The sequence below is a fragment of the Zosterops lateralis genome, assembly GCF_965231275.1.
Source record: "Zosterops lateralis genome assembly, chromosome: 5".
Taxonomy (NCBI): domain Eukaryota; kingdom Metazoa; phylum Chordata; class Aves; order Passeriformes; family Zosteropidae; genus Zosterops; species Zosterops lateralis.
Genome location: NC_139766.1, coordinates 24,854,030 through 24,997,939, shown reverse-complemented (window position 1 = coordinate 24,997,939; position 143,910 = coordinate 24,854,030). Strand labels below are relative to the sequence as shown.

Sequence of the window (143,910 nt, the reverse complement as noted above, 5' to 3'; positions counted from 1 at the left end):
GGTCCTGCTGCAAAGGAGGAAGCTCAGATCAGTTGCTAAGCTCAGTTGCTACAAATACCCTACAGTGTAGAAAGAAGCTCCACGGAAATCTCCACCAGACCCACAACCTTTGTTCAGTGAATAATGTAGAGATGTTTTTGCTAAGATAAATCATGCCTTTCTCTGTGCTGCTCATGGCCAGAACATATATGTATGGTTGTTCAGTTCCTAGGCTATGGCTAGGACTTATTGAAGAGCTATGGTCCCTACATGACCACAGCTTTTACAGGTCTTCATCTGGTTCCACCAGATGAAACATTATGTGTGTTACATTTTCAAGAAGAATGAAAGACATTTTTCTATTTCAGACTAATTAAAACTGAACTTTCTAGCTGTTATAGCAGTTGGATAATTATAGATGCATTAAAAAAATCAGTTCAGGAAAGAGCACCAAGAGGACATTTTAGTCCATCCTCTGTCTCAAAGAAGGGTTGACATGGTTTCTGACACCATGACAGTCACACGGTGACTTTCCTTTAAAACTTTAACCTTTCTCTTAGCAGACCATTCAAATCACTGTACTGAAGACTTGCACCATGTTTTAGTGGTAGGTGGCATAGAGAGGACAGTGTATGGTTGGTTTTTTTATGTGTGTGTGTGTATATGCATGTATGTGTATGTATTGGCAGGGATGTTGAAGGCGGGTATGGTGACAATCGACAGTTGGCGATCTGGTTTTGAGTCATTAAGTTACAACAGAGACCGTGAACCAAATCAAACCTAGAGGATCCCCATGGAGTCTAGTTCCAGTTTTCACATCCTCACTGCTGATTGCTGGAATCTCAAAGACTGTACCAGGGAAGGAGTCACGCTGTACATGCCTGTTTTCTCCTGTTTTTTGCTTAAAAATATAATTCTGACTTTTATCAGAAAAGGATGCAGAGCTAGATGAGGCTTTGGTCTGGCTGATCATAGCTCTTATCCTTAGAATTATTATCCTCATCCTCATGACTATTATGCAGTGCCTAATGGCTAATCAAGAATGATACCTAGGCAAGATACAAGCAGAGAATAGTGCCTCTTTCTCAGAGCAGCTTATGCTGGTGAAATATGACTACTGTGGCAGCTCAAAATTGCATTAAAAATATCATTGCATTAAAACACTGTAAAGCTTTCCCTCTGTACAGCCTGCCTAGTGCACCTCAGAAGGCACTTTGCTCTGTAATCACTGCAGTATGGTACTAATGAGCTTGTTGGGCTTTGTGTGCTTTACCGCACAGTTTGCATTCTTTGTGTACTTGGGCACTTGAATGTATTCTAGCTGTGCCAGTGGTATTTGCATTCTGATTGCTTAACAAAACAATGCTGCACATTTAAGGAAAATCACAATGCAAATACAATGCATGGCAAGAGTAATAATATCCTTTGTGCTTACAAATCCCTATGTACGCAATGTCATGTGTTCAGATTTGAATGAACTGGGCAATGTGAAGCTACAGCATCAGTTGTTACACAAATTGTTTACATATGTTTACCAAATTTTTTCAAGCAGCTCAAAGAGTTAAGGGGATAAGGGTTTTTTCTGTTAAAAAAGGGAATTGTGTCTAATACACTGAGTTGAGACTTAGTGCACATGCATTCAACTCAAGCACTTTGCTGAATTTCCTATCAGACCCTGGGCAGACATTTGGGCTGTGAATCCTAAAGGTCTTAGAGACATATGCCACTGATTTCCTTTAGGTACAGGCATCTCTCATCATCTGGCTTGGAGACTTCCCAGCAAGGATAATGTTTCTTTCACATTTCATAAACATGCTATGAGGAGCGTTTAGTTTCTTAAAAAAATTCTTTAAAAAAGCAGGCACTCAGATGATGGAGCCTAAAGTGAATTCTCACAAAAATAGTCAGGTGAAATCTCCTTTCCCAAATTAGCAAGTTTTCACTCAGATACACAGTCTCCATATGCATGTTCCCCAGTCTTTAAACACAGTGCACTTCCTATTAGATGGGGTAGCCCTAATGACAAAAGATGGAATATGACAAAGTCTAGTGGTTACATGGGCAGCCTTCAGCCAGCGAGATTCTCTCCTGCTTGCCATATTCTTCTCCTCTGCCTTTTCCCTGTCACTGTAAAACACCTCACATCCTCCCAGTGAGCACATCTCCCTAGTGCGGGGAGGGCAAAAAAAAGACCTCAGGCAGAATGTGTGTCTTCCTTTGATGATCCTCATTAAAACCTCCAGCAAGTAATCAGAGGAGTGGAAAACACAGCTGTTCTAAGACCAAGATGGGAGCAAATGTGACAACTCCCATTCCTTGCTTAGGAGTCTCAGGAGTCTCTTTAAAATATGAGAGACATAAACTACAGCAGAACTGGGAGATATTTACACTGTTTATTGACAAGAGGGATGCATCCTATGTGAGGCAGCTCAGAGCACTAGAGATCTTTGAGCCAGATCTACACCCAGCACTCACACCTGTGTACCTTGGCCACTGTCAGGTAGGATGAATTTCAGGAAGATTTAGCTCCTCTTTCTCACAACAACTATAAGAAAAAGGACTCTACCAAAAATCAGTGCTGCTGAAATCCAGACTCTGAGTCTGGGCTTCTGACTGACTCTTACCCAGACATTCAGTATCCTCAATATCTGATGGGCCCTAGTTTCTTGTGAAAAATTCAGTATGTTCTGCATGTTTTCTGACTTTTCAATTCACAATCACTGTCCACAGCCATGGGTGACAGCTATGCAGAATCAGCCTGGTTAGCAGAACTAGATTAAGCACACTGTTCCCCATTAGATGGAGCTCAGTAAATTGCTTCTTTGACCTCAACCCTTGATATTAGTTATGAGCTAACTCAGTAAAAGGCTTTATTTTATAAATAGCCAGTGATGTTTTAAATAATCAAATATTGTTAAATCTGTTGGTCAGCCTGTTACTATGAAATCCATCCAATGCATTCCAGAAGTATTTTTGCAGTAAACTCTACCAAGTACTATATATTCTGTAGTCCAGTGTGACAAGACAATGTGCATGTCAGCAGTAACTCTTTACAATCCATCATATGCTCTTGATATTGTGTTAATTACTATTTATATTAACTTCTTTGTCCTTGATAGGGCATACTCCATTTTAGCAAATAGATGCACAAGTGCTTTTTTTTTGATAGATCTGATATATCTCACATAACTTTTTTTTTTTGCAAGTCTGTATATTTATTCAAAACAGAAATACAAAATTCCATTCCATCTGAATGAACAAAAATACAACCTTAGTGCTGGAAATTTGAGAGAGAATCAGAACTCAACTGTTATAAAACTTTTGAGGAAGTAGAAATTGATTTGCTGTTTTGCTTTAGTATGTCCAGGATATGCTTAAGTGTATGACATTTGAAAACAAATAACGGGTGGAATGCAAATTTGGTGCAGGCATAGGCACAAGTAGATAAGGTATCCAGAAAGAATCAAATGACAAGAGTGGCTGTTTTCAATTTCAGGAATACAAAGCTGACTTAAGCTGCTATATCTCAAATTTCAGTTAACTTGGATCACTGGAAGAACATTGCATAGCTTAGTGTTAGTTAGAAGTATGGAGAAGAGGAAATTGCACTATTCTTTATACTTTTGAATACAAACACAGAGAACTTGGTCAATGCTTTAATCTCAGAAGTGCTTGTATCATTTTGCTTATCCCTTTTCTCTTGCAGTGGGCTTTTTCTAAAGTTACATTCCATTATTAAGGAATGTGAACTGAAATTTAATATCAAGGAAAAGGAAAGAAGATTTTCAATCAGTCCAAAATATTTCTTTCACACTAATTAGTCAGATCCTGGGCTGGAATATTTCTATATCATCAGACCAATTAGACTGAATTAACTATTTTCATTATTTTCTTTAAAAGTCAGCTGTTCTTCAGATTAATTCCTGGTAAATAGCAAACAGAGAAAATAATTTTCTACATTGTTTGGGTACTGCTCCATCCCCCATCCAAATCAATAGAAAGTCACCAAGTCGCCTCTCCCTAGATTCACTGGCATTAGTCTAGAGCTTTTATTGTTGTTGATGAAAGCTGAGGACATGTAAGTTCGTGGTAGTGATGGTGGATAGCATTTCAACTGTTCATAAATTGGATGCCAAATAGAGTATAACCAATACCAGCATATATCCCAATATTACTAAAGCTTTTGGAAAGGTGCAGAAGGGACAAAGGGAAATCTGTCTCTCTTTTTCTCTCACTTGCTAACCAGACTGACTGGCAGATAGGCTGGGACCAGTCCTTAGGATTTTTATACTGGTGATGATTCATGATACTCTTGTAACTCTGTCATACTGTTCAGGCACAATTAGGCATGCACAAAGAGATGCTGTGATCAAAACATATCTGGTCTCAAAGCATAAAGCAATCCTTCATTGTCTAACACATGTAAGAGGTATCAAAGGGCTTCAGTGAGCTGCAGGGCTATGTCAAGGAGACACACATTGAGTTTCTGCTGGACAGTCTTTCCCAGTCTCCAGCTGCTGTCCTCCAGCTCCTTGTGTTTCCTTTAGGATTTTATATGCTTCTATGTTTTTCCTTATGACTCTGCTATAGGCTTCCTCACAGCTTTCTCACAATCCTGAATTTCTACAACCATCTAAACTGAAGTTGGCTTCGATTTGGTATCGTCTCTGGTAAATTAATGGGGAGGTGAGCATGCTAAAGTTAAAAAGACCATATGCTGCTGAATGTAGAGGAAACTAATTTTTTTTCCTACATTTTAGAGTAATGGAGAGCATTGATTGAGTAGGCTGTCCTCCAAGATGATCCAGAATGTACAATTTTGTCCACAAGTTCTTGCAGAAAGGGTAATTACTCCTCTCTACAAGTCCAAGGATGATAATAAAGATCATTCTAGTGCTTAGGGTGGGAAAATAATAATAATAATGATAAAGATAGGCTTTCATTCTGAGTTTCACTACAGTAAAATTGGAGTAAGATCACTAGGAAATATCAATGTGCAGATTGTAGGAATATCAAGACCTGCAATGTCTGGACAACATCATATTGCTGGTCAACAGCAGGGGTTAGGTTTAAGGACAGAAAAATAGACAGTTTGCTACTTTCTGTGGACTGTAAAATAGCTGTGACATGCCTGAGAAAGAAAAGTTTGTATTAGCAGAATTTCTTTCACATTTTTAGTGACAAAACCTGAAAGCAGATTCCTTCTGGTTCAGAAAAACATTAATCAGTAGAAGCAGGTACTTGTAAATAAATTAACTCATGCCATAGCCTCCTCTATATCTTTTTTGCTTCAGAAGCTGAGAAATCACAATATACCTTAGGGAAAATGGTCTTACTTGCTGATAGAATCTAAAAAGGTCCTTGGGAAAAAAATAAATACGAATCAGAAGTAAAATAAAATGCTTGTCTCTAATGAAAAGAAAGAGACTGTTTGATTAGTTTGTGATTCTTAGCATCTACAAAATTGAGGTCACTATTGTGAAGGGGATCAGTCAGTTTCTAATCTATTTCTTTAGTGCAGCATTACCAATTCATCAGAAATTTATAGGGAAAAGTCCAACAAAGCTTGAGGCTTGGGCAGAATTCATTATTCAGTACCCAACTTTTTCTTCATGAGATGCATATTTAGCCCAGCAGACTTACACACTAAAAAACTCAACTGGGATCCAAAAGCTTTGCCTTGCTAAAGCTCTGAAAAGTCTCTTGGAGATGTCTACTCAAGCCCATACATATTCTTAAGCAAATAATGAAGTATACCTTGCTTAGTTTTAAAGCTATTTTTGTAAACTATCAATGCAATGCAAAGATTGATAAACATGACAGATAATCTCTGTTTATTGATCCCTTAAATCATTCCTGTAAAATCACTTCCCCAAGCAAGGTTTGATGCAGAAACTACATAGATTTAGTCCAGTGAAAAAGTAGTTGTTTAATCTGACAGTTTTTGCTGTATTGGTAAATGCCGGGTTTGATTTCTTCCCATAGGTTTTATTTCATTCTTCCTATGAATCTTAAAAATAATGTATCATATGCACACCTTCTCTGCACAACACAGACAGCAGCAAACATACACTGCTCCCATCACTGTGGGCTCAGAGCCTGGCCATTAAGTGCTAGGATACCCCTGGCTGCATTGATCCAGGTATTTCTTCTATGACAAAAACCAAATATTACATATATAATGTATAATGTAATATATTACATTATACACTGAAGTAAGTGGATGTAAGAAAGGAGAGAGAGAATACATTCTCATGGCAGTGCTCTGTCTGCTGCAGTAGTTTGTATTGGGTGTCAATGTGCATGAAAGGATTTCAGTGAATGCTCCTTAACAGGTATTGTCTCACTGCACTCTTTAATAGGGAACATAAAGATTTCAGTTTTAGATAAGAAAGGAATTATAATATTGGCTAATAATTCAGTCATGCTCCTTGAATAATGGAAGGATAAGAAGCCAAAGAAGTTTTTGGGTAGGGAATAAAACATCTCTCATAAATGTCCAAGACTTTAAGAGTTGCAGTCCATATCCCTTTTAGAACCTAAGGCTCCATGTGGGTAATTTACAGTCTCTGACTTTCCATCATCACCATGTTTTTCACTGGAAAAAGGAAGGAATAGAATGAAGCTTTACTGTACAGTGAGGCCTTGTTGCTCTTCATATATGGGCTTATTTTCTGTAGAAAAAAAAATGCAGTTCTGTTAAATTATTTTAGCAATTAACAAAATCATCCATTTTTAGAAGAAAAATCCACAAAACTTTTCCACACGCACTTACACTAAATTAAGAAGGGAGAATGACAGAATTTCATCACAGGTTTGGAGAAATGTTGTTTGGAAGGAACATCTGAGGGGCATGATGTGTAGTCTCCCCATCAAAGCATTACTAATCCCAGCACTGAGCTATGTCAGCCCTTGGTTTATCTAGTCAGATCTTGAAAACATCCTAGAACGTCCGTATTATCCATGGACAAACTGTTAATGTTGCACCAAGCACTTTGTGAAGTTTCTCCTGATGTCCAACCTGGCTATTGCCTCTTTTGCCATTTGCCGCAGCTGAGAAGAGATTGTCTCTGCATTTTTGTATCTGTTCTTCAGAAATGTGTAAGCTATTATTAGGTTGATCCTTAACCTTGTCTTTGTGAGACTATGCTGTCTCAGCTTTTCTTCCTGATACATATACTGTAGGCCTGCAAATACATCTTCTATTTTCTAATATCAGGATAATTCTCAACATTTCACTGTGAATTTTTTTTTAATTGCCAATACTTTTTTTTACTGGCAACTGCCAACAACTTGAGTTAAGTAAATATCTGAGATGAGATATAAGAGTTTAAGAACAAGGCCTGTATGGTACACTGAAATATCTGAAGAAGTCTAATTTTAATGAGTCTAGAATTAACAAATTTTAGTGAGCACTTAAAATTAGATTGTCTGCTTTTCTAATGAGAAGTGGTCAAGTAGCACAAAAGATTGTTAGTAAAATAAAAAGCAAGAAAGAAATTATATAGAAAATGTTCAGATCAAAACAAAGCCCAAGCCTCTATCCCAGCAGGACATTATGAGAAGATTTCAGTTTTATCAGCTTGTATTCAGCAACAGGGAAGCCACTGGGAACATTATAGTAATTCTACAACTGTTTAATTTAGTAAAAAATAAATGAAGTGTTATTTGGTTGCTTTTACAAGTGGAAGTGGGAAAACTTAAAATGGAACTTGTTACAAAGTATGCTTTTCTGTAATTTCACAGCAGGACACTCATAGACCACTTAAAACAACAAACTTGCAGAAATTCTAAGGGCTTCTAAAGCATGTATCAGCTGTTGGAGACTCATGATACTGAAGGTAATATAAAAATGTAAACAGCATATGCTGAGCTTCTGTATTGTACAGAAACTTCTGTACTGTATATTGTCAACTGTTTCAGAAAATGATTGTAAGACATTCAGCTGTGATCAGCAAAATATAAAATTACTGTAAAATTCCTGAAGATTCCAAAAAATCATGAACCCAACCCAAAAGTTAGCTGTAGTCAAGACAAGGTATCTGGAGTCTTTAGCATTACAACTGGAACACATCCAAAACCCACACATGTGCTTGAGATTTGACAGTGACACTTGCACATTCAGATATTAAGAACTCCAAATTTCCTTATAAACCTGTTTAGGCTATCTAAGCCTCTAGGCAAAAAATAGAAGACTGGTAAGCATCAATTATGGTCTGGTAATTTTAGAAGTATTTTGCAGAAAATATCCCAAAAGAGATCAGGAGACATCCATGTGATATAATTTCTTACTATGCTGGGGAAGATGTGGGTCTAATTCAGGTAAGGAACAGAATTGAATCTGAGTCTCACCCATCCCGTATAACCATTACAGGATTGAGTAAATATGTGTCCTCACTACTTCCATGCTAATACAGGTAAGTGACAAGCAGTTTTGGCAGCTAACAGACATACTGAATACTGAATTTAAGTCAGCATAAGGGACTGAGCTTTTCTCAGTATTTAGAAATGCATCATTTACCTTGCTAGCCTTTGTAACTCTACTTAGTGTGAGCTTCAATGCCTAACCCTGAATATGGATTCTGTTTAAAGTTCAGTACCACAGCTAGTAGGATTGATCCACCCCTCCACGTATTCCCTACTGACCACAGAAAAAAGTCAGACCCATGTTATCAGAATAATAACAGATTTATTTGCCTTCTCCAAGTGGGATCAACAGAAGACTCCCCAACATATACTGCTAAACTGCAGTTAAATGACACACTTCTGCTTACATTCCCTTTTTCACCCTTTTCAACTTCTCAATTTTTTCCTTTTACCACTCTCATCCACTCCTAAATAAACAGGCCTTTTGCATTCACTCTTCACTGTTGTCCCTAATTTTATATCTCTTCAGCATTTCTGATACATTTGCACTGGTAATTTCTACTTAATTCCTTCAAGTTAGTGATTCCCCTCCCGTTATCAATTATAGTTCTTATTTCTACCTCCTCTTATGTTGTGATCTTGTTAATGCAGCCTTGTCAGAATTAGATGTCTACATGTGCTTTACCCTCCTTTTGCTCTTATAGTTTCTTGTGATGTTGTTTTGCTAGTGTAGCTGCGTGGCAGGGCTGGCCACTTGTGTGCATACTCTTACAAGTGTTAGGTTGGTCTGCATGATGAATCTCGTGCAATTTAGATGCATTCCTTACTGCAGTGGAAGATTAATCCCTATTGCACAAACAGATTTATTATCTCTCACTCTTGGTCAGCACACCAGGAATATTGACTCCATACCAGCTCACAGACATGAGATGTCAGTGCACACATTATCAGGAGACAAGAAGGTTATATACAAGTTGGAATGATATACTGAAATTAATTTGATTTTTCATATGGAGGCAGAGTACTAAATCATATATAACAGAAGATCATATTCAAAAGTTCATTGACTTTGCTTCTAAATCTCCTCCAGATTTCTCCAGATTCCCCAGACAAAAAAGCTTTTAGGTTAGTTTGAGGACTAAAAAACCCCAAATAACACTTGTGTTTGGTTGCAAAGAATGGTTTTCTTGTTTCCTTGTATGCTTTTTGTTTTGTTTTGGATTGTTGTTGTTGTTTTCTTTTAATAAATAAATAATAATAATGACAGAAAAATATTATCAGCTGTCTTTGTCCTCATTGAACTCTCTCGGCTTGAGAAATTACTGCTGTTGGCTGTGGCCCCTCACCATTGTATGCTTGCATTCATTCAAGTCTTAAGACTGCCACCCTTGAATATCTTCCCTGAATGCTGGAATGCCTTTCAGAAGCCAGTCCTGATGCCTAGCTCCACTGATAGAATATATATATATATCTATATATATATATCATACACATGTACATATTTTCCTGTAGCAGATGACTACTGTAAATGGTTTGCATTATTCCACATGAATCCAGCTAAATCAGCCCCTATGGTGAATTCTTAAGATTCCTGTCTTCACGGACAAGAGCTTCTGAACAGATTCTTTATAATGGTAGAAACAAATTCATTTTCAAATAGTTTTTATTATTTGCCAAAAGAAACTATATCAAACATGTTATGTCAGCTTTTTATTGTCCTGCCACAGAAGGGCTAAAGATCTACCCAGTCATTTCGAGCAAGCTCTGCCATTGGTGAAGATCTGAGATCACCTGTACTACCTTATGGTTTGACCAGTAATATATGTGACTACAAAGTGACAACTCACATGCTTAAATGTTTACATACTATTGCTGAAGTGCAGCTTTCTGTAACTAACTACATTATTCAAAATGAGTGCAAGAAACATAAGAATAAAATCATGAATGAATAAGTAAGTGAACAGATGAATGGATAAATGTTCAAATAAAAGAATCCACAGTGCTTCTCATTATGTCTACATGACCATTTCATGAGCTTTTGAAGGACAGCTACTTTTATGAACAAAAGTAGAGTTTTACTGATTATAAGTTATGAATTGAAGTACCTGTATTTATGATAGTTCCAGTATTATATATTGTTGCACTTATATTAAAACCAGAAAGGAACCATCTAGCCCTGAGGCATCAAAGTGCTTTAATTACAGTAAAGGGAACCACAGTCTAATATATGATGTAATTCTTTCAAACACTAAAAGCTCTATCCAACTGTACCTCTACACCATCACTAGAACAGTATATTGAGAGGCATAAGGTCACTCCTCCGCAAAGGCCTCTTCTCCATGCTGGTTCTGCCTGCAGTGGGAGGGCATGCTGTAATGAGCTTGCTCTCTCTCCTTGCGATACTCTAAATATCAGATTAACTTCCATAAGGATGATTATACTTCTTGCCACCTTTTATTATAGAATAGATGCTTTTATAGTTTAACAGGATCCAGCCCTTGGCTGAAAAGAAGGAAGTTCAGAAGAAGGAAGACTCAAGAAGGTATCTCAGGCAATAGCTGCCTTGTGGGGTATGGGAACCCTGCCCAGCCCTCATGCTGAGGTGCCCTCCAGGATTTCTGACTTTATAAGACCTGAGCACATGTTCCCTGCATTTGAATACCCTGATTTCTGCAGGGATTGGCCAGGAGGGAGCTTCCAATTGTCCTGGTGAGTGCCCAACCCAAACCATCAGGGATCTCGATGGCACATCAGAATCATCTGACCTGAAGGCTGATCAGACTTTTCCCTCCTATTTCTGTCCTCCCCTCCAGCAAGGAATTTAGGAACCTAAATTACTCCTCTCTATTCTGGAAAGCCAATAGGTATCAAGTAGTTGAACTGGTTTGCTGTAAAAGCATTCCCTCATCCCTTTTTCAATGTGCATCCCTTTGCATTAAGTAATGGACTGCTGGGACACAAAAAGAAGTTAGCTATTGTGTCACGCAGGTGAGAGGAACTAAAGAATGTCATGTGGTTCACAGCAGAAAATTTGTAATATGACTTTGATTTGTTTATAAATTATAAATTGTCAAAAGGTATGGCTAAATGCTTGCATTTCTTTGTTGTCTTGATTTATACAATTTGTTTTCTTGGTTTTTAGTGGAAAACAGATGTTAAATTACCACCAATTCCTGTAGACAAAAAAGGCTTGTAAACACATTTTAGGGAAAAGTTGAGAAAAAAAGCAAGCATGGTATGTAATAAAAATACAGTATTTAATAGCATACTTTTAAAGAAAAATAAACCCAAACAACTGATCACCTCTACTGAGACATGATTCTTGGTGAGAAGATTAAGCTGGGGTTTTTATATAAGCATATTCATGCCGATAATATTTCAGCATGGTTCATTTCATAAAAGCAAACGTAGAAATCAATCTTTAAAATTCAGTCTCTCTCACCAAAACCCATGCCTGGAAAATTATAATCTACTATAGGATAATTTTGTAGACAGTATATAGTGTAAGGAATGTCATTATCACTACAATAGCTCTTTACAGAAGAATTTCGAAGACCAGTAATTCTGTCAGTAGTTACTATGTCTGTGCCAGATAAAAAAATCCAAGTTCAGAAATACAAAAAATGGCATATTTGCATAATTATTCAACCTGAAGTTGCAAGAGAAGGGGTATTTAGTAGCTGTTTATACTCTTTGGTAGTGAAAATTGATGGAAAGTACAATTAATGCAGATAGCTAGATTGATTTGTCATTTTAAATATCTTGACTGATTTTTTTAATCTTTGCAGTAATTATATGAACTAAATGACAAACTGATATAAAAAACGATGCTTAAGGCAGGACTAAATAACCAACTAAATCTAGTTTAAGGAGTGAAAATTTGTTTACAAACCATAACTGTTTTCTTATTCAGAATTATTTTGCTATCTATTCTTCCCTCCAGCAAAGAGGTACTGGGCATTGAATCTAGGTATTGAATTCTGCTCTGTTTCTGTTGCTTTCACAATTGTTCCTCAATGCAAAGCCTATGGAAGTACACACTTATCTTGCAGGGGATTAAAAAAAAAAATAATAACAAAAGGCAAAACCCAGTAATTTGTGTAGCCATTTCATTTTGCTGAGCCGAGCAGAATGGATTTGCTCCAAAGTGCTTTATAATTTGTGGTGTGTTTCACAAGAGTAGTATATATCACCTTAACTACATAATAGGTAATGCTGTTGTGTATTGTGATGTTGTAACTGTCAGCTTTTACACAACACCCGGTTTGTTGAGCATGTTGTTCCAAGTCATAAATTACTGGTGCTAAAAAAATTAACAGATTAATTTTTGAATATTAGCAGAGCAGAACACATACCAAAATTGCTTTTTCTTTTTTTTTTTTTTTCTTCTACTCAGGAAATGGCATAGCAGAAACCTATGTTGTTCTAATGCTTATGCAAAACAGCATCTATTTTTAGTAAGGCAGTTTTCACTAGATACAATTTGGGCATTCTGAATAGAATATTTGAACCATTTCAAATTTAACTCCTCCCAGTTACAGAATAAAGCCCATAGTGTATTTGACAAAGGTGACTTTCTAACTTTAGGATATGATCTTTGTTTTGATCTGTTGTTGCAATGTCACAAATTAGAAGTGACTCTCGCATAAGTAAACAAACAGGATATTAATTTCTTTATCCTATACAGCAGGAATACATAAAGATAAGTCAAGTGACCCAAATGAATGCAGAATCATGTAACTTGTTTCATTAGAGTGACCCCAAATATCTATGCATGGAGGAGGCATCCCAGAAAAGCACAGATATTTTCATTTGCATTGTGTTAGTCTATGTATTGCACACCTGTTTCTTCCATACTGAAATATAGTACAAAAGATAGTACAAAAGGAGATATTAATGTTTGTCCATTGCGGGTTCAGCCTATTAACTTATCTATTTATTTGCCTGTATACACAGATTTTTCATATGAAGCCTGTGAAAGTAGTATCTAAGCAACAGACTGAGCATTTCAGCTTTGTCCTGTGGACTCTATTCAGCATTTAGAATGGAACATAAATGCAGGCAAGCTGTAATAGCTATGGGGAATTTAACCACTTATCTTACCTGGTTTGTGCTAAGCAGCTGTAAGCAGTGTGTTATTTAAATGGCTACTATTTCCACCTTGAAACAGCACTCTCCCAGTTGTTACCACTAAACTACCCCAGAGATACTAACCTAAAGAAATGCTAGGAGAAAGACAATACTAGAAGCAAAATAACCAAGAAGGGGGAAAAAACCTGAAAAATCATTGTTATATTTTGTTGTAGTGTCTGTATGTGGTTGCAGGCATATGTGAGATTTAGTAGGATTTACTTCTCAGATATTGAAGGAAAGCTAATAAGTTTTGAGAGCTTCAAATGTTATTTGAATTACTTTATATATTTCAAAGAGTTGTCATATTTCTTCACCTGTACCTCAATCTTTCTTGGAAGTATTCTCACAATTTCTGTTTATTTGTGCAAATAAACACCACCAAAACCTGAGAGCATGGTCCTCAGTACCATGGCAGATTTGACTTTCACACCTAGAAGGGTTATGTAGGAAAAAATGAGCACATTCAGCAAGCCATCTATAGTGAAAAAGTTATTGGATGACCCATCTTGAACTTTTACCAATTTTAATAAATAATACAGGGAAAAATTTTGAAAGAAGACTCGAAAAGAACTATCAGCCTGGTATGTGAGAGTATTTTCTGTTGTCGAATTCAGTTGCCACTGTTTTTGAAGAGAATAAAAACCCTGCAGCAATTAAGTAAGCAGCAATAAAAAAACCCTCATTTGTAGATCTCCTCTATATTAGAAAAGTCATACTGATTGTATTGCAACTTTGATAGTACTTCCACAATTTTTGCTACAAAATGTGAGGACATCAGATATGAATATTTTCAGTTTCGAGAAGGACTGGTATATCATATTCAAAACATGGCCTTACGCTAAAACAAGCCTGAAAAATTACAATATTAAAGGTGAGGGCATGAACTTAGTGGTTTAAAGCAAGAATTTCTTCTACAGGCAGTGGGCTTTTCTGATGAAAATGAAAGAGGAGTAGTAGTAGTAATTGCCTTCATATTAAATAACTCACTGGATGCCACCAGATAAGATGCCAATATCTTGTTGGTGTGGAAAAGAAAATGGAAGATTTATCTATGAGAAAACTCTAAATGACTTGATGTGATGTGTTTGTCTGTATGTGCAAGCAACAGTAATTGATGTCCTGGAAATTTTCACCTGACAAATTCCAAGTCACTATATGACTCTGGGACACTGATAATTCTCTTGGTTTAGCCTTTAAGATACAAATTCTTTGTTTCTACATATACTGTGAAAGACAGTACAGAAGTACACATACACTTCCAAATAGAATGTAGTTTGTTCAAAGTTTTCTGAGAGAAAAAGAGTGACCAAAATTTTCATGGCCACAGTGTCACTCTTGTGTACAGGATTATAAATATATTTCTACAAAGTACACAGTACTTAAAGGTGGCTAAGAAAAATAAGATGTAGAAATTTAATCTTAAATATCTTGGCAAAAGTCTGCATATTTACTCTTCCTAATAATATCTTTGTATATATTGACAAAGTAGGACTATAGCTATACCCTCTTGCAATAATTAATACTTTTACAAAAAAGGTTTGATTCAGGGTTACTGCTCATCCTTGGCTGTCCTCATATTTCCAGGTCAATGACAATTCTGTTGTAGTTTCAGATATGCAAAAGTAAATGTGTTACTAGTAATACTAATTTTATTTGAAATACAGACTGAAATTGCTTTTGTCTTTTGAGTCCTTGTTATTATTTTCCATCTATTTGATCAGGAAGAAGAAATCACTTAAAAGACATGTATTAAAACTGGTGATAGTAGATAGCCAGAGACTGTGGCCATTGTGTTATGAATAAAACACTACACTGATGTATAGTGAAGGTTGATGCACCACAGCAAAAAAGTAGAAATGAGAGAATGCCTCAATATTCTAGAAAAAAAATACTGAAGATACCTGGCTAAAAAGTAAAAGCAAAAAAGTTATTCAAGGGGGAAAAAAAAGTGTGGCAAAAAATTTTATTGGTATAGGACAAGAAAATACCAAGGAACTGAAAAAAAAAGAAAAAAGTAGGAGGAGAACTGAAATTACTAAATTTTATTATCATTTTGTCCTTCTGGCAACTATATGTCAACATAACACTATTTTAGTATTTTAATTATTTTCCTTTTTTTTCCCCAATAATTTCCTTTTAAGAATTTTGGGTTTGGATTTTTGCTATAGTTCCTGCTAATCTTTTTTGCTTCTTAATGTCTTTTTTTAATTTCTTGTGCTGTTGCCATATTTCTTTCCTTCTTTTCTATTTCATTATTTTCTCCATTGTCTTTTTTTTTCTTTTTTTTTTTTTTTTTTTTTTTTTTTTTTTTTTTTTTTTTTTTTGGCTAGCGTCACAGAAAATACTGCAGTATTTTTTTCGTACTATTCTTGCCAGTAAAACACTATCCTTGACGAAAACAAAACAAAGAAAGCTGCTGCTCAGGAGGTGGCTAGAAAACTGGCATAATACCAGTGAACATAATCCTGGCATGAGACAGACTAGACTACCTATAAACTTTTCCTAATACTGAACATCAAGGTTTTTCTGGAAGTAGTAAGAGAAAGGGAGAGATTCCAAAATATTAAAATCTCTCATGATATTTTAAATGTGAAGGGCTTAAGGACTCCAGAGATATTCTATTCTAAACCACATACATCACTCTGTTAATTTTGCTTTTCATCTTGTTTCAATAAATAAGATGACTGCTATAACTACTTCAGCTTAACCCTTCACTTTTTCTAAGCAGATGAGAAGAGTTTCTGTGCCAGGGGCAAAGGCGACCTCTCTTAAGTAGGCTTTCCTCTGGAAAAAAAGCAGTGTGAGTCCTGGATCAGCACTAGAGTGCAGTGCACAAGGGTAAGCCTTCTGGCAGTACAGGTAAGGTGGAGGAAGGGCAGAGAAATTAATCCCTTGATGATTGGAGCATGTCCATATATTTTCTTTTGTTTCTTGATTTCCTGTCAAGCTCAGCTGCCTTTTCTAAGCACTGACTTCAAGACACTATATCTGTGTGGAGGAGTCTGAGGGATTTCTTCTTGCCCTTGTTTTATGTATCCATGGTTTGTTCAGCCTTCAAGAAAAAGTATTATGTATGCTTGGGTATGAGTATTTAATTATTTCAATTATTGCTTTCAATATTTTGAAACATGCATTTCTGAAAGACTGCAGAGCTATCCTATATTTAATAGAAAAAAACGATATCTTCTCTTATCCAAGGTCATAGTGTGTCAATCCCTTGGGAGACATCAAGTTCATTTATTAGTACAGGAGCCAGAAGAATACATGCTAGAAGCCAGCACTGACACTGGCACATAAACAATATTAAAAAAAGTTCAACAAATCTTCAGACACAGTAATTTGACACCTTAATTTTTTTCCTCCTTTGATCCATTCCGATATAATTCAAATCTAAACCAGTCATTTGATTAAGAATACTTATTACTAAGTATTCAAGACTGGAAATTGTGGAAAAAACCCACAACCAGCCAACAAGCTAACAGCACTTTAAAAAGTTAAACATACATTGGAGCTACATATGGAGCTAGTTTGCATTGCCATTTCTAACAAATAGTGCTGACCCTTTTATTTTCATATCTTGCTGTAAGTCTTTGCCAGCCTGCTTCTATTTCCCAAATAGCTTCTGCTTCACTACATTTCCATCTGTACAGAAAGAGCATGGGCATAAACACTGATAAACAGTGAATGAAATCTTCCTTACCTCCCAGCTAAGGCAGGATACTGGCAGGCTGTATTTTTCTTTTCAGAAAGTATTATGCTAGGGATTTAGTCTTTTATTGTGATTTAAAAGGGATTTTTACTAGGAAGCTGGCAGCATCAAGCTTTTTTTGCTAGATGTGGCACTGCTTTATGATATATAGGCATGTGTCTTTTGGCTGCTGTAACAACCTTTCTCCAAACCAACAAAGAATCATTATCTATGACTTCACCTTTTAATCACTGCAGGAGTGATTAAAAAGATAATTAGCCTTGCATTTTTTTTTTGCCTGACTTTTCCTCTGATAAAGAACAAGATGGAAGATTGCCATACATGTGCCTGTATGAAAGAGGGACTGAAAGAGCTGGACTTTCCTCCATGGAGCAGAGAAATATTATCTGACACTAGGTACAAAACTGATTTTATGAGGGTGTTATTTCCTGCATTAAATAAGCAAGAAACACTTGAATGGTTAGGATTTGGTTCAACCCCGAGTTCTTTTTCCCCTATTCCATTGCTATGCTGGTAACAAGAGGTAGAAATTTATCTGAGCCTGCTGCGCAATTAACACAGATATCCATCTACAGAAGAAATGAAGATTCTAAATTAGCAGAACTTTAGAACATAGACATAGGAATAAGGTGTGGTTAGGGAATTATAACTCTAGATAATAACAAATGGACAGTTTTAGAAATCAGTAGCAATAGATGAGTCACAGAAAACAACCACTTTGCATCTGTAGTTCTGTTTTCCATAGAAGAAAATTTTCAATATGAGAAAATTTCAATGAGGTACATGTGTATCAATAATCAGAATTAAGTTGTTCCACGTGATGAAAATACTAAGGAAAAAAAAATTGTCCACATTGTCCTTACTGTATTTAGCTAGTGTTCCTCTAAACCACAAGAACATCTATTGATGAAAAAGGGTACATGGATGTCCTAGAAAACTGCTGTTATGTTACTCGGAACAATGTTTTTCTCTAACTAAATTAATGTCATCACAACTAAGTTAACATAATTCTTATTAATGTCAATAGGAAGCTGATGCCTAGAGAGTAGATAATAGAGCCCTTACACACTTACAAAAAACATATTTGCAGCTGATTAATTAATAAAAAAGATTAAACTTGCTTTTATCTTCTGATCCTATGCAACAGAATTACAAATGCATATACAGTCTGTGCCTTGCATTCTCACGGGTCAGCATCCATTCCTGAGTCCTGAACCCTTTTGTAATATAATATGCATGATGGCAGAAATGTAGGAAGAAGGGTAAATAATGTTCCTCTTCCATTTAATTGTTTGCCTTTCGCTCCCAGGCTGTTCATCAGAGCTGCTTGAGTCTGGAGGTGCTTCCCCACATGTTCTTAAGTCATGTCCACCCTCCAGGAGTCCCACATTGAGCAGAGGAGGCACCTGCAGGAATGCACTCCAGAATGTGCAGGGAGTATCTGCAAGAACAGGAAGATGAACCAGAACTGAAGTTAAAACAGTATTTAAGAAAATTATTTTCTTAGTACCTGTAACAAAGGAAAAACATACTTGGAAACAGACTGCAAGAAAAAATTATATCCTTCAAAGATAGCTGCACAAATTAACAAGTACCTGGACTTTAACGGACTTGGAATGAACACAAAACTAGGCTTGTAGGAAAGGGTTTAATTTGTCTAAAAGACAGATGCCTGAACTTTTGCTGTTGTCTGCCATGACCTTACAATACAACATGAAGGAAAACAACATAAGCACTTTAAAGATACTATTGTAGTGCTGTTCGTCTTACAAAGCCATGGTGACTATAAATCATCATACTCAAAATCCATGTGGCTCAAGATATCCTTTGGATGTGATTTGTTATTATTGGGGGTATATGAACCTCATTTAAACAGAACTCTGGCATGCAAACATTACATTAGTTGGTCTGAATGTGACATTCTTCTGCATCTGCCCAAGAGCAGAATGCATGAAAAGCACATTACAAGTCATGTGAAAGTTTGACATTGTGGGCTATAGCACTTCATGAATTCCCATAAGATTTCTGTCTTGTAGTGGTGAACCATCTGACTGTTGAAGCCAGAAATGCTCAAAATGCTTCAAAGGCCAAAGAAAGGAGAAAACGCCCCAGTCCTTCCATGAAGTTTTGCACACCTCACTGTCTGGTAAAATACCAGACAAAATAATCCCAAAGAGCATTAAAAGGTATCTGAGAAAGCTTTTGGATTTTCAGACTTGCCAAGCATAAGTCATGCAGTAATCAGTCTGTGCTGGGAAAAGAGAAACTTATGTTCTTCTTCTGCAGCAACTGTCCTTTCCATGTAGGGGCAAAAGGAAGTGCTGAGACAGAGGAAGGATTTGCCCTTCTTACAACAGCTTCCTCCAATTTTTTAAGCAAAGATGCAAGACAAAGCATTTTCACCAGCTGCTTCTAAAGAATGCCTTCTGACACTTCCATGGAAAAGTGGAAGGTCCCTGAAACTTAAAGAAAGGAAGACAATAAGGGCGTAAGCCAGGGAGTGACAGCAGATAAAGATGCAGAATGGGAGAACAGGTAAGGCAGATATCAAAGGAAATGCAGAAAGGATCTTGCACATTATTTCAGACATCCTCCTGTTGTGTTACCATCTTACACCATTCATTCATCACTTGATTGATGAATTTTATATTTGAACTTGATTGATAAATTGATATTTACCAATATTTTAAGAATGTATGCAGGATCTGCTCTTCGGACAAAATATATTCAGTTCATATTATTAAGTGACATATTTGGATTTTAAATGATTTTCCCACTCTTCTGTGCAGTACAATATATGTACAATAATTGAACTTTTCATTTTTAAGTGCTTATGAAAAACAATATTCTAAACTAGGAAAAATTTTTAAAAAAGGAAATTATCAGAAAAAAGAAATGTAAAATGAAGTGATATAATCACCAAATCTGGAAGACAAATTTTATCTAAAATACAGATTTATTGCCAGATATTATGTCCCATGTCAAAATATTATGATGCACACAAAGCAAAGGAAACCTTTTGCAGACTTTATAGTTGGGGTCCTCCCATTAAAACAGCTGGTCCAGGATTGTTAATAACTCACTAGATGCTAATTAAATTCAGTTTTTAATTTTTATTAAATTATTTTCCTGTGCTATCTTAAAATCTTCCAAAATGCAGGAAACTGTGGTGAAATTATAATATCTAAATATAGTAAGACAGTTTTGCTTCCTAGTTCACCATAACATTGGTATATACAACAAGAATAAGGAAGATGGACCCATACATTGTATTTTTCTATCTGATTTTCTAGATCTTCATTTAATGACATATGCTAAATCAGTTGGACTGAAAAGGGCAATTTTTCTCTTTATGCGTTTGACTTCCACTTTGAAGAAGTGAAGAAGAATCTGTGGATTGGCTTGGTGTGCTTTTTCTTTTTTATTATTTTTTGGGTTTTTTTCCAAATGGTATTATAAAAAGGAGATCGGGTAAACTGGGTTAGTTAGGACTTTGAAGTTAAGTATGGCAGGAAGCAGAGTACTTTATTTTCATTTAACAGCCCTTTGGATCTGCATAAAATATCCCCACTGAGTGACATGATGCTGTTTTAGATGTCTTACCTTGAGAGTATTTCAGAACACACTTAAATTAATCCTGACCCTATGTTTGTAGTTTTCAAAGCCAGTCCAGTTGGGTTTTGTAATTAGACCCTCCAAGGTAGCAGGAAGCTAGTGCTTTGGCTCTTTAGTTAGCAGCTGTGCACCCAGCTGGGTGTGTTTATTATAAATGAGGACAACTCCTCCGATTGCCATTCTCATCATGATCATGCTTGGCTTCAGTCTCTGTTTCTGGACGTCACTGAAGATAACCATTAAAGGCAGTTTCATTGTTGCCTCATAAAGATTTGGTTGACATAATGTACCATAATGATATACTTCTAATCAGGCTATTTAGCATTATCAAACAAACTTTTAAAATATTAATCATAACTTGTCATTTGAATATAAATGTAACCTAACTCTCTTATAATGAGTCTATGCAGTATAGCAACTGAATATGGAATTCAATATTTGCCTAAAGCATGCAGGTGATAAGAAAACAATGGGACATGGTTGACCCATGGAGAAAGCATTTCACTGCTCAATTGAAGAAAAAAAAATGCTTGCATTTCAATCTCATTATAAAACTGGAAAATGTGCTCTATGGCATTATTCACAAAATGCACAGCATTTTATTGTCCCACAGCTAATTTTGAAGGTTTAAGTGAGATTTAAGGAGTCCACAGGTTCAGTATTGCTTCTTAATATGAGAATTTCATCATTAATAACTATAGATCAGATATAAACATCTACTTAGGAAAAAAAAAATTGTGATTTACATTTAAAACTAGTTTTTCCTAAAGTCTCTGGAGTATGTTTTGTAGAACTGGAGGTTTTTGTTTCTGGTGATATTTTTACATGTACACAAAATGAGTGCTTTTCACTCTCCTTTCTATTTAATTCCCTAACAGGAAATCTTTCCCTTTGCATCTCCTAGCAGTTTCACTGGTTTTTTTGCTTAATTCATTTAGCTTTTTGTCTCACATATTTCATCCAAGTATAACAAATCCCCTCAAGCCAGCATTGGTCTAGAAAAGGCTGAGGATGGGAAAGCAAGTTATTTCATATCAGGTTAGAGACTTTAGATAATCGTTTTGCATTATAATAACATTGAATTTGTCTACTTAGATTTCTTTTAAATTTAAATCTATTTAGATTTCTTTTAAATTAGAGTTCTAGTTGAAATAAACTCTAGGTTTCTTAGGCAAAACCCTATCAGGTTTGCAGCTGATTTCAGAGAAGTTGGTTTTCACTTGACTTCTTTGCTTTTTAAGTTTCTAAGATATAAATTTCTGTTCTCTTGATCTAATTTGCTGCATTCTCCTTTTCTCTTTCTACACAGTTAGCCATATAGATCAGTGGAATACAAAAGTTCTTTCTTTCAAGGTGACTTCCATGCTATTGAAAGCAGTCACTTTCTTCCCTACAAATATACCTCCCAATGATCAGGTAGTCTCAATCAATTATTTAGGAAGTTTTACTACTCATCAGTATGAAAATATATTGATGTACTGCTCTGTTAGGAATATATCTGGTCCAACACATAATTTACTATGATTCCTCAAGAGTCAGCTCTGGATAGTGTCCATTAAGTTGTATGTCCTGAGCCCATTATCATAACTGAGCTAATACAGGTAACATTAAATATAACCCTAAGAAAACTAAACAGAAAAGCTTTCAAAAAAAAAAAAAAAAAAAAAAAAAAAAAAAAAAAAAAAAGTATTTTGTTTCTACCTCTTTCCAAGCAAAAGAGTTTAAAGGTGTCGATCCTTTGGATATAATTGCTGAAATGTAGTGTTATGTGCTCCTAGATACGATACTCTCAACTACAGATAATATGAATTTAGCACTATCATCAAATTTTGATTTAATGCAGTAAAAATTCTTGGATGGCAGCCAGCCTCTTTCTTTACCTCATACAAAACCAGCCTCTATGATTACCTATGTAGCAGAAATCTAATAAAATGTTACGACATAGTGTCTAAAAATGAGCAAACTGGCTAAGAGCACACCCTCCACACATGCAAAGTTTGGTCTCATTCATTGCTTCATTGACATTACTGATGAAGATGTGCTTTTTCTCCCAGAAATAAACATGGTCCCATAGGCCAAATTCTCCTATGATTTACATGCAATACAGACTCTCTGGGCTAACCAATTGAATATCCTCCTTCACCCCATTGTGCCTAGAAAAAAATCCCTTTTTTATCATACATCTTAGAAATAGGATATATTTCACTTTGGGAAGATGATGTTGCTCTTGTGCAAGCCAGCAAAACCTGTCATCAGCTAGGCAGATACAAATTAAACCAAGAAAAAGCATGTAAGTATTCATGTAGATCACTATTCATGTAGGTCACAGTCTGAAAAAATAATACACAAATTGTACTGAATTTTTTTTCTGCCTCCATTCCCCAATTCAGTTACTGCAACAGAACTGAAGGCCTTACCTGACAATTTTTCATTATAAAAGCTCTGAGATTATAAAAGTAGGTGACTGTTGTGAGGAAGACAGAGCTTATATTCAGCTAAGGTGGTGATTTCAAAATTTTCTGATTAGCAATCTGCAAGGGGTTATCTCCTAATATTTAGTAAACTTCAACCTCATAGCAGTAATTTTGCTGTGTTGACCTCAGGAGCTGAGAGAACACAGGCTGTCAAGATGTTTTTGCAATATACACAAAGAATAAATAAATTAAGTATTAAAAAAAAGAGTAAGACTTCAAAAATATGATCCTTCGAATCCCAATTTCCAGCAGATTGAAAAAAGAGCAACACCTATAATGTTTCATGATTTATAACCCAAAGTGTGCTTCATAAAACTGAAACAAATGTTAAGATAAATTTTATTAGTCAAATCTAAAATTAGTTGGCCATGTTCTTACTTCTGTGTTAATGCTTTATTAGGGCTGGTATTTATATTACATTTATTACCTGCTTGAAGCACTAAGTACATTTAGTATGTTCAATAATTGAAATATCTTTGTATTCCCTAGTACCTCAAGCCATTGGATTTTAATTATTAGTTCCTGAAACACATTGGTTTGATGTTTAATAGGACTCATGTCTGTTTCACTTCAATTTTTTCTTTTAATTTCACCTTTATTCTTGACATCTTCCTTGCTTTCTTTCTCCATATTTGTGGGATTTGTCATTCTCAGCAGTATTTGTGCTAAAAGTATTTTGAAACCTATGATGTAGGAAAATAGTGGCTTGTGCTTTATTACCACATATATACTACTTGCTTCATTTCTTCCATTTGAGTCTCTCAAATCTATGACTAGGTTAAGAAAATCTCTCATTACTCCTACAGCTCTCTTGACCTTTCCATATGCCTTTTAATTTACTCAGTCATTTCACACTTCAGCTCTTGTTTTGGGAGAAGGCAAAATATAGCACATTGATGTAATCAGTTTATTCTGAGACCAATCCAGATTCAACACTGAATGACACTCCAGTCTTAGGAATGACCAGGTCATGATTGTTTTTCACTCAAGTAACAAGAAAGTCAATGACTATACCAAAACCAGCCATGGGAGAGAATCCAATAGGGAATGCTTTAACTCCTCTCTGCCTTTTCTCATAGCATGGATTGGACCAGCTGGAAGGAAACCCCATGCTTTTCCTCTCCCCATAGAATTTTCTGGCTCATTTAAATTGGTATTACAACATTTTTTACTCTTCTCCTTTGCCTCAAGTAGAAAGGGATGAAGTAGTCTCATTCCTTATGGCTGCTGCTTGTAAGGAGGGCACAGGTTTCCCATTTCACAAACTTTTCATTTCACATTTCTGTTGATTTCATCTAATCTGTGTCTGTTATTTTTAATAGCCCAGATAATGTAATCTTCAAGCCAGATTTCAGTCATGCCCATAATAGTCTACTTCTCCTCATATGACTAGCTCTTTTACTCTCCTATCTACTTGGTTAAACATATTTACATTTTTATATATTCATTTTAACATTCTTTTATTACTGAGTTTACATTATTGTGAGCATCAATTCCCCATTAATCTGTCATATAGCACATTTCCACCACAAAACCCCCACTAAATCCTTGCTAACATTTACTCTTGGTTTTCATACTCTCTATGTATGTATTTGTTAGAGAGGCCACATTAAGGTAAGACTTCAGTTTGCTTGAATAGCGTCAGCTAACTATAAGATGTTCTTCTAACATTACAATACTTAAGAAATTAAGAGTTACTGATGCACTCAGATAATTTCTAGAAGTCTTTCCTCCCCATTTGATATATTAAATGAGAAGGGGTCAGCAGCTATTGAAAGAGTCTCACAAGAGACAAGGAAGTTGACTCACATGGAATGGTTTGGGCTGGAAGAGACCTTAGAGATCATCTATTTCCTCGTAAGTCTGTCAAGGTCCCTTCCCTCCAGCATGTCCACTGGTGCTGTCAGCAGCCTTGCTGGGGGTGCATCAGTCCCACTGTCCATGTAACCAACAAAGATGCTAAGCAGTGCTAGTCCTAATACTGATTCCTGAGGAACACCACACATCACTGGCTCCCATTTGGACTTTGAGCCTTTTAGCACAACTCCCTGAGCATGACCATCCAACCAATTCCTAATCAGTCAAATAGTCCATCCATCAAATCTACATATCTCCAGTTTAAAGACAAGAATGTTGTGCAGGACAGTGCCAAATGCTTTGCACAAGTCCAGGCAGATGATGCCAGTTGCACCTTTCTTATATTATGTCCTGGGTTGCAGTGTAGGATGTACACAAAGTATTTATTCTATCACCATCTTCATGAGCTGTTGAAACCAGGTGGGCAGTGTTCTTCCCAGGCCTCTTGCCTTTGGGCTGTCTTCTGTTAATGGCCCATCAATGCCTTGCCCATGACTCACAGGTAACTCCCTCCAGGGGTTATCTCTGTTTAATGGGCCATCAAGGACCCACTTCACAACTCATCATCCCATTGTGAGATGCTCCACCCAGGGGGAGGAGCCAAGCATTCTCACCTGGATATAATCTGTGATTTGGGACAGGACAAGCAGCCCTTACCTACTGGATTCCCAGAGGACCAGAGCTACCAGACCTTTTCTACAGGATCACTGCTTCAGGAAGACCACCTCATCTGGACTGCTTCCACCACCCTGCTCAGGTTGTATTCTGACACTGTCAGTGGTCCATTGTGTTATTGCATTTTTTTATTGTATTTTTACCTTTTTACCTTTCTTCTTATTAAATCATATTTCTGACTTGGAGCCTCTCACTCGTTTTGCTTTCAAACCACGACAACTCCAACACTGTTACCCTGCTGTAGGAGGCCATCAGATTTGTCAAGGGCAATTTGCCCTTTCTGAAGCCATGTTGGCTGTGACCAATCCCCTCATTATTTTCCAAGTGTCTTAGCACAGTTTCCAGGAGCATCTGCTCCATCATCTTGCAGGGCAAGAGAGGATGTCAATAACCAGCTGGAGTGCATGGAGCGTCTTCACCTGGGGGTAGATGAGGAGCCAGGCAAAAGCTTATGGGTCAGGATGAACTACAGGGCAGGGACAGGTGACTTCATAGTGGGAGTCTGCTACAGGCCACCCGGGCCAAGACGGCTGCACAAGCAAAGGGTGGAAGCAAGGATAGGTATCCTTGGAGGGACACAGAGACTGCCTTACCAGCCAGCAATGAGCTTAGGAAAGATAATGCCCCAACAGAATTAAATGTGACCAGGGCATCTAGGGCAACAAGAAAAGTTTCTAACTTATGTCAGTGAAAAAGTAAGACTAGAGACCCATCACTACAATGATGGGTCTCAGTCACTCTTCCAGCCCTTATAGTTCTTCCTTGTTCTTACATCCAGAACAGCATCACCCCAGGCTGGTCCTTCCAGTACCTGTGTCATCCCTGACACCCTTCAGAAAACTCCCCAATGCCCTTTCCTTTGCAGTAGGTGCCAGTAGAACCAGTGCCCATGACCAGAAATTCGGCTGTGCCAGGAACATTGTTGTTCTGTATCCACATATGGTGCTCTAATTCAGAGAAACCAGGAATATGAGACTGGACTAGCAAATCAAATATATTATTTCATTATTTCCTAGAAACATCTTGAAACAAATGAAGACTGCTTTGTTGAGGCTGTTATTTGGTTCAGGTTGTTTTGTTTTGTTTGTCTTTTTAACTCTAGCAATAAAGTATGAGGGTCAAAACCCCCTCTTCTGAAACCGATCTCCTTCCTGTCTCCAGCATAAATGTATCTAGGATCAGTTTCAGCTTATTTGGCATTGGGCCAGCCTGGCCATTCAGGATTTCAGAACTCATAGCCTAGTCATGTACAGTAACTGTACTCCCAGTTTTTGTTTTGTGCAACCAAGTATGCCAAGCTTCTGTAGTTTTGACTTCTTTCCTTTTAAGATATAGTTATATCCTTAAAAATCTGCCAATTACAACACAGAACAGTTTCAAACTATCATCATGACAGTAAGGGAAAATAATGTGGTACAGCATTCAAACCAAAATGTCTTTAAATGTGTTATGCGTCCATTTTTGTCTATTTTCCTAACTTTTTTATTGTCTTCTAAAGTGTGGGAAGCAGACACCTCTATGAATTTTACTTCATTATTTTTTCCTTATGGCTGAATACTATTTTGATAGTGATAACAATTTGGTTGGCTGTAAAATCAAATGCACATTGTTATTAGTACTACTGACTTTTTCATTCTCATGTGTTAATTTACTGTGCTATTCTTTGGAGCTTTGTCACTTCCATACTTAATTTCTTTCAAAGCTATCATTAATTTATCATTATAACACCTTCTGCAGCTTTCTTTTGTGAATGCAGCCCCCTGCATGACAAAGAAATCCTATTTTTGTATTCTGATTTAGTTTTACAATGGAACATCAGGAAGAAAATATCAAGTACACAAAGAAAGAATAGAAATACATGGAAATTACAAACAATCATATTTCATTATGCTATTTTGTCTCTTGAAATGACAAACAAATAATCATATTTTATTATGTTATTTTGTCTCTTGTGAATGACATGAGTAGACAGTAAGTTCTAAAACATTATGATTTATTGTTTTAAGCTTTATGGAGATACTATTATATACTAACGAAACAGCAGTATAACTGACACAGAAGCAAAGACTTAGTATAATCTCTTATCCTGCATTGCATGTGCATATTTTTTACATTATTCATTACTTTTATCATAAGCAATAGGGCTCTTCAGATACTGCAAAATGTTTATATGCCCAGGTCCACAATAGTACCTCCTGTTTAGGCACCTCAATCATATTAAATTTCGTGAATCGGGAAAGGTTTTTGAATATTCTGTTATAAATCCGGCCTTAAGTGTTTTGCAGAATCAGAGCCTTGATAGATGTCTTCTTCGTTTTTAACCTAGCCAACAGAAACATTGACATGCAATATGGCAAGTTAGGATTTTACCAGAATAATGAATTTTCTTGGGTTTGTGCATTTAGAAACTGAAGCATAAAATTCAATGGGAAAAGCATTGTTTTACATTTTCTTTGGAATTTTCCCCCTTAACGAAGAAAGAAAAGACTGTTATGATCATCTATTCCAAAATTAGATAACCTAGAGCAAACAGGAAAAACCTATACCGAATTTAGAGAAGCTATAATTTGCAGTACTGTAGGGAGTTCCTGAAATAAACACTCTGCATTCATTTCTGTGTGCTAGACTGTAGATACATACCCACTCAGACACTAAGTGCCTACTTGTCAGAACTCCTGAACACTGCAAACACAAGCTGAAACCAAAAGGAGCTGTGATTGTGTAGACTCTATCAAAATACAGGAAAAACAAAATCTTTATTCACAAAACAAAGTGAGACTGTAGCTGCTCCAGCAGAAGTGTGTACCACTACACCTATGTCCTCACTGCCTGAGGTTTCTGTATTTCATTCAACTTAGGTTCATAAAGAAGTGGCAGTGAGAGAATATGAGGTGTGTAATTGCATAAAAACTGTTGCTACAGCAAGTGACTGTATTATATATCTTAATAATGAGGAGCCAAATATTAAAGAAATACAGCCTAACTTCACTATGAGGAAACCATATGATACCATATATATGTATGTGTGTGTGTGTGTGTGTGTGTGTGTGTGTGTGTGTGTGTGTGTGTTCTGTCAAGCTGTTCATTTCAGCAGGCTCTGGTAAACTGCTGCTTGAGAATAAGAAAGAAATGAGCAGCTGAGCAGAACATCAATAAGCAGTACTTCTATAGAAATGACTTCACATTGATCAACATTTAAAAGATGTTTTTTCAAAAAGATAAATGAATGAAAAAGGAAAAAAATAGTACATTCAAATGCTAAATACAGCCTACAATGAGAAAAGTGAGAAAAATGTCATTGTCATACTTGGAATACACTTGCATCACTGTTCAGGCTATTAGACCTAATTAACAGCAAGTGAACAGATTCTTGCTATGGGGGTGTTTATAGGCAGAATATGTTAAATGAAGAGTTTGACACATTGAAGTTAGAATTTAGTCAGATTTAGGCTAGTGTAAATTTACATAGAAGACACATTTCTGCTCTGAAAAGGAACTATGAACTAATTTTTTTTAAAGGCTATTTCTGAATGCTAATCCTATTGATGAAAAATAAATTGTGCACTTTTCATAGAATAAATCAAATAATATCAAATATAAAATTTTTCTTATATATATATGGGGGAAAAAACAATTGAAATATTCTCACAAAGGTAGACTGGTTTATAATTCCTGGGGTTGTTCTTTCTTTTAGTTTCACTTTGGTATTGTTAGTATAGTGTAGGGAATACACCAAACTGCTACAAGCATGAAAGCACAGGCATCATTTCATAAATCATTTTAAATTTCATAAGTGAAAAGTGACTCTGTACCCAAAGAACTTGTCAGGTAAAGCTAATGCAGCTGTTGTCATGAATAATTCAAAGCAATCACTTCAGCCACAGTATGATGGAGCTGACTTCATGGTGGTAACCTCTGTAAATACTGTCAGAAAACAGATAAATTAACTATTAGTGACTGAAACTTCCAGTCCTCGGGAAGCTAAAGTTGCTAAATTCTTTCTTGATTAACCTGGCTAGCAAAACTTCTCACCAGCCCCCTCCTCCCCCTTTTTTTTCCCCTGAGAATGCATAATTTTTAAAACTTTAATAGCTACTTGCTACGTTTCAAAGGCAACTTAAATTAGACCGATGAATTACTACAGACTATGAAGTAAGTTCCCAGATTCCCAGAATCAGGGCTGCAGGCTAATTTATTCTCATTTAAGTCCCAGTACTGCAACTAAATAATCTATAGTCCTAACATAAATGTATACAATGCTGTTTAGGTCCTGAATGTACAAATTCCCACAGCACGTCTACATGTATGAGTGCTTCTCTTTGATAATTAACTATATAAATACAAACATTTCTAAATTCTTGTAGGAGAGAACACCAATAATTTCAGAATAATGAAATGTTACATATAAATACATCTAAGGTTTAAAAAGGGTTAATCTTAGGACTGTAAGGAAAATATGCTGAATGAGCTAATAAGAAACAAACATAACATATGTATTGAAGTGTTGACTGGTAGGTGGATGGAAAATAGACAAGCTCAAAGTCTTTAGAAAAATCAGTACTTTGGAATGATGTTTTGTTGCTAACAGAAAAACAAGTAAGATCTTAACAGGAAGAATTCTTAACAGGAAAATATTAATACCTGTGAAAATGACAGAAATGACAACCAAAAGGAAAGAAGGAATTGTGAAAGTGGCCAAGACTTTTAGGCTTACTGAGCCAGAGTACAGCAGTTTTGGAAATATGATTCTGCTGGCAGTATTTCACAATCCTGTCTACAATTTTAACATCATTTTTTCAGTGCTGATGATTGAAAGACAACATAATGATCTTAAATGCTTATTAGGTGATTTCTATAATTATTGCAGACTGGCTCATAGTAATGATCTGGAACGTCTTTTCAGGAACTCTTCCTTCCTGATCCTGCAATTCAGGACAAAGGACCAAAGGACGTCACCAGGAGCCTACCAGAAGAATTTTCTCCGTACAAGAAAAGTTCACTTAATTTATTCCCTTACTAGGACTACAGAATTTTTATAATTCTCTCTCTAAGGGAGTATCTGTTCTTTACTACACGTTATCTTTTACTTAATCGTTAATTTTCATAGAGAAATAAGATTTTTTTCCAATTTAATTTGAAAAGTGGTTATGTATCCTTTATTTCATGTTATTCAATCACCTTGTATTGTATTAGTGAATGATTTTTCTTTTTTTTAATCATACTCAAGACTGTCTTTAAGACAAGTCTCTCATGAAGAAAACTCTCACCTCCTAAAACAGAAATGCTGTTTTATTTAACAAACTTTACCAAATACAGTTTCTCAAGAGATTAGTGTAGCATTTTTTATATGTAAAAAGTTACCTTTATCTGGGTAAATCAGTTCCAAACCTGGCTGAGCAGTAAGCCAAGAAAATGTATTAATTCTCGATATCTTAACTTCCATTTCAGAACTGCCTGAGCAGCAATAAATGCATATTTTTATCTACATGAATGTTTCATTAGAATGACCTGGTTGATCAACAAGATGTGGTCCAGATGATCTTCCTGACCCTCTTTTCTGTTTTCCCCCTCGCTCAGCATGATCCTCTCAGGTTAGTTGAGATTTATCATGTAGACTGGTGAAACCAGCACACCAACTGTCTCCAGGGCAGGAAGGACCAGAGTGAAAAGAAGATTTTTATCTGAGGAATTTATCGTGACTGTGCCCCTCCAGGCTACTTCCAAAAGGATCGTTGTTGCTGCCTGCTGCTTGCCCCAGTGTGCCTACCTAAGGGAATCTCTAAGGAACATGAATTCTTCAGCCCAATCTCAAAATACTCCTAACAGATAAAGAAACAATCCATGACAAATTTTCACCTGTATTTTTTTTTCTTTGCTTTAAGCATCAAAAACCATTACATGTCTGAAGCTTAAGGATATTTACTTATGTACTTAAGGATTTACTGTTTTCCATTGTACTGCCCTTAGACTTCACACAAATAGCACTGCAGGATGCTGCTACGATACACAGTATAAACCTGTAAGAAGATGGTCCCCACTCCATAAAACACAAACAAGTTCTCTCTGTCCATTTTCATGGGAGTTTATATGGGTTATTTTCATTAACTCAAAGACACTGATGGGCCTAGCATATATTTATTCACAGAAGAAACCAGGAGCTGACCAAATAATAGGCAGCATACAGAAGCTTAGTATAGAAGTGACCTTAACACTTGGTGTATGGGTTTTTCAAGTATCACAGTGACTGTTGAGCCTAGGAAAAATGTAGCAGAGATTCTCTGTTCTTTCACTGATAATCCTGAGAAGAAACTTCTTACTTCCATAAGTAATACATTAATATTTATTTTATGCATGACTTCTATGCAAACTGACAAACTCTGGTAAATTCTGTGCGGCAAGTGATCTCACTCTATCTTGTCAAACTATGTATTCTCAGACGAGATATCCCTGCAGACACAAGTCACGAGAGAGAATGTTTCAGATACTGTTCTACTGCAGCTGTGATCTTCTGGAGATGGGAAAAAAATGCAATTATCCTCTTGCTAATGGCACCACTCTGACCATAGGAACAGCTCAGTGCTGCTCATAAGTGTGGTGCTGCAGTGTCACAGCCATGCAATACTCTGGCATGAGATGTCTCAGACATGGGCAAACTATTATTCTATATTACACAGAAGACAGTGGACAGGAAATCTGTCCTTTTAGAAATCAGCAGAAACATTTCATCTGAGTCCTCAAGAGAAACAATATCCCCTGCAGAAATGAACAAGACAATGAAAACTGACTCCTCTCATACCCCAAGGAATTAAACCTACAGAACCATACAGCAAAATTGTCACTAAACAATGATGCCCTGCTTTCTTGCCCAGCAGTTTAAATATTTTTTCTGGCATTTAAGACAATTTCAAACAAAATAAACACAGAAAGGGACAAAATTTTACTTTGTTTCTTACAGTAATTTCTTTTTTTTAACTATTAATTGGTTTCATTAAGTGGTCAAGGAGGGACACTGTAGAAATCTTTCTTGAAATCTTTCCTCCACATTTGTTTGCATGCCCCTTTAACTTCCACAAAATTCTTATGTTTGAAGCACAACACATCTAGTTTTCTAGGAGTCTTTTCTCAGTTTGGCCATGTAAAAGCTAAAGGAGTTCTCTCTAAACCCAGATTTAGGGCTGGTCTATAGCAAATGAAGTGAGGAAAGTAGCACCACGGACAGATTCCTTCCACCCTGAAAGAGTATCTAAGGTAAAATGAAGTGCTGTAGATGTGTATGTTACTGTTTTAAAGCAGAGAAGTCTAAAGACCCTAAGCTTTGGATGACTGGTCATCTTGACACTAGTGAGGAAACGACAGACCACAGCTATCCACCTGCAAACTGCTGATTTTTATCCCCAGGCTTGAAATCACTCTTGTTTAAATGAAGAACAAGTTGGGCTCCTGCCTATGTGGCACAATTAATGGCTGAACCCTCACCATTTAAAGGATTATAAAAAAACAAATCTAAAATGTTCCCATGTATGACACACCCAGCTTAACAGTCACACTTTAACCTGGTGCTGTTAGTCAGACAAACACAGTCAGGTTTAGGCCTCGGTTTTTAGTGGCAAATGCAATTGTAGATCTCTCAACCAATGCATGAGCACAAATCTGGGCTCTAACATATTCCAGCAGCACAGCCTGGAAATACATGCATCAGAAATCTGGATGCAGGTGAGCTGTGGCTCTGGCTAGAAACAAATAGATAAAAATTAAAAACTCTACGGCTTAAATAGAGTACAAATTGAGGTGCTTCAAAGCCAAGAATCCAGACACTAGTGTTGCAAATCAGCGTCTGTCATCTGTATCCTAAAGGCAGCTGACTTTTTTCTGCTCTGAATCACCTCAATTCCATTGTCAACCTAGAGAGCATGCTTAGCTTCTCTGAAAATCAAGATCCCAGTGAGCCCTGCCACAGCGAAGCCTCACAACATCAAATACAGCATTCGTGTCCCACCAGGACCCATTAGATTTGTGCCACCAGCACAGCTGAACGCTGGGTTCTTTTGTGCCCTCAATTAAACGCCCTCTTCACTCATATTAAAGGCATGCTGATAGAGGGAAGATGGGGAAAAATGCTGTCATATGCATCCTGCTGGATGCTACTCTTGGAAGAACAACCATCATTATAGCACTGCAAGTGCCGACCGGAGCGACAATGTACGAGAGGCAGAGGCATTCGGTGGAGGCTGGGAGATTTTCAAGGGGAGGGGGGGGGAAATAATTTCAAACCGAAGCCAGCCAGCCGAAGCGAGGGGAGGAGCCGGGCAGGGGCTTGTCTCTCTCCCGGGCCGAGGCTGGCAGCGCGGCAGCGCTTTGCCCAGTGGAGCGGCTCGGGCGGCCGCTCGGCCCCGAGGCCAGCCCCACTGCGGGCGGAGGGCAGCCGGGGCCGGGGGCGCTCGGGGCGGGTCCAGCCCAGCACAGCCCAGGCCGTCCCAGCGCCGGGACAGCGAGGGGAGCGGGGCCGGGGGGCGGCGGAGCAGCGCCTCCGTCCAGGCGCTTCCGGGCGCGCCGGGCGGCGGGGGAAGGGGGGGAAGGGGGGGAAGGAGGAGGAGGAGGAGGAGGAGGAAGGGAGGTGTGGGTGGAGGGGAGGGGAGGGAAGGAGGGGTGGAGGGAGGCCGGCTTTTTTAGGAGGGAGACCCTCCTTCGCGGCCGCCCGCTCGCAGCCATGGCTTTGAAGGAGGCGGGCGGCAGCATCCTGCCCATCAGCGACATGGTGTCGGGGCCGTCGGGCTCGCCGTTCCCCGAGGTGGTGGAGCTGAACGTGGGGGGCCAGGTGTACGTGACGCGGCACTCCACGCTGCTCAGCGTCCCGGACAGCACGCTGGCCACCATGTTCTCCCCGGGCCGGGCCGGCCCCGCCGCCCGCCAGCTGCCCAGGGACAGCCGGGCGCGCTTCTTCATCGACCGCGACGGCTTCCTCTTCAGGTACGTGCTGGATTACCTGCGGGACAAGCAGCTGGCGCTGCCCGAGCACTTCCCCGAGAAGGAGCGGCTCCTGCGGGAGGCCGAGTACTTCCAGCTGGGCGACCTGGTGAAGCTGCTGTCGCCCAAGGTCACCAAGCAGAGCTCGCTCAACGACGAGGGCTGCCAGAGCGACCTGGAGGACAGCAACTCGCAGGGCAGCAGCGACCGGCTTCAGCGGGCGGCGCTGGACAAGCGCTCCGGCTTCCTCACCGTGGGCTACCGCGGCTCCTACACCACCGTGCGGGACAACCAGGCGGACGCCAAGTTCCGCCGCGTCGCCCGCATCATGGTCTGCGGGAGGATCGCCCTGGCCAAGGAGGTCTTCGGAGAGACCCTCAACGAGAGCCGTGACCCCGACCGGCCCCCCGAGAAGTACACCTCCCGCTTCTACCTCAAATTCACCTACCTGGAGCAAGCCTTCGACCGGCTCTCCGAGGCGGGCTTCCACATGGTGGCTTGCAACTCCACCGGCACCGCCGCCTTCATCAACCAGTACAGGGACGACAAGATCTGGAGCAGCTACACGGAGTACATCTTCTTCAGTAAGTGCTGCCCGCGCCCCGCTGTGGTTCCCCTGGCCCCGGCGGGTGCGGGGCGGTGTGTCCCCCCCGGAGCCCCCGCTGTCCCAAAGCAACACGTAGCTGGAGAGAAATGGGGCTGCCCCGTTTCCCTTCGCTCCGCTCTGTCACCGCCACAGTTCAGATTTCATTCTGTGCGTTTCGGGAGCGGGACGGGACTGCCCGAAATGAACGCCCCGTCCGGAGCGCGGCGTGGGAGCCTTTCCCTGCCCGCCCTCAGCCCGGGCTGATCCCGCCCTGCAGTGCCGAGGGGAGCGGCAGCCCCACGCCTCGGGGTGTCCCGGGGGAAGGGTCACTGGTTATGGATCGGAGGCCACGGCCTCGGGGGCGGGGGTGTCCCTGTCCCCTGGGCGGGCGCGGCTCCGGCGCGGAGGTTGCGGGGCTCCCCGCCAGGCAGGCGGCGCAGAGATCCCCGAGCAAGGAAGGGGTTTAATATTTTATCGCTGCATTGCCTTCAAGTGAGCGCACTGCGCCTGGGCACGGGCCCCGTGAGGGAGGGAAGGGGCAGCGAGGGGACGGCCAACTTCCCAAGGAGCAAGAAAGAGTCTGGCTCCAAGGTGGACGAAAATTGCAAAAGAGAACATAAACCAATCCATAGCGATTACACATCTCGTAAGCAACTTCGCTGCTTGGCTCTGGGTAGCCTCAAAGGTTTCGGGTCACTCGCAGATCAGAAAACCGAGCGATGACGAATGAGTTTCAATCTGGCAAAGTGTGTAGTGCAATGTAGGGCACTGACTGAGCAGCGGGTTCGGGTCAGGAAACCGCAGCTGGATGGAGAACACCATCCTCTGGCAGAGAGTTGTCTTTGAAAGGCAGAGGCAGCCTTAAACATTACAGATGTGTCTGAGAGTCGAGCGAAGCGGCGGAAGAGGGAGGTGTTCTGCCTTCACTTCTTTCTTTCTCCTGCCTCTGTGCGGTCTCCCTGAGCAAGGAAGGGCTGAAGTGGCAGAGATCTGCCCCCTCTGTGGGGAGCTGGGACATGCAGCCTCTTCACTAGTAAGGCAGATGAACAGAAGCAACTTGTTTGCCCTGCAAAACTGGATTTAGGCATGCTGTTTAATAGAGGAGGGAAATGTGAATGGGTTTATACTGAGAGGAGAAATTTATATCGCTCTATATTGTATAGGTGGTGACTTCCATTTGCTGAGCAGACTTGAGTACTCAGCTCAATCTTTGAAACTGGATTATAAACAGTTTTTGACGATTCATTGCATAACTTATCACTGGTTGTATTTCAATAGGATATGTGAAAACTGAGCTCTAGAGGAGCTTCATTTTCTCCTGGGTGGAATTCTATCATATATTTTACATAATTATTAAACCTTCTTTCTCAGAAAATTTGACAATTATTTTCTAAATAGTATAATTTCCTTCTTGATTTGGTACGTACTGTTTGCTTAGAAATAGATTTATAGGTGTATAATTTTTTTGTGTGCATTTGTAATGCTCATAATGTTCTGGTTTTTTTTGTGTGTGTATGTTATGATAAGGTTGCTGTATAGAATAGTCCTCTAATTTACATCAGTGTTCCAAATTAATCCCCAGTGTAATACCACTGATTTATTTGGAATAATGCCAGTGATGAACTGGATGTTGTATGTCATGATTTTTGTTTTAGTTTTTAGTCTTCAAGCTTCTGATGTTGTGAAAAGTAAAATAGTTAGTTACTTAAATTGACACAGTTAACTGAGAATTTATGGTTTCACTTAATTTTTTGGGTGAGGGTTTTGTTTTTACTTCTGGATGCAAAAATATGTCTAAGATAAAAAATGGGCTGAAGAGATATTGAGCATATTTTAATTTTGGTTGCTTGTTATGCATTTAGAAACTTTTTTTGTATAAGAACCTGTTTTATGATCAGATACATTTCTCTGAAATACAGCAAGATGGAAACAACACAAGAAAATCACCAAAATGGGAAGAGAAACATGTGAAACAGTGCCTGAAGCAAATGCCTAGATTTTTTCTTGTCTTTTTTTTTTTAGTCTGACAAGATGTCCTATTTATGGAGACTTTGGTAAACAACACTTTATTATAATAACAATTATAATATGCCCTGGATGGATTGTGTGTGTGCTGCTGCCTTGCCTGACAGCTGCACAAGAATCCAGCAAAGGGAGAGTGGACCTTGGAAGCCTTGTGCTCTGCACCAAGACTGAGAAGAGGGATCAGGGCTCCTGCCTGTAAGCTCTCCAACAGCATTAGTCAGGGCCGTGTTCCTTCCTTGCTCATGAGCAGAGCTTAATACACAAGGAGAAGAGCAGTCACTTTTCAATTCATTCCTTGCCAAATGTCCCCATGAATCCTGAAAAGGAAGCAGCTTTGAGGTGGGAAGTGGCTGATTTCAAGAGCTGTCATGTCCAACCCTGGACGGTGTCTTACATACAAAAAAATATTAAGACGAAAGACTTTAAGAAGCTTATTCCAGTTTTGGACAGTGCTTGAGACTTAATTTGGTGCTAGCGAAGAAGAAACCTAGTTTTATATCCCATTGGAAAAAAGTGTACCTGCATTTGCATTTGTTATTCACAGCATGAGCATCTGCAACCAGCAGCAACTGTATTATTTGTTGGTCTGTAAGTCCATAGCAGTCACATAAACTTCTTTTTCACCATTTCTCTTGAGGATTGTGGGCAATTCTGTCTTCCAGTAATGATAGATAGTAAATGATTGGAAACATATGTGAGGATATATTCATTCTGTCCATTTTCTGAGGTCATAGGTGGCTGAATCAGTTTCTCCCCATGACCTACTAAAGAAGGACAAAGCTTTAATCTGTGGTTTATGAAACATATTTCAGGTCTTTTTCCAGGATCTTTCAAACTTTGGTAGATTTTTTGAGTTGAAATTATCATCTCTCAGTTTTCTAAAAAAATTGAAATTACTTTATATTCTTAAACATTCTGGAAGATCAAATTCACCTGGGATAATGCATACAAATTTAACTTGTTTATGAACTGCTTAATATCTAGGGATAGAGGAGTAGTTGGAGACTAATTCTGATTGAGGAACCAGAGGTTGTTGGACACTGTTTAACAGGAAATAGGACTTCAGCCTAGGCAACGTGTCATGACAAATACAAAAACAGATTTCCTTCTTAGTATGTATAAATCCTATAAAAATATTAAGTTCTTTGCCCCTAGTGGTGTTTTAGCTATCATGACAGATTGACTTGTCTGCACAGTTAGTACATGGCCAGAATTTAGCCTGTACCTTGCATTGGTGGCTCAATTCTGAAAAGTGCTCATAGATCTGTTCCACATTAAAAATCCTGTTTCTGTCACTTAATGGTCAGTTAAAGGACCATATGGTAGTGAAAAGGCTCTATTGGACGGTCTTTTTTACTAATTGTTTGTTTGTTTGTTTGTTTGTTTGTTTGTTTGTTTGTTTTTAGTTGGGTTTTTTTGGCTCCATGTTATTAACACTCTCACTACACATGAGGATGACTTGGGTCAGGTTAGTGTAACATGAAATGCATATGCAGAAGATGCTCAAACTCTTCTACTGCTTAGTTTCACACTGCCATAGAGGATGACAGATTAATTAATTACCTGTTCATATGCAGTAGGTTATGGCCTTCACAAAAGTTACTTCTAACTAGACACAGAAGACCTTGCTTCTTCCTGTGGCTGCAAGCACTGTAATATGTCTTCTGTTAGCTGATATCTTTGTGAGAAAAGGGTGAAATTTACATGTTTATGTGTTTTGGGGGGATTTGAGTTTTATTTTGTGGTTCTCTCTCAGTACCTCTCAGTACTGTTGTGTAATGCAAGATTGCCTGTGCATGCTATTACTACTTTTTTTTTTTTTTCTTCTGTAGAATCTAATTAGTCCTAATGGATTTTACTTTTAACATCTGCTATGCAATGTGACTTAGCGGTGTTGAGAGTATTGTGCTCAGCTGAAAGCTTACTGTGCTGAACTGACATCTTTATTGTAAGAAGAATACAGTGATATTTCCTGAAAACTTTGACATGCTTCCTATGTTGGCACTCCTGTTTCACATGTGGCAGTTTCTGTTTTCCTTTTCTTTTGTTTTTGTTTTGTAGCAGGTGACATTAGCATGGATTTATAGTGCTTATTTTCCACTTGAAGTCATAGCACTCTGAGATTACATTGGATGCTGTGGAAATTGTCATAAACAAGTGATAATAATTTTGTAATCAGATGGGGAATAAGTGGTTGGAAGCAATGAGTTTTTAGGAGGCAATATGGTATTTTGAAAAAGAAACAAACCCAAACTCAAACAAAATGATACCAGCACCCCCCCAAAACAAACAAACAAACAAACAAAAAACCAAACTGCACGCAACAACAACAACAACAAAACCTAACCAACATCAATTGTGACATTGCATGTAAAATACTTTGAGGCGTTAGTTGCTCTGTAAGTGGCAAATCCAGTTCAGCATCCCAGCGGGATAGTCGGGGGTTGACGGGTTGGCAGATAACCCTAGACAGCTCTTTTGAGGTTGGAGTGCTGTGAGGGCCATCCTGCAAGTGGTTACTGTGACCACATCAAGCTGTTCTCCATCCATCGCTGCATCTTTGGTGGAGTTTTTAATACGTGGAGTGTATTTGTGCTTTTTTTTTTTTTTTAATCTGGAATAAATATATGTAAGACATTGAGGAGAAAAAGAAGACCAAGAAAAAGAAAGAGAAGGGTATTGCATCTCTGTGACACATGGAGATAAATTTGAACAATTTTCTTTGAACCTGAACCAGAGCCTTAAAGATCAGAGTACAAATTTTTGGTATGGTGGGATGATGTGAAGGATTAAATCAGTATCACAAGCACAGTGTAGAAAACTTCAGATTTCTAACAGTTTCAAGATCTAGAAATGTTGTTTCTGACAGGACTGTTGAGCAAAGCCCTTTAAAGAGATTTTGTAGGCAGTCCTTTGACTTCGGAAAACGGATGCAGAAATTTAGGATGTTCTGTCTTATGATTTCAGCTCAACTCTTAATACAGTTTAAAATTAAATAAATAATAGGCTGCTCCTTATCTTGTCATTCTTCCAAAATACATGTTCCTGAATGCAAAGGGATGAATCAAAGTGTTCAGTCATAATTAAGAATATAAGAATATTACTCTTATGCTGCCACTTGATATAGCATGTGCTAATCTAGTCTACTGAAACTGGTATTCTGATATTAGTCATCATTTCAACCATTAGACTTTATCTCAGAATTATTTTAAAATATGAGATTAAAAAGAACTTTGAACAGATTTGACTTTTTAATAAAAAATTAAAATAACCTGCATTCCTCTACAGCTGATATAAAGACACTGCTGCAGAGAAAAACTGTGCCAGGAACCTCTTGATATTTTTTACACTTCAATCAAAATATGCATAACTCAATACAATGATTTGTGATCATATTTTATCAATTGTCTGCAGTTTCTGGTCTTACTCAGTAAAATCATATTTTTAAGTATTGTGGAGCCTTTTTAATATTTAGAACTGAGTGTTGAAAGTGGTGTGTGGTATTTTAAAAATAGAATTATAGATTAACTAAGAAAATCAACTAATCTGGATATTATATACCAGGATCAATGCTAGATAAAGAATAAGCAAGAATTGATAGAAGCAGCTATTATTTCTGATGTCAGGAAATGGAAACACACTGGTTTTGATATTATCCCAGGCTGGTATTTCTTGTGGATTGCTTGGGGAAAAAAGTGACAGTGTTAGAAAAGCTGACTTTGCTGGATCTGTAATATTTTGCAGGAGAACCACTTCTCGGTGTCAGATCATTTCATAGATTTTCAAGGATTTATGACAGTAGTTGCAGGGAAATGTTTACTTTTCCACAGTAAGATGAGCAAATAATATTTTATTTTTTCTTTATGCGTCAACATGAAATTCTAGTTATCTGCTGTTCAAGCACGGAAGTTACACGTACAAAAGCTTTCCTTTGAATATTGTTCCAGGCAGATGATTTAAAATTAAAACATTACTGCTAATAAAATATGTTTTGCAATGTTTGCTTTCTCAGTATGATATGGCTGGTATTTCACTAGGGCTGGTCTTCTCCTTTGCTGCAAATACCGCATTCATTACACTGTGGTGACAATTTGTGTGGCAAACAAAAATTCACCGAGATTTACACCAAGAGGGTGTTCATTGATTGTCACATTATCCCCTTTCTTGCAATAGTTCCACATTTAAACACAGGTCTCCAGAAATTAAAAAGTGTTCAGGCAAAGTTCTTGGAGGTCAAAAGTAAGATGCTGTGGGTGTGAGGAGAGCAGAGACAAGGAAAGGGCCTCTTCTTGGTCCAGCTGAACACCAGCATGACCTGGACAATGCGGCCAAAAGTCGTGTTCTGCTGTTTTACCAGTTTAAGGATGAGCTCAGAATATCCAGATGGGTCAAGAGGGAAAGGGCACAGGGTGGTGTGCATCCATCTCACCCTGCTGGGGTCCTGAGCAGCTGGAGACTGGTGTGATGGTGCTTAGTGGAGCTTGCAGCCAGCTCAGCATTTGCCCTTGGTTGTCTCAGCAGCTCGGCAGGTCCTGAGTGTCATGCTCTGCCAGAGAGGTGAGCGGCGCAGCCCTGCTCTGTGTTTGCTCCCAGATGTTTCTTCAGATGTTCTAGCTCCAATTTTGGAGTACTTTACTGCTAGAGTCATGTAAGAAGTCTGTTGCAGAGTTAAGCTGGCCAGGGTTGTGTTTGCAGGGTTTTTTCACACTACAGACTCCTTATTTGGTTGATGGTTATTTGACTGTGATTGAAAAAATGTTGGAGGCACTATACCAGGTAAGATCCTAACCTAAAAAACTGATGTTATTTTTATATCCAGGGATGATGTTGTTTCACTTCTCCTTACAAGACCTTTATTTCCTAAAGCATGTGGAGTACTAATGCCACTCAAATCATAGCTCTTTTATAAACCAAGCCACTCAAAGTCCAGTGGAAAATCCTTAAAAAAAATTACTAGGCAAATTTCATTTTGCTTTAGCAAATCAAATGCTTCATGATGGATTTCCTAGGGAGGTTGTTCACTTCAGCTTGATCAAACTGCATGTTCTCTTTCAGAAGAAGTAATTTATACTCTACTTAAAATTCATATATTGAATAAATGTTAGGAGAAAAACAGTCCTATGTGTAAAATATAATTTTCAGCAGAGATTAAGTACTTTCATTTAAATGTTTTGTGTTATTTTTATTTTTTATTTTAAGCCAGTAATTGCACATTTGGCTTTTACCTCATATAAATTCAAGGATATTTAGTGAATTAATTTCTTTTTTTTTTTTTTCTTTGACCTAAATGGAACTAATCATATATATGAGGACCAACAGTGTGTTAAACTCAGAATCAAGTTCCATTCAAAATTGCAACTTCACTGGGACTGAAGCAACAAATAGCCTTGTGCTAGTCCCTTTCATAAATGTGAAATTCAAACTACACAAGTGGTTATTTGGCTTTATAACTGTTTTTGATACACAAAATCCTGTAAGGAGTTAGGCAGTGATGATTTGTAAATTTTATGGCAACTTTCAAAACTAGTGCCCTTGTATTTTGGTTGCCTTTTATTAGACTGTGGTAGCTAAACTTATGTTCCTTACATTTTGACAGTGTAGCTTCAGAAGACAAATTAAAGAGTGCATCCTGCTGCAAGGTGCAGCTCCATTCATATCATCACAGCTCTAAATATTTTGGGGACTTAAAGAGTGAAATCACGGTGATGTTAATGATCTTCATTATTCTAGCAACAAGATGAACTCAATGTTCTAAAAACTTTCATGCAAATACTCTCTATGAAATGACTTGTATGTTGTCTTTCCCAGGATTACTCAAAAGAGGAGATGTGCCTTCAGAGATATGGAACTGTGTGTTTGCCATTCTTTGTGCTCTGGGGTCTGTCTGCCCTAAGCAGTGTGAGGACTGCTCTGAGTTACAGCTGGTGCAATGATTCCTTCATCAATATCTTGCAGCTGAGAGTGGCTGGGTCAAAATGTAGTTGTGACCTTTCTCATTGTTCCCAACATGCCTGAGCCCTGTAGCAGAGTCTGAGCAAGAGGTGCAGAGACAGGGGCTGCTGCCTCTGGGGACTGTCACTGCCTCTGGGTTGGCTTTGTACTGCTCCAGCCACGTACCCCGTGCCTGACCTGTTTTCTGTCCCAATGACATGCACTTAGCAAATAAAGAAAACTTAGAGTAGCTTATAGAATGAAAAATAATAGTGCTTCCTTTTGAAGGGAGTGGTACAACAGTTTTTAAAAAATTCTGTGAATAACTCAATCCAGAGACAGCAATTCAATTACAAGTGTGACTACTCCTGACAGTTAGTGTACTGAAATAGGTATTCTGCACACCTCTTCAGGGATAGAAGGTGTGGGCTGGGAAACTGAGGGGAAAAATCAACATCATCATTGACTTTTATAAGTGAAAGTAAATATTCCAAGTCTTCGCTTAGCATACATTCAGTTGTATTGTATTTAATACTTATAGAGGTGTTCTCTTTGCATTAGCAGAAAGATGTTATTCAGAAACTAAGTCAGTATATTTTATTTCTTGTATAAGCAAACAATAATAAGATTCAGATGTATTTGTATCTTTTCCCTTTCATCATTGCTGGATTTTACCGTTTAGTAGTATTAACAAATATTCCCAAAGAGAGAAGTGCTACTGCTCAGAGACTCTTGTCATATTTTGTTGTAAACATTCTCCTGCAACTTAACTTAGTAGGGAAATTGTTCTATATTTTATTAAATTGAGTTGTTCAGAGGTTCTTTCAAGGATTACAACTATGTCAGTTATTCCACAAAAGTTATTGAAAGTGTACTATCATTCCAAAAGCTTTGTATCTGTGAATTTTTTATATATGTCACAGGGATCTGTGAAACTCTTCATTTAATGATAGGAGCAAAAAGGCCCAGTATTGCATATATTCATGATTATATAAATAATTTTTCTGCAAAAGGGTTACTTTCATAACTTCTTACTAACAGTTTAATTAAATGAGATTCTTCTTCTTTTGTTACACAAATCATCATTAAAGCCACCATACCTGCAAAACTCTGAGAATAATGACAACTGTCCATTTTGTGTGTACAGAAGTACTCTCTAACACTCTGGTTCTTAATCCAAGTTTTTTTTTCATTCTCATTGAAACTCATGATACAAAAAAAAAATGAAAAATCAACTACAGAAGGGCTGGAAGACAGATAAAATAAATCAGTAAAATTGAGTGCAAACAATTTAATCAGTATAATGTGTAGATAATATAGTGGACAAAGATTAAAACTAAACAACACTTTTTGCTTTTTTTTTTTTTAGTAAACACATTTTCTTCTTTCTTCTCACAGTCACTGTTTTATGGGCAGTCACTTCTCAGTATTGTTCTTTTCAGACAGCTGTTACTATTTCTGTTGTTAATGCCTACTGTGGCTTTTGAGCAGTTCTGAAACAAAGCAGAGGCATGGCTACTCTTGCCTTTCCATCTATTTTTGTCTCTTTGCAGTGTTTGGTAATATAAATATCACTCATTCTGTCCTTCTAAAAATACCATTATACAGCTTTATACAAATGTGATCAATATTGCTGAAGCTACATGGACTTCAAGGGGAAAAAAGAAGAAACAAAATAATTTAGCTATATATGATGCAAGAGAGAATGGAACTGTTGTTCAACCAGGTTGTTTCTGTCCTCTTTTAATTTGGAAATTTTGGCATCAAATCCCACACGTGCCTTTCTGTATGACTAACCCGTTTGAAGTACCCCTTCTTTGGAGGAGTTTTCAGAATCTGTCTGTGTAGTTAAACGTTACCACATTTAAAGAGTAAAACAAAAATCTTTAAGGAATGGAGCTAAGAGCACTGTAATTAGAAATACTGCTTGGATTTTTTACTTTCCCAGGACCCATAGACTTCAATTTTCTGTTACCAATCCCTCAGAAAGCTGTGCTTGTTTACCTATCTTAATGTTGTCATAGCTTGCAAATATAAATGTATCACCCTCACAACTGTCAGTTTGTTTCTGGGGGTACAGGAAATAAATATAGCCTCTCTAAATCTTAGAGACACTGTCTGTGTGGTTTTGTTCCTTCCAAAACATACGGAGTAGCAGATAATGACATTCTTTGCCTTCAAAATAACCCTGTAATTCTTTAAGACAGAAGGGACAAACTTCTTCTAACTGTTTGTAATTTAGATATTTGAAGATTATTGTAATTTCTGAAGTTTTACCTCATAACCTGATAAGTTTATATCTTCCTATGACTTTTAGCTGTCTAGTAGTTCAGCCTCCACACATTTTTATTCCTCTTCTTCCAGTATTTTTTTTTCCACTTGTAGCTGAAGTAGTTTGGTGTCTAAATTGGTGGAATTATGCCCCTAAATAATTGCATCTCTGATCACATTTGATTACAGGAAGCAGAATGTGCTCATGGCAGAGGAGATTAGGTTAAATGCTGTCTAATCAGTTCCCCAGTGACTGTCTCCTGGCAGTGCTTCCTTCCTAAATCCCATTTCTAGGGATGCCATGAATAAAAGCTGCGTGGCCTGTGCAAGTCCATGTCTTCAGAAGATGGTTTTGCTTTTCTCATTTGAGGGGTCTGACATGGACCTGGGCGCAGGGCTGAACATTGGTCACCCTTGCCAAAAGGTCATGATGTGTGCTCATGGTGCTTTTGGGTGGACTTGGCAAGGTGGCTGTAAGGCCACAGGGAACTGGACAGAGGAGCTGGAGAGTGTCAGTGATGCTGCCTTGTGGTCTGCCATCCCCAGGGGGCAACTGGAATGGGTCCTGGGCAGGTGGGGAAAACCCAGTGAGTCTGTCAGGGCTGGTGCAGCCCTGGAGGTGTCCCATGGGTGTGTGTATATATATATATATAATATATTTTTATTTTTTTTCCTGGTATTCACAGAGGCCATGTCTGCCCTCTGTGAATACCAGCAAATAAGCCAAGAGCTCCATTCTCCAAGGACCTCTGGCCAGGCATCGTAATCACAGGTCTGCTTCAGGGCCAGAGTAATAGTCAGAGTGAGGCATTCCACAATATAAAAACTTGTTATAGCACAAAATACATGAGAAATAACTCCTTGAGTTATTTTTATGCAGGAAAATCAAAGGTTCTTGGTCAAAGGCAACAGTAAGACCAGAGAGTTGCATCTAAGTAATATTTTTGCAGTGGTGTAGTGCACCATTTGCATTCCTCCAGCCGTGCTGCTGCATCAGCTTAAATTCAATAGCAACCTCAAACTTAATATAGTTAATCTAAATATTCTCTATTTGTCTACAAAGTATGGAGGGACAAAAGCAGTTTTTATAAGCAATAGGTAACATGAAAGTAAAAATAAATGAGGAAAGTTATTTGCTTTTTAGACTATGGCAAAATGTTTCATTTTTAATTAGTATTAATGATGTATGCAAGACTATTTGTATTGTCACACAGGATGCATAAAGGTACAGAAGAACCCGGAGTAGTTGCTTAGCTGCATTTTCTGAACACAGTAAAATATTCTGAACATTGAGAAGATAAGCCTTTGTTTTTTTACAATATTTATTTTAAATCTTTTAATACATGATTTTGGAATCAGGATTATCTTCTATCATCATAGTGAGATTACTAGCAAAAATAGTTAACCTTTTTAATGAACTATGTAATGAATCACATTTGAGAATAATATGAGACTAAAATTGACCTCCAAATCAATGCTTTCAATCCTGAATGTATTTTCAGAAAATCCAGTCAAGTTCAGTGAAAATTTCCATCTGCACTTTGAGTACCAGGCAAGCAGCAGGGATAGACAAATTTGAATTTAGACTGCTGGTTTGGAAAATTTAGTTTTTCCTATCACTTCTGTGACTGGCAATAAACCGCACTTATTTCTTTCCTTCCTTATCCTGTGGTTACAGCATAGGTTTAGCAATCCAGAAACTGATATTTTAACAAAGTTCACCTTGATTTCTAGCAGTGGTTATCTCTCATTTATTAATTTGCTCAATTAAGTCAGTTCGTAACAGTGAAAACAATGCTAGTAAAAGCTATTTACTTTATTATCAAGCAGTCATTTGATAATAATACTAGACAATTACTGCTGGTCCAGAGCATGTTGCCATAATTTCTGTTCAAAAAAGTACACGGTTTTAGACTATGGATCAGGAAATTAAGTGTTAAATGTTACTTGTGGTGGGCACGTAACACTCAGCCTTCGAGCTTCTTGATAGACTTAAAAGTTCCTTGATAAAAGGCAGAACATTTCCTCCATTAAGGAGGTGTTGGAACAGTCTGTGCAGTGATGCAGTTCATGTTGTGCATCCTTTGAGGCTTTCAGGACTTGTCTGGATCAAGCCCTGCTAACCTGATCCAGCCTCATAACTGACTGTGCTTTTGAGCTGGAGGTTGGACTGCTCCTAAGTTATCTTGTGGCTCTCTTTGATGTGACTTACATTGACACTGGCTATTTGAAAACGCTTCTCAGAAAAGGAGAAGTGAACTGCTGCAGGTAAATTAAGTAGAATCTGGAAAGCTATAAATTCTGATTATTCTCAAAGTCAAAAACTTCAAAGCTTTAGCTTTATGTTTTCTTTTTAATTACATCAGTGTGTCCTATCAGAATGGAAACAATAGCTTCAGGACAAAGTTCTTATAGGACTTTCTGGCCCAAACTCAAGACCATAGAATGTTAAATAGGCAGGCCACAGTTAAGAAAGTATCTAAAAAATTAATCGAACTGCATATTGGATCGCAATGTGGTTGTTGATCACATGTTGCTTGGAGAAAGAATTCTCACAAATTTAGAAAATCACCACTGTTTAAAACTTTAATTCTTTATTGTCATTCTTTAGAGAGATTCTGGTGCTATCTCTTATAAATGTGACAGACTGCTTTGTATTTCTTTGAGTTTCTCTCTATTTTGATGATTTTAATCAGTGCTGAGTTCCTTTATTGTGACATATTTTTTTGCTGCTGTTTTTCAGCCTCTGTATTTTTCCCCCAGCATAGCTTGAATCAATTTATGTAGCAACTGCAAAAATGCTGAAGAGGATTATTTCAGTAGCCTTATTTTACTATTAAAAATAATGGTAAAGGAAATATGAAAGATATGGAGTTACTTGTTAGCAATACACTGTGGAATGGATGCATAGCATAAATACAAGGTAATTAATTATTAGGATATTTCAGCAGTTTAAATTTTTTCCTTCGTAAAATTTTAATGTAAGAATAGAACATGAAGCACTAGTAACTAGGATTATAAAAAAATATTGGGTATTCCTTTTACTTTGCCCACATTACTGAAAAATTGTCAATGTAGCTGAAGGTTCTTTGTGCTGTTAAAAATTTCCTTATGATAACAAATTGAAACAGAAATATTACTTGCTTTAACTGACACCTAATTGATAAATATAGGTACATGGTCATAGAGAAGCAGCATAATTAAGATCTTAAGTAAGTTCTTGTGTCAGTTGTAGGTTGTCGAAGCAACATCAATGAAATTGTGTCAGTTATGCCCAGAGTAATATGTTTTCTTCTCAAAAGTCACTCTTCTAGATGGAGCATATGTTGTTAAGGCATAGTGTATTTCCATCACTAGTTATTGTGATGGAGGGATTGGGCAGATAGTACAGATGCCCTTGTTATGAGCTCACCTACATCCACTTAGAGAACATCTGGATGTCTCGATGGTGTCAGCTGGTCTGTCCCTCTATGTCCGCATTAAATATAAATCAAAGCTCAAGTGACACAGTATTAAAACCCCGTTTGGCTTGTGTTGTGTGAACTTTCAGTCGTTGGTGTAACTTGTATTCTAAAGAGGGTATTGTTCAGAATGATACAGAATATCTGCACCAGCCAAACATAAAACTATCTTGCTACAGTTCTGGAAAGAAGTCAGCAACAGTGTCACTCAAGTGTTTAAAATTCTTGATCATAACAGCAGTAATATAGAGATTACTACAAGTTGTTGAAATACTAAATAATATAAAGGTGTTTATAATCACTGGTCTTTATGAAGGCTCTGCAACTTTTGTAAATTTATCCTATCTATGCTCCATTGGCCTGTGTCATGTGTTTTTAACTTCATCTGTACAAAACTGGTCCAAGCGAAACAAGTCAAATCCTTGGCATGTTCATTGAATAATTGTAGGTAATTTCACAGGACATAAAACAAAGGAAACTGGGACTGGGATGGACAGGAATGTTTTGAAGGAAAGAGAAAATCTTCAGCTAGTACACAAAGTGGCAAAATCCAAAAATTTCTGATTTTCTGGTCTTGCAGATTGCTATGTTGCAATTCTTTCCATATAACATGATTTAGAGAATCAAGTCTTGAAACTGAGTTTGCACAGTTATGTGGCAATTAAGAAAAAGCTCTTTTCTACCAAGAGGTTTCTACCAATAAATACTGCAGAATTTCAGTTTCACAGAATTACACCAAATGAGGCTACTGGGACTAAGGGCTCTGCTGAGTTTGTCTGACACGATGCACTACCATCTGATGGAATCCATTCCTGGCAGCCTATCAGGTCAGGGATTTTCCTTAAAAGGGAGGGCTTCTGTGCTTTACCATAAAGTGGAATGATGAATGTTATGAATATCATGAGTGGGTATTCAAAACTGATGGAAGTCAATAGAAGTTCCTTGGCCTTTTTGTAAATGCTCTTTATCTTTTTTTTTTTTTCTTTCAATTTTTCCTCTTTGTTATATTGATTTTCCACGCTAGATGGCAGTGCCTTAGCACTAGTGCATGACAGGGGAATTGATTTAATTTATCCAGGGGGGAAGAAATCCTTCTGTTTCATGTTTCCTTCTACATACATAGCTTAAGGAATTGCAGGTGGGAGACTGGATTTTGATGAGCCACATATGGATGGACAAAGAAAAATGCAGATTTTTTTTTCCCATTTTTCTTTGTACAAATGGAAGTCTATTCAAGCTGATCGATCCAGGCTTGCATTGGCTGGATGTGAGATGAACTAGGGCTGTCTTTCAATGCTGTCCCCAAGGAATTGCATTCATAGAAACTTCAAGTGAAAAGCTGTATTGAGTTAGAACTGAGAGTGCAGCCAGACTCTGAGCAGATTGCCTCACAGTTTTGAGCCATATGTTGTCTATACTGAGAAGTCAGTGAGAGAAAACACAGTTTCTTTCTCTTTCCAAGAAAACCAGGTGCTGGAGGGGTGGTGGTGGAGAGCTGGGAGATGCTGGGGTGCACCTAGATATTGCTGGTTTAGTGCTGGAATGCTGCCTGAGCACATGATTCCACCTATATGCTGGGATGCAATCCTGGACTGCATGTTAGTTGAAAGACTGGAAGTTTGCTGACTTGAAGGATTTCAACTAAAAGGTCATTGGAATAAGGATTGAGGGAACACCATTATTAGAAACAAATGGGCTCTTGAACAGTAAATGTGACAGTAATAGGTGAAGGCTAAAAGCTGGGAGTTTGTAGTTGGAGTTCAATTTTAAATTAGAAACAGTGTTTAAAATTTATGGATGTGGTACTTGAAAACAGAGGGTTTTTAAAACAAGCAGGTGTCTCTTCTTTAAAGAAAACCTCCAGTTAATCCTCTGAAAAGAGGAGACAAGTTTTTAAAACAATAAATACCAAGTGATTCTGCAGTGAAGACAAAAGCGATAGATATATCATTATCAGGAGAAATTAAATACCTTAAAATACAAGAGTAGGGGGAGAAAAAAGGGGAGACATGACATAGGATTGATTGACTGTGTGAGAAATAGCTGAAAGAAGGTATAAAAGCACCTGAAAAAACCCAAAAATTAGAAGGTCAAGAGTTGTCAAAGACATTTCCTCTTTGTAAAATTTCTGGAGAATATTCTCATTGTATGGTTTGTTCAAAAATAAGATGGTTTCAAGTTTCAGTCTAATTTAGGCTTCACAAAGGTAAATTTGATGCAATAGCTTCACCTTTTTCATTGGAGTTAAACATTTAAGAATCTTGACGGCTCTTGCCTGAGGCTGGGAACCATATTGCCATGAATAAATTTTCTTAAAGAAAATTTAACTTAACTTGGTGTCTCCTGGGATCTCACTGCATGCAGCTTCTGCCTTATTTATTCAGTTTTATTTTTTGCTACATCACTCCTGAATGAGCTGGATAAAACCAAATTGAAATACAGGAAAACAATTTTTCTCTTACTTTTTTACTGGATCTGTCATAGCTGAAATTTCATTAATGCTGCTGGAAGGAAGGCAGGCCAAATAAATGTTTATCAGTCTTGTACTGCAGCATTCACAAAAATGGAATATTATTTCAAAATTTGCTACTATTTGCTGTCACTTTTTGCATGTCACAGAAAGTGATAGTCCTGTCTGTAATTTAGTACATAACTCTGCCAGAGCAGTAGATGCAGATGGCTAACTATAAAAGTGCAATTCAGATTATATTTGATAGTACTGCTTAGATGATTCCTTGCTAGTTAGGGGAAGCAACAAATGGTTCTAAGTTGGAATTTGTTGCGAGAAAATGAGCCTCAGTCTTGGGGCAGTTACGTGGGAGGTAGAAGTTGCCAGTTCTTTAAATCAGAAAGAACAAATGATTGAGTATAGACTTCCCACCTCCCAGATGAGTTTTCTAACTGCCGGGTTAGATTGTCAAGGAAGGTACCTATTCATTTTGCAACTGGGATTTTTTTCTTTCTGAATTTGAATATAAATATCTTCCCTTGGAGGTTCTCATAAAGCAGAAACTTGCCTTCCAATTAGGCTTCTTCACATCAGTAGAAAGAATGACACAGATTTGTTTGAGAAAAAATTATTTATATGGACAATATTATGCAGAAATTTGAACTTGGGGATGTTACTTGTTGATGTTTTTGTGCTTGATTGGTTCTCTTTCATCTTGTGGTGGATGGTAAAACTGGGATTTTCCCTTGGTATAAGGAGTTTCAGTCTTCCAGAGCACAAAGTTTTTGAGACTGGATTATAGGGAGTAGGGAGGCCCACTGGATGCCTGTAGCCATTCTGTAGCCATTTCCCCTCTCTTTTTTTTTAATCAGCCATGCCCAGCACTTTGCAAAACAGAAGAAGACCTCTTTTTTTTTTTTTTTTTTTTTTTTTTTTTTTTTTTTTTTTTAATGCGAGCTGAGAGAAGTTCACTCTAATAGAAGATTTTTATCATGTTCATACATTCTGATTGAATCTGAAGAACAAATGAATGCCAACATACTTCGAACCACCCAAATGATTTGTCTTTACTCATACTTATGATTTAATTGAAAGCAGAAGGTTTGTCTTCCAGAATTGGATTTTATAAGCATAGGGATTACTCTTGTTTATTAAATATAAACACCTCTGATTTAAACTTCTATTTCCTAAAAAAATCATTGTGTTCTTCTAGATTGTTTTCTTGGGTTTACTCTGGCTATGTTCCTGAAAAACAAACCCAAACAGGATGCCAACTCTGTCCAGTTTTGATAGTCAGGCGTTCATGAAGAAAACATTCAAGGTGTTCTCTTTGGTTGGTGCTGCTTATGGGTTTGTACTGCTGCTCCCCTGTCCCACTATTTTGTTGGCCTCCTTCTGATACTAAAAATGTAACTTCACCACAGGAACAAGAGAGCTGCCACTCTTGCCAAATTAATGTTAACACTTCTCATTGCAGCTTTTTATGCCATCCTCCTAGTCAAGTTTTGTGGATTGCACTTGAATTACTCCAACCATTGCCTGGAAGATACCCTTCTGACTCACTGGACTTCAGAGAAGCATCTTAATCATAAATTCAATTTTGAATGGCTTTTCTTGTCACATACTGTTGCAAAATGCTCATTAAGTACTCCTGCTTTCTTCCTGATTTTTTCCTCTCCCTTACTTGGGCATATTCAGCTTCTTTTCTTCTCCTGCCATTACAGAATGATTTGCACTGGAAGGGACATTTATGAGCAGGGACACCTTTCACTAGACCAGGTTGCTCAAAGTTCCATCCAACCTGGTCTTGAACACTTCCAGGGGTGGGGCATCCACAACTTCTCTGGGCAACCTCTTCCAGTGCCTCACTATCCACATAGTGAAAAAATTCTCCTCAATATCTCATTTTCATCTAAACCTGCCCCCTTTTAATTTAAAGCCATCTCCCCTAGTCCCATCATTACATGTTCTTGTAGAAAGTCCCTCTCCAGCTTTCCTGCAGGTCCCTTTGATGTACTGGAAGGTGCTGTAAGGTTCTCCCTGGAGCCTTCTCTTCTCCAGGCTGAGCAACCCAAACTTTCTCAGCCTGTCCTTCTAGGAGAGGTGCTCCATCCCTGTGGTCAGCTTGCTTCTGGACTTGTTCCAACAGGCAGTAAGGCCACTAAAACCTCACTTGATGAGACACTTAAAAGGGCTTCCTTTTCTTTATATACTTAATATTGTTATGTATTCTGAGTTAGATGCATAGGAGAAGCACCGACAAGATACTCTCAAAAGGTCGAAACAACAAAAAAAACCCTTTACTGGCAATTTAGAAAGTCAGAAAAGAAATCTTAGGCAAAAGCTTTTGAGCAACATTCAATCAACTTAAAACATTCCACAAAACATTAGATTAGCCCATTCAACTTAGCAAACTCCAAGTCCATTTGACTTCAGGTTTCTCAAAATGTTACTCAAAATTCTGAGAAGATGTAATTAGAAAAAGACAGAAAAGAACAAACATTAACTACCACTCATGATTCCAGTTGTGTTCAGCTGATAGAAATCCCAAGAGGAGGGAGGATCAAGACGTACAGGCTGGCTTTCTGGGCTGTGAATGTGCATTGCTTCTTCATGTCGGTCATACTCCTCTTCAGAGGTTTATAAATGAATTCTTTATGCTTTCTACTGTGATGCTGTTTCTCTTTTACTGTTTTTTTCTTAATTTTGGGGGGTTTGTATTTGGTTTTGTTACTGGTATTTAAAAAGCTTTGTTTCCTCATACAATTTTTTCTGTCTGGAATATGTTGTTCTACCAGCAGTTGAAGACTGGGATTTTCTGATTTATTCCACTCTCTCAGATTTTATTTCATTTGTAGCAGAGTAAAAAACTTAAGAAGACATCAGCTTTCGTTGTTTCTTAACTGTCTTTGTTTTCTCATTTCCATCATACCACACACATGGAAAACAGCTGGTTCCCTTGTTGGTATTCCTTAAGTGGAATGTTAACTTCTTATGGTCACATGCTGGTCTGAATAACTGCAAGTTCTTTGGGTGGCACAATAGAAACTAGAGATTGGTAATTTCTTTATAAAATGTCATGCTTCCTATTTTTCTTTCAGTTCATAGGGTATTTTTAAAAATAGCAGCTGAATTGCATAATTTCACTGTTTATGTTTTCTTAATTTACTGCATTTATGAGTAAAATTCTGCAGCATACTCAAAATAATTTACTACTTTTGTTTGCTGCTGTAGATACAAATCCTCAGTCCAGCTAAAAAACCTGAGTTGTTTGCTAGAGAGAAGGTTCAGGTGCAACTGGAGAAGTGAGAAACTTCTACAGTCTGCAGAATTCTGTGACTAGGTTCTGCTGGGGAATCTACAACAATAGCTAAATCAGCATTTTTCAGGCTGTCATTTCAACAGTCAGGACACTTGGCCTGCAGCTTGTGCAGGTCCCTCGCTGATACATAAGGACACCTTCTCATCAGGTGCAGCCACTTCTCTAAAAAATTTAAAAGAGAGATTATGGGCAACAAAATACCTTGAGATGGCCAAGTTCCCACCAACCCAGCTCTCTGGTGAATGTTTTCCTGCTGCACAGCAGATGCCTGCACCAGGTAGGTCAAGGCAAGTGTTGGCTCTCTGGTTTCCCATGCAGGATGTGGCTACTATGGAAATCTATGTGTAAGGGTCATTTTTGTTTATTTAGCAAATGCCTATTTCCTTCAGATGCTGAGCAGTTACATCACTTTTTTAATATGGAGACCCGAGGATTGACACAACATACTACTCAAAAGTTGGTGCCTGTGGTAAATTGTGGCTGGCCTTGCAGTTCACAAATAATAAAGCTTTATGCATTTTTATTTCTTAAGACAGACACACATATTAAAAAAATAGGAAAATTATTAAATAACAGCTAATAAGATGTTGGAGTCTAAATTTTTTGTTAATTTTTTTTGTTGGTTTTTTTCAAGTTTTTAAACTTTCTGTCATATTTCAGAAAGTCATCAGAATTTATGTAAGTGTACTGTCTAATGATAGGAGCAAAGGTACTGAGGTAGGTGTCCTTCCCATTGTTAGAGGCAAGAACTTACAAAACTGAAATGTAATAATGTCTGTGCTAATAGTGTTACATCATTATGTAGTGAATTTTCTTATCTTTAAAAAAGCTTCTAAAAATTAAAGGGAAAATGGCCAATTTTGCTCAGCTTGAAAGTTTTTTTATTAAAAGAATTTTAAAAGCTATCCTAAAAATTAAACCTCTCGGCTGTTTCTGTTGCTTATACTGTATCCTGTGGACTTGATTTTCCAGTTTTAGGTGTGTAATTTTAGCATTGCCTCATTGTCATTTTAGCTTTGTGAAATTTTATAGTGAAGTGAATGTTTATGGAAAATACTGTTCTCTACAAAGATGACAAGAGAATCATGAAGCATTAAAATTCAAGAGGAGTTGTCTGAGGGGGAAGGGAACATCATATTCAATCATGCTATTTCTTAAGAAGTCAACAACAAAAGACCCAAGATATTTATCTGAAATGATCACAGCAGTGTATACAGACAGAAGGCAAAAACAGATCTGGCATTTTAATTTAAATATCCAAAATGGCTGGTCCTGTGGAACTTGTTTACCAGTATTAAAATTATTCCTTTTCTTCCTTTGGAAGCTTGTTACAGTATAGGATCCTGCATGTTGGCACTGGCTGTGCTGTTCCCCACTCCTCTATTTCTGACCTCTCAATGTGTTGGGCAGCCTGGGGTGGGCATGGGCAAAGCAGGCTGGTGTCCAGGGAGGGGTTATGAGATGCTTCTTAGAGACAAAAAGTCAGGGCAGATATAGAAGGCTGAAAACAAGAGCAGGGCAAGATGAGAGAAAGCATTTTTGTTTTCTAAATGGCTAAGAATTACTTAATTGATCAACTGCTAATACAGAACCCAGAACACAGTGGAGTCACAGTGGAGTCACAAGTACATTCCTGTTGGACTTTGATGGACGTGCCTGATATTTATCATTTTGGGTCTTAGGGTACTCATTTTCCTCTTTGACATTTAAAGTATCCGTGGAATTAAATCTTGTAAAATAAAACATCCTCCTTAAAATATTCTGTTCCATTAGCTTTAATCTATACCTTTTAGGACCAGTCACTATTTATTTACTGCATCAGAGAGACCAATTAAAAATCTTTCAAAGCAGCTAGAGAAGATTTGTTTGACACAATGGAGAGACAAAACCCCAATTCCTGCATGTTCTTCCCAAATCACATTATAGATTTTCCTCCATTCTTAAACCACATATCATGTATTTTTCCTCCTTTTTGTTTGCATTTAAAAATCATATAAGTTGGGGGTGACGTTAATTTTTACTTGCCAAAAATCCTTAGGCAAGGTTTGCTGAATTTGTAGTCTGAGTGTGTAATTCTCCTTTCCCTGACAGGAGGGTGGAACTTCTTTCTGAGTTTAATTGTTTTCAGGAAAATAAATAATGAATGCTACCTCACACCTCCTCTCAGCTTACAAAGATTTTGAATCTTCCTGAAAGACTTAGCTCGGTGGTGAATTTGGCATTGTCAGGTTAACTTCATGATCTTAAAGGTCTTTTCCAATCAAAATGATTAAGTGATTTTATGATATCTTCTAGTAAATGAAAATGTGTTAAAAAACAAAGGGAAAAACCCAACAAACTGCCTATTAAGTTTCCATAGTAACATGTATAGAATATTTGCAAAAGTTTGATTTTATTATATGCTTCTGTTTTCTGGTATTAATAGATCAGTCTGGCATAATGAATTTTGCTTCAGTTTTACTGGATTCTGTCTCTTCATGGCAATACAGGCACCAGTCAGTGTGATGTGCAGATGAAGGCAGTTGAACTTCTTGTTGTCACAGAAGTTTTATTCATCTACTGTATTTACTTAATGGAAGAGCCCAGTGAAGAGAGCTGCAACCTTTAGCTTCACGTTGTTACAGTTCTCTTATGAAAAATCATAGCTTAATATGTAAGGATTGAAAACCCATTTCTTTTCTTTAACTATTGGTGTTGTATATCTTTGTGTTTCAAAGTTGCTAATATTTGTTGCCCAGTTGGTGACATAGGGATGCTCCTTATTCCATTCTCTGGAAGTACAATACCTCTAAAGTAATAACTCTGGGGCTGGTACAATTCCTACAAATAGAGCAGCCACAAACCCACACATTCATGGTTGCTTAAGTAGTTTTGCTGAGGAGGACTATGAAGGATTAGCTCCAAGTGCCAGCAATCACTCTCAGTCTGATTAATTTTTTGCTTTAAAGAGTAAGTAATTTAATATGATACAATAATAATTTTATTTCTGTGAGCTAAAATATAATTGATCATATCATTATAATGTGGTCTGCAAAGATTAGAGATTCTCAGGTCTTTCTAGTGTGGCTGTGTGGGAGTGGAGTGATAGATATTCCTCTTATCACAGGATAGGTCTTCGTTTCTGCAGGTTAGTAGTGAATCGATTTTATATATAATCCTTTTATATATCTCCTTTAAATCTCCTTTTATAGGGAAGCAATCAATTATCATACAGAGCTGGGTGAGGTGGATTATTTCTTCTCTCAGTCCTCATTTAGGAACACATTCTGTATCTTGAGACCGAGGGTAAAGATAAAATAACAGATTTCCTCTAGTAACCCATTGAGAGACCTTTAGCTTTTTCTTTAACTGTTCTCTATGTGCAACTTCGAGCTTTATTAGTTGGCTTGTAGGAAAGTAAGATGCAAGTGTGGGAGCGATGTTCCAGATTCTAAAGAGTTAATATTTTGCATTAGTAAGTAAAGGTACATCATCCTATATCAATTTAAATGTACATCTGCATGAATTTAAGAACTATCACTTTGTTCACTATCACTACTTTTGTTGGTTAGGAAACACTTAAAAATGTCCAGCCTTCACTTTAGTCAATTTATTCTTTTCAAGTCCTGCTACTGCTTCAGTTTACATAGGTCTTCCATTAAAAGAACAATCAGATATTTTATGTGTTTTGGTTTGCTAGGATGCACAAGATACGATTTTGTCGTGTGCTAGTTTTTGATTTCTCTGATCTCTAGTAGATTTATTTTCTGCATCTGATTCTGTTTAACTGTTCATTTTCTGAAGAGAGAATTGTATAGAGTACATTTAATGAGTTTTTATTGTTGCTGTGGCTTTTACACACTTTAGGATAACATTCAATATTTTTACAAAGCCAAACCATGCAGACATTATTTAATCCAATTAGATAGTCATGTCTTTCACATGCCTTGTTTTCTTTAGATGAGAAATTTCTTGTCATTATCACAGCAGTCAGTTCACTTGGTAGTAGTATTACATTTCACCCCATTACATTTCACACTGCTTTGATTCCTTCATGATCTTCTGGTCCTAGCTTATTAACTTGTCTGAACCCTCTATTGTTGGGAAGGTTTTTCTTGATCTCATTTGTTTCTGGGTATTTTTTCTTGTCTGTAAGCTGCTGTGTCTTTTTAACCACCATGTTACAATCATGCTGCAACCCTCACAACCTAGAGATCCAATCTTTGACTTTTTCAACTTCACCATGGCACTAAGTGACACATCCCATAATTTCTTGAACACCTGCAGGGATGGTGGCTCTGCCATAACCCTAAGCAGTCCATTCCAATCCTTACCAACCTTCTCTGTGAAATTTCTGTTGATGTCCAACCTGAACCTCCTCTGACTCAACCTGAGGTCATGTCCTCTCATCCTATTGCTGGCTGCCTGGGAGAAGAGACCAATCCCCGTCTGGCTACAGCCTTGTTTTAGGTAGTTGTGGAGAATGATAAAAATAGCCTTCTTTTCTCCAAGCAAAAAACCCCAGCTTTCTCAGCTGCTTCTCACAAACCTTGTGCTCCAGACCCTTCTCCAGCCCTGTTGCCCTTCTCCGGACACGCTCCAGCCCCTCAATGTCCTTGTGGTAAGGGGCCCGAACTAGACACAATATCCGAGTTGTGAACTTACAAGCACCCAGTACAGGGGGACGTCCCTGCCCTGGTCCTGCTGGCCACACTATTGCTGATACAGGCCAGGTTCCCATTGGCCTTGGCCACCTGGGCACAGCTGGCTCATGTTCAGCTGCTGTTTGCTGGTGCTCCCAGCTCCCAGCTGCTCCTGACAAGCAGCTTTCCAGCCACTCTGCCCCCAGCCCATAGCACTGCAGGAAGTTGTCATCAGGTGCAGGATCCAGCACTGACCTTTCTGTAAACTGTTTTTTAACGTGTGGTTTTAGTGGCTACTTGAATAAGATAGTCCAGATACTTTTTCATATTGCCTTAGATCCACTGTTTGCCATACTGTGCAGATGTTTTGACAGTCAGTTTTCACTGGGGATTTTTTGCATTATTTTTATAAGAATGCAAACCTATATTTGTTAAAAAAATATAAGTTTAGTGTTGGGGAATATGTTTAAGAATAACTTTTGGACATATATGTGTGTGTGTGCGTGCGCACGCATGTAAACATACATATATCTCTGATATCAACACCTAAGATTTCAAAAGAAATTTGGGAGGAAGGATTCTGTGAATTGCAACAGAAAATCACTGGCTGGCACGTTTTTGGTTGTGCAGCAAAACATCAATATATTATAACACAGGCTCTACTTTTGGTGTTGTGTTTATTCCATCAGCATATAACACTGACAGGTGTGACAGCTGACATTCTCATTAATCTCACTTTATTTTATGTAGAATTACAAGCAAATGTAGATAAAAGCTGCTGACTATGGGAATTCAGAAGTTTCTTTTTGACTGTTCTGGTGCATAAACTGCTGAGCATTCTGTAGCTATAAAATCGCCTTGCTCTTTGAAATTGCCAGAGCTACTATAGGAACAATGTAAAAGACACTTAAAAAAACCCCAGCATGCCTTCAAACAACTAAATACTGTACAAGAAAATTCCTTACAATGTGATTGTCACAAACCTTTATTTGTGTTTGCACAAATATTTTTCAAATTTTGAGTGCAGGTTTTTTTTTTCCTTGGGAAACAGTTTTCTATTTTGATTTTTTTAATTAGACCACATCCCTGATTTTGTATCTCAAGTGTTAACAGAAGGTAAGAGAAGCCATGATGAATGCCAGAATGAACTGTAGGGAAGATAAAGCTGAGAATAAAGAACAGCACAACACTCGCTGTCATTTATCACAACTTCCTAATTGACAATTGTGTTAGCTATGGAAATCTTGTGATAAGTACAGTTTCTGGGTTTTTTTTCAAGATAATTCCTTGGCTATACAATTTGTAATAATCTCATAACTGAGAACAATGGCCTACTATACATCTGTATTACATTTGATTTTTAGTCTATTGCCAAATAATGTGATTTTTGTCAAAAAGAGAGCCTCTGACCTTGGTGCATACTAAAATGTGTGGAATGGTTATTTTGCAATTAGTGGTGTTGAAAGTGGAAGAAATAGCTGTCAGGTTTTTGCCCTTTTCTAGTGAAAACAGTGTATCTTGTGTTATAAGAATCTAGAAAGTGCTTAATATTGTTACTGATACATATTTTTTAAACAGAGATCTCTTTTAAAAAATGGTGGTTTATAGAATCATATAATAGTTTGGTTTGGAAAGGGTCTTTTAAAGGACATCTACTCCAACCCACCTGCAATGAGCAGGGACATCTTCAACCAAATCAGGTTGCTCAGAGTCTGTCCAGCCTGACTTGGAATGTTTCCAGGGGGCTGAACATCCACCACTTCTCTGGGCAACCTGCTCCAGTGTTTCACCACCCTCACTGTAAAAAAAAATATTTCTTTTCTCTAATCTATTTTGACCCTTCTTCAGTGTAAAGCAACTACTCTTGTCCTATTGCAACAGGCTCTCCTCAAAGTTTATCCATGACACCATTATAAATCATGCAGTTTGATTTGGAATCTCAATGTAAGCTGAACACAGACACAAGGGTTTCCCCTGGTATTTGGGCTTTTCCAATTTTTATATGCTTATTTTTCTATTACTGGTAACTAAGAATCTTTAATCATACCATTAAAATGTGGCTTGAATTATTTGGTACTTTCATGCTTTTCATGATTTAATATTTGCTGCTCTGTGGATAATTTTGTCCCATAGCTTAATACGAAATTACTTTAATTATATCTTGAACTCTACTTTTTCCTCTTACTTGATGCTAAAGATACCCATTAGAAAGGGATGCTACAATTCTGACAAAAATTAAGCGACAAATTTGATACCTGCTGTGAGTGTTCAGATAACTGCTCCCAGCTGTGATATTAATATTGCATTGTTTATCAGGAAGGTAAGTTGCAGGGTTATTTCAAGTTAAAGGCCAGTGTTATCTCCCACTGAGATAACAGCAACATATTTCTTTGTAGAAAATTGTTGGTCTAATTATGTTTTAGCTGTGCTTTTATCTATGGTAGCCATATAGCTACATACATTGAGGTTAAAATGATTTTACATAATATATTTGGATCTAAATTGTCCTGGATTCAAATATATTTTTACATTTTTACATAATAGCCTGTTGTCTTGGATTTAGATATTGTTGTTACTGAACTTTATTCTAGTGATTCAAGAAAATTAGCTGCATAGAATTCTTGAACATTTGAATGTTTTAAAAGCAAAGTATGCTTTTCTTGGTGGGTTAAAGAATGGTACTAATTATATTATTTTTTAGACATTAGGAATTTGAAAGGGAAGTTATAAATTTAGTATGTGTTAGAGTGAAATGAGCACTCTAGGTTGTAGTCTATCGGAATTCTGCATTTCCCAGGAGTAAATAAAAACATTAAAAGAATATTTAGTCAAATTGGCGGAAACTTCCACAGCAGTCTTCAGTCATATTGTGTGTTTCATAGTGGTTCTCAAAGTTTGCAGTAAAAACGTAGATCCTATGATTGAAGCTAAACAGATAGGCTGACAGCAATGTCTGTCATCAGAGACAATGAAAGTGTAATAGTATGAGAAGGTAAAAAACCAGCAATTAGTCTTCTTTCTCTTGGTAAGTATTAGTAATAATATTTTCAGACTTGTTTAGTCCCTCACAGTTGAAGATTTTAATGCACTTTAAATATATGATTTAGTCCTCATATCATCTCCAGAACATGTGAGATTACCATTTCCTTTAAATAAAGTATAATGCAATCAGAGAATAAAATACAGATCTGCAAAGCATTTTAAGGGCTACACTAAGCATGCGAGAAGCTAGAAGTGGTAGTGCTTTGCAGAATCAAACCATAGGTAAGGAATTACATTAATAAATTCAAGTGTTAGAAATAGAAAAAAAAAAAGAAGAAAAATACTTTCAGTCTTTCCAGTGCAAACTAGTTCTCCATGCTGAGCTTTTGTAAAAATTCAAAAACTAACAGTAGGAAAATGACAAGCTAAAGCAACATCCATAATACTGGATGAAGTCATTATGAGAAGTGTCATCTTAGCTGGACAAGCAGCGAAGATTTCAAGCACTTGAACCTCATTCAGTAAACAGTATATGGCAAGGAAAATCTTCCCTTTGCTTGTTGTAGGCTTGTTGTTAGAGGTGATGTGTTTAATAAATGGGCTGAGCTCATCCAGATACAGTCAACTCTTGGTTATCCAAGGATAAATCTTTCAGGGTTCAGTGTGCCATTGATGCAGGGACACCAGAGCTGGCTCTGCCTGAGCTGGTTTCATTTCAGGAGTGGAGGCATGCCCAGGCTGAGTGCACAGTATGTTCTTGACTGCTTGCCGGGTGCCAGCTGGGGGATTTCCCCGCTCCACAATCATCAGCAACACTGCCCTTTTCCCACTGCACCGTCGCAGTGTGTTCTTATGACCAAGTTTTACATTTGTCTTGCATTATATGTATGTTTGAGTTACCCAGATTATCCAACCCCTTCAGAGTCTGGGTGTGTATAATGAAGACCTGATGATTGCCTGCTGTTTTCTCTTGACATTTTTTATGTACCAATTTGCTAGGAAACTATATTAAAAGTAGGAATGAAATAAAAAATGCTAATTTCAAAGTTATAACTTACATGTGACTTTTAAATTAGGCTTACTGCTGTGCTTTAGTGACAGGATTCATTATCTCTTCTACAGTCAAAAAGACATTCCTACAACTATTATTTAGATGTTTTGTTTGCCTTTGGCTTTTGGTACATGGTGAATTTAAAGCATTGCTGCAGTGTAGTTCTTCTGCACAAAATTTGGGACTGTCCACTTCAGAACTTTGCATGGAGCTGACACACTCTGCAGTAAGTAGAAAGTAGTGTGAGATTTAAATTTTGTAGGGTTTTATTTACCTATTTTTTACAAGTCCCATTTTGCGATATTTCCACATCTACATTCGGAACTTAAAACTTCTCATCAGTTGTTTCCAATGTGTGACTATAACATGTGGTGCATTTTGAAGTGCCAATTGTACACATATGTTCACATATGTAATTTTTGTCTGTGAACTGTATTTAATGCTCACAGAAGGCATCATTGGTACTGTCAGACCAATTGATTCTCAACCACAAAATCCAGTGGGCGTTATGAGTTGACATTCTATTTATAGACTATAATAGACACAGTCATTTCGGAGTAGTCTAAAGGAAATCTGCTTATGAGAAGCACTTACGTTGCTATTAAATGGAGTTGTATATTTTACTAATATTTTATAGGTTTTGAACTAGCTAAGCAAACATTCAGATGCTTAGCCTGGCCATTTATGTTTGAGTTATAGTCCAGCATCTAAAATCTAACCATGTTCATGGAAAAAGCTTTACATTTTTTATTACTTTCATGATAGGAAGTGTGTCAAAACACTGCACAGGATGGCTATACCTACCAGGCTAAATCTTTGGAATCTTTCATACTCTTTCTGTGAAATGTCTATAATTGAATTCTTGGTCAATCAAAGGCATGATGCCTGTAATCATACAGTGCCATTTGTTTCATCACTATCATCAACTGCCTCACAGAGAAATATGAAAGTCTAATATTACAATCAGTGAAATCATCTGAAGTACATATCTGAAAGGTTAAAATCTACATTTTCACTATTTCTGCTGGGGAGTAGCTGAGCAAGAAAAAAAATAAGAGTGAGCATTTTGAAAGGTAATCTTTTCCTCTGGCCTTCAGTCCTACACAATATGCTAAAATGATAGCTGCTTTTGAAATACCAAGAACATTTTTCTTTGAAAGATTTCCAACCTTTTTAATCTAATATGTAATATCAAGCTCCTGTTGAAATGGAAATGAGCTGGTATCAGTATTTTTGCTTATTAATCCACCTGTACTTCAACTCACCTGCATGTGTCCCTCTGGACTTGGTTATAATGTGCAAGCTGGTCTTTTTGTTACAAGGCCAGGGCATTTTCTTATTAATATATGTAACTGTTCTTGTGATATATTCCCAAAGGCTTTGAAAAGCCTTCCTCTGTGTCTTTGAGCCAAATGGAAAATGTAATACTTCCAGAAAAATTTCAAAAGCTTTGATGTTGCTAATTGCACCATAGGTAGGATTTGTTTTTGAAACATATGGCAATAAAGATAAGTAGATGTTTCATATTTAAATCCTCAGTTTTCAGGATTCCTCATTAACAGCACACAACCACAAGTGAAGTTTATGCCCTTATAATGATCTATTTGTCTTTGATTTCCTAGATGCTTCCATTGTGATCTTTATCAAATTACTATATATAAAAAGGAGAACTGAGTCAAGATACAGATACTTCTCTTTTGAGAGTACTTCCCTGGTAATTCTCGCTCATATAACTGCTCAGCTTTTAGACTTCTGACTCTTGGCTTCACAGCAGAACATGCTCTGCTCATTTTCCCCATGCTACTTTAGGCTGTTGCAGTTGTGACCCATTTTCACACTTGTTTCAAGCAACTTTAGTATAAATAATTAGTTCGCTTTAGCTGTGTGTTCACAAAGATTGTCTCTTGCTGAGTAGCACTGAGTTGTTGAATCATCAGCCTTCCCAGGCACAACCAGCTGCCTTTCATCCATGCCCATTTGTTTAATCTGCCTTTTCCATCCCTATTTACAGTCTGTCAGCATTAGTGAGTAGTCTTCTAGCTTCAGCCTTTCCATTCCTATGTGTTGTTGGTAAAAATTGTTTTGCTATGTTTTGCACCTTCCTGTGCTCTTTCCTCCCATTAAGATCAATTTCCAAGCACTGTCCTCAACAGTACACATCCAGCGTGAGTATTTGCAATTTCTTGTTGCCAGTATATGTCTCTATGTTGTAAGATGGGAAATTAGATGTCTAATATGCAATTAAAATCCACACAAGCCATGTGCTACATTTGATCATTATGCAGCTGCTTCAGACAAGTCCAGACAGGCTAATTTCACTGTACACAAGAAGTACTTGAGACACCTAGGCATCCATCTCAAGTGATACCTAATCCTTTAGGAGCACCAAAATACAGAAGCAGCTACAAGGTGGTAAAGTTTGCACACAACTCACAGAAAGCAAGGGTGCAACTCTCTGTCTCAGCAGTTATGTAGTGAGGGTTGGACTGCATTCTTACTGCTTGTCTTCATCTTCTGGACACTGCCCTGGCAGACTGGTGAGCTCCACACCATGAAGATGTCACCAGAAATGTACAGAACATGGCCAAGCTGATAGGAATAGGAGAAGCGGTGCAGAGAAAGAGAAGGGACAAGGCAGGGTTGGAATAAGAGCTCTAAGGACCCTGAACCATTTTCCCAGTCTTTAGGAGCAGCCTAGATAAAATTAATGAAGAAATAAATTTTATCAAAAGCTACCATCAATAGCAAGCCTTCCAAACAATGACTTTTGTTCCTTATTTCTTGCACTTGCTCTCTGTACCCATATCTTCACCTTTAGTTGCAACTTCTCAAGCCTGCTACAAGGTTCTGCACAGATGACTTGATTTGCAATTTTTGTTTCTGTCTACTTAGGCGTGCAATAATCATCTGCCTGCCAACAGCTGGTAAAGAGAGATGCATTCCACTCTGCTTATCTCTCCTGGCTCTGAAACTCCATGGATTGAAAACTGTATCTCTCACCAGTGTGTGTTTGGCAGAGACCCCTTACTGAAAGAAAAGCATGTGGGACTAGGAGGGGACAACATTCTCCCCATCATTGCCTTGAGTATTCCCACACTCAACACAGGTACAGAAGAAGAAAACAAATCATCTGGAAGTCTTTCATTCCTTTAAACCAGACTATGTGAAGAAATTAAGTTTCCTAAAATTCTTTCCCTGCCCTCCTAGATTCTTTGAAACTTGTAGTGCACATGCTGACAGGTTTCCTGCAATAGTGAGAAAAAAAGCTCCCCATCTCTTGCCTGTCTGTCTTAGCCAGGACCTCGTCCATTGATGACAGTGTCTCTGGAGCAGATCCATAGAGCTGTTTTACTAGAGCAACTTGATTAATCCACATGCAATGAGGCTCAAATACAGGGTAATTCCATGTTCTACACCACCACTGAGATGGTCAGCAATTTTACTCACAGCATGAAAAAATATACATACCAGGCATGTATGACTTCCCATTTCCTGCCTCTACTGCTTGGTCTGTCTACGAGGTTTCTGGGATAATCTTTAAATACAGATTTCACTCTTTATCTCTATTTGTATTATCTGTATTGCAAGCTGTGTAAACTTTCATTCTATTCACCAAAATTGTAGTCTCTCTTGTACATACACATTCCTTCTCCTTATATGAAATACCCATCTCTACAACATGCACATGTAGCACCTATCTGTGCTATATCTACCTCCCTCAACTGGGCAAGTTTTCTTGGAGACTGCAAGTCCCCCTGTACTGCAAGCACAGGAGTGTGTCTTTCTTGAGTAACAACAGTGAGGAGAGATGGACTGAGAATGGGGGCTGCTTGGTGGTGGAATAAAACCCCACACATTCAACAGAGACATAGGTGCAGTCTGTGTTGTAGTACTGCTGCTCAGAGATTGTCTTTGCCCAGCTGTGGGATCTGACAAGTCTTGTTGGCTGGTCTCCCTCGGCAGTTCTTTGTAAGGAACTATTAACTGTCTACATCATTTATTCAGCCTGATTGATGGTGTTAGCTTAAATGAGTGAGATTCCTAGCAAAATCCTCAGATTCATTAGAAATGATGGTCTTTTGCTGGATGTGACAGGACCTGGTAATTAGTCACACCAGACAAAGAGCAGAAACTGCTGCAGTAGCTATTTGTGATCTTGACTCATTTCAAGTAAGAGTCTGCCACAGTCTGGGTGTTCTGTTTTGAAAAACACAGAGGCATCAATACATATTTGAGACAACAGATTCTTGGATAGCACCTCACATGTCACACAGAGTAATTGGTTGAGTGATTCACTCATTTAACACTTTCTCCTGGATATGCTTTGAAACACAGAATTTTTGGGGCAACATGGTATTGCTCAACAACTTCAAGAATATAGTGACATGATTTTTTTCTTCTGAATAATTTTTCAAACAGTTTTTTTTCTCCTAATATTCAGAGGAACATGTTCTGATGGTGGCTATATGGTGGTCATTTCTAAGACTTGATTGGCCAAGGAGGGAAATGAATATCCAGACTTAGTACAAGAGGAATGGCACAATCCAGCAGCATTTTGCAGTGGCATATCACAAGGATGGAGATTGAAGTACTGCACAGAGGAAGTGCAGACACACAACACATGGTTGAAGGAATGGTCAATGTAGGAGCATTCAGAGATTCCTCAGAGCTCAGCAGTGGAAGCAGCAGTACCCTTATAAATGTGCTATATTTGTGGAACTGAAATATCCAGTCAATGAAAGAGCATGTAGACAGAAATGTCTAGACAGAAATCTGGCTATGATTTCATCTTATATTGTTCTTCCATTCATGAGGTGAAATAAGTGACTATAATGGCAAACATGGCCAGTTGAAAGAACAGCATATTTTGTTTTAGGAACAATCTCTCTTGTTTCAGTATTATTCTTGAATTCAGAGAAGTCTGAAATCAAATTCCATGATGTAGAAGCACTTATATTGATTAGCTCAATGCATCTCAGGTATGCTGATCCAATTTCCAAGCACTTTATTTCCGTGACTGGAGCAGCTCTTAATGCTTGCTGCATGTTCTCAGGACTGCTACTTCCTTCTTCAAGGAGCAGTGCCATACTTCTGCTAGTTCTGCTTCTGCTCATTCTTCTGTAAGATTACACCTTTCCTTCCAGAACCCCAGAGCTGTATTTGTGGAGTGGGACATGGCTTGAGGAAGAAGCCAACAGCAAACAAGCGTGTCTTCTGGTGGTTAGTAGTAAGAAAAAAATCACCTTCACAGGAGGGAGCTGTGTGTGATAGAATTTCTTCATGGGCCAGAAACAATATTTTGCATATGCAGTAATGGCATCTTACCTGGATATTTATACCCCATATAATTGTGGCATTTTTATGCATACATAAAATTTTCTGCCTTCTGCCTTCATTTCCATGACTATGTAGGAATCTAGTGTCTTTGTCAGAGAGAAAATCAACAAGTCCAACATGACCACTATTGCCATCTCCTCTTTGCATTTGTCAATATTGAGATTTTCCTTAAGCTTTCTTTCTTTAGTCATTGCATCTCTTTAGAAACCAAACCTGCCTGGCATGGCAAGTGCTGACTTGGGTTGTTATACTTTGTCCTTTTTACTGTTCACTTACCCAGTTACTGGCTATCAGCCTGTCTGGTTTTATGACCATATGTCATTTCTTTGCACTTACGGCATTTTTGGCTCTGAAGAGAGAGATTGTTTGCGATAGATGAATTTGCTGGTTACTCATTGCCTTTTGTAGTTCTTGAAGCTTTACAGTATTTTTGTAAATTAGTGAAAAAAAATTTAATGTTGTTAATGACACTGCTTTTTTTAGATGCTTGGCTAACAACAGTAGGTTTTTGCAATAGCTGAACATGTGTTCTGCATGAAAAGTAACACAACAGAATTAAAAAATATACAAAATACACAATGTTACCTGAAGTGTATCAAAACCAACCAATTGTATCTTTACAATAAATTATGCTGATGTCGAGTCTTGCCATTGGTGTTTCAAAACTACACCTTGTTCCTAAATAACAATATTTTGTGAAGACATTGCACATACTTTTTTGAATTGTTGCTGTAGAAAGCTGATTATTCCACCTGAGAATCATTTACTTACAACTGTTTGGAAATGCTCTGAAATAGCGGCCTTTTCCTTTTAGAAGACTAAACTCAAGGTGCTTGGCTGATTTTACTTGTGTGTATATGAAATGAAAGTCCTAGTTGAGAATAGCTAATGGTTTCTGTTTTCAAGAGGTCTATAATAAATAAAATGGTTCTTGTGTGAAAACTATGAGATATCTGGGAAAATTTGAAAAACATCAGGGCTTAGATGACTCGAAAATTATTTTAACTCATGGTTTAGAAAGCTTGAATACCAAGGCTGCTCAATTCTGTAGTAGCTTCAGATTTGAGATGTTAGTTGTAGTAATAACAGTGTCACTAAAAAACAGTTTACTAAATTGTTTCAACAAGAGTTTCTGTTGCCTTTGTAAACTATGTTTATGAAGATTAACTTTCCATTCTATTTACTTAAATGTTGTGTTGTTTTAGTACTGCTACATCTCTCTTTTTCACTCAGAAAAAGTGACCTTTTATGCAGTGTTTTTCAAAATGTAAGTATGAACCAGCAGAATAGGGAGAGAAATGGAAAGTACAAAGGAAATCTAAAGTTCAAAGCTTTCACAGAATGCCTTAAGGTTCTTGAAGTCTTTCAAGTAGAAAAGTATGAAGAAAATTAATTACTTGCTGGTGACAAAACATAATTAAGAAATAATAATGCATAGCACAATATACAAAACCTAAACAAAAGTCAAAATATATTATTAATATTTAAAATAGTTATCCAGAAGCAAGTTTTCAACCACATCCAAATAATTTGTTTTTTTAGGTACACAGATACAATTTCAATGAATTGAAGTGAACATTTCCAAGTGAAAATTGATGTCTTTGGAGCTATGATATTGTTACATTTAGATCACATTTCACATTAGACATTCTTCACTAGTAATTTCAAGCCATCTCCAGGAGAGAAAGGCTTCCTCAAGCATAATGGCGACTTGGTAAGACAAATGCTGTCACTCCAGACATTCCTCCATCTTGCTTCTTTCCCCCACTTTATACAGTGAACATGATGTCACATGGTCTAGAATACCCCTCTGGTCAGTTGGGTCACCTTACCTGGCTGTGTCTCCTGCAGCCTCCTACACACCCCCAGTTCCCTCCTCACCAGAGTGACCATAGCAGAAAGGCAGAAAAGGCCTTGGCTCTGTATAAGCCCTGCTCAGCAATAACAAAACCATCTCTATGTTGTCAACCCTGTGTTCAGCAGAAATCCAAAACACAGGTCCACACCAGTCACTGTGAATAAAATTAACTCCACCCCAACCAAAACCAGCACAATCAATTTTAAGATAATGACATGACCCCCTTTACTGTTATCTTGATTTCAGCTGGAACTAAGTTCATGCTCTCAACATTAAAACTTCATCTGAATAAAACTGAAATTTTTGATAGATTTAAAATGTTTTTAAGAGGTGATATGAAGCTAATTATAATGTTGCAATACGAGGTGAGCTGTTTAACCATTTATAAGAAACAGAGTTTGAAAGCATCAAAATGAAGGTCTGCTGGCAGAAGGTGTCATGTAGTAAAATGAAGTACATGTGGCCTTAAAGCTTATGCTACAAAAGAGAGAGTCATGAAGAATGGGTAAGATCAATGTCAAATAGCAAATGCCCAGAAAGGTGTATGGATTCTGATGATCCTATAGTGGTACTTTCCCTACTTGTACATAAATGTGCAAAAATATTTGGTGGTTAATATTTGAAATGTAGATGCTGGTACATCAAAGCACAGGCCCTGAAAATAGATGTCTGGATTATTTAGGAAATAAATTTGCAAACTGTGTATTTTCCCTAGAATTTAATACATCTTGCCCAAAAGAAACTTGACCAGGAAAAGGTAGACAATTTTGTTGACAAATGATAAAGCTATTCATTTTAAAGTCAACATTAAACTTTACCTATCTAAAATACTTTTGAAGTAACTAGTATTCACAGATCCTTTGTAATACCTTTATGACTTGATCATTAAATTTTAAAATATGATAATATTTTATGTTTAAAGCAAAGGAAACTTGGAGACACCAAAGAACGTCACTTGGTGTCCTGAAAAAGAGTTGAGAAAATAGTTCATAATTTATCTGCAGGATTTTTTTTTTCTCTCCATGAATACTTCACATGGAACACTTTCTCAGTATGAGAATTCAGGTGCTGATACTTGGGTTAGGTTTAAGTTCATAATTTTGAGCCAGTATGCTTTTTTTTGTTTTGTTAACTGTTACTGAATTTACAAATGCTTGACATGTTTGGACTGATAGGACATTTTTGACCCTTAATTCTGACTCTCTACACCTCTCTTCTAGAAGAAATAAGAATAAATAACTTTTTTTTTTGTGGACATTACTATCACAGTTTTCAGTTGTCTGTAATTTCCTGTCTGGAGTTCTGAGGACCCCTGATACTGAAATTCTTTCATTGGAGAATGCTCATGTTAAATAGTATATTATCATTTTCCCTAAAAATGAAATACTATAAGGCTTGTGACAATTAAAAGGAGTGTTAAATGTAGATGTTCATAAACCTAGAATAAGTTAGTTTATTGGACAATGGCAACATGAAAAATAGAAGAGAAAAAATAATACTCAAAGGGTGGAGATAGAAGTGCTTTTATAGAGTGCAGGAGAGATGAAATTTCCCACCCTCAGGTTTTCTTCATCTTATGAAAGATAATCCATGATCTAAGATATTTATTCTTAAAAAGAAGTGGTGCTGATTGAAGTCTTGTGGTTGTAGATAAGCATCTGACCTTGAGAATGAGAAATAGTTGCCAAGCTCTAAATAATAATGTTGCTATGTACTTCAAGTTTTAAATGGCACTAAAATGGGGAAGGACATTAACATCATCTGCATAAGAAAAAAATTTATAACCTTTTCTGCATTTGATTGTAAAAGTTTTTTTAAACTCTAGTCTTATATAGGTAGTTACATAAATTTTATGTATCTTTTTTCAGATACCTACTTATACTTAGAAAACTAGGCCCAGCGTTTGCTCCTGTCCTGTGTTTCCACTAGCACTGAGTATTTCTTTCTTCACTTAACTACCAATCAGAGATTGATTTTTATTTGTTTGGTTCTAAATGCTCAAGGGCAAAGTGGAAAATAATTTCATCTTGCTTCAGCTAGCTGAAAATCCTTGCCTTCTGGGGCAGCCCATCTGTGCAGGAAGGCTTGCCCTGACCAGTAGTTTGCAGTTTATGTTTTAATGATGAATGCAGCAGCGACTCTTGCAAGAACCCTTGTAACATAATCTAACCCTAGTGTTCTCCAACATGTTGATTTTAAAACATCAAATACGCTGTACTACTGGTGATCTGAAATAATAGTAACAAGCAGGGCATTTGCTCCTTTGTGAAATGCCCTTTATTGAAAACTAAACCTATTTTGAAAAAGCCACCTCTGGAAATAGTAGACCAAGTGACTTTTGAAGAATTAGCTGGATGAAGCAAGTTAAGCAAGGTGTCCTCTCTCACAGTTTAAAAGACATTTTCCTGTGAAAAGTGCATACCTTGGAAACTAGATTCATATGAGAAGATACTAAAATGCAGAATAAGGGGTTGGGGTGAACCTTAGAGATCATGCACTCTCCTCCTCCTTTTGCAGATACAGGTAAATAACAAGTTACTTTTGGGTAGATAGCTGAAAAATTTGAAGTAGCTCTTTCTGCTATTTTTTCTTGCCATGGTCATGTGTATGAGAGTGTGATGAAGATGGTACCAGTGCTTTATCCCAGCTCTCTGGTTACTAGCAGTTCCCTTGGGGTCTTGGAATTCTCTGTTGTGATACTGCCAGGCGTGAAGTGGCATCATGCAAACATTAGTATGACGCACTGCAATTGACTGTCAGAGACTTCTCTGAACTCTCATTCGGTACTGAGCACAGTCAGTTTCACAGCTGGTTTAAATGAATAAAAGAAATAAAACTCGTGATGGAAGTTTACAGGCTTGAAATATGCCTGATATTACTATTGTAGAATATTAACCAATCCTCTGTGAATGTGTATTTGCCCTGCTATTGAAAACTTGTCACTGAATACTTAGGTCATGAGATTGCATGCAAAAGCCCCATTTATGACTCATATTCTTTTGTTCTTTGGACCACTGTAACTTTGCATTTGGTTTATTTCTTTGTTTTCATGTGCTGCTTAATATTGTCAGAACAATGCATTTTTTACCCAAACATTTTCTTTGATGTAGGTGACAGATTATTCCATCACTAAAGTAATATACAGTGCTTTATATTCCTTCTGTTTTCAGCTGCTTGTTTTTGCTATGCCTGCTGTAACTAAAACTATAATGTTGTCAGCCTAATTATTCCATATACCTCTTTCCATTTGCTCTAATTTTTAAACTAAAACACACAGAAACTTTGTTTTCTAGGGTTTTGTGACACCTCATTTCTTGTCCTGAGAGCCAAATTCACACTGTGAATAAGCTTATCTGCCAATAGTGAATTGCTTGTCATTCTATCTTGACTATGTTTTCTGGTTTAATTGCTGTGAGTCAGCAGTAGGAAATTAGAAACATGCTCCATAATGAATGGAAGCTGTTGGTGAATACAGCTTTTTTCCAGTTCAGAGCGTCTGCAACTGTAAGTTGATTTTTATGCTTTATTTTATAGGACCATGCTTTGTTTCAACTTTTTTTTTTAATTTTCAGAACTTAATAGCTTGTCATATGTGAGAGAGGACAAAACAAGGCAAGAGTTGTAATTTGTGAATAATCAGCCCAATGATCTTATATTTTGAAGTCTCTGAGATTTGTAAACATGAGCTGTAATTCTGAAAATCTGATTATTTTCATGTCCAGATTTTCCCATGTGAAGTGTTCTTATGCAGTTTTGGAAATGATGCCTTGTTATCCCATGTAGTCGGAGTGATCTTCCCAGACAAAATTCCTATTCCAAAAATAATGAATGATACATTACTTTATATGGTGACATACTGTTTTATATCACAGGGATTAAATGGATGACTCAGATGCGATCCCGAAGATTTATGTACACAATAAAATTTAAGCATTGGAGTAAATTTAGGTTTGCACATGAGTCTTCCCAGGATTAAATAATAAAATTTAGGTGCTGATTGCCAAGTGACAAAAACGTTGTGCTTGGTAAACTGTTTTTAATCATATGCCACCCCTTGATTTTTTCCATGCTTAGGGCAAAACCACTGATATTACCTTGAAATCATCCTTTCTTCTTTTATCTTTTTTATATTTTCCCTTTACCTAATTTTTTGGGTGTCAAAGACAGAGAGTCAAAGCAATTTGAATTTATTTGGTATGTTTTCACTCTAATTTAAGACCTGAAAGCTTTACATATTCAGAAAGGCAAAATGAAGGTATTTAAGGTATTTATATTTAGATCAGATCTGAAGCTCTCAGAAAATGGTCCTTATCAGGTGGTTATGCTAAGCACAGAAATAGGATTTTTATTTTAAAAAGGATAAGAAAGTTTGCACAATACTACATAATAATAAGCCACATTTTGTTAATCTTGGACATTTTATTGTCTACTTGTAAAATGTGTTACTGTAGAAATGCCTCTTTTGGGATATTGTTGGGTAAGGAATACTTCTGTTGGATTTTTGAGCTATAAGGTCAATACAAGGGTTTTGCTGGCTGCTCCCTTTGTCTTGTAGTTTCAGTCCTTTGTGTCCCAGTTTTTCCATCTGTCCCAGTTTTTCCATCTGTAAAGTAGCTGTACTGATTCTGATTATTGTCAAGAAGTGTTTTGGTATCTATTTATGAGAAGATGTCTTTAAAAGCCACATACAGTTTGTATGCTATAACATACATGAATGTATCTCCTTATTAAAAAATCAAGTAATGTAACATTTTATCTATCTTAAATTCTATGACAGTTTCCTTGATTTACCAAGAATCCTCATATGCCGCTCCATTTTGGTATTCTTTCTCAAAAAATTACAATGAAATTCTGGGTTCACCTTAGAATTCAGAATTTAAGTTTTGTTTGTTGTTGTTGTTTTTACCACTATTATTATTATTATTATTATTATTATTGTATTTTAAAGTGATTGCTGACTTTTGTAAGTTAGAAAGAAATGATTGACAAGTTCACCTCAGAAGGGTTAAATGACAAATCCTTTTCTCTTTTTTCCTTTCAAGGCTTTAAAACAATGTTATGATTGTGGGCTTATCTTTTGAATTTGAATGCTTGGAATTGGTATTATTTGTTTAAAACTTCTTTGTATCTCTAGACAAGCCATTAAGTACAGTTCACCTTTGTGGACTTATGTCCCCTTATGTGTCATAAAGGAGATAAAACCTAAAAGTTCAGCTGTTGACTAAGTCTATCTGTTAAAATATACTAAAATAGCTAAATAATTTATGTACACTGTATGGATATATGAAATATTCCATAATGTTTTCATAATCCAAAATTGGCGAACCACTATGGGAGAACAATAGTTATTAGGGAGTAGCTACACCTTCAGGGAGAAACTCTTCAAGTTTACTTGGACAGATGACAAGGCATGTGTTCAGTGATGTCTCTCATTCTGTAGAATTGGCAAACTCTGTCCTAAGTTGCAACAAAGGGAGTAAAAATTTAGAGCTGTTTTTTGTGTCTGGAAAAATTTCAGATTATTAACCTTTTTTAGTGCTGCAGTTCTGTGGCTTTCAGCCTCTTCCCAGCTTTTTTGGCAATGTAGTGAGCTGTGAGTTATACCAGCTACCTGTCACCCACTGAAAACCTTGGAGAAATTTTGCTGGGTTGCTTGAAAGTAACAAAAGGTAAAATTTAGCTGGAGGCATCTTTTTCTCTTTTATGTCTTTCCCTTCTCTTTTTGCTTCTGGCTTTCCTCACTAAGGGGGTGGAGAACCTACTTGTAGTTTAGTATTTATCCAAGAGGTCAGTGTTGGAAATTTCAAGCAGCCTGCCCCAAACTGAAACAGTAAACACCGCTGTGAATTTTTTTAATTCTTACTAAACTGAAAATTACTTGAAAAGCAACCATATTCATGTGGCTTCTGAAACTCAGGGGTTTCTGGAAGGTGTGCATGCTCATGGAAGCAGAACTAGATATATATAGAGAAGAGAATGGTATTAAGAAGAGTTCTTGGAAAAGAAATCTAAAACTTAGAAAAAGTGATTCCAGAAACCTTACTCAAAGTCAAGGCCATTACACACAATCTTATGAAAGAGCACCGAGGAGCTCAAGTTGTCAGAAACTCCTGCAATGAGTGAAAAATGCAGAAAAACCAGCAGGTTCTGAAGTCAAAATAAGACTTTTCCAAATTAATTGTAATTTATTTAAATGTTCTGTTAATGTCACAGAATCAGCTCATTTCATTCTAGAGACAAATGTGAAAATAAACCAAAATCTACAACTGACACAAGGCTGATCCTTCCATTCTTACCAAGGTGAATTGAACCCAGTCTCCTTCTCTTGGAACTTTAGTGCCATATTCAGTGGTTTGTAATGACATGCCATAATATGTATCCTCTTACTCCAGCTGAGGTTCCCATCAAAGCATTTACTGTTTCACTGTTTGTCCTTGCCTAAATCAAAATGCATCCATTTGGTTCTACTGCTCTTAATTGGTTTCTTTGACCTTCAGTTGCCTGCAAGTACCACAAATTCAGCTTTTTGTGGTGAACGTGTAGAAGACTGAGGCATTAAAAGAAAAAGCTGGTTTCATTCGCTAGCAATTAATATTAGGTTACTCATGCATGTAATAGATTGCTCTTTTTTCATCTTCTGACTAATTATAAAGGTCTATTTTAACTTCAAAGTCTAGAGCATCTTCATAGACACTGAGTTCACATCCTCACAGGCAGTGTTCAGCAGTGCTGAAGGAATGATCTCAGGGCTTCCCCTGAGCCTTTTGGAAGAGTAAATCTTTGCTAGAAAGAGAAGGTATATTCAGTTCCATTTCTGTGTAGGTATGTTTCTAACTCGAGAAGTAGTTAGCATACATCAGAGCTGAGTGATGAATGCATGAACAAGACATATATTATTTTGGAAAGTTTCGCAGCCACTAAAAAGAATAAAGTTCCATCTGCTGTCCACTGAAAGCAGGCCTTTGGGAACTATTTCAGAATAAAATACTAACATAATGGACAACAAAAATACAGTGCATCTATCTAATGCATCATAAGGAAGCATAATTCACTTCTTTAGAAAAATTATACCAAAAGGAAATGGCTTTATTATAAAAGTGTTCATAATAACAGTAAGTGTAGTAACATTAAATGGGATATGAGATTTTTCATTTTTATAAATGAAATGTTTGGCATGTGTTGAGGAACTCTGCAGTAATGTTGCTGTCATTGGGATATGATTTAATAGGCATTACTGGCTGGTGCTATTAGATATGTTTTTTTAGTTTCTTCTTAATGTATAAGTTTTCAGCCTGCTGGTTGCTGCTAAACTTTGCATCCACGAATGCAGCAAAAAATCTGTTTCAATCAATAATTCATGTATAGAAAATGTGTGTTCTTTTTTACAGTCTTCCTCTAATGCATACTTGTAATTTCAAAATCTATGGAAATATTGCAAAGAACTTGTAACAATCCTAATTGAAAAAGGGTGATTTTATGGTTGTTTATATAGTCAGGTTATTCTACATGGTACGCTAAGGATTCTTCCTAACAGAAATTGCCAATCTTACTGCAAGTTAAAGTACAGGTAAAAATTAAATTAAAAAATTAAATCTCCATTACTATAAAAAAAGGGTTACCTGTAAAATCATGTACTTCATTCCTTGATCATCAGTTTTTTAGAATGCACTGCAAATTTTTTTTTTACAAGAAGCTGCAAACAATCCTATGTGCACGTACTTTTATGTCTGTTTATTTCAGCAGGTGTTTCCACATGGATGTGGAGATGATGAACCAAGAAAAAACTGATTTTTCAGTTTCCTTCTCAAGGTGGCCCACAATCATTTTATCTTTCTTCACACAGTGTCTTGTCTTTGGTTCACTTGTTTTTTTTAGGTTGTAGTGAATTTGTAGTGCCTTCAGAATACTTTATACTTTTTACTTCAGTATTCAGAACACTTTACTGTACAGTTTCACAATTTCAGGGGAAAATAACTATTTTAGTAAATGCACATTTCTGGGAAGGGAAGAAGTGGAAATGTGGGAAAATTCCTACAAGAATGCTCAGATGCTGAGAAACAGTAGACTGAGACACTGTTCACTGAAGGTTGCACAAAGAGATCAGATAATTATCATAATATCTTCATAGTCTTGTGTTACAATACAAAGCTTGTAAATTAATTTGGATCAGTAAATCTGCAGCCCAGAGCTATGGCTGGACACTGTCACTGGTAGTTGATGTGACACATGAGGTGTTTGTTACCAGAGTACTCATGTGTAGCATGAGCTCAAGTCTAGCAATTAGCACTTTCTTTTAGGCTGTGGATGTCTAGATATCTTGTTAGCATCCTGAAATCCAGAAGATTGACCTGATTGATTTAAAAGTGGATAGGTCTGTCAAAATATATGAAGGATTTTGCTTTGTAACCCAACTTTGGTAGGAAACCAAATAGCTGTATTTGAAAATAATGGGAAATTAATGACATTTGCTTGTTATATAACACACTATAAAATATGTATTTTATACCTACTTTGGAACCTTGTAAGAAAGCCCTAAACTAGTGATAAATGAATTACAGGGAAGTTGGTGCTCAGTAGCAGGATAACTGAGACCTGAAAGTGGTCATTTTTTAAAAGGTTATATGTAATAACCTGTTAATTTATTAGAATATTAGAATGTTGTCTTTGTAGCAGGAACTATATCGACTTCACTGTTTACAGGATTCTCAGAACATTATGACCTAAACCTTGGGGTTCAGAACCATTACTGTTCAATGCTGTAGTGGCATATTAGCAGTTTAAGGCTGTTTTAGTGGCCATACAGGCGTCATGCTTTCACAACTGACAGAATACCAGTTTAACACCACATCTATCCTTGTAACCTCAGGAGTGCCGAGGGCTTTCCTCTTCCTCATTAGTTGTGAATAATTTAAAGTTGCTGGCAGCTATCATAATTTAGAGGGGTGAACCCTGTTCACACCAAAGCGAACACACTGGGAGAATTCATGGAAAACTTTGCAGATGCTCTGTAAAAGCTTAACTGAGTTTCATGTATAGAATGAGAGACAAAATTTTTTATTTAGTATTAGCTTCATGTCGTTTTCTTGTAATTATGCAAAAGCTCTTTTGTATCAAAACATCGTTAAACTTTTAATCATATGTAATAAGGTGTTCAAAACAAATCGTGCTAGGAATGGAAGATGTTTTATCTATATGGGAAAAAAGATGTGTAGAGCAAGCTTGATTGGATGGTAGAACATTGTACATAGTCACAAGTCACTTGCATGAGTATTTTTAAGTCAGATTCCTTTATATTTTGTTCTGCATGTCAGTGAATCCTGCATGAGAGCTCATGGGAGGGTTTTTGAATGTAGAGTTCTCCTATGAGAAGTGGCTCAGAAGCATTTAGTACTGAGGAGTGTTGGCCTGTTGGGCAAACACACTGATAATGTGTCTGGAAATGGCCTCTCCTGAGACTCCTCCATTTGCTTGTATCTGCTTCCCAGCATCTGTGGACCCAGGGTGGATGATGAGTTTATTATGATTTTGTGAGATAGGAATGAAGAAATACAGAAAGAATGTAATAAGAAATATAAATACATATGAGAACCTCCTTATCTTTTACTTTTTTGCCATCATAGCTTCAAGCCACAGTATTTGGTAAACTGCTGTGACATATACCATAGATTGGAGAAATGCTGAGCTGCTGCAAGGAGACATACGCCAAGGGACCTGTAAACACCTAGGCAGAGAGGGAAGTATTCAGCTGGAAACTGTCTGCTACAATGCTTGTTTTTAATGGAATGTAAAACTAGTATTTCTTTATCTTGGAAAATAAAAAACAAGCCTGACTTCTAGGGACAAAGTGCACACCAAATATTTCATTTAAATATCGTTAGATAAAGTGTGTTAATAGCAGAATTGCACATTAGCAGCACAGTTTTAATTCCTCAGGTGCAATTAAGGGAAATTCATCTGCTTTGTATTTGAGGCCAAGACAAATAAAACAACTTCAGTTTTAATAATTGATTTGGTATTGTTAAGGAAACGTTTTCCCCCATGTTTTGATCTCCAATGTATTAGATAATAAAGAGAATAGAAATATAAAAATAAAACAGCTGTTCTTAACAGGCAGAAAGGAAAAGAGAAGCCAGTTGGGCAGTCCCATTCACCATGGATTTAGTGCATGGAAGTAGTTTTCCTGGTCATAGCCACATACCAGTTAATGAGATTTAGAGGTCCTTTACTAGAACACTCCTTTAAGAATGCATTTGAACTTTTCAGTTCATTATCTTCTTCAGTTGACAATGGTGCTATGTATTTTTAATGTTATAGAATCAACACGTGATATAACTGACAGTGGAAATCTTTCTGTCACTGCACGGTGAATACAAATACACCAAAGCAATATGGCCAGGGTCTCAGCCAAAGGAAATCACTAAAATCACTATCTGTTCTGGAAAAAGAAGTGCACAGAATATGAGAAGGCAGCATTAACCTTTTTTGTAGTTCTTACTAAATGAAAAGTAATTAAAAAGTGATACATAGAGACCTTTGGGATGCACAGGGAATAGTTACGGGGTTAGAGATATAAGTAAAATTTAAAACACCTCCATAAATTAAAGTTTTACTGTTGTGATTTTTGTGTCAAAATATTAATTACATATGATTACACTGAAATTTTCCATTTACATATGAGAATTCTTGGACTTGACAGTATTTTTTAGAATGCTTGTTGCTTAAAATTCATACCAAAATGACATTACTTGTGTCTGTTATTCACTGTACAGGGGAGGTCTATACAGGGGAACATGCACATCTTAAACCTGAATTTCATGTATTTCTTAATGTTATGTATTTTGATAGGTACCTCTTGAAAACCATTCTCTGTTTTCTGATCCTTCATTTCATTATTGATTCCAAGAATTATGCCAAAAATAAGGAGCAAAAACCATCCAGGCAGTCTGTTCGTTATTTTTTTTTCAGCAAAGGCATATCCAGCTAAATTATCTGAATCATGAAAAGAATTAACACATGTGGGAAACCTGCATCTCCAAATGGTCCATTGTTTCAAAAGAGGCTTACCTGCATTTGCAGTGCATGTCTTTTCTAATGGATATTTAGCTCTGTGGTTTCAGCCACTCAAAGTTGACAATCTTCTCTGCCCATGAGAATAAAAGCACGAGGTAGCATTTTTCCCTTGTCTCAGCCAGTTCTGGCAGTGTTCATTCCCCACACAGGTTGTATGAGCACATTTAGTTTGTTCTTTGTATCATTCAACCTATTATTCTTCTGAGGGTCTACAGGAGATAATTTTGTAATCAGCTTAATATGCATTATTTTTTTCTCTATAGTACAATTTTCATTCATTCTTCCTTAATGTTTTTCCATAGCTGACAGATGCTATGTGATTGTGAGATTAATTAATAAAAACATTGCCCTAAAATAGTATCCCAGAGTGCCTTGCTCTGCCTTTCCTGGCTGTATTACACTTCACTGTATTTTCTCCCTTTTTTTTAAGTCTTTCTATTCATTGTATTTATATAATCAAATTATTTTTGACATAAGAGGGTGATACAGATGCAAGAGTCCATTCAGAAACAAATGTATATTGTTGCTTTTCTTAGAAAGGTTTGAATATTTGTGTGTTTTCATTCTAGTCCTGTTTGAGGAAAAAAGCTGCCCTATTACCAGCCTCAGTAAATTTTTGATGAATCTTTTGTGTAGGCAGTCCCAGAACCTCTGTCCTAAAAATGCCAAACCTGTTTTTACTGGTTGCTGTCGGAGGCTTTTTTTGTCTATCTGAGCTGTCTCGTTTGCCTTGAGGGTAAATACTATGCTAATATTTAGAAGTGATGAGTTCCCCCTTATTTCCCTTATTCCTCCAGTTAGTCAGAAACCAATAAATTGACTCTTTCCTCATCTTCCAAATTTCCCTTTTTTAGTGTACCTTAAAATCACTTCTCTTTCTGGTTTCTTTACAGAGGAACAAGATAAAGGGGAAGGTGAGGCTTACCTTGACTGTTATAAGGAACAGTATTTTAACAAACCAGGTGTGCCGGTTTACTTCCTTTTTGTCTTTAGATTCCTTCGGAAAAATCCATGTCCTTTCAATGACCTCAGAAAGGCACAGTGTGCAGATAATATGCACCTTAAGGAACATCTGCTAAAAGAGACCAGAAAATTCACGTCTTTCTGCCTTTCCCAAGGATTTTTCAAGCAGTCCAGAAACTTCTCTCGGGGCAGAAATGCAGAAAGAAAGCTGTGTTCTTCAGTGTCAGAACCGCTGTTCTTCCCAGATGGGTGCACAAGAGGAGCCAGGAGGATTTATTCTCTTCTGCAGCCCTATGCAGCTAGGCACCATCTGACCTATAACTGCTTTTTGAAACATATATGTAATGCAAATTTCTAAGCTGCCACATTTTTATTTGAAATATTCACGTGTGTTGCCTGAAATACCTAAAAGCAACAGGCAATACAAGTCTGCCCTAAAATAAAAGAAAAATCTAGAAGTGTTAAAATGGTGTCATCATCAGTGTATCTTTGCCCACAAATTTTCTGATTACTTGTGATGACTAGCATGTCAATCAGGCAGTCTTGGCCTGATTGCTCACAGTTCTTAGAAAAGGAGGAATCTTTTTTACCTATGTATAAAATTACTCATGTCATAAATAATTTCTTGATGGGACTTTCCATGTTATCTATCCATAGATAATAGTCATATTTTCTGCTTCAGAAGTAAGGATAAGGTTGTAAAACTGAACAGAGGAGACCTTCTTGGATTGAAAATATAGAATACATCCAATAGGTGGCTACGGTTTTAAAAATTACTGGAGTTTCATGTATTTATTATTTAAATAAGCACTATAAACAGCATGACAAAGCTGTTTCTTAAATAGAGATCAGTATGGTAGCATCACTAAAGCTGCAAATAATTTTATCCTGCCATCCTAACTTCCTGGCATTTCACATGGTCTCAAACTTCTCCAAATACCTATTTGTTAATCCATTCAAGAAGAATAGGGAAATTTAGTTATTTTACAGCATTTTAGAGGAATGACAAAACATAAATTCATAAAAATTATAAAGATTGCTCTGAGGTGAGCTTTCCTAGGTGTTTGTGACCAGTATTGGCAGGGACAAAATGTGACTATGAATAGCTGTATGATTCAAAGGTTCCAAAAATAGCTTTATGTGAAGAATTACTATAGCCGAAAGTTATCTTTCGTCTCTGCTTTATGAGTACTTCTACCCTATTAAGAATTGAGACTAGTATTTTGCATAAACAGAGTAATAATAGCTAGTTTTTTCTATTATATCATTGACAGACTAAAAGTCCGAGAACATCCAAGGGATCTCAGACATTATGACATTGAAATCTAACTTCCCAAAATTTGAGATGTTACATAATTACACATCAATTTCTAGCAGGTATGAGATCTTTATTGGCAGTTTTATTTATGGAAAGAGAATTATTTCAGAGATTCTTTTGAAAGTACTTGTCTTGTAAAGAATTTTTAAGTAGAGAACAGAAAAGGAAATGAACAGATGTAAATCAAGTGAACTGTAAGCAAAATCGTCCCTTGCAGAGGTGATGTGTGATCGTGTTTCTGGAGATTTCCTTCTTGACTAGTGAACTGTCCATTTTTGACTCTCCTCTTGAACAAAGATTTCTGTAAGAGCTACAGAACATATAATCCTTTGTTATTGAAATTCAAGTAGTTGTTCCTTGAATGGATTCTGAATTTCCTACAAGTTCAGGTCTCTGAAGTGGCATAAAATAGTAATTTTTGTAGCTCTTCTGTTGGGTTGCTTCCTATCCCATAAGACTATGCTATGAGTTGAATGTTTTTTCCATTTTTATTTTTAAATCAATAGGACAGTAAGAACAGTGGTTTATAATTGATGCTTATGTCCTGAAGACTTCACTCTATTCAAACTCAGGACTGGTATTTTAATATTTTTTGAAAAACCCTCCAACAAAGTGATTGATCAAAATTGCAGAACTAAGATTTAAATATAACTACACCAAAAATACCAGTACTATAAACAAATACTTCTAAATGCCTGTCATGGTGATTTCAAAACAGAGTTGATTTCAAAACAGAGTTCAAACTTAAAATGTAATTGAAGTTGCATATTTTGGCAAGATGTTAATTTTTAAATTAACTTTATATGACTTTTCCTATTATTAAAATGTTATTTCTTAAGCATTATTTTAATGAAAAAAAGTTTAAACCTATATATTGCTGTTGAAATTTTTAAATAGTTTTCCTATATATATGAGATGAAAGAATGTTCTTTTTAATTCTCATTTATGTTGCTAGATTTGCAATATAGTTAAGGCATGACATTTTACTCATCTGGTAGAACAGAGGATTTACGTTTCATTAAAGTGTTGTTTATAAACATTTGACTAAATCCTTTATTGACCTTCCTTTTAAATGTATTTTTGAGATTCCAGAAGCTTTAAAGTGTTGCAGCTCAGTCTTATCTTTCAAGGTCAGATATATCTGACCTTTATTCTGTTTCATATTACTTTTAATTCTTTGATTCAAATAATCCCTATAGTGAAATACTGCTTTAACTTTTACATCCCTTCAGTCAAAGGTAATATCTGCAAATTATATTGATAAGAAAGCACAGGTCATTCCACAAAATTAATTTGTTCATGTTCATATTGTTGTTATGTTAAGATGCTCCAGTGCAATATTTCTATATTGTCTTTATTCAGAATGAAGTGGGGTATGAAATAACTGTGTCCTGAAATAACCTGACATCCAAGAGGTGCTTAATCATCATACCTTACATTCCTAAGACAGTCCAACATTAGATTACTGATGTTAATTTTTCAAATTACTACCCACAGTTAAAATCCTTCATTGTTTTTTTGAGGATGATGACTTCTGACAGTATTTTGATGAATCTTCATTTGAAAACTATGATTTACTGCATAACAGAGGAGCCCCTTCCAGAGTATTCAATTTCTTCTGTAGCTTTTGATGAGAATCAAGTTATACAATTTTGTGTATTTGCTCTTCTCCCTTTCTTTGTTAGAAGTAAAAAAGTGGATAATACAGAGTGAATAAAAGGAATTGGGATCAACAAATCAGGCATTAATTTCACTGCAGTTACCTCTTCTGCTGTTGCACTAGCTTTGAGTGAATCTGCACATACTCTCTGATGAGCCTTTATTTTTAGCCAGTAACTCCTTGTAGTTGTTAGCATTAGTTCAGTTCTCATTCTGCATTACAATTTTGTTTCACACACAGAACAAAACTTTGGTTCCAGGTAAGACAAAAAGTATCTTTTCAAACTCCTCTCCTCTGGCTTTGTATCTATAACCAGTCTTTCAATGTTTCCTAGCAGGACAATCATATTATTATTGTTACTGTCTTTTGATGAAGTACAAAAACAGTACTCATTTCCCCATGGCTGCTTGTTCTTCCTCAGGCATCCCCAAGCTGTTACATCTATGTGTTACTGAGAATGGGAAGTGGAAAGTCAGTCTGCTGCTGGGTGTTGAGCCTAAAATCCAGCAGATAAAAGTCCTCTAGGATGCTAAAATGAAACAAAGTCCAATTCAGTATTTAGTTATTATGACAGATATTTAGTTCAGACTGGTTCAGTTTTGTGCACGACAAGAAGCAGTCTTGCTTTGGTCTTGGTCTGAACTCAGAATAGTGACCTTAGGAATATTCAGTATCCAGAGGGAATTTTTGGGATGAAGCTTTGGGTGGAAATACTTCCACTGTGCTCAAGTTCCATTCTAGATATCCACTTTAATGGGATAGAAAAACTCCTGACGTCAGTCCAGCTCAATCATTATGCATATAAAAGCACACTTTAAAACATTCTATTTGCAGATGAGAAACAAATACGAACAATTGACGGCTCACTGGAAACAGGGAATTGGCAAACAGCAGATCTAGGCATATTAGGGATTCCTGAGAATGGTCATTGTGATTGTCCTCCAAGCCCTCCACGTCTGATGCTTCCTATAATATAGAGCAGCAGTGTCCTCAGGTTAGCTCCTGAGCATCCTGCAGGTGTACCTTGGTATTGCTGTTTCTGCAGGTGAGATGGGATCCCTCCTAACTACTGCAGAAGTTGACTTGCTGTGGTAAGTGAAGTTTGTCCAGATAGTGGCCATTTGCAATGGTAGCCCAAATGAGTCTGATTATAGGCTGGCTTCTCAACATGGCCTTACCAAACCTGTCTGCTTCTGGAGGTTGTTGACTCAAGTATCCATTTAGCTACACATCAAATCTGGACTGGGAAAGGATTAACTCTGGAAAGCCATTTCAGTTCACATGTAACAATGCAACAGTGAAGCTTTTGGAACCTAACCCTTGCAGACAGAGGTTTAAAATTACTCAAGGGAAAGCCTTGGAACTGTTTATAAAACAGATACTGCAAATCATCTGCTTTGTTTTAAGAGCAGAGTTGCTGATTTTTTTTTTTTTTTTTTTTTTTTTTTTTTTTTTTTTTTTTTTTTTTAATTCTTTGAAATTCAGCCTGATGGTTCCTGGAATTACTTGCAAATGAATTCCACTGTGGTTTAGTATCATCAGTGGGAAGAGGAGTGTGAAGCTGAGCAAATCTCTTGCCATCTGGAATGTCACCCAAGCACCTGATAGTTCCATTCTGAGTCCCCTCAGGAAGCTTACAATTATATAAAATGTTTAATCAAAGCTGTTATGCCAAGTATAACTGCAAAGCTGACATCAACATAGGAAAAGAAAAGTTAAATGGTTCCATATGAGCTGTTCTTTTCACTAGAATTTTTAAAAGATGGGAAGAAAAGATAATGCTAACTTTGCTTCCTTTATCCATGAGTTACCAAAACCACTCTTTTAGTAAACAGTGTCCTTTGGGTCTACAATGTTGTTGTCACTTTTTTTTTAATTACAAAATCAATCTCCATAGATATATGTGTCTTTATGTGGCTTTGTGTCATTAAAACACAATGTTTTCTCAGTTCCTTAAGACATGCTAATTTCTCCAGTTAATCAGGCAAAGGTGCCTGAAACCCAGCTGGCTTAATGTGCATATTTTTAATTTTTATTTCAGTTTATTAACAGAAAAGATTGACACATTAGAAGCAGTGATTAAAAAATGAACACATCTGATAAGCAAACTTCATGTAATCTGTATTTTAAGAGAAAAATTATACTCAAGTATTAGAAATATTTTATCAGATTTGGGAGATGAGAAAAAATCCCATTTGTTATAAAAGTTCTATGTAAAACAATTTGAAAGTATTTCCTAAAATATTTTTTTTTGGAATTTATGTCTGTGTAAGGTGAATTTGTATGTTTAAAACTGTTGGAATGTAAGCCTTGGGAACAACATTTTTTCATAACAGCAAGTGATGTTTTTGATAAATTTAGTTGGAAAATTGTTTGCATAAACAACCTTTCTTTAATGCCCATTTTCAAAATTATTTACTCAAAAGAATAAACTAAAAAGTGTTTTTGAACTTTGCTTTTTTTAAAGGAAAAAAGTAACTGTAGATGTCCAAAGCAAAATATAAATTAGTGAAGAAAAATATTAGCATAAGAGAAATGATCTTGTGGATTATTGTTTTTTATTAAATGGAATTTTTTGAAGCATTTAACTTCACAACATATTAGCTACTTCAGATTATTTAAAAATTACTATCACTTAACTAAAAATGTTTCAAGAAAAATCTGAATCTTTTAAATACTTGCTAAAACATTTATAAAATATAGAGTATGTTTTCTGCACTTTCCCTATTTTTGTTTACAAAAAGATTTTGTCACAAAATTTTATGGTATTGAGGACCTGATCCTCCAGAGAAAGACCAAAAATGCTGAAAAGCTTTCATGTCCAGTAACGCACATAAATTTCAGATAACCTTTTCAAAGAAGTTATTTATATAGCTGTTTAAATAATTGCCTTTATGCAAATTTAAAATTGCGATAAATATGCCATCAAATGGTGGTGATATCAGCTGAGGATTTGACTTCTGTGTTATATCAAATAGTTGTTAAAATATGGGTGTGAGAAATTCCAATTCAGGATAATGAAGCTTCTCTGGTATTTTTTTGCATTTAAACACACTTTGGCATTGGCAATGCTTTTAAAGATGTGAGAAATTAATATAAGATCTCATGTTCTCAAAGTCAGTAAGGCAACTACAGATTCCTTGAAGCTAAAGCTTTATTATATGCTAACAAAGTTAATAGACCATTTTGACTCTTTGAAAAATATCAGGATTTGCTTAAAGGACCTAGTTAGAGAGAAATTCATAATCCCGAAGATCCCACAGATAAGGAGCAGGTTCAAATACCCCTGCGCCATCTGACACTTCTACAGATTCAGCTCCTTTTGTTGCCTTAAGGCATCCAGCTCGGCCTTTGTAAATGTGCAGTGCGCACTGAATGTTGTAAGTATTGGCTGGCAGGAACCTCCCAAGGTCATCGAGTTCAGCCTGCTGCCTGAGGCAGGACAGTCCCCAGCCTCACAGGAGGTCAGCCAGCTTTGTTTAGCTGAGTCTTGAAAACTGCGGAGGAAAGGGTTTCTCAGCTTCTCTGAGCAGCGTGTGCAGTGTGAAAGTTTCTCCCAGTGTCCAGCCTGAATCTCCCAACGTGTTGCTACAAGATTACATCATGTTATTACATTATTTATCTCTATCAGGAAGAGTTTTGTTCCATCACATGGATACCTACCCATCAACTAGCTATGGGTATCAATCAATCATCAATCTCTTCTCCTTTACAGGCATTGGACAAGATGGCAGGTATTGCTAAAAATCCTTTCTCTCCACTATCAGTGAAGGCATAGCACCATGACTGACTTTTGTTAATCCTTGAAGGAAGGCAGAGACAGAATCCATACAGAATGAGGAGGAGATGCAGTAGTGACTCTTTTTTGTGGAATGGCTTTTTGGTTTTATTTGGATCAGGAAAGTTTCACTTATCTTGGGCAGTGAGGAAATCTTGACCTTTATTGAGAGGCAGTTTAGTTCAAAGGAGCTTGTCTAGATCCGCACCGTGTGGTGGCTGAAGTGTACCATCTCGGCAAATTTTGAACAGAAGATTGACATGGATTTGTCTAAGCCTTTGCTCAGCTCCCTGGGAAATTATATTGGCGTAATTAGAGATGTACCAGATCTTGAGTTTCCACCATGTCTTTCTACCTACTCCCATTTCTTTGATCAGGAGGCTGAAATTCCTGTTAAGCTAGTCTAATAGCCATCTTTTCCTGCTGCTTTAAGGGTTACTTTTATTTCTGAAGACTAACAACTTTCAGAGCAGCTGGAGAAGGTAAATTAGGTACACCTGTACTAAAAAGGAAGAGGGCTGCATTAACAGACTTTCAAAGAAACCTATATACACTGAAGGTGTGTTAACACTTACCTGTCATGAAGCTGTATTTGATAGGTACCAATATTAATAGAAGCTTTTAACTGACAAGAATTTGAAACAATGAGCTAATTAACTAGAAGAAACAGAACAAAAAATATATATTTGTTTGAAGTGTGAAAGCTTGTGCAGGAAAAGTGAAAAATCTCAAAAAAAATCAAGTGGTTCTTCGTGTCATTTTTTTAAACGTAAAGCACCTGATTGCCATGCCAGTAAATATCTATTAAATGATGCAGAAAGTAAATGCTATTATTTCTCCCTTTCATGTCTCTATGCCCTTTCAGAAAGTCTCCAAAGACTTTTGAAGTGACCCATTCATCTTAATGAGATACTGCCAGGCAAAAAGAACATTTCAGGGACATGGACACCAATAGAAACCTGGGATGTCACATGGCTTCATTTCAGTGGGTCTCCTCATTTTCCCTACTTTAGTTTCATCTCTTATGAAGCTTGCTGGTAATTAGAGCATAAAAGTTTATATTTAGATAAACAATTGGGCAACATTACATTATTTCTTTTGCTGTTCTAATGTTCTATACCACTGCTCTGTGTATGTGCATTCACTGGAGATGGGGAAAAAATTCGATTTATTTACCGTTAAAAAGTCAAATAAAACACCTAAGATGATGTTCCTCAGCATTGCACAAAAAATCCTGAAGAAATTAGTTGGAAAATCAGAATGTAAGCTACTCCATTTTCACTTGCATGACATCTTTATACAGCATCTTTTTGCTGACATTTATACAAGACTGCGAGCTCTGTAAGAGGCTCTAAATATTTTCATTAGTAAGAAAATTTCAATCACTAAAAGCACCTCAACTTACAACTGAAGTACATTTGCAGGCTGCCACATCTTCTTTACTAAGTGTTTTTGTTCTTCACATTTCTCTCTTTCCATTCTCTTTTTATTATGCTGTTAATAACTATTTCCTCCTAATAGGCAATTATTTTTTTATTTGTAAAATACTAGAAATATGCTAGGCAATCACTAAAGTGATTTTACATCTGTCTCTAATTACTTTCATTTCCAGTGCCCTTTCTTTTAACTATGATTTTAATCCTTCTCATTTAGCTCTACCACCTTCAATTGATTCCTTGAATTCTATTCAATTTACTTCATAGCCTTATCATATTCCTTGACAGTCCTTTGTATAAAACATGCTGTCATTTAAATTATGAATGATTCTATTGCTTCTTTGTAGCACCTTTCTGAGTTTTACAGGGTACACCTTCAGGTAAAATAAGTTTGACCTTGTTTCATGTGATCAAAGAGCAAGCAAGACTTTAACTGGAATTAAGATCAGCTTCATCTCTAATGCTGCCAACAGCAAGGTTACCCTCTCTGGATTGTTCCTTACAAAATAAGGTCAAATAAGTCAATTTCTGAGTCCAGTATTGAAACTTATTTTCTAAAGAGCTGTGGTGATCATAGGAATTATAAGGAATTGTTTATGTGTTTAAGGAAATAATATCAAATATGTGAAACATCTCTGCCAGGCATTCATTTTCACCTAATCCTGCCAATTGATGGTGGTAGGAGTTGAATCAGCTTTTCTAGACATGCTGGATTCAGTCCTGCAAAGACACATACCTGACGTCATAGGACCAGCTGGGGTTTTTTAAGCATTTAAACCTTCTCATTATATGAAATGGTTGTGTACCTATTTGATTGATATTCAGCACACCACAGCTATTTGTTTCAAGAGATGCAAGGACTTGATAGAGCAGTTCCTAGCTAAGCAAGCAGTTGTAAGTACTATTCACTTTATTTATTCACTTGTAAATTGGGGGTTGTTTATGAGGATTTTGCTGTTATAAACTTCAGACCCTGATAAGAACTTGAATTCACCTAAATCTTCCTTGGAAGTTTTTGGGAATCCAGAGCCATATGGTGTGGATTGAAAAGCTTGTAAATCTTTAGGCCATGATTTTCAAGCAATGTATAGCTTTTCTAAAAAAATATTACATGGTTCTATTCCATTGTATTAAGGATGAATTACCTCTCCCAAGCTTGTCTTAAGCTGTACACAGAAAATAGTGATCCTCTTTTATCTTTTGCCTCCATTCACTGTGTACGTTTCTTTGGGAAAAACCCAAATTTTCAAGAATGCATCTTGCCTTGTCTTCATGAAATATTTTGCAATTTTAATATGATGTCACCAAATGGAAGAGGTTAAAAAGAAGTTATATAGGAAATCTTACCAAAAAGGAAATGCAGTTTTAACAAAGGCTATCAGAGGTTTAGCTTTTTTAATACAATGAAGTAGTGTTAAACCTCATACTGCTGAAAAGATGTTTTAAGTGTTCTTGCACTTTAGCAGACAAGTATTTGAAATTGCACTGCAACCTACACTGAACATTGTATAAGGAAAAACATCAGATGTAGTTAACACATTAAAAATATAACTCTTTAGGCCAAAAACTTCTAGAAACCCTCAGAGTTTTTCTATTTTAAGGATTAAGAGATTTTTCATTGCATGAAAGAATTCTTATTTCAGGCCATCTGCCCCTATTGCTTTTTTGGGTTTGATTTGGCAACTAAACTAGTATCACTGCTCCTGTAATTAGGATTTTAAAATTTATTTGTCATCTGGTCCCAGTAGATAAAGATAGAATTTTTCTGAAAATGATACTATTTTTCAGGGGTGCTCATAAATCTCCTTATAAAATTAGAAGAAAAATACCAAAACTTCATTGAAGTAAAGCATATGAAGACTTTAGGGTTAACATGTTGGTCTCCATATATAGCTTTTGCTGCTGTTCAGTTGAGACTTCTTATTCTTCTATGAAGAAATACTCAAATAACTGTTCTGACAGAAAAATCTTTACCACTGTGTATTTTGGTATTGAAAATTGTACAGGTAGAAGTGCTGATTTTCAGAAGCTGTTCAAAGGCAGGTGAAGGTGGCTCAGGTACTTGAGAGGAGTAGAAGCTTTTGAGGCCCCTGCAAAGAGAGCCTTTAGTCTGCACACCCTATTGCAGGGGTCTCTGTGCCAGGGTAGTTTCCCCTCTGAGGCCAGAGGTGGTAGATTTCAGGCTGATGCAGCTGAAACTAGCCCAGGTGATCCAAACATTGCTCAGTTTGGCATTGCAACATGTGCTGAGCCTGGTTTGACAGGAATGCCCACTCTTTCAGCAAAACTTTTTATCTGGGACATGTGCTCCTCTCATGCCATAGTTTTCCTGCCTGGTTTTGTCTCAAAACACAGGTGAGAAGTGCTCTGTGTGTGTGTGTGTGCACAACTGTGCATCAGTAAGAAATTTGCCAGTCTGTCACTATTGTTTCTTGGTCTCTTACAGGGAGGCTTCACATGAGTAAATTGGCGAAGTCATATAGTATTGAAAATCAATATCTAATGGTGTATTTCTATGTTAACAAATTTATTGTGCTTTGGCTTTGCTGGAGGCCTGCAGATACCAATTGTTGGGAGTTTTTGCTTCTTTACAGGCAATGAACTTCAGAATCATCCATTCATGAGTTATGAATATAATGCTAAGTTTCACTTAATGCCTGTTTTATTTTAATCTTTTGAGACTTTTGTTTTATTTTTTTGTGTTCTTCAGGAATTTTTTTTCCTTGTGTGTATATATTGTTCCTTTAAAATGTTTTTCATGCTACAGGAGAGGATGTGAAATATTTCTCATTCCAGTTGCAATAAAACTCCTTTTTAGACAGAATTCACAGACCCATCAGTTCTAACAAAATCATGCACTCTGTTAATCTTCCTCCTTAGAATGAAGTTGCTAAAAAATTGCCATAATATTTGGTGAGAGATAAAAAGGGCAGTTATTAATTGAACTCTATGATTATAGTACCTGTAACCATCAGAACTTTTAACTATAAATAAAAAATGGCAAGACTTTCTGAAGTTTGCCACTTAATTACTTTTTCTATACCTTCTTTAAAGATAATAATAATAATTTATAAAAAGTAAAATACAGTTACTGAGCTGGCCAAATGATATAACTGCTTGATAATATAAATATTGGATTAGAATTCAAATGTTTAATATCATTTGAATATGTATTGACATGACAGCGGCAGGCATTCATGAAGACTCACTTATGAGTGAAATGTGTAGGTGACCTTAAAGACTGTTCTGTGTTTGGGGTTGAGGTACAGTGGGTATCAGGAAAATGAAGTTGAGAGAGACCCTGGAAACACTGTTTTAGAGCTGTCTACCAAGTACTTGATCATTGGGGCTATAAATTATACATAATAATTTCCTTATTTAGAATATTATTTAGAAAGAAAATAATCAATTTGTCATTTGCTCTTCAAAACCTGCCCATAAAAACTGGAACTAATGATTTTATTTTTTTTTTAAGACAGTTGATTGGACTGCCTGATCTGAGAGGATGCTTCCTTTCTACTTGAATAGTAAGAACCAATTTCAGTAGTACTGTGTTGGAGTGGACAAATAGCTATTCTTCCTGAATGAAATCTCAAGAGAAAGACAGCCTAAAGCATTAATGCAAGTGAATTATTCATCTTTTATGGGTTTTATTTACTTATGATAATTTAAACATTCTTTGTCTATCAGTTTTCATCCCTAAAGTGTAAATCAGTTTTGAATTAGTATGTTTTGATAAGAACATAAAATTTAATGCACCATCTTACCAAACACTGCTTCTTGAGAGTTAAATCTCTCTGACAGCTCTTTTGCTTCTGACTGCAATAAAAGTTGGAATTTACTTCAGAAAGTGTAATTTCAGAGACTTCAACCTAACTCCTCCTTCATTTATCAGCACTCTGAAGTCAATAGTTGACTCTTCCACACCAGAAAGAAGAGCAGGAGGAAATTCAGGATAAATTAAATTTTTTTCTGCCTCTCAAACTGAATATGTTGAGATGGTGCTGCAAGATTTATATTTCTCTTCATTCCTCTAGTAAACCTAACACCTTCAGTGCCTTCTTCCAAGAATGGAGTGTATTTCTTTTGCAGTCTGTGTTGTTGTTTTGCCCTGGCTGCGTGACACGTTTTGTAGCTGTGATGTTCACAGCATTGTTCAAGGAACACTTTGGTGGAAGACTGGGCTCAACTCTACATGTAATTAAATGTCTAGTGGGATAGGATCTTGGTACCTTTAAGTTAACTAAGTTAAACTGTGCTGCTAAACCACAGTACAGTCACCACTGACTTGGGTATTGATCTCTAATGGTGGCTTCCCCAAAACCTTACAGTGTTCAGCATCCACCTATATGTTAGGCAAAGTTGCTTGAGTCAGCCTGAAGCTCAGTCTTTAGATCTTGCTATTAGGTTACATCAGGTAGAAAAAGTGTGGGGTTTTTTTGTTCAGTTGGTTTTTTGTTCCCGTGTATGTATATTTTCAAATATAGCTAAAGAATGTGTTCTCCTGTTCTGGAGAGATTGTTCCATGACTGGAGCTCATGAGACTCAAAGAAGAGGAAATTTAGAATTTGAAGTTATGTGCAGAAAATTCAAACTCTCTTTCTGGTACTGCATTATAATCTGATTTTGAAGAAGGCAAAGTACCTTTTACTCTCACTTGTAGCCATTCTTCAGGGAGAGATTCAGTACTTTTTTTCCCATTCGTGTTCTTATTTACTGACAGCTTACTTGCTTGTTGGACTCTTATAACCAATAGAATAGTGGGGAGAAATGGAATTAAGCATTTTGGTGACTCCAAAAAACGAGATTATTGCGCTTAATTTCCCCATCGCTGCTGTGGTCTAGAAGGTGACTGTTCTTTGACTCTTCATTAATAAATCCTGTTGTGTCCATGTGCTATCAAGGACAAGCCTATGGACAAGCATTTTTCTTTTTCTTCAGAGGGTGACAAAGCTTCTCTCTTGGAATGACATGGTTGTCAGGTGAGGAAAAGGTTTTATTTCACATAATCTCATCAAATAGGCTGAAAATACTTCTGCATCTAAATGGAAACAGAAAACATATGCTTGCCACTGCTGATTACTGGAACAATATAGTGGCAGGAATTAAATAGATAAGTCTGTATAAGTGAGATCATTTGAAAAGAATTTTTAATTGTTTTGTTTTATATAAAAGTGAAATAACAATTTTCAGAATATGCCTTTAGGATATGTTGGTGCTTTTCAAGCTACTGAGTTCAGCTGTTATAATAAAGGCCTTAGCATTTTTGCCTTTCAAACCAATCAAGTTTTATTACTTTGCTGTTTTCAGCATCAAGAATACAACTGTAGTAACTAAAATTCCTGAGGAGGAGACCAAATTATTATTACTAGACACTAGATTTCTTTTTTTCATAGATAGTATTCACTGTAAAATTTAATCATTTAAGATCATTTGGATTCCTTCTATAAGTTTCTATTATCAGACAGTTTATCAGCCCCTTAGAGAAGATTTAGTTGTTGCTGTTATTAAATATTATTTTTTCTTGGTTTGTGCTATGAGGAGTGGAGATTTCTGATTTCTTCCACTTAGCAGTTTTTTAAGCAAAGACTGTTGCTTTCTTTCCCATAGTTCGCCACAGCGGGAATTTTTTGCCTTGATGCATTAACCAGGATGTGCTAACCAGACCTCACATTTGCTAGACCTGGAATTAGTGCCTTCCTGTTGAAGATTTCTCCTATCTCTGCTTATCTCAAGTTCCTGCTGTCGTGGCTTATCTTACTGCAAATTCCTCTTGTGGCCTTGGCAGTGTTTTGAGAGAGGCAACTGTGGTCTTTAAGCACTTACAACTTTGTATATAGAACTTTGAAGTCATGGTCCACAGCCTAACTTGTATCATCCAGCCTAAAAAATCTTCAGGTTTCTTGTACCCGACAATTTAAAAAAAACACAATATTTTTAATCTTTTAAATCTTCTGAACTTCAAAAAGTACTAACCTTCAGAATTCTTTAGCTTCTTATAGAAGGACCACTACTGGGAAATTGATGTCTCATATCTACAAAACTCAAATCAGTATTCAGTCACAAATCACCAGTTTTATGCCACACATGGTTAGTACCAATTTTTCATCATGGAATTTCTATGGATGCTGATAGTAGTTAGGTAGAAAAAATGAATGAATATGCATCCCAAAGGAAAAGCACTTTCCTTCTGAACACTTATAAGTGTTAAATTTACCTTCATTAGAACATACTCATATTATCTGGATGAACAGTCAATGAATAAAATAAATGAACAGCTATGTGTAACATTCAAAATATTTCCAATAGGCACTGAATTCAGAGTCACTTATTTTCCATTTTCTAAATAGATGTTTATTGCCAATGTTCCTCTGTTAGTAAATAAATCACTTCACGGTGTAGTAGTAATGCCATATATGCTGTGATGCAGTGACACATGGCATGATAGATTGCAAAAAAAGATACCTAAACCAGAGATACTTTGAATTCTTTTCTGAAGAACAAATTTCTGATGAAACACAGAAGTGTAGAGGTAGGAAAATACATAATCTATCTCATCTTTGTATTTATCAGGCCTGGCTGTTAAAAATGTTTTAATATTTTGATAGAAATGACAATTTGAAAGAAGTTTTTCTTCTTTATAACTACTAGTTATTAGAAGTATCAATGCATTTTACTTCTTTATCTGAAGGAAAGTATAGGCAAAGCACATGTGATGGGGATACTAACAGAATACTAATGGAAGTATAGAAACATATACTAACAGAAGTATAGAAAACCTTGAAGTAGACACAGTAACTCTGACCCTGTATATGAAGTTGTACAGGTCTTGAGGTACAAAAGTGTAATAATCTATTACAACATTCCTATATCTTCTACCCTTTCCTGTGTTCTGTACTGGAAATTGAGACTAAAATAACCTGCTTCTCCCTGGTCTCCCCAAAAGTAACGTACATTAATTGTGAAGTTTGATGAGTTTCCAGCCACCCAGCAAATGGTAAGAAGCTGCTGTTTTGCTGGCCAGCTATTGTGAATCTCCATGAGAACGTAGTCAGTAAAGCTCTCATTTCTTTCCCCTGTCCAAGCTCTTACACTAATGCCAGTTCCGGGTGCATCATCTGCACTGGAAATGCAAAGGCTCTGTGTCTGTGCACCTACTATCTGCCAAAAGTGGCCCTGATGATGACTGGAAGCCACTCTATGCCACTGGTTTTCCCTGCAAGCCTGGAGCAAGGCTACAGTCAAGGCAATAACCCTCACTTTGTGATGGAGGTCAGGCTAGACACAGGGGCAGTGTGCACCCACCCTCCTCTCACAACAAAGCTCTTCCTAAATAGAATTTCAGTAAGTTACATTCTAACCCAAAAGGTGATTGGGAAGCACTGACTGTGATTGTGTGATTCAGATATTACCTGGGTAGCCTTGACAGCTCTTCATTAAGTCATTTCTGTTTTTTCACATCCTTCTCTCTAGAAAGATCCTGTGCAAAACTCTTGATTGAGAAAATGTAATAACAAGTTATTATCAATTTTGGGAAGTTGTTTGTATGATACTTTTAGATGATCCCCATTCTATGTAAGTAAAGTAGTGCCCCCCTTGTAATATTACTTCTTAGTTCAGAGAGTCTAAAATTTATTGCCACGATGATTCAGAATTGTGAACGTGGGTAAAAGCATTATAATATAATTTCAGTCATTTAGTTTGAAATTAATTAAATCAAACTGGAAAACTAATGAAATAGCAGGAATTAGAATAAAATCTATCAATGACTATCTTCACACTTTCTTGTTAAGCATTGTTTCACAGTCTACAATGAACCACCTTTGAATCCTGTAATATCAAGAGATTCAAAGGTGTTCTTTTGAAAAAAGAAAATAGCAAGCTTCTTCTGTGTCTAATTCCCAGGATACATACTGAGCACTGCTCAGCTGCACAGCCCTGTGAGACACATCTGGAGTGGTGTGTTTTGTGCTGGGCTCCCCAATGCTAGAAAGATGTGGACATACTGGAGACACAAAAGTAATCAAAGGCTTAGAGCATGTGTCACATAGGAAGACTTGGAGAGAGCTGGCACTGTCTAGTCTGGAAAATAAAAAAACTCAGGAGGGAATTTATCAATGTGTATGAATACCTTCAGGAAAAAGTAAAGAAGATGGAACCAGATTCTTCCAAACTCTGCCTGGTGACAGGATGAGGACAATGAGCACAACTGGGAATAGAAGAAATTCTATTCAAGCATACAGACTCCCCTGTTTATTGTGGGCACGGTTAAACACTGAAATAGGCTGCCCTGAGAAGTTGTGGAATTTCTGTCCAGGGAGATACTCAAAACTTGACTGGGCATGGTCCCAAACAACCTGCTATAGTTGACCTTGGTTTGAGTGGGAGTTTGGATTGGGTGATCCCCAGAGATCTATTCTAACCTCACTAATCCTGTATGTTTACTTTAGTCTTGCCAGGGATTACGAAGGGTTAGCCAGACAGCTCTGGATCATACAGACACACTTTTTATTCTGTGTCAAGTTTTTTGTAACATAAACAGCTTTTCTTCCATTACCAGCAAATGCTTTAAAGGTACCAACACAGGTTATGTGGGAGGTAGATGCTGTTCATTGTCCAAATGCAGACTCAGTGTAATAAAACTCCAAATAAACTTTATTTATTTTGGCTTGTTCCTGTGATTATCAAAACATTCCATGTATGCATCAACAGAAGTGTAAGAGCAGTTTTGGGTAACCATCATCAGAGTTCTTCTTCAGCTAGGTTACTTTATTCTGTATTGATCAGGTTTGGTGCTGTTTGTTTTCATTTTTTTCTTCTACAAAAAACAACTTGAAACAAAATGTATATGTCGAATTCTCCCTTAAATAACCAATTTCCACTAGACATATGATTTGTAATGATTATTTTTTTTTAAATTAATGCAGAGGATGGTTTGCAAGAATCAAATTATACTTAATTCTTCTTCTGTAGCTTCATCAAAATTTCAGTGCAAGGTTGTTGCAGGAAACAAAGACTGATTTGGGTGAGAGTTTGATGTTCTTTTCTCAAAATTTATAAAGCAAATTATTTATTTTACAAAATGTGGCAGTATTAGTAGGCTTTAATAAAACACAAAAACACATCAGCAAACCTAAGCTACTGTACATAATTTTAAACTGAGCAAATATCAAGCACTATCACAGCAAGGTCAACTCTTCTGAACTGGAATTAGCTAAACAAATCTTCAAATATCCTATCTCTGTATATATTCTATGTGAGTCTAAGGATGTGGCTGTATGTCTGGGATGCAGTTACTAACTAAATGATTTTGAGAGTTCTTTAACTAAAGAATTTAAACAGTAAGTGCTTTAGTACTGCCAGAAGACTATGATCTAACATCTAAATAATATTCTAAAAAGTAATAATAAAAAACTTCCAACATGGAGATTTAAACCTTTTTCAAATATTTATCCAATAGGGAAACCCCACCAATTTTTAACAGGAAATTTATTGAAAAATAGACATTTAGCAGACCTTATTTATCAGCAAATGCCAGGGAAAGGCGCCAGTATTCCAAACCCTGCACACTAGCGAAGAAATCATTGAGCAAATTCCCCCTTGCTGTGTGGACTCATTGGATATTGTCACAGTAATAGTGCATTTAAACACACCAAACATGCAGAGGTTGCATGGATATTCTACCATTTCTAAGAACTGAAAATAAAAATTTCTGAATTTTTAAAGACTGAAAATATTAATCTCCAAATTAATAAAAAAACAAAATTAAGAAGAATGAGCTGCTGAAGGCATAGAGGATCTTGGACACTTACCTCCTACAGGACAGGCCTACATAGGGCAGTGGAGCACATCTTCAGCAAGTGCTGATGAAGCTTGTCTGATGCCAGAAGTGATACACTTGATGCATGTTAATACTGCCCTGGTGCTCAAGTGCAGCTCTGAAAATATGCTATAGATAATTCTTGATGTAATGTGTTAGCTGTCAGTAGCTTGGATGGTCTGAAAGTGAAGAGTAGCACAGAGCCAGAGAGTATTTTGTACCTAAGTTAAGAAAATAAATCTCTACTCCTGGCTATCTACCTACCTACCTACCTACCACTGAGCTAATTTCATAGAATATCGATATACAGTTAAAAAAGGCAAACAAGAAATAATGGTTAAATCTACAAACACTTTGAGAACTTTTCCTCTCTCTTCCTTTCTGATATAAAATTTCACAAGGGCAGATTAGAAGCAGAAGTTTAAAAAAATAGAGAATTTCTTCCTGAAAGCCAAAAAACATAAAAACTTGGTCTTCAGCCTTCTGCTCTCATGAGTCCCATTCTATTTGTAATATGCAAACTAAATGCCTGTCTCATAGCATCACTTTTGAATAAAAGAAGACTATTTACTGCTTTTTACACATGTCAAGAGAAGGTCTATCCTCTGTCCTGACACTTTGTGTCAGTTCTATCCAAGTTTCATCTGATCAATTTTAAATAAGTGAATTGAAAACTATTGCAATTATATTCCAAAAACAAAACAAAACAATTTAAAAAATCAGTAGTTACTTTCTGAGCAAATCTGAAAATATGTTTTCTTGTATCATCTTATTTTTATCATGCCTTGACCTCCAACAGAAATTAACCCAAAACCTCCCCTTCTTTTGCTTCATGGGCTCTGTATTTGAAGTGCTTTTAAAGTTTTTTAAAATGTCACATGCTTTGTTCAGACGTCTTTTTAATGAAGAACTGAGAAGAACCATGGAAAAATAAAATCCCATCCATGATCTCAGCAAAAAAAGCATAGTTTTTATTCTGACAGATGCATTAAATTCTGTTGTGTTTTTGCTCTTCAGTGCTACCAGAACTACTGCTTTTATTTTCTCATCTTCATCTCCCCATTTTCTGATTGGTTTTATGTGCTCAGCCACCATGTTGCACTTGCTGCTCTTCTGCCCTGATCCTCCAGATGTGTTTGTTTGCATTTCATTTTCCATGCACACTCTGTGAACTGTAGGTTTTAATCCAGTTGATGGAGTGTAGAGGGTCAGCTCCATGGAGCCCTGCTGAAGGGAGGGTGAAGCTGCAGTGTCCACGTGCTTCAAAATAATTGTTACCAGTTTTCAGAATGGGGCTGTGTGTAACTGGCCCAGTTTTCCAGTCTAGTGCTTCCTTTCATTTGAGTTTCTCTTAATACTTTTTTATGATATCAGTAAGTGAGATCATATTTAAGTGAGATCATATTTAAGTGAGATCAACAGTGCCTTGGTGTAATCTCTTAATCCTGTACTAATATTAAGACATTGCTCTTTTTTTTTAATCCTCTGTTTAACATGTCTGGGCTAGTTGTTAATTTACTCTAAAGATTAGCCTTCGTACACCAACCTATGAGTGTTTCCCAGCAGTCATTTGACTTCTTTCTTGAGTCATCTTTTACATGATTTATTGCTTGCTGAGAGAGCCTAATTAAATCTAATGGACTGCGGGTATACATCTATTGGAATATTGATATTTTATCACCAATTAGGCTGTATTTCTTATTGTGCTCTTTGCTGGCTTTATATCACTTCACTTTACAGGATTAGGAAATGCTTCTTCCTCTGTTTTTCAACATATTTGTTTTCAATGAAGGTGTTGAGGTATTTTATTTGGAAAATAGAAGCTCTACATGTCAGAAGATAAGTACAGGGAATAAAGATGTATGTAATTGGAAGGCATAATCATCTTAAATATGCTTCTCCTTTTCTTTGTTTGTATTCTCTCTTTTTCCAAAATACATCCCACAGTTTGATAAATTAAGCTCCTGTATGCAAATCTGCTTTCAAGCTAGAATTGCTTTCTTTGTTCCAAACTATTTTGCAACAAGAAACTCCTAATGATTTCAACTGTAAAATCTTGCTATACCATAATGCACATGTGTTGTATTTGGGGATACCACTGGAGAAATGACTGTCACCTCACTGCCTGTCCCGAGTGTCTTGTACCAGTAGATATCTTTATGCTTCAGAAGAGTGACTCTGTGGCACACTGCAGCACTGAAGGCATGGGGGGCTGTTGTGGAGAGCTTACGCCAGTGTCAGAGCTGCTGTAGGGTTATGTAATGCCTGTTGGCTCTCTGTCTCTGCATCTGGTTATTAGAGAAAAACAGCAGCAAAGCAGACACAGGCAGAAGTGCTTGTCCAACACCAGTTAGATTGTATGGTTTTGATCCCTCGTGAGCTATTTCTTAGGCTTCTCAGCACAGGAATAGAAGAAAGCTAAGCAAAAGTGAGTGCTAAGTCAATTTTGGCCATCTGTACTGTGTTCTTTGTACCAGCTTAAAAAACCCAAGCTGTTTCTGAGATGAAACGTCCCCATTTATACACTAAACCTCTGTTCACCCAAAACCACTGTGGCCATGTGCAACTGACCACAGAGAACAGACCCTGACCCACACTCTCATTAAAGCTGTGCCCAAACACTGTCTGAAAAAGAGATTGTTGGCATTGCATGTCACTGTTCACAGAACACTGCCAAAACACAGTATCTGGCCAATCCTTGACCAGTAGAGTTTTCTTGTATTTATTATTATGTATTTTTCAGTACAGATTTACTTTGCACACTTCAGCCTTATGCTACAATTCAAAGCTTTCACTGTATTCCATTAATTTAGGTTATAGGCTGAAGAAGATTGACACTGAAATGTCTGTGCGGTGTAGTGGAATGTGGAATTGGCTACGTAAAATTTTGAAAAAGAAAAATAAGTCCAAATGGATTTTTTTCATATAACAGTACTGATATCAGTAAAATCAATTAAATCTACTTTATGTGGGCACCATCTTATATACTATATCTAGTGTCTCAATACAAGTCATAATAGACAATCTGCACAATAGTTTTCCATAGTATGTGATATGTTGCATTTATGTAGCATTTTCTGCAGACACTGTGATGCTAATTAATAAGGTGCTATACCTAGCCACATTTTCTTTTAATTTTCAGTAAGTGTTAATGATGAAATTATAGAGAATATAAAGTCATCATATTAAATATATTCTGTTATGGGTAGAGTATTTGCTACATATCAGGAAACCTGTTCACCAAGAATATTATCTATGAACTACAGGATTATTGAGCAAAACAGCTTCTAAAATATGAATTTAAAGGCTGCATTGTTGTTTACATTAGAAATACATGGTATCTCAGATAAAAGGAACATCTCTGTTCTATAATGTCAGAACCAAACAAAAGTGATATCTATTGATGCAGCACTGAAATGTTTTATTAATAGATTTGTTTATCGTGCTGTGAATTGAGGTGCCAGCACAATATTTTCTTTACTGTTTCAGAGGATAATAACCTTTTCCAGAGGTGCAAAGAGAACAGCAGAGAGTTTAAACTTTAGATCTTTTGTCCCACTTCAGAAAAATGTATCAAAGAATGTCTGTCCTTGCTGCTTATATATGTCCCTTGGATTCTGCTCCTGTTGATAACCACTTGTGTTGATGTATGCAAGATAATCTGCCTTATATTAGAAAAAAGATATATTGCTTTGGCTTCCAGAGGGATTTTAAGTCTTAAGTTTCCCTCCTGGAATCAGCACAGGTGCATAAATATAAATGTATGTTTTTGGAGAAGAGTATGGAAGAAACCGTAAATGTTCTTCTTCAAATGGACAGATATTTAGGGTCTGGTGGCAGTGAATATTATATTCAGTTGCTGCTGAGACCTTCAAGGGAGAAAAGTATGTTACATGTTGTCCCAAAAGTAAACACAATACATTGTTTTTTCTAAACAGAGCAATTTATCCTTAATGCAGATGAAATAAGGAAACAGGTCATTAACACTATCCCAAAATACTTACCTTTCTGAAACAATAAAGGTTCTCATATGTCTATGAATTGACTTCATAACTGTAGCACTAATGACTCTGGATTGCAATTATTTGGTTTTGTTCAAGACTTATAGACAGCTCTATCCAAATTGTAGTGATGATGGAAATTAAATATACATTAAAAATGCTGTTCCTGAATAATTCTAGCATAATAGGTAGCTTCATAATACATTATTATTCTCATAATGGTTGAGCAACTTGTATCACAGATGCATTCGGTGAAGTAGCAACAGCAGTAGAGATAGCAGCATAAACATCATGCTCCACTGCCTGCCCTGTGCTAAAGAAATTACAGTGTGGGAGGAAGGAACATAACATTGCAATTGCTGAGACTGACAGCCAAGGAAGTGATGAAGTCTTATGAAATCAACAGCTTGTTGGGTACATACTCTCCAATTATGATGACAGGCTTTCACTAAAAGGTGGACCCACTATCATTACACATAAACAGAGTTGTTAACAAAGTTTCCAAAAGATCAAGAGCAGCATATATAGTTTTAAATAGATAATAAAAGTTGTTTGAATCTAGAAGATCTTCTAACATAGTCTCATCCTGTCTCTTACCAGTATAAAGTTTGTGCTTTTTTTTTTTTTTTAATTTTTTTTATTATTATTATTTCTCTCATCTGCCTCCAAAATATTTTGCAACCCCTTCTTGTTGGAATGGCAGACTGTCTTGATTCCACATGCTCTGCTGAGAGCTTGGCTGTCAATCACCATGTTTGTGGCACCATGCATACAATGCATGTGCTACTTCCAGCTGTAGAGCAAATTCCTGGGAAGACCTGCTGGATATAGGGTTTTTGCTTGTTTTTCTGGGCAAAATGCTGGATTTATAGAATTTTGGGGTTTGTATAACTTACCAGCTTCATTGTGAATCATGACAGAAAGCAGGTTGCATTCATTTTGCTGTAAGCTGGTGCACTGCACTGCTATGTAGGCTGGGCAAGGGGAGGAAAGATTGCTTCTGCCTGGTGCCCTCACTGGGCCAGCTGAGAGTGGACATGAGCTGCAAAGCTGCTAAGAGTGCAAGTCCCAGGAAAAAAATCTGTTGGCCCACAGCACAAGCAATTCAGGGAAAACCTGGTTTTGATTTTTTTCTTTTTTGCCTTAATTTATCAAAAGATTTTGAGAATTACCTATAAGGAAATCATCTATGCAGATCCAACCCAAAGCTGTAGTTAATTTGGGGATCTCACCATAGATGTGGCTGGAAGGCAATTCCCAGTTTACTGAATTTGTACTGTCTCAAGCAACCACATGTGTGTAAACTTACCAAATTACAAAACCTTGTTCTGGCTTGCTAGAAAGCTTCTGAACCCGTAATGGGTTAAAATCAACCTATTTTTGTACCAACACTGCCATTTCTGTTTGTATTGCTTTTTCTTCTTTTGGGCTTTCAAAAAAAAAAAAAAGTATTAAAAAAAAAAAAGAGGACAAAAGCTAGAAGCACTTTCTTTAATTTGAATTGTCTTTCATAAGTGTAAGAAGCCATAATTAAACACCATATTCTGGGTCAGGTCTTACCTGTACCTTGCAGAGCAGTACAGTTTTTCCTTCTGGGTATTCCTCACTTGTTATTTTCTGGGATTGCATACAACTTCTTCCTTAATGACCATATTACTTTGTTCAGGGGAACTATGATCAATTAGCACAACCAATTCTTTGCTCTCCTTTTTGTTTCTGCTCAGATGCTTAAGGAAGAAAATCTTGTTGATCATTTCCAAGATGCGTTTTTGTACCATTACCTTCCATCCTGTTTCTGTTTCTTAGGTCTTCAGCATAACCTCATTTGATTTTTACTCTGTACTGTCTTACAACTTTGTGTCACCACATTTCTGCAGCATGCTTCTTTATCTTGGTCATATCTGAAGGTCATTATCTTTATTCTTGAAGGTCATTACTACAGATATTAAATGAGACTCATCTCAAGTATGATTTAAAAAAAGAGAACACACTTTTCTCTAGCTCAACAACTCAATTTTCATCTTCACTTCTCATGTACTCAAGCCTGTGGCCACCTTTGTATTCCTGTATTAGTCCTCTTCTTGTCTGGCTTTTTACAGATCATTACTGCACAAGTTTCACAATACTTTTCAAATGAGCAAGAAATTTTACTGATATCCTAGCAAGATATTTATTGCTCAGAATTCATCTTCTCATGCAGCTGCAGATTCTATTCCTATCAAGGTATTTATAGCACATCTATTACCGAAGTCCAAGAAACTGGTGGCAAGAAGAAAAATACGTGTTTACGTATTTACGTGTTTACGTATATAAACCCCCTCAGAGGATTACTGCATTTAAACACTAAAAGATTTTCCTTCATGTATGTAGTTTTGCAAAGCACTTACAGATTCTTCATACATAAATGCCCAGAAAAGTAAGGGTTATTTGTATTGTCTTGTGTAAACAGAAAGGAAATAGTGAAATTAAATAGTGAATATAGTGAATTTATAGCAATTAAATAGTGAAATATCTCAAGTAGTTTTGTTTAATGCTTGTTTATACAAAGCTACACATAAGGTAAGTATTCATTTTACAATCAGAGTTAAAATAAGTTCTTTCAAAGAATGCTTCAATAATAGCATAAAAGAAAAATTAAGAAAGTTTAAATTTTTTGGTCTATCTGGTATTTTTAAGCTGCATGACAGAATTTGTTAGTACCATTTTACAGCACAGAGAATAACTCTGCCACTCTTTTCTGTACAGTCCCAACTGAGAAACAGCTTTTTTCTCCTTTACTTGGTGACATTTTCTTTTTGGTTATTAAATATAGAAAAGGACAGCTGCATACTTACGTGTGCATTAACTTCATAAATTGTTAATCCTAAAAGACATGCTGCTCACAGAGGGGGTAAGTTTAATGCTGCAGACTGCCATTTAGTGACTATCACTGTTTCTTATGTTTGAAGTCATGCACATCAGACAATACTTGCTTCTATAAATTAAGCCCATTCTCAGGGTATCCCTTGATACAAGCAAGAGTTTCATCTATTTCTGAAAAACACTCAAATAAAAACAATAAGCATAATTGACATGGTTGTCTAGCTTGTGTCCCTGAACAGAAGGGAGTGGGAAGCAGGTTTGCAGCATATCTTGAAGGTCAGCATGGATGCTTCTCCTTAGAGAGTGTTACCTCCCAACTCTTCCTGAGGGCTCTTGCCTTGGGTGGTGCTGTCCTGACACATGGAGCCATGTGTCAAACATGAGCAGGATGTCTGTCCCACCCTCGTGGTCAGCCATGCAGTGGGTCTCTTAGCAGGAAGCAGCTGCCCATTCTCCTACAGGGATGTCCGTCAAAGCAGGGTTGGACAGGCATCCTCCAGTGACATGAGGAGCCTGCAGTGGCAGGCAGGGCAGAAAAGGAGCATGGCACACTCTTGCGGATACTTATGTACCAGTTAAAGAAGGATTTTTGTGTGGATTTAATCCGGTGTTATTTTTGATAGCTTTGTCTCTGATCAGCTACTGCATATAATATTTCCAAATGTCTTTCACCCATTCACTTCCCAGCCATAAGCTTTTGCTTGTACTTTATCATTAAACTGAAATACTTGACGTGCTCTAGTACAGTCTTTATCAAAGAAACATGAGGAGGATAAACCTTCAAATTTTTCATTGCTTACATGACAGGAGAGTGGCAAATATCTCTAAGCTGTATTCCAGCTAAGGTAAAACTGAAATCCACATCTAAAAGAGAAGATTTAGGCATATGTGGTTGAACTTAGATAACTAAGGACAGCATGTCATCCTAAGAAACTCAACTCAGCTATCACTTCACCCTGAAAACACTTGCAATCTCTAGCAGAATTTCCAGGTTTCCAGGCTTTCAGGTGTCCATATGTGTGTGCCTGGTCTGCCTACTGAGGTTTTTCCACAAGGCAGAAAATAATTCATCATCTAAAAATGATGAATCCTTTTCTATGTTTTAAAAAGCATATCTAAATAAAGGAACTATGAAAAATTAACTGCAAGGGCAACACAATAGTTCCTAACATAATATAATCCTAACAGAGGTTTTTGATGATGATTGTGAAAACATTTCCAGGTTTTTGGAAACCAAGAGGCTTTAGCAGATGCTAAAATGGAGCTGAGAACCTCCAGGTCCAGCTGTAGCTTTGCTGAACATGCATGTCTGTTTTGCACATATTCAGGTTAATGTATAGGAATAAAAGAGACAACAGAACCTGACTTGTGTTCTTACGTGTGAGCGTGATGAAAGACCAGAGCACTTCATCAGCACTGCTGGCATGAGGCTACAGTCACAGCAGTGTACCTGTGTTCAGAATCCCAGCCATGCTATAAGAAATGTAACCATATGAGTGCCAGAACTGAAGTTTTCATTATTGAGGGCAGCAATAGCAGTAGGAAGCAAAGGAGGTGATGATTATGAAATAATTGTCTGTTGCTACCTGCTGAGGAAATAAGTGTCATTTTTTTGTTACGTTTTGCCATTAGTAAAAAGTATTTCTGTGTCTATACTTCTAGTACTGCATCTGTATTAACCACAGATGCTGCATAATCCAGAGATACCCGTACTCTAACTACCTTATCATACTCATTAAAATTACTCCAGTTTTTTGTCCCTTTCTGCCTTCTATTCATTCATACAATGACATTGAAATAGCTTCAGACAAATATCACGAAAGGAATCTGTGGAACTATTGTTTCAGTTGTGTCACATACTACTGTAAAGTGATGTAAGATGTGGAAATTATATTTAAAGCACTAGCTGTGTTCACAAAAAAAAAAAAAAAAAAAAAAAAAAAAAAAAAAAAAGCTGTAACATTTTTTCTGTGAAAAATATATGTTTCATCAAAAGCTAAAGTATTTTAAGTACATAGATCTATTTTTTTTCCTAAAAACAGAAGGGTAGTTTTAAGAAGAAAAACAGGTGATTTCCAAAAGTATTGAAAGTTATTAAATAACTTTTTTTTTCTTTTAACTTACATGGATTTCCCTATTTATTTTACATTATTTTATAAAAATACAAGAATGCCACTTGCTGGAATGAAAAAACATATTTTAAAACAAAATACAGAAGTCAGAACCCACCCTGACAAGAGAAGAGACAATTGTCCCCTAGACCCTAATATATTTTTAAAAATGCAGTATCTCAACTCTGAGTAGATAATAAAAACCACCCTGTTTTCTGTTTTCTTATTATGAACATCTACTGAAGAATGTAAATTATAAACAGTATAACTTACAGTAGGTTGAAAAGTACAGTCAAAAAAGGTATTAAGTTTTCTGTGAAGAATGGTCATTGTTTTAATACAAGGAACAATTGGTGGTATTTGTGTCAGAAAGCACTTCATGGCTGGTTCATAAAATCCAGTTTAAAGTCTTTCACCAAAGAAACAGAACTTATAGCCAAGATTGTGCCTCTTAATCCATGTTAGTATAATCAGCAAAACCACACCCAGCTAGAGCAATGGGACAAGCACCATAGTGCAGGCATCATTCCCACTCTGTGGATCCCTTAAGCTTGGTTGTGGGGAAATAAAAGGATATATGAAAGCTTTTCTTCTGTCACTAAAAGTCCCTGCTAGGGTGAATCTCCCACCTGTGAACTTGCCTGGAATACAGGCAGCTGTAAAGCTCTGCCATTTGTGCATACTAAACATGACACGAAAGCTAGATCTGAAATGTGCAAGCTAGAGTATCTTGTGAGAAGAATGTAGAATTCTGTAACAGCATATTTTTCTTCCTTTTATTGGCATTTGTTTACACTTTTTAAGTCGTATTAAAAAAAAAATTATAAAATTGGAAGGGAGAATTTAACAAACTTTTGACCATAGAGTGAAAATCAGACAAAGTCTATCAGAAGCATCCTGAAGAACCGAACTTGTAATCCCTGGGCTTTCATTCATCTTTTCCACTAAGAATTTTGACTTCCTTTGCTCTCCTAAATTTGTCAATCCACAGTAATACTGTGACATACCACACACATTAGCAGACCAGAAACAGTAGTAAGAATATAAAAGGGGAACATCCTCTACAGTGTCATGAGATAAAACTGTTAACTAGTTTATGGTTTGGATTTTAGTTTCTCTTGGTCCAGCTGTACTTTGATCCATAACCCCAAAATAAATTTAGAATTTATTTTGTGAGAAACCAATGCAATTTAACTTACTTATGTTATCAGTTATTAGTATCCAGTTGTCATATAATATTTTCAGCAGCAGGTCTTGACACTTTTTACAGAAGGGATGACTTATATTTTACAGGAGTGAGACAGAAGAACACTGACTTTAATATTGACATTGAAAAGCAAAAGAAAATTGCATTTTCAGCAAAAAACCCAATTTGTTCAGGGTAACTGCCTTGAATTTGAAAGCCCAGTGTACAGCTGAATAGGAAAGATACACTATCATTGGTAAAGCTTGATTAAATTATTTCAGCTTATAAGGGACTCAAGATAGAAGAAAAACAAGTATGTAGGAAGCAAAACATTACACTACAAGAAGACTGAGGCCAGTGAATATAGCAAGAGAGAAGTATTTTGATCTTGGGTTCCTTTCTGAGGAATAATAAAAATGAGAAGGGCAAAGATATGCTTTTCCCTAATTAATCACTGTACAGATTGCACTTGGAAATCTGAGTCACTGAAGTTACATTGTTCGCCCCTGCCAGTCCAAATGCACATACACTGGTCTTTATTGTCATCTCTGAATGGTGACAGAAGTACCACCTCAACTGTCATCACAAACAGAATCTTCAGTTTGGTTGGCTGTATTGTTTCACCGTTTCCCAAGAAGAATTCATTTAAAAATTCAGCCTCTGGAGTTTTTTATCTGTTTGTGTATACATATAATACTTTAATATACAAATGATTTACAAACTATTTTGCTTTTTACAGAGGAAAATATGAGATGTTCTGTGCAAAATGAATTCATCATCCCTTACATTTTGAGTATTTATTTTTTTTACTTAAATATATACCATATAAATATTTTTTGTTTTCTGCATATATATTCATATTTTCTGTAGCTTTGAATGAATGCTTTGAATTTTTTCCATTAGGGTGATCTAGGAATTTGGATCTTAAAAAAATGAGTTGCTATTATTGGCATGTATTTACATGGTTTAGGATGGAACTCCCCACACAAGTAATTTTGTGTTACTTTATTTTTCATGTACCAGACCTTAATAATGAAATAGGTGAATGGCACTGCTACAGTTAAAATGTAAGTCTCAAACATGCTTCATGCTGCATGCACCAAAGTGAGAAAGACCTCACTGATGACCAGCACTGTTACTTACAAAAAGCTTTCAGAAAATATCTCTAGTCTTTTTACAGAATTCTTGCAGATTGAGAACTTTATGTTATCCCACGGACCAGCAAGGAAGGGCATAAACTATACAGATATGATCTGGAGAATATTCTGAATTGCTTTACTCTTAGTGCTTGAACACCTAGGGTAATTCACTGTGGACTCTTGCCCAGTTCATATATTCACTGCTAGTTCTTGGTAACCAAAAGTTACTGAGTGTGCATTTCCCATTGTTTTGTACTTGCTTATATAAGCCTGTTCTCATTCAATATCAGCCACCAAGGTTGATATCTGAAATATTTCTTTAATATGGGACTTTTTCTAAGGGGAAGTCAGTGCATGGAATTTTGACAGCTTCCTACTAGCATGTCTTATACACATTACCTAAAGTCGTATTAATTTTTTTTTGCATGCCAGTAGGAAAGACAAAAAAAGGAAATTGAAAGAGCTAGAAGGGAGAAATTAAGATTTCCCTTTTTCTCTAAAGCAACTGACAGTGTAATTGACAAAGAAAAGTTATGCGAGATGATACTCAGAAAAACAGAAATAAAAATTATCAAGGAAACCTGCTAGTGTAGTATCTGAAATTGAAGGGGGAAGCAAGCCAGAAACATGATGGTTAATCCTGTCTTTTTTATTGTTTTTTGGTTTTTTTTTCATCTTGCTCATACTGTTAGAACAAAGGCCACTGACAATCGCCAAATAGGAGAGTTTGTACCAACAAGTTATAAATACACTTTCCTTCAAAGAAACTATCAAAGCAAATATTCCTGAAACTTTGTATTGGTCACTCTCCCTCTGCTTTAATTCATTCTGGAGCTTCCAAGAGAGGCAGTGATTTTGGACATGAGTGAATCCCTGAAATTCCACTGAAATATGTTTATGACTGGTAGACCTTATTTGAGATGGCATTTTACATTCCATGTATCCTTTTACTGAAAGTAAACTGCATTTGATGGGGGCATTATCAAGTGGATGTGTGTGTGTCAGAAGAAGGCAAGTAATTGCTCCATGCGTGTTTCCAATTGCCATGTGCCATCACTGAGAAGCACAGTCCTTTCCTGTCAATACACTTTCCCATCCCTCCCTCCAGTGCCTGTTCTTCTGGCATAAACATTTATATGACCACACAGGGAGCCACACCTGACAGCTGAGAATTTAAAATTAATTTAAGGGAAAAAAAAGAAATATGAGTGGCTCAAAGAAGAGTGTTGCTTATCTGAGTGGAAAGAGATTCAGCTTCATGTTGCCTAGAAGTCTGATAAGGACATTGCCGAACACAGACCTGGTAGCTAAAAGACTATTTCACACTTGAGCAGGTGCCCAACCAATATTAATATTTACAAAGCAGAATGCAGCAGCCAGTAATATGGTTGACTACAGATTGAAATGCCTGACTGACCAACAGATAAATATGTTCTTAGAAGAAAGGCGAAGGTGAGAAAGGGGAATGATAATAGCGGGCAACCTCAGAGGGACCCCCAGGGAATGAGAGCCTATGTCAGGAATAAACAGGGATAAACAAGTCAGTATCCATCCCCACCACAACAGCTACTTTCTCTGAATGTTATCTGAGAATACTAAATAGAATAGGAAATTGAACTGAAAATCTGGACCCACAGGTTAAGCAGTCAGTTATAATTTGTCCTGTGGATCACTGGAGGGAGATGCATTTGGGATGTGTTTCTATAATGTGGAGTGATTGTCTTTTTTTTGTCACTTCTGCCCTTTCAGAGTCTTGCAAGTCTGGTGTTAGCTTTTAATCTTGTTTTTCCTTTTTGTAACTGAGGTGAAGAAAATTATTAAGAAAGAACAGCTTAAAAACACAGAACATTCTTGACACTGAGATTCCCCAGTACTGTCCAGTCTCCTAAACTCTAGTACCTCTGCTTTTAGCTACAAAGGCTAGAGTAGAAACTGGAGGATGGGTCCGTGTCATGGAACTCTCTTCCACTGAGCAGCATTAACAAAGTAAACTTTCTGCCAGCACTAGTTAGGGGGAAGAAGCAACAAAGTCTTACGGGAATTTACAAGAGCAACTTGATCAGATATCCTGCCTTTGATAATTCCCCCAGCTCCTTTTTGTGATGTATTGAGAGTATGACTAGATAAGTCTTACTGACTTTCAAAGGCCAAATTTATATTTTGGTGGCATTTAATATCAATTAACTATTTCTTTCAGGGAAAATACTGCATCTAATGGGTAACTAATAAGCATTTCTCATTGTCAGAACAAAGTATTTTAGTTCTTAACTGGTAACCAGTCAAAAAAAAAGAGTCAAAAAAAAGTTGAGCATGAACTGACTACAATATTGGTGGGTACCTGACTTTGGATCTTTTGCTACAGATTCAGCTTGTCTTATCTATTCCAAACTTTCCTATCCCAAACTTTTCATTTTCTTCTTGTATGTCCAGCAGTGCTTTAATGTCCTAGCCATCTCTAACTTCACAAATAAAAACACCATTTCAATTTTGGACTCTGTTTGCAGTTGGATATGAAAACCAGTGGTCTTTCCTGTCATCTTTAGATTATCTGCCTAGAAAAGACATTTTGCAGAATGACTTCAGAATTTTCAGATTAATGTATTTAATAAAAAAAACCAGTGGTCTCTTCACTGGATTTACTGGAATGCAACAAATTGTCTATGTCAGAATTTCCATCTCTCTCCTATTTAAGTACCATTTGGCCTAGCACAAAACTGAGCTGGAAATGTAACAACTGAAAGAATGTGGGTTGGTTATTTGTTCAAAACAACATTCAGGTGAAATATCTAAGGAATTCAAGCTGGGCACAAATGATTTTTTATTTTTTATTCTGTCATTCCATATAATAAAAATAGTTCCCTTCTCAATATATTAATTAGTCTTTTTATGTCATGAATAATGTTAATATTTGAAGTAGAGCTTGACTGGAAAGGAGCAAAGAAATTTTCTTCATTGATTTATTTTGCTCATTCTACTGCACCCTTCCTAGAAGTTAGTTTAACATCAGGTGGTAGTAAATGTGACAGTAAAATATTTTTATGTTGTTGTGTTCTTTTTTTTTTTTCTTTTGAGACAAAGCACTTATCACTTACAGGCATGTGGCCCTAATCTGAAAGATGAATTGGTTCATTCACTTCAAGTACCACATAACCATTCACACACCATCAAGCTTAACACTATTAAAGGGTAATTTCCCCTGTGGGAACTATGCCCAATACAGATGCTGTCACTACAGTGTCTTTTTATCTTTCCATGGCAGGTAAGGAGATTTAAATAAGAGGCTTCATCAAAAGTGCAATCACAGACATATTCTTCCTATTGAAATAGCCATGAAATAGAAAATAAACACTCCTAAAATCTTAGTACTCTGAAACATTACCAAGAAAACTTCAGTGTACAGTTCAGTCTGAAATTTTGTGTTGAAATCAAGGCATGTGAGATGCCTCATGGGCTTGGCAGTAGAGGACAGGAAATATTGTCTGATAATTTGCGTGTCCTATTAAATTCTGAATGTAGTAACACAGTTCCAAGTAATCAAGTAGTATATTTTGCCTCCATCTCTTATAATCATGATGATTTTCTTTTTTATTTGCTCATAATTTCTTTAGTTTATTATTATGGGTTCTATATTCTATCAAACTTGACAATTAAGTCTGTGGTAAAGTTTTCTTTAGAACATAATATTCATATGTTTTTGTGCAAATATTTGGACTCAAGTTCTATCTGCAGTAATTTTGCCTCATTTCATCTAAAGATGAATTGTCTAGGGATGCTAATAAAAATATGCTTTCTGCTAAAGTAGAGAAAAGTTGTAATTTTTTTCTTTTCTTTAAGAGGCAGTATTTTTTTACCTTATTTTCTCCATTAAATTGCTTTTCTGATAAGGTCTTTTTTTCATTCACACTAGAATAAAAAGGCTTTATTTTTTAAATTATTTTGTGTAACTTAAGGTCACAGAGTATGTTGTCTTTGACTTAAATGGGATCAACAGTTATGTCTAAAACTTTCTTAAAAATTCTTGCCGTTTTGGACTCACAGCTCAGAATCATCTTAGTACTGAAGCCAAACCTGTAGATATGGATTTGAAGTTTTGCCAGAACACAGGGCATATTTACAAAACTGTTTTGATAAAGTATGAGTAACCTAAGTGCTATTCTTCATGTCAGGGAAGCCCTGCTGAGATTCACAAGCTTCTCTGTGGCAGTCCTGTTTGAAGGCCAACATGCTTGGCTTTCTTAAATCACATATGATTCAGGTTCTGCTCAAAGTACTGAAGTCGATAGGTCAACAGCACTGGCCTTTTACCCAGGAGTTCAGAACTTAGCACAGGAATAAGTCAAAGCCTCATAGATACTAAATCTCTCTTATGCCTGAGGGAAGTCAACTTATTTCTTCAAAATGAATATTTTACCCTGAAGTAATTCAAAGTGAAAGGGACATTATTTTCAGGTTTTTTGAAGCTATTCTACTTTGCACTGACTATTGCCAAGACCCAGCTGGGCCAAAGAACATGAAAATGTGAGCATTTGGCTTTCCATAACAATGCATCACTCATCTCAAAGGAGGAAGAAAATAGGAAAGGCTGGATTTCAATCCTCCTTTCTCAAAAATACTTTGCTATTATAGAGTAAGCATTCTTTGGATCAAGCCTTTAATTCAAGAAGTGGTTTGAAATTTTGTACTAGATGAAAAGCAGTTTGGAAACTGATTTTTTTTTTTTTTTTTTTTTTTTTTTTTAACTTGAAGCAATTTGATGCCACACAGCCTGAGCGTTTGTACATAAAATTCTATTCCATGGAAATTTCCATGCTGAGCTCTTCAATTTTTCCCATAAGTGCAAGCTGTCTAGAGCAGAGCTTGTCAAGAGCACTTACATATTTCTCACACTATTCAGTCATTAGTATTGTTTCTATGGTATGTTCATAATGGATGAATTTCATCCATGGCCAGAGGGACAGCCAAGGACTGCACACCAATTAATTCATGTGTAGGCCTGCATAATAGCCTTAAAATAGGCATTTAATGGGACATGGCCTTCGTTCTCCCCTCCTCCCCCATCCCCCAGAACTAAGTTAGATGTAAATTGTCATAACTAAAATTAGTAGCGAAGTTTTCTTCACCAACTGTATGGAGTCAAACTCACATAAACTCTTACTGCTAGGTCCAAGGAATGGATTTAGCTTTGATTTTTGATAAATAGGACAGAGTGCAGTAGTCAGGAAGCACCTTGTAAATTTGCCAGCCATAAAGGTACAGTTTTAACCTACAGCTCTAGTGGTAAGAGTCCAGCTGAGTCCTGTGCAGGCCTGAAAGTGAATTCATGTATTGAGCTGAGCTCCTTAAGAACAGCATTTTCTTCTAAAACTGGAAATACTATTAATATGCCACTGAAAATGTCAGGGGTTTAGAGCTATCCTTTCAGAGCTCTTAAAAGTAATCTTTTTTATAAATAAAGTGAAATTAGACATAAAAGGTAATCATTTACCATTGAAGTGTGATATTAAGTACTCAAACTTATGGTAATGAAAGTGTTCCCACAGTAGCCATAATCTGTCATCAGATTTCACAGGTGACTTCTCTCTAAGTGTTCAGTTTAGTGTAATATTTCCAGTCTTGGTGAAAGTTAATAAAAAACCTACATATATTACATGAGTAAGTCATCATTATGAGATTAGACGAATATTTTTTTCTGTGGTTGTATATTAATTATAATTAATTTTACTTAGATTATAAAGATTAAATCATAAAACACAATTGGTTTCCTCTTAAATTCACTCTGTCTATAAGGTAATTTTGAGAGAATAGGGGAGGAGAAGTTCATTCAGGAGTTAACATATCTGTGTTCCAGACTAAAGATCCTGTGTAGCCTATAAAAAATAAGGATGTTCCACTGTGTGAAACAATGTGGAAAAAACTGCATGTTAACTAAAGTCATGTACAACTCACATACTGCAAAAATTATGAATCAAACTGCAAATAATATTTTTGAATTAGATATAATTTCTTCTGCAGATACAAATAAAGATAACTTTTGTTCTCATTGCTATTATGTTCCTGAATCATCCAATATAATGACAGTTTAAAACCTGTTGTCCTCCTATTTTCATTTTTTGTTAAATCTACTAGAAATATAAAATTTATTTACTGTTTCAGTATTTTACATCATAATCTTGATAATAATTTTGCTGCAATTTTTTTAAGATGTTCTTAAAAGAAAAAATGTTCATAAAGATGTTTCTTAAGTTCTCAATAAATAAAAAGTATTTACAAAATGTTTATTGCTTATGCAGGAGTTAGTTTTGTTTATGGCTATATCATTTCAAATTAACTGATTTAATTAATTGGATTATTTCATTATCTCAATAGACTGTATCAAGTAGAGCTGAGTTTGGGTTTTTAAGTACATTTGAATAAACAGGAAAGTATAAAGATAAAATACCCTCAGGAGTTTTTTTTTTACTACAATTACATCACAGAAAGACTCAAGATTTTGGGTTTGTTGGTTTGATTTTTGAAATTGGTTTAGGTTTTTACTTAAATCAAAAAACAGGCTTTATTTTATAGTGCTAGCAAGGGAATTCGTAAAACTCAAATCAGTTCACTTCTTTTATGCATATTTTCTGAAACAACAGTAAAAGATAGCATGTTTTCAGCAGATTTCATCCTTCTTGATTGAGGTGGTGCATATTGTATACATATAAAGTGTTGGTTCCATTTTTCCCCAAATGGCCATTTTTATATCAGCTTCAACATTAATCTACATGTCTTGCATCCAGTTATAACCATCGTACTCCGGAGCTAAGATTTTCCATTATTCATTTAAACACAGTAGTTACTAAAATAGCTAACTGCAGCAGTCTCTGCATATGTTCACAGCTTTTTACATTTCACAGTAAAAATAAACTGAATTATAAACAAAAAAAAATTATCTTTGAGACACTGTAGGAATAAAGTACCTGAGTGAGGAAATCAATTCATGCATCTGACACTGTGCATACGGGAAACCAGGTATTTGACCAAAGACAGAGGAGAATACTAAAGAATTATTTGTGTTGAAAGGGACCTTTAAAGATCATCTAGTCCAACCCCACTTTGCAGTGAAGGTTGGACATCTTCAACTACACTGAATTGCTCAGAATCCCATCCAACCTGACCTTAAATGTTCCCAGGGATGGGGGCATCGACCATCTCTCTGGGCAACCTGTTCCAGTGCCTTATCACCCTCATTGCAAAAGCTTCCTTTGTTATATTTAGTCTAAATTTACCCTCTTTTAGTTTAAAATCGTTATTCTTTGTCAAAATGCAACAGGTCCTGCTAAAAAGCCTTTCCTCTTCTATCTCGTAGTCCCTTTAGGACTGGAAGGCTAAAAAAGATTACCCCAGAACCTTGAGTTCTCTAAGCTGAACAACCCTACCTCTCTCAACCTGACTTCCTAGGAGAGATGCTTCATCCCTCTGATAATCCTTGAGGTCTCCTCTGGACTTGTTCCAGTAGGTCCATGTCCTTCTGCGCTGCAGGCCCCAGAGGTGGACGTAGGACTCCAGGTGGGGTCTCACGAGAGCAGAGGGGCACAGTTCCTTCCCTGGCCCTGCTGCCCATGCTGCTTTGGATGCAGCCCAGGATACAGGTGACTTTCTGAGCTACAAGCATGTTAAGATCTGATGAGAGATACCTCTGCCCAAATTAGGATGCACATGAGTCCATATGCCAAAATCAATAATACAAATTTTATTTAACAGTAAATATGAGGTAGAGAGATAGAAATAAATTGAAAATGGGGTGAGGGGGGTGGGGGAGAGAGAGAGATTAAGCAGAAGATAGTCACCACCCATAGATCCAGCATCATGCTATTGGCCTTTCTTCACCCTGGCCTTCTTGGTGGTCGGGGTCCCAAGGTGGTTAAACCTTTTTACTATCTACACAGTTTTCTTATTCTATTGGTTAAATGATTTCCTCACTTCTAATGCTAGTTAATCCCATGCTCAGTCCTTCTCTTCTTTTGGGTTGGTGGGCCATGAGCTGGCAGTCACAATCTCCCCCAGCCAGAACTTATATCCTGTATGAGCTGACTTCAACATAATTGCTGAATTGCTGAACATAATTGCCCTGTGGCCTGCAAATGCTGCATTCTCTTTGTCCATTGTTAGTGATACATCCTTCTCCCCAAGCCTTGTTATCCTGCCCCTCAGTCTGAGGTAACATCAGGACAAGAGTACCACCTTTATCTTAAGTTCTCACTGTGGTGACTTATCTTACAGCCCAAACTCCAGGTGTGTGATATGCATATAAGCAATCACTCTTTACAGAGTTTTCCACAGTGGGGATTCTTGCCTGGATGCATTACCCAGGATGTGCTAACCAGATCATCCTCTACCAGGCCTGGAGCCAGCACCATCCTTTCACTCCATCCTGTGCTTATCTCTTGCCGAAGTCCTTCTGTGGTAACAGTGCTTGAATATGATTTCTTTGTTGTACAAATATTTAAGAAAATAAGTGTATACAAAAATTGAAATATGGATAAGCAGATTATCATTATTTTATGCTTTTAATGTTTCCAGTGTGGTATTTTTCTCTGATGCAGGAGATAGAGCTAAAAACCTCTTTGAATAGTTATTCAGACTTTGTGTATATTTGCAGCAATTTATGTAAATACATAGTTACAATTTTCAACCAATAGTTTTTGGCCACTGGATGATTTGGTGTGGTGTTTGGCCTGTTCTGTCACTGACTGGAACTCTATTGCTCAGTCATTGTTTGACCAGGAAGTCAGAGAGAATTTTTTCTGGTTTCTGTTTTGGATGTTGTAACTGGTAGAAGTAGGTTTTTACTTCAGAGAATTAAGTTTTTAAGTTTCTAGATAATTTTCCATGCATATTTTCTAGTGATTGAAAATGATCCTTTTATTGGTTGGTTCTGTCAGGCTAAAATATGTGCAGAGAGCAACACAGATGAGGAATAAATACAGTTAAAGTAAATGTAATATTGCTTCCTGATCAGAAAAATGTCTTTGAGATAGACTTGCAAGTCTAGTAGCCACCTGTGCTGGTTTTGGCTGGAGTAGAGTTAATTATCCTCTCAGTGGCTTGAACTGTGTTTTGGATTTCTGCTGAACACAGGGTTGATAACATAGAGATGATTTTGTTATTGCTGGGCAGGGCTTACACAGAGCCAAGGCCTTTTCTGCTTTTCATACACTGGTGAGGAAGTTGGGTTGCATGGGAGACTGGGAGGAGACATAGCCAGAACAGCTGACCAAAACTGACCAAAGGGATATCCCAGATCATGTGACACCATGCTCAGTATATAAAGTGGGGGAAGAAAGAGGAAGCGGAATGGGCATTGGAAATGATGGTGTTTGTCTTCCCAAGTCACCATTACATGTGATGGAGTCCTGCTTTCCTGGAGGTGGCTGAACACCTGCCTGCCCTTGGGAAGCAGGGCATTAATTCCTTATTTTGCTTTGCTCGTGTGCATGGTTTTTGCCTTCCCTATGGAACTGTCTATATCTCAGCCCATGATTTCTCTGGCTTTTACTTTTCTGATTCTCTCCAGGATCCTGCTCATGGGGTAGTGGCTGCCTGGTACTTGGTTGCTGGCTGGGGTTAAACTGTGACACCACCATAGCAGAGGTGATAAGTAAGCCCAGGTAAAGGGCTAGCTCACTTTCTAAATGTCTATGAGAGATGCAGCCATAAAAGGCCATTAAAGGAAAAAGAAGTGGGAAGTTCAATGTCTACTGGAACTGCCTGGAGGAGAAGTGCTATTTGAGAGCGGTTTGGAGAATTGGGCAGTGGAGAGGGCAACTGGACATATCTTTGCAGAGGGGAATGAGTTGGAGAGGACCGAGATGCAGTGACTCACTTCAGCCTCTCCAAGCTGGGGAACCATCAGCTGGTGGAGGTCGTGGAACAGGCAGGAGCAAGAGAGACAGGTTGTAAGTCGGTGATTTTTTAGTGTTATATGTGGACTTGGTAGTGTCAGGCTAGCAGTTAGACTTGATGATCTTAAAAGTTTTTTCCAACCAAATGATCCTATGAGTCTGTGTGCACAGTGGAGCAAATATACTTTCTCTGAGTTTTTAAGAACTATTCTGCACTCTTGGAAAGTAAGTAGTTTCATGTAGACTGAACTACTTGAATATCTTTGCTGTTATTCTGGAATGGCTGAGGAGGTACAGCGAGAAGTGTGGCAGCATAAAGGGCATTAAGGAGATTTTTTTGAATCAAAAATATAGCTAAATGTATCCAATAATCCCTGATGTTGAAAATCAAACAAATCTTTTGTGGATCCTTTTGTATATATTTTAAAATTCTACTGGATTTCAGCAGGCAGAAAATACTGTGAAGAAAACCTCCCCTCTAGCAGAACTGTTGCTTCTGTTAATAACACACTACTGAGAAAGCAGTGCAGAGACATATAAGTAATTCTTTGTGAGGGAGGATTTGTTAATTTTTAAAAGGAGAGGTGTGGGAGAAACTTGTGTTTCGATTAAAGTCATTGTGAATTTAGGCAATTCAGTGGAGTTCAATGCTGTAAGATACTGAACCTCAAGGCTGTGATCCAAAAAAGCATTTAAATACCTGCCTATTGTCATGCTCCTGAATAATCTTACGGTAGGAAATGGATCTTTTTGTATTCTTGAAGGTATATTTCAGTGTGCTTTTCTGAAATAGATCCTTAGTACATTGCAAGTTTGAGCCCATGAGAAGCAAGGAGCACCAATAAAGAACTAAGTTGAAAGCAACCAGTAAGAAATAACATCTTTATATATGAAGTTGCAGCAAAAGAAATGGGCAGCAAAGAGATTTGAAGACTACTGAGTACTGCAAGCAAAAAGCTTTAGTTTCTTAGTTATAAAGTGGGTTGTTACATTTGAAGAAGCCAAGATTGTAAACTAGATTAGATATTGATGTTAATCATGTTACTGAAAATCAAAGTAACAATATTGAAATCACTGTCTGATTAACTACTCAGTTTTGTAATTGCATGCTGCAAAGCCAGAGTAGTTCCATAATGCCAGCTGACTCTCAATTTAGCGTAGTCATATAATTAATTGTTTGAGGTACAAAATGAAATGCTAGATGCGACAATAGAAGGCAGGCATGTAAATCTATTCAAAAAGGTGATCATACTTCAGAAAGAGAAAGAGGAGGGAAATCACAGCAGTCATGTGTTAAATATTTGGGTTGAATATAAATAAGTAGAAAATTGCTTCTACTTTTCACTCTGCATAATGTAAGTACCAGCCATGTAGGATTGTTGTCTCTCTTTGGCTCTTGATTATTCATGGGTTTCTCTAGATGGACTACAGAAATGAGACACAGCATCCTGGGATGCTGGTTAAAACAAAAGAAAAACAGGTTGTTGAATGCTGCCATTGTTAGACTAATCTTTGTTTTCCTTTGTGTATTGCTTTGTTTTATTTTCTTCTGACTCATATAAAATACTGCAATCTTCTTAGGTTTCTTTGAGTCACAGAACTGCACTGTCGAAAAGACCACTGGGGTGTTCATATTGCTTTTGCATTCTTTGTAATTGTAATTGCATTTCTAATTTGTAATTCTGAACAACAAAATGCTAAGTGAATCAAAAATCTTGCAACTCTGTCCCAGTGACCTAAGGTAGAACTGTCGTACTGGCAAAGGTAGTTAACTGATGCTGGTGGTGTTTGGATAAACTGTAGGGATAATCTAGTTTTCATAAGATATTTAGATACCCAACCTGTTTGGATGCTTTCAAGATTTGTAGCAAACACTCAACTGCCACCGAATCCTCACTCTACATTTGCATTTAGATCCTTAAACATCTTTGAAATTTTTTCCTTTGGTCCAGTCAAACACTCCTTAAACTCGATAGATATTTCTGTAATCTTTAGATAGTGTCCTAAATTAAGATTGTGATGTTTATATGATGTCAGCATAGCATCATTTCACTTCACAGCTGGAATTTTGAAATAAATCTTCAAAACTGAAAATGCTTGTACAGATTTAGTGGCTACCACTTAATTTTCACATTCATATTCTGCTATACACTTCAAAGCAAAAATGATATATGGAGGGAATAAGAGCCTAGATCTGATTTTCAGGCGTGTGAATTGCTGAGCAGTGCCTGCCAAGAGGCTGGTAGGCTGATTCGGCTGCCATGGCAGGGTGCCTCTTTACCCATAACTTCATAACCTCCTTTTCCCTGCCAGTCTGTGCAGTAGGAGGTGTATAGCTGAATTCTGAGCTTGCATGCACCAAGTCTGGGTAACAACTGACAGTAAGAAGTGCAGTGAAAATATTATAGGATAAAAGAACCCAAAACCCTAAGCAGTGAGTGATCTCTCTGTTATCCTAGCTTTAATACTCCTTTTTCTGTCCAGGGCTTCTTGCAGAGTTGACATCTGCAGAGCACAGTATCAGTAGACTGTTCAGGGAAGGTGAATTAAGAGTTTCCAAAAAAAAAAAAAAAATTAAAATCTAAGTCCTTGAAATATTTTTATTCAAGTGAAGAGCTTGCAAATTGTACAGTAGTATTTCCCTTATACAACAAAATCTAATTTGTCATAATAAACTTCTTGCAGTGTAATAGCAAACTAGTTAATTTAAATTTGTATGCAAGGATTTCCAGTACAGATGATCTGTGAGCATCACGCACGCTTCATTACCTGGATTCTGAGGCAGGCAGCGAAGTTATTCTTGCTGTAAACATTTTTAGGAGTGAGAATTTTGAGGACTAGACTTTCAATTTGTGTACCAGTTGGGTATAGTTTTGTTACCTACAAGGAATGACATGAACTTTTGCCAGCTGAGACTCTGAATCATGTTTTTCTAAATGGTATCTGATTAGTTTTCTATGTAAAGCAGTGCTTGCTTAATACTTTTTCTCTCCTGCTTTATATTAGGGCCCCCCCAGCGAACCGTTTCCCCCAAACAAGACCATGAAGAAAGGAAGCATGACAAAGTTTTGGACAAGGGCAGTGAAAGTGGGACTTCCTGTAACGAGTTGTCCACCTCAAGCTGTGACAGCCACTCGGAAGCGAGCACCCCTCAAGAAAACGCCACCAGCACTCAGCCATCCACAGCCCACCAGCCAAACACTCTGACGTTGGATCGTCCCTCTAAGAAGGCCCCAGTGCAGTGGATGCCAGCACCAGACAAACGCAGGAACAGTGAACTCTTTCAAACTCTCATTAGCAAGTCCAGAGAAACAAATCTTTCCAAAAAGAAGGTGTGTGAGAAGCTGAGCATTGAGGAAGAAATGAGAAAATGTATTCAAGATTTTAAAAAAATCCACATTCCAGATTACTTTCCAGAGCGCAAACGTCCCTGGCAGTCTGAACTCTTACAGAAATATGGGTTATAGTAATCAACTCTTTCCTGACATATCTCTGAGGCATCTGATGTTTGTTATATTGCCTCTGACTTACTGATGTCATCCTCCTGGCCAACTCTGCCACCAGAGCTATTCCTGCTGCTTATTTCTTTTTGTGAACAGTGGATGTTGGATAGTACATGTTTTTATTTAAAAAAATATATAGAAAACGATAGAAAATTAAAAAATGCAAAAGGTGTCTCATCTAAACCACTTCATAATAGCAAAGAAAAAAATTGCATGGTCAAGAAAGATGGTTTTCGAACCACAGTCAGTTGAGCTTCATTATTGTTTTGGAACTTAACAAATAAAAATCTCAATCATCAGTTAACACCTCATTTTATGTCACCATTAAAAATGACACAGACTTGCTAAGGATGAAGAGAAACAGGGTTTAAAAATCAATTGAACTGGTTTTGGAACTAATTCCCAACATTCTCTCAATGTTAATGCAATAAAGCAAATACCTAGTTTGCATGAGCACAATATTACAAATAAATCACACAAGAACAAGAGGTTGTCTGTTGCTTGGAGAATTACTTGTTCAATAACAAGCCTATAAACATAAAATGTCTAAGGGATTGAATTTACTTTGTTCTGGATCTGTGATTTTTTTGTGTGTACAGTGTTCTGTATGTAAGGATGGTGTAAATATGCCTTATATTGTTTTATTATTGCACCAACAATGTTCATCTATTAGTGCTTGTCAGGATTATTTCTGTGAAATGCAAATTTATGGCAGATTGTGCAAACTGGTTTGATGGTTTGAAAGTTTTTGTTATGTTAGTCGCTAAAATGGAGAAAAATAAAAGAGAGTTTAATGTATTTATTAAAAGAATCATCTGGTAGATTTTCTTGGCTTTTGCTATTACCTCTCCTTTCAAAATAGAATCAAGTAAGTTTTTACTTTTTGTTCAATATTTTCATAACTACTCTGCTGGAAATAAAAAACAAACAAGCAAAACACGTATTTCAAGAGTGGGAAAAAATATTTAGGGTAGTGCCATTTAATTGGAACTGCCATACACACCCTAAGAGAAAGAGAGTTATGCTAAGAAGCAGCACAGGATGAACTAAAAAAATTGAGTGGTTTTACTAGCAGAGCGGAAAGCAGTTCCAATTTGACAAGTTCACAAAAATCAGCTTAGAAATAGAAGATTTAAAATACCACAGCAGAGTGTGCTACATTTACAAATCAAAAGTTTCTGTGAATAGTCGGCTCTGTATGGCAAACCTGTTATCTCAGCTCAGATACAGGAAAATAAATTCCTTTCTCATTACAGAAACACCAAGAAGACAACTGTGGTTCAGACAGCCACAGCTGAAATACGTAAGGACTGCTGGAGTTCACCAAAGACCTGCTGAGTTCGTACAAATTTCAAATTATTACTGTGAGCACACAAATGTACACATACACATTGAGAAGAGTTAATCTCCATACATGTTTTATAGCACTAACTGTACAGTTGTGTCAGAAGAGGTGTTTTACATCTTATGGTCATTTTAAACAGTTTAAAGTAAAGAGGACTTCTTGTATTATAATTTCCAGGGTAATTCCTGATACCTGTATTACGTTTTAGTCCTCTAAAAGGCCACTTTATAAAACTTCTAGTAGTTTTTTAGAAGCAACTTCATTCACCGATTCTTTTCTTAACCTATCTAGAACTAGTCGTTCTTCTATGCAGTTAATTAGTTGTCTTCAGGATATTTTGACAGCATTTTAATAACTCTAAGGATTATACCTGGAATAAGTCTGGTCTGAACTGATGCAGACCAGTATGACATCGGCATCTCAGGTTTGCCTTTATGTTTCTTGCTTGCTTTTTCCTGCTCCAAAAGACCCATCTTTTCTTTTGAAAGTTTAATGCTTCTTAGACAACTTTAGCCCAACTTTAGCACTTTCTATCTTTTCTAATCTTTGGCTTCCTAGTCTTTACCTGATGAAATTTCCAACTGTTTACCCATGACTTATCCTCCAGTGGATACAATTCTAGTTTTACTTAGTCCAAAGTTTTACTTACACTGAGAGCTTTGTTTCCATCTGGGATTATACATTTTAGATGCAGACAGCATCTTGAGCAGTCCTAGTAAACCTTGTTGCTGAATTTGGAGGTTTGTTTTGCCTGCCTAGTTATTCTCAGTATTCTAGGAAGTAACTGCCTGAGGTATGCCTGGGTAATTTTTTGACCTGTCTATTGGTTTTAATTTGTCAGTATATAAATATATTTATGAGCTGTTTTTTTCTTTTATTATACTGCCTAAAATTTCTCAAAATATATTGATTCATTCTTGAGGAGAATAGAGTATTATGTTGATATGTATTTTAATACATTAATACTGTAAGATTTTTTTATAACCTTAACCACTTTCCTTGTGTTCACGAGGCACGTGAGTGATGTGGCAGATGAATGACGTTATTGTTACTTGGTGACCACAGTGGCATCTTAAGACAAAGTGATTTAGTTGTGGAATTAGACAGTGTACACTGTCCTTCTTTCAGAGTTAAAAATTCCAATGTGTTGTAGTCAGAGAGAGAGGGGAGAAACCACAGGTCATGTGAATCCCTCAGCTGTATTCTCTAATTCCTGTCACACTTTTCACCCAGTTCATCCAGGAAGAGCTCCAACCCTATCTATATAGTTATTATTCTACAGTTTTCAGACAGTTAGGGGGAGCACAAGCTGAGACATTCAGTGGAACAGGGGAGCGTGTGGGTGTTGAGATGGCTGTGGTTGCTTGGAAGTTCACAGGTGTTACAAGAGAATTTTACTTGGAGGGTTGATTGTTTCCTGTTGTCTTACATTCTTCTTATTTTCCCATGATAGCTGCTTTTTCTTCTTTCATTTTAGTCCTCTTTTTCTCTTCTTTTCAGCTATTCACTTTGTTACGCATTAGAATAGTCTGCCATGGGAATCTGTGCCTTTTATTGGGCTTCAGCAGAGGTAGTCAGTACACTAAATATTCACTCAATTTGAAGCTTATGAAGATCATGTTTTTCTGAAAACAAAACAAAACAAATCCAAATACTGATTTTGGTCAATCCTAAATTATAGCTATAGAATGGTTTGGGTTGGAAGGGACCTTTTAAAGGTCATTTAGACACTCCTATAATGATTGCAGATATCTTCAACTAAATCAGGTTCCTTGGAGACCTGTTCCAGAGTCTCACCATCCTCATCATAAAAAAAATCTTACTCATAACTAGGCTGAATCTACCCTCTTAGTTTAAAACCATTAAGCCTTTTCCTTTCACAAGAGGCCCTACTAAATGTTTGTCCACATCTTTCTTATAATCTTGTATTTCCTTGCTATCATATCTGTGTCTGTCCAGTTCTGAGGGGAGGATGTTGTGGAGACACTGTCAAAGGCCTTAGACGAGTAGAGACAGATCTGTAGCTCTTCCCTGTCCACTGATGCAATCACTCCATCATAGAAGACCACTGGATTGCTCAGGAAGGACTTTAACTTGGTGAAGCTATGCTGGCTGTCTGCCATAGCACAGCTTCTAAGAGGATCTGTTTCATGATCTTCCCAGACACAGAGGTGAGGCTAACAGGTCAGTAGTTCCCAGGGTCCTTCTTTCCATCCTTTTCAAAGATGGGTGCAAATTTGGATTAGTGCAATTGAAGACTAAGTAGGTTTTAGTGAATAATTTAGTGGTAGGTTTAAGTGATAATTGCTTTGATAAATTTATTTTAAAATTTAAATAAGGAAAAAATACAAAGAAGTAATTTTATGTGTAAATTAAGCCAGCACATTTCCAGAAGGAAAGCAATTCTTAAAACATAGAACCCTTGCCTTTGCAGATTTTCTTTCTAAGTCAACACAATTCCTTTCATTATGGTTTTACTGAAATTCCAACATGGAATACATATCCCATTATGTTTTTCCAATGAGTTTAATTCTTAATATTTAACATATTTAGAAGTATACAATGGTATAGTCTAGATTAAAGATTTGAAACTGATAAAAATAAAATCTTCCTTTTTTAGTAATCTCCCAGTTAAGTTAATATTTCATGAGAATAATGAATTAGAATCTGATGCCAACATAATGTTGTTATTATTGTCCATATTTATTTGCTAGACAAGTGAATTTTAAGCTCTTATCAGATGTTGCATGCATCAGTTTTTATTGTTCTAACTCAATGATGGGGACTGGAGATACAGTTTTGCCATACAATGATGTTTACACTTTAAAATATGTGAAAAAAGATCAGAATGACATGCTGGACTAGTCTATTACTGAAAGATTATTCCATTAACAAAAATTTTTAAGTCTTAGAATAATTGAAATTAATTCTAAAATAGAATTTTAGAATTCACTTTGATTTCCTTTGAATAAATAAAATATAATAAATTGCATTAAATGCATAACTTTATGGCCTCCTGTAAAAAATAGTGCTTATGCAATATCATTTGACTTGCTAATGTTGTCTTTGTTCAAGTAATGATATTTTAAAATATACTTCCTACTGGAGGTGGAAAACCCAAATTAGTAACGAGAGGGCAATGTTGGGTTCCTTTTACAAGTGACTCATGTCCTGAACCAGGCTCTTTGGGATGCTCAGAAATTATCAAGAAATCTTCAGGTTTCGGCAGGATTGCACCCCTGGCATGGCTCATCATAAAAATAACATTCACACATATCAGCTTATATATTACAGGCCAAGTAGTTTCACATTTTCCAGAATCTGTTATCTAGAAGAGGTTTTCAGCCTGCTTCATATTTTCCACTTTGCCCCTTTCTTTTTCATTGTTACCAGGGACATATCTATACAGTCACTTATTCAAGAGCTTATCCATTCCTTGTCTGAAGACACATATTTAAATTCAGAGGAGACTAGACTGCACTGGAAACTGGTGGGGGAAGCTGGACACACTGGCAGTGTTACTGGTTTGAATAACTTCAGCACTGCTGGCAAGAAGATAAGCACAAGCTGGAGGGCAAAGTCACATTTCCCTACAGGCTGTGCTCTGTTTCAGACTCAGGTGGCACATGGCTTTAGCAAAGACCAGTCCTCCAGTGAAACAAGCCACAGACATTATTTGCTGATAAATGAACCACTGATATTCTCAGTGTCCTGCTGGCTGCCTAAAATGCTATGTGTTGGTACTGCTGCTAAATTGGACACCCCAGTTCAGAGATGGGGTGCTGGGCTGCATGAGGCTGGGGCAAGTAAGAGCTGTGAGAGCTCCTTCTCACACCATACACCCCATTCCTGGGTTGCAGGCTGCTGGAGTGGGTACTTGCCTTCATACTAGAACACCTTGCATCACTGTCTGAAGTGGGATTCTTGTTTTATTTTGGTGGATCATTATTGTTTGCTCAGAGGACAGCCATTCAATGGAACCAAATCCCAGAATTCTTATGTGTAGAACCATAGCAGAAGATGGCAATCTCTCCTGCTTTAGCACACTCTTCCTTCTTTGAAACGGGGCTTGTGACAGCATGAAATGGGGTGCTGAGAAAACAGAGTGGAAATGGTGCCCAGAAGAGAAACTCAGCACCAACTGTGTTCCATCTGTTTGGAGCCTGGCACCCTGGCAATCCTCAGCTGCAGGCATTAGATTGTGTAAGGCACATCGGGGAAAAGCACAAATGGACTCAATACAGCTAGTGATGAATATAACAGAAAAAGTATTTGAGAATGTTCTCCTCCCCTAAGTACTCTTCCTCTTCTTACTGGGCCATCTCTTCTCCTCAGATAATAAGGAAAAGGAATTATGAAAAACAATAATAGACCAGATGGATATAGTGGGAATAGCCATGTCTCTCTCTTGTATTGCCTTTTAAAATTTCTTTTTCCTCACCATGTTAATGTTACTTTATGTTCTTTTGTATACATAAAAGGGAAATGTAGAAATAGCTTGATGGAATTTGTTCTAAGACCCTAGCTCATATAATCCTTCACAGACAGATGAAGTTCTAGCAGTGAGCATGTTAAGTGTTTCAATTACAGTGCAGTGTAATTTTTAGCAACCAGTCACCCCAGAACAGATGAGTACCAGTAACAAGTAAATTAAATTTACATAAAAGGAATAGAAACTATAAATAGACGACAAATAATCTTTCCAGATTCCAAAGCAACATTTAATTCTGAAATACTATCACTTTATCTCTTATCTGCTTAGCATGGATACAATTCTTTTAATACCAATCAATTAATAATGTGCTCCAAACTTAGATTCCTCCTGATACATTGCTGAAAGATTGTTTTCTTCATAAATATATACTGTACATAGAAAATGTGAAGTTTTGACAGCAGGCAACACCTGATAGAATATTTTTCATCCCTACTGATTTTCTAGTTTGTCCTAGAAGGAATTGTGAAAACTATCAATCAATGACCCTTAAAAGCTTTATTCCCTGTTTCTCTTCCCATTTAGGTGAATTGTGTGTTTGATAAGGTGCCATTTTTCTGTTGAAAGTAGCATTTGATTCAATGCAGCACAAAATAGTCACTGACAGTGTGGCCCTGAATTGTTCTGATTTATACCTACCCCTGATTTAAATTACATTAGCAAGCTTCTGACACGAGCAGTTTAGACTGCTGAGTGATTGAACCTGCCATACAGTGGAGAAATGAGCTTAAAGAAGCTAGGGATAAAAGTAGTCCTCCATGCCACTGTAGATTTGGAGGCATCCCAAAGGATTGAAAGCCCCAGAGCCTCCGGGTCATGTCATGTGATGCTACCTCTGTAGCAGGAGGGATGAGGGGCCCTTGTGTATCCTTTGCCAAGGGCAAGCTTGTTTTCAACACCTTGCAGAACTAAGACCAGTCTTCAGGAAGAAGTTGCTATTTCACAGGTTTTATGATGCCAGTCCTGAATGTCCTCATGGAAAAATTAAAGATCACCTTCTTGCTCTCATGAAAATGTAGGCTTGACTTCTATTTTTGTCACTAAAGTCACTAAATTTATGTGAACAGTTACCTGAAGCTCCCGTGGCAATTTAAGGACTATTGTTTCAAATATGTCTCATGACTCTTCTTGAACTTCTTCCAGCTGTTCAATAGTGTTTAGGGAAAGATGATGCACATATTCTAGTTTTGGTAAGTAATGGAAGGACAGAGATAGGAAAAAAAGATTATTCCCTTCCTGCAACGTGATGGGATGTTTCCATATATAGAATTATTAATTGTTTTTATATTGCAAATTGTGTCACCTTTTTCCTTTATTTTTTTCCCCCATCACTTTTTCCTGGAAATATACAGGCCAGATTTTAAATTATTTCTAACTAGGCACCTTTCTTCAAATGCTCAGTCACATTTTACTTTTCTCTATGTTTCTAATTACTTTTGAGTCTGTCTTTTTTGTTTGTTTGTTTGTTTGGTTTTTTTTCAATCAAATGTCATGAACATTCCATTTACTTTAACTTTGAGAATATGGGAAAGAAAACATATGAAAGAGACCTTCAAAAGCACACAGAGATCCCAAATTCACTGTGGCATTTAATGAGACTTGAGCAAGTAACTCTTTTTTTTCCCTTTGTTTCTGAAAAACTCATGTCATCTCTGCAGTGATCCCTACGCCCTTCCCCTCATCTCAATAAGACCTATCATCATCTCTAACCACAGCTTCCTACTTCCACTCCAAATCAATTTGAATTAGTTTTACAAGTAAGCTTTCTTGACATTGAAATCAGGAATTATTATGCTGTCCCATTCTTTTCATCCGCTAATTCTGTAGAGTGTTTGAAAGGAATAATGACTCAAGTTTGTGTGACAAGAGCTATGTTTTAATACTCATCATGAGTCTGTCTTATTCCCACACAGTGGTAAACAGCAATAGTCTGAGCCAATCTATGATAGGCATCTCAGCATGAGGCAAGTAATGATGCTGCTCAGTCAGGTACAAAAATGAGAACTCTTACACACACAAGCTTCAATAAATTAGCTGTGCATCAATGCTTCTGAAAAGCTACAGAAATTTTCGAAAGTCTTCTCTGTCCCTCTGTAAGTCTTCACACACAGTAAAACTGTCATGGAGGAAAGAGAAGGAAATTAAGTCAAGAACAGGATGAAAAAATACTTCTCCATGGCTTTGAAAGTGACTCGAGTGGTTTCCTCCCATCTTCAAGTACCTGGGGAGCAATGCAATCTTTATGTGCTTTAAATTCATCATCCCCACGTGACCACCTTGATGATCCACTGATAGCCATCCTGTGAACTGAGGCTCCCAGATCACAGAATTGTTCCCAGCTGGTGCTCAGGAGCTGAGACCCTGCTTGAATTCATAGCAGCCATCAAGGGCTTCATCTCTAGAACTGCATCAATGCCCCACCTTAGGAAGCATAAATCTAAGTTTATGGATCATGTCTTAACAATGGTGCAAGTGCAATATATTATTCCCACAAATGCATTTTTGGATGTGTGCTACGTCCCATCATGATCTTGACCACAGAAAATTTCAGCAAAACTGCAATATTATTTGGGGCTTGTGTCTAGAAATTATATCTTGTATTTACTGTAACCATTAAATGATCAAAGGATTCTTTTCAGCTGGTAAGATACCAGGGTCTTAGGCTGTCACATGCTTACATGATTATCCAGTTGATGCTTTTTCACAGGTCTGAAGATGTGTCATTTTCTTTAGGCTCCTCAGTCATCCACAGATATTCAACAAGAATAACTATTTATGCAGTAGGTGTGTGCTGATTTACATAATATACCAGAATGCCTGTCATGATTTACTTTTATATTTATTTTGCATGAGCTGCATGTTTAATGCTGTACAGTTAAGCTCTGGCACAAGACAATTGAAAATGGCAAAACAAGAAGTGGGACCAGTAAAATGAATGTAACATAAATGCAAAGAGATTGTAATTCCTATTGTTATTCTAAGGAATGTTTCTGTTTAAATTTTATTACAGTGTGGGGTGTAATCACAATTTCTTCATATTCTTTTGTTTTTACATCAATGAAACCCCCTGTGAATTAAATCAAGTGATGTCTAGAGCATGCTTTTTCAGCACCAAATCTTCCTAATTATCCATCTTTCTTTTTGACACCTTCACGTTTGTAAGACTTATTAAATTACTTTGCTCTATTGTTTGGTCATCAACTGTGTGATCAACTAACTTAGAAATCATATCATGTTAATGCAAAATAGAAAAAAAAGGTTCTTATGTATAACCAATTCTACAGAAGATTTTGGGTTGTGTGTGATAGCTGAGAAGTTTTATCATGTGCCACTAGGCAGGAAAGCTCCTGAATGACTGAGGGTGATTCCTCACAGGCCTTGACCTGCAGCCTAATGTTTAAGTAAGATCCTGTGCTTTGTCAAAGGTTCATTTGAATTGGGTTCTTGTCCATGGCTATCCAATTACAAGATTATTGCCTTAAAATTGAGCCCTTAAGTTTACCATGTGTTCAAGTGCTACCAATGCAGAGCAATATTCTGATGCAGCTAGTAGCCAGGGAATTTTAGCTCATGGACGAGGGGTGGATGGAAGAGCACCATGTTCCTAAGAAAGACTAGTTAAACAAGTTTAAAAAGAAACATAAAAGCTCATCTACCTGTAAGAATGGAGATCCAGACATTTCCAGAGGTTCAAGGCAGAGTCTCTCCATCCTAAATGACACACCTCTGAATTCTCCAAGTCCATTCATCAGGCAGAAGTACTGGGGTAGGTGGCTGGAGGTGCACTTTTCTGCTCTTTGCAAGAAATGTTCCACCCGAAGTTTCTCAAAGGAAAATCCAAAAAGGTGCTGCCCAGACTCTGTAGAAGGTCCGAAATGATTTGCTGACCCACCACTGCCATTAATTGTTTCAACAATTAACATTGCAACTTGACTTATGTTACCCAAGTGCAATACTGCATGGCAGAAAAGGTGCATTCTCCTCTTTGGAGAATAACCCTATCTGTGCCTTCTGTGCTCTTCTGTTCTGTATGCAGTTCAGGTGGGAAAATGAGCTAGTTTTTTTAAGTTTTTTGAAAGACAGAACCATTTCTGGCAGTAGGGATATTTTCTGTCAGTTTCAGAGTATATTTTCTCTAAGCCATCACAGCAAATTCCTATTTTCTATCTCCTTTGACAGGCTCTATCTCCTGCACTGCACGGCATTGCTAAAAGCATTGCTCCCACCTGGGATTCTCAGTTTATTGGATACCACCAGAGGAGAGAGAGCAACTACTGCTGCTCTCCTCATCACAGAAAAACTATTTACAGCCTTTACCTCCTCTCAGTCTCTCTCTTTACCTATTTTGTCTTATAAAGCTTAATGAAGCCAACTGCATAGTCTGCAGATTCAGCATGGAATTTGGGTTGTTTACTGGTTTGTGATTTTTTTCCCTCTGTAAGCTTTCTTCTAGAGACACCAGCTGCAAATCTGGGCTGGAAGCCAACTTTGTCTCTCCTTGAATAAAAATAAGACAGAGCTAGTGGGAAGTGTGGAGAGGGCAGCGGAAGATCACACAGCAACTTATGTCAACCATGCAATGAAGCCCCAAGATGCAGCAAGCTGTGAGGTGCTGCCCCAGAGGAGAAGCCTTAAACAACATCCTTGCAGACACAGGCACCTGCAGATGTGCAGTCCCTAGCCAAGCAGAGTCCAGGTGGTGATGGCAATAAACTGATCTCGGCTTTTCCTGAACTTACAGGGAATAGAGCTGCAGGATGAGGGCTTATAGCCCCTGCACCAGCTGGGTCTGGGCTCTCCCCGCCCACCACAATGCCTCCGTGAGACAGCGGCTGAGGCAGATCCTGGAGGGAGCAGAGGCAGGCACAGTGTGCTCAGAAACCATGATTTTCCTAGGCTGAGGTGGGGATCATCAGCATATTCACTGTGGGGAAGCCAGGAGCAACTCTGTGCCATTTGTGAGAGGCTGCAAAAAGGAGCTTAGACTGGAGTCAAGGCCATGAAAAAGAAGTGGCTGCTCAGTAAGGTGATGATGAGGATAGAATGGGAAACAGTGATTTCTTCCCATAGAAGCTGTGAAAGATAGAAATGTGCCTTCCAAAGGAGATAAAGTTGAATAGTAGGGAAAGGAAGAATGGCTTTTCTGAGTTCTGCCAGCCTTGTCTGGTCCAGAAAATTTTCTCTCTTATTAATCCATCCTTTCACAGAACTGATAACTGTTACAGCACGAGCTGTAACATGGTCCCAGGGAGTAACCTGTGTCTCTGAGCCCCAAGCACATTGCTGTAAAATCACTGACAACAAGGCAAAGGGATGAGTTCTTGTTTGAATATTCAAAGACTGTTTATTCAGGGACAGCAAAGGGCTCTAGGGATGAGAGTTGCTTTTAATGGGTTCAGGGACAAGAACTGATCTGAGGGCTCAGGGTTAAATAAGAGGCAAAAGGGGCAGATCTAAGGGTTGATGGCCAATAGGGGCAAAGAAAAATGGTGCAAGGGCGTGGCTAAAGGTTAGGAGAACCAATAGGGCAAGAGGGGTGGAGCACTGCAGCAAAAACAAACCAATGGGGACTGAGGGAGGGAAGAACATTCTGGAAAGGGTACGTAAATGGTAAATGGGAGCTGAACAGGGGTGGTAGAACTTACAAACCAATGAGGGAATAGAACTTACAATACATTAACATATGACTGCAAAGGCCCATTGGAGGGAAGCCTTTTCTCTCTCTGTCCTAGAGGGACATCTCTCCCCATTTGCCTCTTCCCCTCCAGGGCTGAGGCATACCCCCCTGAAGGCAGGCCCCTGGGCCTCCACAGATAACTGCTTCCCAGCACAGACCTTGCCTTTATCTTCCTTTCCCAGGGGCTCGTGGTGCTTTCTTCACCAGCTACCTTTTGACCAATTGCATTGCAACTAGACACAGATTCATGATGGGGAGCAAATACTCAGCTCTGGCATAACTAACTGATCCACCCCTGGTGGCTTAATAGCTGTATCATTCATCTCATTGAAAAGAAAAATTTAAAAAGTAGGTTTTCAGGGAAATCCAGAGCAGCAAAGCAGTTCTAGGATGTGACAGATGTGACTGTCCAGATGTTCTGCTGGATGAGCTGGAGATGGTTCCAGTCTACAAGACCTGGGGTGTGACTGTTTGGTGTGTACTCAGGTTGCAGCATTTGGGTAGGTAGATGATGATGGATGGACAGATGCCTGAAAGTTTAGGCAGCAGGTGAGTTACAGTTTGACAGAAGTTTAGGATGCATGGATTGTAAGCAAAGCTGCCAGTCTGCCTCTTTATAAATCCCCATCTGTGTGGACTGATGTCCTAGCCTCTGTCTATCTCCATCCCCAGGGAGGTGCACACTTCTCAGGGCTGGGGCTGTCCCTATGCCCTGGTTGCTCTGCTCCCTGGCTGGGATGCTGGGACAAGTCCTGGCTGCCCATTCCTGCACTGCTGTTGCCCAGTGAGCCACCATGGTTCCTAACAGTGAGTATGCATACAGCAACTAGATATATTCTTAGGAAGAAAAATAGGATTGGAATGCTAAACAGTACCAAAAAAATAAATAAATAAATAAAGGAGTATTCACAAAAATGAAGGAACAACAACAATGTTTCTGTCATTGCTGTCATAGTTGTGGTTGATTAAAAGTAATCTCTTTCTTATAAGTTTTCTGTATTTTTCAGGTCAAGGAACAGAAGCTGTGCAAATATCTGCCTTGGACAGTTCTGCTTACTGCTCATTTCTACTTCCTTGCATTTGAAACAGCTCATAATAATTTTGTTTGGGACAAATAGGTTATGTGCTTCAACTAATACAGGACAGCAATGAAGCTCTAACTCTGTGTATTGGAAGCAATCACCCACAAAATATAGCCCTTCTTCCAGAATACAATAGTCCAGAGGATGATAAAATGTCAGCATGCTTCTGAAAATTTTCTCTGACCTGTTTGTCAGAGAAGCAAGAAAAAAAATGTTTCTCTGCCTCCTCCCCTTCAATTTATGTAACTGCTAAGACTGACTTTTAAAAGCAGTGGAGCTGGTAGAAGAAAAAATACAGATACTTAAGAAATCTTATCATCAGGGAGAGTGTTAGGCATGTCCCTAGGGTTATGGAGAAAAAACTTATTCCTACTGTAATAAATGTACAGTTTAGCAAACAAAATATAGTGTATATACATGTAAGGAGTTCTAAATCCTAGAACCAGCATTTGTCATTTACTGCCTGTTTTCTACTCACAAAATCTTATATTTTTGCTCATTTAGACACTGCCGGAACAGCTCTCCATTCTATCAATAGAGAGAGGTTTTTAAAACTGGAGACAAAGCTTCTTACACCCCTATTAGGCCTCTTTTACTGTCATTCCTTGTGAAGAGCCTTAGTGCAAATGAGAATCTGACACTTGTCTCTTCATAAACACTGACATTTATTAGCAGGTTAAGATAGGAGAAGAGGAGTTCTTCTGATGAGTAGCATAAAAGATAATTAATTAGAGTTGTAATCCAGCAGAAAAGTGTTAAATTTAAACTTCAGAAGAATTATAAAACTTAATGAATTGACCTGGAATGTGCTGAAATTTCTAGCAACTTTCTAATTGCCCTAAATTAAATGACCGAAAATTGTGATCGGACATTAAAATAATTGAATTTGTTAACCTGACCTGTGAATAGGCAGTAAATAACAAACTGGAAGGATTGATAATAAATGTGTGTTCTGAGAGAAAGAATATGCCTATCTATAGAAAATACAAATAATTTATTTAATAATTCCTAGCCAATGAAGATTATTATTTTAATTCTGTTTCTATTGATTTTTGGGAAGACCCAGAGGCTTCAGCAGGGAGCTTCAAACAACATTTTAAATGAAGAAGTTCCCAATATAAGCATATAAATCAGGAAATGCCAAATGGGCAGCTTTCTTTTGGCTGCTCTGCTTTCCTGCCTCACTTAATTCCTGTCTCTTTTGTGCTCTGCAGGCTGGCCTGGCAAGCAGTCAGTCAGCTGTCACAGGTGCTTGAAGACATGGTCTGATGAACATGCTCCATGTAGAATGCTTCTGATCATCCGGTTTTAATATGTTTTCTAGATATATTTTTTGAGTTTCCTAACCTTATACCACATCTATAAAAGCAGGGACATTCAGTTTAGTGGACTATGAAGCTGGTGTGGCTGAACCTGAGAGGACACACAGAAGTCTTATGCAAGGTTCTTATAACCAAAAAATTTCCCAAACCAAAAAAAGCTTATTAAAATAAAACCATAAACAAAAATTAAAAAAAAATATGTTCTGCAACTCAGCTTTGAGGAGACCAACTTCACCCCCCATTTACTGCTATAAATACTGATGGATGCCCCTGGGCAGCAGAAGGGAATTTGGGCCAGTGTGTAAGTACTGTGGCAGGCTTAATCATTCCGTATGTTTGTTTATTTTATCATTTCCTCACTCACATATGGCTAAAGCACAATATTCAGGCTTTACAGGAGGCAAAAAGAGCTGCATTCATAACATCCTTGTGGCTGCCATTCACAATGGATATAAGGCAAGAGGCTGATTTAAACACTGCCCCCAGCACACACACGTGGTGTCCTGTAGCTAGTCATGAACCTTTCTGGGAAAATTCTCAGCCTTTTCTATGTGAAACTTTAGAGAATATCTGAAACTTTAGAGGATATGCTGAAATAATTTTCATTAGTGTCTGAAACATCATAAGTTGTCTGTTTCTTCACACTGACAGAATAAGCTGACTGCTCCCAAAATGCCAGCATTTTTCTTTTTCATTGCCATTCTCACTCTGCTGAAATCATGACGTGTTCACCACAGCAGTGAGCGCTGCCAAATGGCAGAAGTTCACTGGCACTGCGGGAATAAAACTGTATGCGAATCTAAGGGCTTGGAAAAGCTGCTTAGAGGCTCAGGTGGCTTTATTCAGTGAAAGCTAAAGCAAAGAGATCCTGCAATATGGCTTGGTAGGGACCTGGGCATCCTAGGGCGGAAATCCTGCAAACATTCTGAGTCAGTGCTGAAGTTCTGGGCAAGTTGGAGTGTTTGTAAGAATCAGAAAGTCATCTGCCTAATTAAGGATTGATTCTAAACTTTTACTTCCCCTTCATTATTATGCACTGCAAGAGCACACTACAAACATTAGCATCCCGTTATTGGTTCATAATGTGGTGCCATTACTCTGTCCCAGCTGAAATTACCACTGTAATGGCTGTTGGCTTCCAATAACCTACCCCATGTGAGATTCCACATGGGAGACACAGTTTATGTGAGGTACTACTAAAAATGTCCCGTAATATGCATGAAAGACCAAATTGCAAATAAAGGATTGAACGCAATCTGAAAGCAGAGTTTTGCGCTCTCTGCAACAGATGTTTTCTTTCATGCTGCCCAGAAAGGATATATCTTGGGGATTATTTTAACACACATATCTATATAATTTTCTCTATAAATATTTGTTGGTGCCGCTTGTGGTCTCTACTTTCACATTGACTTCTTGTTAGTTTACAATGGGATGTGAACACGTGTTTGCACCCTTTAGAGTGCAAAGACCTGCAGATATCATTCTTTATGGAGCTGTTTCCCTGTCACATGCTGTTGATCAGTGTGATCTCAGTTACCTGTATGCAATTAAATTCAGTTCCTGTTGCCTTCAGTGTCTTCTCTGTCTGACACCAAATTATTGGAGTACCCTCCTGTCCAGTGCTCACATCAGTCCTTACAATAGATATGCTCTACTAAATAAACACCACACACACTCCTTTTTCCAACCATCTCCTTCCTCTAAGGCTATCATTATTTATTTGGAACTTCACCTTTTTTAAAGTGTTTTAATTATAGTTCTCTTTTCCTATTTTTCTGTATTTGCTGTTGCCATCATGCTTTAACTAAACTTTGACTGAATAATCCTAAAAATACATCCTAAAGGGTAAACCATATTTTAAAGCAAAAGATAACATATCACCCTAGCAGGAATATGCAATTCAGACTAACACTTCTTTTCACACTATTTATTTATTCATATATAGAATATAGGCAACTAGCCAGTACATCAGGGGGAAAGTTCCATTTATTTTTTTCTTTTACCCCTCTCCCTCTGTGATCTTTATCTCACAGTCAATAACTCTTTTACTCCCACATCATATGTCCTGTCAGCTTTCTTTCCTATGATTTTAGATGAAAAGGCAGACTTCTTTTTTAAATCCATGCATGATTTTTCTTTTTTTTTTAATGCAAAACTCTATAGCGTTTTTTTTTACTTTTCAGAAAACTTCTTCTCTCTCATTAAAAATCCATTTCTTTGCCATCCATGATATTAAAAACTTGCATATTTCATAGTATTAGGTAATACTTTTTCCATTAAGAGCAGTAACATGCAGTCAGAAGTTCTCTGCTTTTACTTGCTTCTTGCTATATGAGGAAAGATTGAAAAGTATGTTATCAAAAATCTCAGGTAAGGATTGAGGACCATTCCCACTAATACCCATATGATAAAGCTTTAATCTTTGACTTACAGTTAGACTGTGGACACATGAATGAAGGAGTATAAACAGCCTACTAATGCAAATTATGTTCTCCATTTCTTAAAGGAGGATTAAGACTTTCCTATGAGTGCATCCTGACACACTGAAGTTAGCAACTACTTTAACACTGAGTTTTGTGGAGTTTTAATTACCATGGGGACTCTAGCAGATAGACAGATATTTAATATATTTGTGTGGAAGTTGTTATTTTCTCCTTCCTTAGCAGTAATATCTGAATTTGGTGATGCTCTTACTTGTCAGCTTTAACATTATCAAAATTACATGTCCTTATTTCTTTGACAGATTTCTAATAATTTGATATGGGATATTGCTATGAAGTAAAGATTTTTGTGTTATTGCATTCAGGAAGTGGTGGGGAAGGAAGATGCCTATTTTCACAAAGTATTTAAAAGGTTTTAATTTTTTCATACATAGGGCAAGTGGGCTCTGACTGGAATAGCAATTTGTGTTTCAATCAACAATCAGCTAACTTGTGCCATATTAAAATCAAGAGAAAATAAATGGAATATGAATGTAGCAGAAACAAAAGCCATTTATCATAGCAAAATAATGCTTTATAGGAACTTTGATCTAAAATAATATTAAATTAGAATTAAATTATATTTCTTATAAGCTTGAAAACATTTATGTTAGAAATTACTTAACTTCCTAAAGGTCTCTGGAAGGAAAAAAAATGGTTGAGGGAACATATTTTTTTTTTCTTGCTTTGAGATTAACAGTCATTAATAACATGGAATCAATCTGATGTAAGAAGCTTTGTCTTTGCAAATATGTTTTCTGTCGTGTTATTAGGACAGAACAACCTTCCATAATTAGGCTAGGGAAACTCTATGTTACTTCTTATATTAACCCTAACCCTAACCCTAACCCTAACCCTAACCCTAACCCTAACATTAAACCTAATCCAACCCTAAACCTAACCCTAACCTAACCCTAACCTAACCCTAACCCTAACCCTAACATTAAACCTAATCCAACCCTAAACCTAACCCTAACCCTAACCCTAACCCTAACCCAAACCTAACCCTAACCTAACCCTAACCTAACCCTAACCTAACCCTAACCCTAACCCTAACCCTAACTTCTTATAGAAAAAATGAGCAAGAGACATAAAAACCCTTTGTAAAGACAATTTACCAAAAAAAAGTCTGTAGACTACAATTTCAAACTAAGACCTTTAGGAATGAAATCTGACCTTAAGGAATCATGTGACTCAGAGATCCCAAGATTAATTATCTGCCCCTTTCAAATTACAAATTTAGCCAAATACTTTTTAAGTTAATTTTTTCTTTTGCAGGTGATTGAAATTAGTGGGGACAAGTACAGTGACCTCAGTATGTTTTATTTCAGGTCTTTGCCTTCTAATAAGACTTTTCCAATTTTCATAACAAGCACTGGTGAAACAACAATAGTTTTAGATGGGAATGACCTGTCTTCTGCTTTGAAAATAACTTGCAACATAAAGCTGACTGAGTTCCTCTCTTTATTACTTCCCTTTGTACTAAGGCTGGTATCCTGATTTGATATGACAGTATTTGAGCTCTCAGTTTTCTGCAGGACTCAGAATACTCTGAATTCAAAATAACAGAGTCATTAGTACAGTGGATCTGATTGGTACTGGTAATTCCATTTAGCTGGTAAATTAGCTGGGTCTTCACAGCTAAGACTGCAACCAGAGCCCTGTTAGCTCTGCTGATTTCTATTTACTCATGGTTTGAAAAGTCAGTTACTGAAACTGGGTGTCTTCAAGAATGGAGGTCTCTTTGTTTTTAACTTTTTGAAATTATTTATCTTCTGTCCAAGGCTTCTTTTCCTGTCATAGGACCAATGTTATTTCATAGGAAGCATCCTATTGTAATCTGTTATTTCTAAGAGATGCACAGGAATATATTTTTCACATTAGCTGCCTCTACTGAATTTTATCTAAAATTGTTCACCTGCTATGATATAAGAAAAAACTTGACTTCAAGGATCCTACAGCACATGATGAACATCTGCTCTGTTGTCAGCTATTTCCTACATCAGATACTCAAATACATTTAGATTCAAAATAGTATTTTTTTTAATGGTAAATACTGGCTAAACTATAAAGTTCTGTTTTTTTAAAATATTGGAAAAGAAGTAAACTGACAGTA

At 37.0% G+C, this 143,910-nt stretch overlaps 1 protein-coding gene across 1 annotated transcript; it reads left to right on the top strand.

The window, feature by feature from the left end:
• Positions 1-34,516: 34,516 nt before the first annotated feature.
• KCTD8 (potassium channel tetramerization domain containing 8) lies at positions 34,517-126,175 on the top strand (the record flags this gene model as incomplete). Its single annotated transcript, XM_083861910.1, has 2 exons — positions 34,517-35,357; positions 124,900-126,175. The coding sequence occupies 2 exons, from the start codon at positions 34,517-34,519 to the stop codon at positions 125,358-125,360; spliced, it is 1,302 nt and encodes a 433-aa protein (XP_083718036.1). The 3' UTR covers positions 125,361-126,175.
• Positions 126,176-143,910: the final 17,735 nt, after the last annotated feature.